This window comes from Leopardus geoffroyi, chromosome B1 (assembly GCF_018350155.1).
Source record: "Leopardus geoffroyi isolate Oge1 chromosome B1, O.geoffroyi_Oge1_pat1.0, whole genome shotgun sequence".
Lineage (NCBI taxonomy): Eukaryota > Metazoa > Chordata > Mammalia > Carnivora > Felidae > Leopardus > Leopardus geoffroyi.
In genome coordinates, this window is record NC_059327.1 from 149,830,826 (window position 1) to 149,955,494 (window position 124,669).

The 124,669-nt window shown below is 36.1% G+C and overlaps 2 protein-coding genes across 2 annotated transcripts; both read left to right on the top strand.

Moving 5' to 3' along the window:
- The first annotated feature begins 723 nt into the window (after positions 1-723).
- Positions 724-31,988, top strand: LOC123596454 (transmembrane protease serine 11G-like). Its single transcript, XM_045474945.1, has 10 exons — positions 724-776; positions 2,749-2,870; positions 4,744-4,862; positions 7,901-7,968; positions 8,603-8,763; positions 21,461-21,499; positions 22,373-22,544; positions 23,663-23,922; positions 27,718-27,860; positions 30,377-31,988. Exons 1-10 carry the CDS (start codon positions 724-726, stop codon positions 30,533-30,535), a joined length of 1,296 nt encoding a protein of 431 aa, XP_045330901.1. The 3' UTR covers positions 30,536-31,988.
- A 14,084-nt stretch (positions 31,989-46,072) lies between these two features.
- On the top strand, positions 46,073-99,207 carry TMPRSS11A (transmembrane serine protease 11A). The gene is given in 10 exon segments (XM_045473870.1): positions 46,073-46,247; positions 60,173-60,294; positions 63,026-63,155; positions 76,789-76,878; positions 78,799-78,959; positions 81,972-82,010; positions 83,948-84,119; positions 91,432-91,691; positions 96,204-96,346; positions 98,326-99,207. Coding segments are annotated over 10 exon segments (1,290 nt in total). The 5' UTR covers positions 46,073-46,236; the 3' UTR covers positions 98,488-99,207.
- The last annotated feature ends 25,462 nt before the right edge of the window (positions 99,208-124,669 follow it).

The following is a 124,669-nucleotide window of genomic DNA, read 5'->3' on the forward strand; positions in this document are numbered from 1 at the left end:
CTATAATTCATTCTTAGTGATGTTTCTGGTGTTAGAAGTAAAACAGTTCAAAGAGAATTTTGTTTTGAAACTAAATTGCCTCCTTATGAATGGTTTTCCATATCTGACTCAGAGGAGAGGAAAGATGGGTCCAGCATTTTCAAGCTTTAAAAAATTATCATGGTTAAAATAAATAAATAAATAAAAATTGTTATTTTTCAACCACTGTTTCCTCCAAAGAGAAATCATTAGTCCTTCTCTCAAATTGTCTTAGAAATACTCTACAGCTCTAGGAGCAATTTGGTACAATGCCATCCTTCTCTATAAGACTATAAGTTCCTTGAGAGGAAGATCTATTGAATATTCTTCATTATATTCCCCTGTTTTGTACATAGCAATGCTCAATAAATATTCACTGAGTTAACTAATAAATACATGCATTAATACATGCATTAATTAGGTATATCTATATTCGCATTCATAAATTCTACTTTCTCATGTATATCCTTGAGAAATCTTTGTCTTTGTTTATGTTGTTCCCTCTGCCTGTGGTAGACATCATTCTCACCAGTTCCTCCTCAGCCTCCAAGACCCTGTTCAAAGGATAAGTTCTCTAAGGCAAAACCATTTGTATACACTCATCTCTCATTGCTTATTGGACATAATTCCATTATGGTATTTATCTCTTGTATTTTAGTAGTTACTTAATGTGTTGCTAGGTTACACATTCTTGAAGATGAGACTATGTCTTATTCACTTTTGAATCCCAAGCAGAAAGTGGCACACGAAGAAACTTGGTAAATGTTAACTGAAAGAGTTCATGATTGCCCATGGTCTTCTATTAATAAAGGCAGTGAATATTTTCATCAGCTCTTTCCTTGCCCAGCTCTTCTAAAGATACCTCAGATGTTTGTAGATTTTAATACTCTTGTCTTGCTACCAACCAAAGAAAGAGTGGCAAGCCAGAGTAACTTTAGCTCCTTCCAGAAACACAACAAAACTCAGAACCAGTGCTACCTGAGATACTTATTAGAGCTCAAGTTGATGGTTCTTGGGTGAGGAAACTGCCTCTAACTTCTTTGTGAAGATACAAGGATACAGAAATATCCCCACTTTTTCCAGATTGTTGATGCCAAAAGGTACCCCAAGGTGATATCTTCAATTATTTAGTGCTGATCTACTTTCCACTTTACCACAACCATCCACCGATCCAGGGAAGGTAATTCTTTCTTCTGCTTTTACATGTGTAATTTTAACAGAACAAGAACTGGTACCTTTAACTTTCAGAGACATATTCCTGCCTAGTTCTCCCATGAATCAGATGCTCCTGGACAAGCCATGCCAGTTTTATTCTAGACTGTCTCAATTCTGTAATTATCCAGATTTAGCCTTTAGATTTTGGGCCCTGACTCTGGGATAGGGACAGAACTTTGTCACATCCCCCTGCCTCCACACTGTTTTTCCGAAATATCAGTCATTTGCATACCACCTTCATGCTTTTTGCCATATTTGCATACTACTGGTACTATTATTGTCTTAATATTTTTGTTTAAATTGATTATTTACTCAAGTAAATATGGCCTGTTTTATCCAATATCATCTATTAAAAATCACAGGTCTGAAATCTTATAGCCCTATGAAATAGATATTCATCAAACCAGTGGTTCTCACACCACGAAGTTCCCGGGTCCAAAGTCCTGAGCTGTAATTATTTATTTGTTCATTATATTGATGATCTCTTTTTGATCTACCTATTATTTCTTCCTTATAGCTCTATTGTTTTTCTTCAACCTGTCCTATTCTAGATATTCTTCATATGCATTACAGGTTACTTGTCATATAAATCAGGATTATGGGATTAAGTACAGAGGTCTGAAAAAAGCCCCAAAAGCCAAAGTCCTAATTCCAGTGTCCCCAACACCCAACTTTAAGGTTTTATTATTATTATTATTATTATTATTATTATTTATTTGAGTATTATTGACACACAGTGCTATATTAGTTTCAGGTATATGACTTAGTAATTTGACAAGTTTATGCATTTTGCTATGTTCACCACAAGTATAGCTACCATCTGTCCCATTACATTGCTATTACCGTATCATTGATTGTATCCAACTTTGAGCCTTTAGTAATCACTTTGAGCCTCTGTTGGGTTTATGCTAGAATGAGAAGAGTGACCCAGATGCTCTCATTATTTGAGGCTTTTTGGATGTAAACCACATGAGCGAAATATGTTTTTAGTTCATTTAACAAAGAAAAACATATTTCAGAAAATCTAGCATAATGGACCAGGAAGTATATGAAACAGTAGTCAATTGCAGTAAAATTCTGACTTTCTAAAATCAAAATAGGGGCGCCTGGGTGGCGCAGTCGGTTAAGCGTCCGACTTCAGCCAGGTCACGATCTCGCGGTCTGTGAGTTCGAGCCCCGCGTCGGGCTCTGGGCTGATGGCTCAGAGCCTGGAGCCTGTTTCCGATTCTGTGTCTCCCTCTCTCTCTGCCCCTCCCCCGTTCATGCTCTGTCTCTCTCTGTACCAAAAATAAATAAAACGTTGAAAAAAAAAATTTTAAATCAAAATATAAAGTCAAATGTCAATCAGTTATATTTTTCATTAACAGTATTTTAGTATTTTTTCTATTTTTTCTAGAACAATATATTTAATGTACTAAATGTAATATGAGCTAACCATGAATTCTAGAGAAAAAAAAACTAAGATTTTAGTACTTAAGTTCTATTTGACTTTAATATAAAACTCTCTCTCAAAAGGCCAGCAACACTGGGTAGAAGGACAAGTTCACTGAAACCATGGATGACTGCCCTTATTGTCACAGCTGTTGTGTTGGTTCTATCAATAATCATCGGTCTCCTTGTGTATTTTTTGGCATTTGGTAAGAATATACCTCATTGTATTATTTTGAAAATTTCAAGAGCCACTCAATTTATTTCAAAGCCTAATATTTTCTAATATTATAGAGTACAATTTTAATTGCAACAATAATTTTCATAAATCTATGCATACTTCGTATGAAGCAGTATTAATTTGCATAAACTTATCTACATTTGGGAAATGATTATCCTTTATGTATAAAAATTATTTCTAGCATTTAAAATTTGAACTGGTTCATATAATATTATCTCTTGAACAATGCAATACATATTATTATATGGCTTAATAATATTTAATGTACTGAAGGTAAAATTTATTTTAGTAGCAATTCTGACTTCAAGGTTAACTTATGAGGATATATTATATTCTGTCATTATCTAATTAACAGCTTAAATGTATGAATTATTACTAACAGGTAATAATTTTATTATGAAACAATTGACAACCACATAACTCTGAGAATGTGTGATCTTAAAAATAGGTTAGAAATATTTGCAACTCATATGTACAATAAGGGGTAATATCCAAAATATACAAAGAACTCAAATAACTCAAAAACAGAAAGCCAAACAATCCAATTTAAGAATGGGCAGAAGACCTGAATAGACATTTTTCCAAAGAAGACATACACATAGCTAACAGGCACATGAAAAGGTACTCAACATCACTAATCATCAGGGAAATGCAATCAAAACCATGTTATCACCTCACACCTCTAGCATGACTATTATAAAAATGACAAAAAATAGGGGTAACCAGGGGGCTCAGTCAGTTAAGCATCTGACTCTTGCTTCTGGCTCAGGTCATGATCTCACGGTGGTGAGATGAGCCCTGCGTCCAGCTCCGTGCTGGGCATTGAACCTGCTTAAGATTCTCTCTCCCTCTCCTTCTGCCTCTCCCTGTTTGCACCCTCTCTCAAAAATTAATAAAATAAATTAAAAAAATAAAAAGACATAAAATAACAAGTATTGGCAAAGATGTGGAAAAAGGGAAATCACATACACTGATAGAGTGTAAATCGGTATAGCCACTATGGAAGACAGTATGAAAGTTCCTCAAAAAATTAAGAATAGATTTACCATATGAATCAGCTAATCTGCTTCTGGGAATTTATCTGAAGAAAACAAAAACATTAATTCAAAAAGATATATGCACCCCCAAGTCCACTGCTGAATTATTTACAGTAGCCAAAATCCACAAAAACTTTAGTGTCTATTTATGGATGAATAAAGAAGATGTGATTATATAGATACAGATACACACACACACACACACACACACACACACACACACACACACACACTATGGATTACTACTCAGCCATAAAAAAGAAGGAATTCTTGCTATTTGAGACAATATGGATGGACCTTGAGGGCATTATACTAAGTGAAATAAGTCAAACAAAGAAAGATAAATACTATATGATTTCACTTTTATGGGCAGTCTATAAAAGCAAGCCAAATACACAAAACAAAACTCATAAATACATAATACAGATTAGTGGTTACTAGAGAGGAAGAAGTTATCAGAGCGGAGGTTGGGGATGGGCCAAAAGGGTGAAGGGGGTCAATTTTATGGTGACAGACAATAACAAGACATTGTGGTGATCACTTTGGAGTTTATACAAATATCAAATTATCATCTTGTACACCTGAAACTAATATAATATTATATGCCAATTTTACTTCAAAAAAAAAAAAAAAGAGAAAGAAAGGAAAAGGTTAGAGAGAGGTTTTGGCCACAGCTATTGAATGTTTAATTCCCAATAGTTTATCAATTATAGGATTTTTTTCTATGTTATCCCCTCTACTTCTGATATTTATACAACTCAAATGAACTAAAGCAAAAACGTCCATTTTTGTTCTCCCTTCCAGATCAGAAATATTACTATTACCAAACCTCCTTCCAGATCCCCAGTATTGAATATAATCCTGAATTTTCAGTTGAACACTCAAAAATTAGAACAGACCTGAAACAAAAAGTCAATAATGAGGTAAGTCTGGCATCATTTCTACCAATAATACTATTGTGAAGAAGGTTAAAATAAAGTAAGAGATGATTGAACCTATACTGGGATTGCCAGATAAAATACAGAATGCTCAGTTAAATTTTAATTTCATATCCTCCTGAAAATATATTTCATTCAATATTTTAAACATGCCTATACCTTAAATTGAAATGTAACCACATTTTTGTTTGCTAACTCTGGCAACTCTAACCGACATTTTCACAGGAAAATTGGAAAAATACCCTGGACAAAGAATAATTGCATCAAAGACTAAATAATAGAAGCCCAACAGAAAAATGAAATAGCTCAAACATAAAAAAATGAAATTATTAGAGTTATCTGGAAACATAACTCAATCAGTCAGATACAAACATTACCATGTATTAATTTTTAACCACCTAATGTATTTATGACCCTCATACATTTCCCACCAGGCAAGTTATACTAAACATTTATTCCTGAAAAATACACCACAGAAACATACAGACCAGTTCTTCCACTGAAGACTTCAGTTGTGTACACAGCTTCTATTGTGCCTAGCATTGACCAAAGATGATAGATCATTTTGCCAGCTTTAGACATATTTCTTTCTTCATTTCCTCAACCAAAAGTAAAAACTGATGAAATGAGTTGAAGGTTACAACTGAGTGGGATTGACATGTCTTTCCAAAAACACATCATAAGGAAATTTTGATTAAGAAAAAATAATCAGGGCAGGGTATATTTTGTTATAGGAAGCAAAATATTAAATTAGTGTCTAAGCATTGAAGTCAGGACATCCATATTCATATCCAAATTTTAATTTTTGACCGCCTATCAGCTTTGATAAAGCTCCTTGACCCGTCAAAGTTTTAACAACAAAACAGGTATAATTTCACCTACCTCCCTCAGTTATTCTGAAGACTGGTTTATGTTGTGAATAAAAAGTATGAAAAGTTATGTCCAAATAAATGTTAGCATCTGTTTCCTGTGCTCTCACAGAACTTTTTATACACCTCTGCTAAAGCGCTTACCACCTTGTTACAACATTATTATTTTGTATGGCTTTGTCCTTCTGAATTTGTGAGGGGCTAAGTCTACTAATTCTTATATTTCTGGTGCCTATAACAGTGCCTGTCATGTGGTAGGACTATAAAAATACACTTCAAGGAGATGACTAGTAAATAACGCACTAGAACTGGCCCTCTCCTCTAGAGTATGAATGGAGACAACATAATTAAGGGAAGTACAGTAATTTAGACCAGAAGTTGGCAATTTTTTTCTGTAAGTTACCAGATAGTAAATATTTTCAGTTTTGCAGGTTATGTGGTCTCTTGGCAACTATTCAAATCTGTCACTGGAGTGCAAAAGCAGCCATAAGATAATACAACAAATAAGTATGGCTATGGTCCAGTAATACTTCTTTATGGACACGTAAAGTGGAATTTTGTTAAATTGTTAGATGTCACAAAATATTCTTCTTCTGATTTTTTTCAACTATTCAAAAAATGGGAAGACCATTCTTAGATGGTTGTCTAGATTTTTCCTACAGGCTGTAATTTGTTGACCCCTGATTTAGACTATGAGTTATAGTTCTAGGAAATATTTTCCTAAAAGAAATTATTAAAACCAGTGCCTAAAATGAGTTTTAGAAACTTTTTGTGGAGTTCAATAATCCAAATTGTTTATATGCTCAATTGCCATGGGTAATACATGGTTCACGAAGCAGTGATTTCAAAAGAAACAAGAAAAAATAATGAAATTGGAAAGAGAATGGAAGGAGGCAAGCAGAAAATTTATGATTACATATAAGATATGTAAGTATCATATATAAAGACATACTAATGTATGTAGAAAATCTGGAAGTACATAACCAAAAATATGAATAGCAGGTTCTCTATATGGTGACTTAGAAATTATTTTAATGCTTTTTGCTGTATTGCTTGTTTTTTATAACTTTTTACAATGAATATGTGTTTTCTCAAATAATGTATGTATGCTATAAAAATATTTCCTTAAAAACCAAATGTATGTATGCTATAAATGTATGTACGCTATAAAAATATTTCCTTAAAAACCAATTTTCCCTTTATAATCAGTTAGAAGGAAAACACATGGTCATTCATTTTTTTGCTAACTATTGATTTCTCAATAAACATGCGCACTAATCCATCCAATATGATATGGCATAGCACTTCTCCAGAAAAGAACTGATAAATCAAATTAACTGCATGAAAAGCATTTGTTCAACACAGACCCAGTTTCAATATTTGCAGCTCTTCACCTTTGATTTGGGAAACTGATTATTGAGACTCAAGTTCACTTAAGGTTTGGCATATGGTCAGTCTTTTTTTCAAGAAGCCAACTTGACGAGTTAATGATAATAAACAGGTTTGTAAAAGCATAGATTCTTTAATAAGCTGTGGTTTTAGTAAGAAATAATTTATTCTAGGAATTTATAGTACAGAGAAATTATCCCACAGAGAAAAGTCTAAAATGACACACGAATGGCATATGTAGTCTTGTCTTTTCTAAGTAATTATTTCATGCATTTTTTCTTGATGAATATATTTTTTTAGGAAGTACCTGATAAATACACATCCTGCACCTCTCCTCCATTTGCCACAGGATCAAAACATGGCCTAAAAATTTCACTAAAGCCTACAAAACTGATTCTTCAATCAATGATAATAGCTGAGCTTTAATGATAATGACTATACACATCAAATTTTCAAAGCAATTCAGTCTCAGCACCTCCATCCCTATGTATATTTTATATTGGCTACTGAAATATCTAGCTTAATTCAACTCTTTATATCAGCCATCCTGGATCATGTGACAAATTGTTCAAAAATCAGCATCCACTTATAAGGATGACCTTTATGACACCAGGATTGTGCCCAAATGAACTTTCTGAGGATAGTTGCAAACTTAGAAGTAAATGCTATAACTGCAGATTTTACACAGGCATTTTTGTGATATATTGAAATGTGTGAATTCATATTTTAAAAGTTCTTTACTGTTGTTTTTTTTTCTTTTTTCAGATAGATCAGATATTTCGAAGATCCAGTTTAAATCATTATTACATCAAGTCTCATGTTGTCACTCTCAGGTAATCACAACTAATTAATTTTTATAATGAAAAGACAATTTGTATTATTTAGTTATTTTTCAATTGTTCCATTTGTAGACAGGATCTAAAAATCTCAGACTTAACAAGAGCACAAATTTTTAAATATTATTACATTTAATTGTTATTCTTTCTGTATAGAGTACCTATAGGGAGAGAATTTCTTAGTTTGGGTATTGATACAATATATTCTACTGGTTGTCCTCTTAAAGACTTGAATTTTAGTTAAAGATTCTTACAATCCTTAAATATTCTTCTCAGTTTTGCTTGCTTTATTTTTTAACAATAAATAGATATTGTGAATTTTTAAAAATCAAGAAAACATACACAAAGTTGATGGATTTAACAAGTGTTTTTTGATGTATTTTTCCAGAAAAAAAATGTAGAACTCTCAGATACTCAGCTTTCTCTGAATATGATCAAGTTACACAAGGAGGGAATAATTCAGGTATTAACACCTATATGACACAGGAAGGAGGAAAAATCCATGAGAACAAAATACATAAAATATTTATGTTGATTTTCTTGAAGATGTAACTAATATTTAAATACTAAGGTATAAAATAATCACAACTATGGCTATGACTTCACTCATTATGGTGTTTTTCTTTTTCAGGTCAAGTAATGATGGTTTGAAAACAGATGTATTGCTTAAATTTCAGTTTGTTTCTAACAATGCAGACACAATAAAAAGGCAAGCTGACAACATTTTGCATCAGAAGCTGATATTAAATGACAGCTTCTTGAAATCAGATACTTCATTACCTCATCTTAGAGGCAAGAAATATCATTTTCCTTCCCTTGTTACAGTTTATCATTTTAGCAATATTCTCAACTACAGAGAAAAGTTTATTTCACCATAAAATGAAACCACTTTTCATTTTTAAATCTCTCCTTTACTTAATAATAAACAAATCCCCACACAATCGACACCAAATATTATCTTCCTTTGGTTAGTATAGAAATAATTATGAAACATGAATTATACTATAACCCAAATATAATTTTTTTAAAGTTCTTGGTGGAATTGTTTGAATTAATTAAGCATGTATGAGATAAAAACCTACATTCTGCTACTGATACAGTAATCTATAGTGCCTGGCTCTTTCTGTTGCAATATTTTCTTCAATCTGTATCCAGAATGTAAGAGTGGTATGAACACAGAAATCATGATATGTGGAACACAAACATAATTTGGGCTCCTGTGAAAGGAGACCTGGCTCTTTTTCTGACACTACAATAAGCCTTCCTACAGCATGCAGGATAGGACTGGCCTAGGGCCATAGAGGAAATAGAATAACAAAAATGTCAGACCCTGATGATACCTGCCTCTGGCATAAAGGCACCATATCATTTGCAACACAGGCATAAGGAACTAGGTGATAAATGTTTGGGGTATGAGACTAAACAAAGCTCATCATAATTCTAAGGCTATTGTTAGCCTCATATATATTAACTTTGAAGTTGTCATATTTACAAGAACTTATGTAAGCTATGATACGAGACTCTAAGGCTGACAGATAATTAAGTTACTAATAAGTATTCCCTTGGTATCCCCACCCCCCCCCCCTGCCCCACCAAACTGTTCCAGAGCACTAGAGCAGATACATTATAATGAACTAACAGAAGAGAAACTTGCATTTGGTTTGGCAAAAGTCAGAAAGAAAAAAAATAGCTTGAAGAACTTTGAGTCTCTGTGAGTAATGGCTAACATTCAGTTCTGTTTATCATGCACACAGAACAGAGTAGACTGAATCCAATGTGCTGGGCTTTAGATAGCAGAGACAAGACTTCCTGCAGAAAACATTTTGTTAAGGATATAGGTACATGTGAAATTTTGACTTTTTAAAAAATGTGACGTAATCTTGAGCTCCCATGAAGCCAAATGTTAGAAATTTAAATTCCATCATTTCTGGATCTATCTGCCCACCCCGAACCCCACTTTGTGGTGTTAGGGCACTTAGGTCCTTCACAGTGTTGCTGGATCAGGATGGGGATTGGTCTATTCAGGGATCTCCTGGTGAACCATCCATCACCAGATCTTCAGTTGCCTATCAAAGCAAGTTACTTTTAAGACAATCCTCATTCCCATGCAAAACTCTTCTCAGATTCATCATTCATCCTGAGACTTCTGTGTTTACCGAGGGTGCTTAGAAATTAATTTGCACATATTTTATTTCATCTATCTTTGCAAAAGACTGATATTCTTGAATATTAGAAATGTGTCTTCTGTAGTTACAACCACATACCCAAGATTAGCACAGAACTCAGCACAGGGCAGGACATTGGTATTTGTAAAATGTTCTATCTTTAACTGTGTAAACTAACTCAATCTCCTGAAAGTGGGCATGAAACAGAAGCAGTCTTAAAATCAACAATCACCACAGAACACTGAGGAAACTGGAATCATTCCTTTTTCCATATAGACTTTTAGAACTGCATGAAAATACAGAAAATTTTTAAAAACAAAAGCTTAGTTTCATAGGGTGAGAGAAATCATTTCAGTATATATAGTAAAAAGAAAAATGCATGGAATGTATTCTAGGAGACACTGCAGGTGGTAGTGGGAAGAACCTTAGACTAGAAGTCAGGAGACCTGTGTCCCAGCGATAACCATGGTAGTGCAGCCTTGGGTGAGTTGCTAAAATGGTCTCAGTTCCTATTTTGCAAAATGAAAATAGTAGCAACTGTGAAATTTATCCTTTGGAAAAACTTTAAAATGCTTTGAAAAGTATAAACATATTAATGTAATGTATTATTTTATGGACTTTCTCAGGTATCTTTAGCAACACTGATCCTAGGAAGTTGGGGAATTGATTAACTTATCTCTTGAAAAGGGTATCTGGAAAGCTAAAACCCACACATAGCCCCCAAACACAAATATTAGAAGAGTTAGTTGCCTAATATCTTGAGTCCAACAAAGAAAAAAACAATGCAGAAATATATTAGGTTTAATTTTATAAAAGTAATTTATACAGGATCACAATAAAGCTCAAGGGGAAGCTTTGAGCGTAGCTTTCAGAGTTAATAAAGTACAAGTTTGATAAATAGTTATCTATGTATATCTCATTTTTAAAAATTGCAGAATTTAAAGTACTCATGCATAATTTGGTGAATTTTTTTCTAAAATTTATAGCCTTATGAAAATTTCTTCTCATTTTATACAAGTCAGAATACTCTCCAGTGATTCTAGTGACTAGATTTTGGGGGAAAAAGGAAAGAAAAAAGAAAAGGAAAGGAAAGGAAAGGAAAGGAAAGGAAAGGAAAGGAAAGGAAAGGAAAGGAAAGGTAGGGAAAGGAAAGGAAAGGAAGGGAAAGGAAGGGAAGAAAGGAAGAAAGGAAGGAAGGAATAAAGGGAGGGAGGGAGGGGAAAACAATTAGTTGGAAGAGAGAATTAGCTAATATTGCCAGTGTCTCAAGAAAGTGTACTTTTAGTCACTGATTTTACTCTAAACCTTTCATGAAATTATTAATTCTTTTATGATCCCTAATTATGCCTCTATTTCTGTTTCTTTTCATCGTATAAATATATATAATATAAAGAAAAATTCATGGAATTTACTTGTAGGGAGGAAAAATAATTTTCCCTTCATACTTCTGAGTTCTTGATTATAATAAAAGACTACTGTAATAAAAGATGATTAACAAGAAAAAAGAAACAAAAGTTTATTAGCATGATGTATACATGGAAGATAAGTAGGGGAAAATGAGTAACTCAAAGAGGTGGCTTAGAATTTGGCTTTTATAGCATCTTCATCAAGGAACAAATTTGTGAAGAAATGAGAGAACAAAGGAGAGCAGTTTTAGGCTTTCAAGGACAGAGATAAGGGCTAGTTAGTAAAAGTGTTATAAAGATTCTTCTGGTGCCTTCTCCAGGCTGATAGGGTCTAAAATTATCTCTAGGAATTAACCTTTCTCCTTCCTGGTAGAGAGAAGAAGAGGGACACCTTTGTAAACTTACGTCCTGCCTTTAGGCAAATAGAGGAAGGGCAAGAGGAATTTCTTGTATCTGCTTTTTCTCACTTACCTTTGATTCAAAATAACTCATATACCAAAGTGACATATTTTGGACTAGCATAATCTGATGCTCCTCACACTCTAGGAGAGGATGTAAGTGGTAGTCTTTTTTTTTTTTTTAATCATTTAGGTCAGTTATGGGTTTTTTTGCTTGCTTTTAAAATGCATAAACTTTGCCTCTCTTTGTGAATTATCTCAGATCAAAGCCAAATAGCATGTGATATCACTTTTATTCATTCATACTAGTATAATTTAAAAATTTTTAACATTTTAAAATCGTTTTCTGGTCTTAATTTTTTCAGCCAGTAGGGCTTTTCCCTTCTAAATTTAGTATTTATTTCATAGCAGTTTTATTTAGCATAATAATAAGTTAACCAGAAGATTTATCAGTAATATTTCATTTAACCCCTTTCATGCCTTGTTTCTAATCAAACACTATATTATCTTTTTTAACCAGATCCAATATCTCACCCATTATTGAAATAAATTTTATTTTAGGTAGGAAAGTGAATATTTAGTTAGAATAAGAAAGAAATCACAAATCACAAATTTTAAAAAGCTAATATACTACTTATAGAATCCAGAAAAAAAAGGACATTATTTTTATTAATTAGTTTCTTGGTATGCCTCTGTAATACCTCACTGTTATCCCTTTACATTTTTTTGACTGCATATTTATTCTCTGATTACTTCTTCAAATGACAATGTTTTTAATATTCTATAAGAAGAATAGAAAAGTAATTCAGACTTTCCACTGGGATGCTTGACTTTTAAAAATATTTTGAAATAAGTATAGATTCACAGGAGGTTGCAAAGCAATTCATAGGGAAATCTCATGCTCTTGCGCCCTTCCCCCAGCCTTTGGTAAAGTTAACATCTTATACAACTATAGCACAACATCAAAGGCAAGAAATTGGCATAGATAAAACCCATAGAGCTTATTCAGGTATCATAGTTATATATGAGCTCATTTGTGTGTGTGTATGTGTGTGTGTGTGTGTGTGTGTGTGTGTGTGTAGGTGCAGCTCTATGCCATTTTATCACATATGTAGCCTTGCATAACCACTACCACCATCAATATATTCAACTGTACCTTATTGCGTCGTCCTTGTGTTATCTGGACACAGATATAACTATACCCATCTCTTCCACCCATCCCTAACCTCTGGCAACCACTAATCTATTCTCCATCTCTATAATTATTTCATGAATGTCACATAAACCATACATTTTGTATCATTTTGAACTTGACCTTTTCCACTCAGTGTAATTTTCTTGAGGTTCATCCATGTTGATGTGTGTATCAATCATTTGTTCCTTCATTGCTGAGTAGTATTCCGTTGTATTCCACAGTTTGTTTAACCACTCATCCATTGGCTAACATTCGGGTAGTTTCAAGATTTTGGCTATTACAATGAAGCTGCTATGAACATTGGTATATATGTTCCTATAAGAATAAGTCTCCATTTTTCTGGGATACATCCAAGAGTATATTTTTTGGGTTTATAAAAATATTTTGAGTTTTGAAAGGAACTACAAAACTACTTTCCAGAGTGGCTGTATATTTTGCATTCCCATTGGCAATGTATAAGTGACCCAGTTTCTCTGAATCTTTGCCAGAATTTGGTGTTATCACTATTTTTCATGTTGGCCTTTCTGATAGGTGTATAGTGATATCTTATTATGGCTTTAATTTTATTTTCTCCAATAGCTAATAATAGCAAAAATCCTTTTAATTGCTTGTCATCTATACATCCTCTTTGGCAAAATGTGCAAGTTTTTCTAATTGAGTTGATTTTTATTTTTTAAATATCAAATTTTGCAAGGTTTTAATGTATTCTAGATGCAAGGTCTTTGCCAGATATGTAATTTGTAAATAATTCCTACTACTCTGACATTTGCTTTTTCATCCCATAAACAGATAGGAAATGTTTTACATTTGATGAGATTCAACCAACCAAACTTTCATTTTATGGATTATGTTGTTGGTAAGAAATTTTCCCCTAGTCCTGGGTCTCTGACAATTATTTCCTATGTTCTTTTCTATAAATTTTGTAATTTTACACTTATACTTTTTAACATTTTATACATATCTCTATAAAATTTGAAGGCTTCACATTACATTATATCTTATATTAAAGTCTATGATCCATTTTGAGCTCATTTTTGTGTAAGCTGTGAGGTTTTTTTTGCTGCCCACCTTTCACTGAATTACATTGACTCCTTTATCAAAAATTAATTGGGCATTTTTGTGGGGATCTATTTTTGGGTTCTCCATTCTATTCCATTGATTTATCCTTCCACTAGGATCATACTCTCTTGAATGCTGCAGCTCCATAGCAAGCTTAGCATTGGGAAGGATGATTCTCCCACTTTATTATTCTTTATCAATATTATTTTAAATACTTTAGGTCTTAAATAAATTTTAGAATAATCTTATATATATCTACAAAAAAAAACCCTAACAGATTTTGATAGAAATTTTGCTAGACCTATAGATCTATTAGGGGCAAATTGACCTCTTTTACTATGTTGAGTATCAGCATTTTCTAACTTTCAGCATACAAATCCTGTACATTTTTGTTACATTTATAACTGAATATTTCATTTTCTTTGGAGAAACTGTAAACATGTTTTTATATTTTGATTTCTACTTGCTTATTGTCAGCATATAAAAATACAATTGATTTTTGAGTATTGATATTGTATTTTGCAACATTACTAATTCTAGGCTGTTGTGGGTGGTTTTTTTTGTTTTGTTTTTTTTTTTTTTTTTGGTAGATTCCTTGGAGTCTTCTATGTACACAATTATGTCATCTTCAAATAGAGAGTTTTCTTTTTTTCTATCCAATGCGTATGCCTTTTATTTGTTTTTCTTATCTTATTCAGTGGCTAGACCTTCCAGTACTATGTTACATAAGAGTGATGATAGTGGATATTCTTGCCTTATTTCCTATCATAGAGGGAAAGCATTCAATCTTTCACCTTTAAGTATGATGTTAGAAATAGGTTTTTTGTAAATGTTCATCAAAGAAGTTGAGAAAATACCTCGTAATGGACCAAGAGTTTTTATCATAAATGGGTGTGGTTTTTTGAGATAAAATTTATGTAACATAAAATTAACCATTAGCCATTTTAAAGTGTACAATTTAGTAGCATTAAGTTGGTAATATTGTGCAACCATTATCTCTACCTAGTTTCAAGACATTTTCCTGACCTCAAAGGAAATCCTATACCAATTAAGCACTCATTTTCCCTTCCCCCAGCCCCTGACAACCACTGGTTAACTTTCTGTATTTATGGATTTACTTATTCAGGATGTTTCATATAGATGAGTCCATATAATATGTTACTTTTGTGTCTGGCTTATTTCACTTAGCATAATATTTTCAGAGTTCATCCATGTTTTAGGATGTATCAATACTTCATTTCTTTTTATGGCTGAATAATATTTTACTTTATAGATATATTATATTTTGTTTACCTATTCATCAGTTGATGGACATTTGTGCTGTTTCCATTGTTTGGCTATTGTGAATAGTACTGCTATAAATATTGGTGTATAGTATTTGAATATCAGTTTTCAATACTGTTGGATATATACCTAGGAGTGGAATTTCTGGGCAATATGGTAACTCTATGTTTGACTTGTTATGGAACTGTAAACTGTTTTCCACAGTGGCTGCATCATTTTACATTCTCACCACAATGTATAAAGGTTCTAATATTTCCCAATCTTCATCAACACTTGTTATTTTCAAATGTTTTTATTGTGACTATGATAGATGGGTGTGGTGGTGTGACAGGTGCCAAATTTTGTTGAATATATCTTCTAGATCAATTGACATAATCATATAATTTTGTTCTGTAGTCTGTTGGTATGGAAGATTGCATTAATTGATTTACAAATATTGAACTATCCTTACATACCTGGAATAAACCCACTTCATCACTCCATATTATTCTTTACATACATTGCTGGATTCAATTGGTTAAAATTTTGCTGAGAATTTTGCATCTAAATTCAAGACAGATATTAGTGTGCTTTCTTTTCTTATCTAGTTCCAGTATTAGGATAATACTGGCTATATCAAATAAATTAGGAAATGTTCTCATTTCTTATAGTTTCTAGAAGGAATTGTGTAAAAGTGGTGTTAATTCTTTGAATGTTTTGCCAAAATCTCCAGTGAAGCCATCTGGGCCTAAGGATTCTTTTCTAATCTTTTATTACAAATTCAGTTTCTTTAACAGTAGGACTGTTCAGGTTATCCATACCATCTTTGATGAATTTTAGTAGTTTGTGGTTTTCAAGGAATTCATCCTTTTCTTTTAAATTATCAAACTTATGAATGTAAGGTTGCTCAAAGTATTCCTTAATTAACTTATAAGGGCTGCAGCCTCTTTTGTGATATCCCCTCATTTAATTGCTGATATTGGTGATTTTTGTCTTCTTTATTTTTATCTTTATCAGTCTTCTAGAAGCTTATCAATTCGATTGATTTCTTTCTTACAACCAGTGTTTTTTGTTTCAATGATTTTTTTATATTATTCTTCTGTTTTAACTCTTGATTGAAATTCTGATCTTGATTGATTTTTTTTCTTCACTATTTCCTTCTTCTACCTTACTTTAGGCCTACTTTGCTCTTCTTTTTCTAGTTTTTTTGAGTTAGGAACTCAGAGTGTTGATTTGAGATTATTTCTCTTTTCTAACATAAGCATTTAGTACTATAACTTTCCTCTCTGTAATGCTTTATCTGCATCCCACGATACTTGGTATGTTGTATTTTCATATTCCCTCAGTTCTATGTAATGTTTTTATTTTCTTTGGGACTTCTTGGACCATATTACTTAGTAGTCTGCTGTTTAATCCCTTGTTTGGAGATTTTCTCATTGCCTTTCTGTTATTGGTTTCTAATTTGACCCCACCATGAACAGAGAACATAATCTGATCTCAATTCTTTTAATATGCAGAAGATTATGACACTGGATATGGTCCAGTTTAATGAATATTCCATGGCTGCTTGCAAGGAATGTGCCTTCTATTATTGCTGAATGGAGTTTTTTATAAATGTCAATTAGGTCTTGTTATTGATGTTGTTTAACTCCATATCCTTGCTGATTTTCTGGCTAGTAATCCTGTCAATTGTTGATATTAGAGGATGGCGAAGTCCCAACTATAATTTTGAATTTGTCTATTCCTTCTTCCAGCTCTTTTCGGTTATTGCTTGATGTATTTTGAAGCTCTGCTATTTGTAAACACACAAAGTTGCTACATATTCTTCGTAAATTGATCCTTTCATCATTATGTAATGTCCCTCTATGTCCCCAGTAATTTTTCTCTTCTCTGAAGTCCACTTTATCTGAAATTAATAAAGCCACTACTGGTTTTTTTGGATTCATATTTGTGTGATATATCTTTTTTCAACCTTTTATTTTCAATTTAGATATTTCAGTGTAAAAAGAAAATAGTTGAGCCATTTCTTCTTAATTATACTCTGCCATTCTCTTTTAATTGATGTATTTAAACTATTTACACATTAAAGTAATTATTGATATGTTAGAGCTTAAGTCTCTCATTTTATTATAAATGCTTTCTATTTGTGCTGTGCCTTATGTCTCTGTTGCTTGTTTTCTCCCTCCCTGTGGGTAACATCAATATTTTTTTAGAGTTCCATTTTGATTATTTGTAATGTTTTTAAGTTTATCACTATGTAAAATTGTCCTAGTGGTTGCTTTATGTATTAATATGCACACATGTAACTAGCCACAACCTACTGATATCAACATTTCAAATGAAGTATAAAAACTTTACCTCCATGTGGCCTGTGCCCTCCCCATTTTTTAGATATATTTTTCTTAAGTATTTCTTCTGTATACATTCAGCACATGAGATGGTGTCACATCTTTTACTTTGGCCATAAAATATGTTTAAAGAAACCCATGAAGTGAAAAATAGTGTATTATGTTTATTTCTGTGTTTACACATTCTGTCTCTTCCTTTCCTTTCTGAAGGTGCTAGCCTTCTTCTATTATCAGTTGCTTTTTGTTTGGAAAGCTTCCTTTAGCCCTTTTCCAAGAGTAGGTCTGTTAGAAACAAATTCTTTTAATTTCTCTTCACCCTAGAATACCTTCATCTCCTCTTCATTTCTAAATACAGTTTCAGCGGATATAGGATTTGTGGTTAATAGTTTTTTCTTTCAGAGCTTGAAAAATGCTATGCCACTTTCTTTTGTCTTCCACGGTTTCAAATGAGAAAACTGCTGTTATTTGAATTGGTGTTACTTTATAGGTAATATTCATTTTTCTGTTTTTAAGAATTTTTCATTGTCTTTAGTTTTTAGTAACTTAATTATAATGGATCTTGGTGTGGACTTGAGTCTTTCCTATTTGAGATTTTCTCACCTTCTTGAATCTGCAGATCTCTGTCTTTAGCCAAATTTGAGAAGTCTTCAACCATTGTTTCCTTCAATCCTTTTTCAGTCTCACACTCTTTTTCTTCTCCTTCTGGAACTCTGATAATATGAATGTTAAATCTTTTGTTATCATCCCACAAATCTCAGATGTTGTCTTGATTTTTTTCAGTCTCTTTTCTCTCTGTTCTTCTGGGTAAACACTATTTAATTTAATTCAAGTTTACTGACTCTATCCCCCAGGTCCACTCTCCATTATTAAGACCACCCAGCAGGGTTAATAACAATAATAATTAATGATAAATATAATAATATGAATATTATTGTAAATAATATTTACATATTATATAATATTATATATAAATATAATAGTATAAATATAATAATAATTATTACTTATACTTTTCAGTCCTATAATTTTGCAATTGGTTTTTGTAACTTCTATTTCTTCACTCAGATTTTCCATTTCTTCACTTGTTTCAAAAGAATTTGTAATTGACTGCTGAATTATTTTTCTGGCATCTGCTTTAAAATCCATATCAGATACTTCCAACTTCTTATTCATCTCAGTATTGGTATTTGTTGATATTCTTTTCTCATGCAGAGTGTGGTTTTCCTGGGTTTCAGTATGGCAAGTAACTTGTCTGTATTCTGAACATTTCAGTTTATGTTAGGAGACTCTTGATCCTATTTAATTCTTTTATTTTGGCAGATAGCCAACTTGTTTAGGTTTGGAGTATAGATTCTCACCAACTTTTGTGGTTTCAATAACAACTTAGTTTGCAGAGTCCTTGCAGTATTTATTCTAGTCTTCTGGAACATCCTCTCAATTCCTGCTGCCAGCAACATATATGGGAATAAAACAGGCTTCTCTCAGCTGCCTTGTATCCCTTGGCCATCCTCTCCGTGTAGGGGTGTGGTGGGCTTGAACCTACTTATGTCACAGGGGAGATAAAGGTTGATGCTGTCCCTGTGGGTGTCAGTCTGCAAGCTGGTGCCCTGATTGGGAAGTGGGGTTTGGGATGGTCAAGGGCTTATTACTGTCACTGATGCTAGTAAAATAGATAGCCAGCCCTGTGTTGTGAAACAGGAGATTTGGGCTCCTCACTAGGCCTCTGTTGTGCTTCTTCTTTCCCAGTATTTGGACGGAGAAAGCAGACCTTTCTTAGGATTTTTTTGTCTATGCCTATGGATGGTTTCAGATTGCAGGCCTTTCTTGATCCCCAGTCCAAATGTAGGTGAGATGAAAACAAAACTAGGAAGCTCATCACACTGTCCTTCAAATACTGTAGTCTCTAGCAATTTTGCCTTCCTCCTTCCAGCTTTAAGAGTTATTTTACCGTTATCTGCTAGATGATTTTCAGGATATTTAGTTGTATTTAGTTATAGGAGAAGGGCTGAGAAAAGGGAGTCTACAGTCTTGTTCCAAAACTGGAGCTATTCAACTTTTGTCCTGTAGGTGGAGCACATCTGCTGGGTAACGATCATCTAGGAGATTTCATGTCTTCTCTGAAGTCCCTCAGTGGTTGCCGCAGATAGAAATAAGCCCAGACTAGTTACTCATGAATTGACCATAATTCCACTCCTCTCATTGTTCCATTCCTACAGAAGGTGACACTAGACTATAATTGACCTTATAGTGAAATGGTTGTAGAACAAGCTTTATACCTGAAGAAGTATTTAAATTATGTCCTTAATACTTTTGCCTCATACTGCTATTGGGAGGATATAAGCAATGTTTGTCATACTCCCTAGTAGATAGGACTCAGTAAATTACTAGTTATCATAACTGCTCATTATTCATTTAGCAAGTATTTATTAAGAACCTATTTGTGCCAGGAAATTACCTCTCCTCATAGAACATTGTAATTGGAATAAGAAAGACAATGGCCCACTAAAAAATAAGTAAACAAAAGTTATATCAAATAATTTGAATTTTCATATTCAATAAAGAGAATAGAGAATGGGAGGTTGCTTTGATTTGTCATGGAAAGCCTGTCTGAGGAGAAGACTTTAAGTTAATTTCTGAATGGCAATAGGGAACCAACCATAAAAATGGCCAAGGGAAGAGCATTTCTGGCAGGGGACAACTAGAATAAAGACTGTATGAACACCTTGGCACAGCCAAGAAACAGAACGGCCAGGGTGACCACTGAGTCATGGCTAAAAGCAAGAACAGTTCAACATGACAACAAAGACGTAAATAGGGACCATGTCATGCAGATCCAGGTAGGAAGTTTCAGTTATAAAGATCAGGGAAGCCACTAGAGAATTATTAGCAAAACTAATTCAAAGGGATTCATTCTAATAAATAGTAATAAACATAAGCTTATTTCCCTGCTGATGAACTCAATCTGAGTTTAGAGTCTGAAAGATGCATTAATTTTTCAGGCTTACCAGAACTCCACACTAGTTTTCAACTTAACAAAACTGTGGATCTGGATTATTCATTATATTATCTGGCATGAGGAACAATTCATATAACTTCGGGGAGCAGTCACTGATCATGATTTCTTCTATTTTACTTTATGATAAAATGACTAACATATTTTGAAGATTCATTAGTACACTGGTGGACCTTTATTCTACTGGGAGACTCTGTGGAGATGTCAGGCATCTAAGATGCTTTGAGTGCCTTTACCATATCACTAATGTGTGAATGAGGACAGAAGGAAATGGTGCCCACCATATAACAGTACACATGTAAATGTAGTCCAAGACCCTCTTCTGTTTGACTTGCATTTTAATAAATTACTATGGCTAAATTAATTAGATGTAGTCTTCCTTCAAGAAAAATAATATCCTCTCTATGCAGATGATTTTAAAATCATAACCCAGGATTTTCCCAGAGTCCATAAAGAGTTAGAAGAAGGGTTTAATTCATACCCAGGTCTATTCTTCTGGTGGGATTTCATTTTATTGCCTTAAAATTAAAGAATGTCCTGACTAACTCAGCTCATCCCAACCAGAAATATTCATGTCATGTAGGCATAGTATTTCCAAATTATAATTGTTCTACTGCTGAGAAATCATCTTGCTTTTTCCAGATATGAATGAAGCACAAGCAGAGCACATTCTGAACAGCTGTAAGTTCGAGAATATCCCTGTGATGTTTAGAAATCAAATGCTAAAATTCAAAATACTGCTAGCGTTTCTCTATCCCCAGGTTTACTATTTCCCAAAAGTATGAAATATCTCTGAATGGATACATGATTTAACACTCTGTAAGAGGAAAAATTATTATTAATAATAATTGGCCATGCCTATATGGGCTCCTTGGAAACAACTTACTATTCCTCACAGAATGTTTCCCTGATAACTTATTTTAACAATTCCCTATCATTTTATTGTATTTATTCTTATTTGGCTCACTTTGTTAAAGTAGAAAATTTTGCTTAGAATTAAATAACACCCGTTAATTTTAATGTGTGAATTTTGATACAGTTGGGTAATGGCTATAATATTAGACAGGTATTTTAAATGTACCAATGGTATTTTTCTGCAATAAGTAGTATACATTGTGCACTCAAAATTGTCAACGATCATGAAGTAAACTGTTGCACATAAGAAAATGACCTAGTAAGATATGAAAAAACAAACTTTAAACTGAAATTGCTTTAAATGCACTAGGGAGGATATTAAATAGTTTATTTTTTAAGTTAATCCTTTTTCAATTTGAATGATCATTATTCTATTACATAATTTTGATTAATTTTTTGAAGGCAAGACAAACTTATAACTGTTTCCATCTTTAAGTGCTAAACATGCCTTGACATGTTTAAAACACTGTTTATAAATAACCATCTTATAGCTACACTTGTTGCGAGCGCAGCATAATGACAGAGAAGTTGAATCTCTATAATGTACAGCTAATGCTAATGTAACATTGTGTGTCAACTAAAATGAAACAATAAAATAAAAATAAAACAAAACAAAACTATCTTATTTCCTTCTGACAGGTTGTGGTAGAGGGAGAGAGTTTCCATCCATGGAACGAATTGCTGGAGGTTATCCTGCAAAAAGAGCTGATTGGCCATGGCAAGCCAGCCTGCAAATGGACGGCATCCATTTCTGTGGCGCGTCTTTGATCAGTGAGGAGTGGCTCCTGACTGCTGCTCACTGCTTTGACATGTAAGTCCTCAGTCTATACCAGCAGGATGACCAATTTCACCTTCTTTTCTTACCTTCATCTCTCATAATTCTCAAAAATTTTTCATTCTTTTATGAGCATCTTAGGCCTCCCACTGGAACTCAACATTGTGAAGCAGGCTTAGGAAGAAATGACAGTAACTAAAGAATAGTAGAAAAATTAGAGAATCTTCAGCTGCAACTGGAAATATATTCCCCAGAAATCCTAATTTAACTAAGAACAAGACAACACTTCAAAAGTTAAGCACACTCACCAGTTTTCCTAAGATATATTGTGGATTTTTTAACTCTGCTAATAGTACCCTGATGCACAAATTTACATCAGATTATCCCACATGAATGTCTTTAGTCCTGCACTTTAATTATATCTTTTTTGAAGATGTAACATATGGGATACATGGAGATAATAATGAGATACAGTAAATCTAGTGAAATTCATATCAAGTGGGAAAATATTCTGAGTAAAATGTTAACTAAAAATAAAGGATGACAAAACAATCAATATATAAAGTGTGCCTCCAAGTTGACACCTCTCCCTCTCCTTCTCCCTCCCTTCTCCCTTTCTTTCTCTCTCAATAGCTATACATACATTTATATTACTGCATGCATATGGGGGTATATATGTGCATGGATGTGTACATATATGGGCACATAAGTCTAATTTTTTATTTATTTATAGGCTTTTCAACTACTCTGTATTTCTTTCATAATCAAAACTAGCAATAATATTTTGTTTCCTTTAGAAAATACAAACTCCCCCTCAAGGGGAGTAAGCTACCTTAGAATGGGGAGGCGGGGCGGATTTGTATCACCTAAATGAAGCAGAGCAATCCTGGGGGAGATACCTCAAGTAGAGTGGGAAGACCCCAATCAACTCTCACCTTAAACAATTTTCTTTTAACTTTTTTCTTTTTTTTAATTTATTTTTTAAATTTGCATCCAAGTTAGTTAGTATATAGTGCAACAATGATTTCAGCAGTAGATTCCTTCACCTTAAACAATTTTCCCTTCTACCACCTCTATGTCCTATGCTTATTCGGAGTCCTGGGCAACTTTAGATCAGAAATGAACCAACTGTAATACTTTTAATCTGTGATCAGTTACAAAAACCCCAAACTCTGGATGGCTAGTTTTGGAACAACTCTCAGCCCTCCTCTGATGAGAAGAAAAATACAATCAATTATCATTCACAACAACTATGCTACCCATAAGCATGATGACGACATTGCTGTGGTGAAGCTTTCCACCCCCGTCCTCTTTTCCAATGATGTGGGCAGAGTCTGTCTCCCAGATGATACTTTTGAAGTCTTGCCTCAGAGTCCAGTGTTTGTCACTGGATGGGGAGCATTAAAAGCTAATGGTGAGTATCTCAGTAAAAAGAACTAAGCAAAAAATGCAAAGCTGTCTTCCATTTGAATGGAGATATAAAATAAGATACAAAATCAAAATATTGAATGTAAGAGATGAAATCAAGATGTACCATGAAAAATATCACAAAACAACAAACAAAAAAAACAGATATGGTGACTTATGGAAACTTTGGCTATTACTATTAGACAGTATCTATGTTTAATGCTTTCTTTATGGGCTATTTTGGTTATAATTTTACAGCTAGTTATAACTTCCTTTTCAAAAGTTATTAAGGCATATTTTTTTCATATCATTTACTTCTTTGTTGCTGTCTCTTTTTTGTATTAAAAAAATTTTAATGTTGATTTATTTTTGAAAGAGAGAGACAGAGACAGAGAGATAGAGCATGAGCAGGGAAGGGCCAGAGAGAGAGGGAGATGCAGAATCCAAAGCAGACGCCAGGCTTGGAGCTGACAGCACAAAGCCCAACACAGGGCTTGAACCCACAAACTGTAAGATCATGGCCTGAACCAAAGTTAGACGCTTAACCAACTGAGCCACCCAGGAGCCCCATGTTGCTGTCTTTTATATGTAGAGATTCTGCCATGGCTGCATGAATCTTAAAGTATGTGATTTGTGAGCAGTAATAACGATAAATTTCTGTAATGTGTCATACAACTAAACAAAAACAGACTTAAGCAATTTTTTTAAGTAAACAATTTAAATGTCACGCCTGATGCTAACTATTAAATGGGACCCCTCTGATCCATGTATCTATGGAGCAGGTTTTAAGCCTCAGGATTTATACAGTTCAAAAGTACAACATTTTACTACATTTAATAATACACAATACACTGCAAAGATAGATCTTCAGATCTTGATCGGAGTCTCTGTTTCTACCTTTCTTAGGCGAGCAATTTACATATAGTTTAAGCAGCCTTTGAATTTCTGATTCTTGTTCCAGTCTCTTGTTAAAAAGTTATAGTCTTATTTATGTACTTGCTCCAAAGATAGCTTTTATGTACTAAGTCTCTGTCACTTCATTTTTATAGAAATCTGCTTCCCTTCAATATGAACTCCAAAATTCTGATGTTGGGTCCAGGTTGTTATACTGTCATTATAATCTGAGAGTTCTTTTCCTCATCTTGGGGGATCTGCCTGTTCTATAGGCAATGGTGATGAGAACAAAGGGGAATCAAATCCTTTGGGATTAGAAGGCCACTATACTGACTAGGGTAGAAATGGAAAGCATCTACCACTAGGGCAATACCACTACACTTCCTCCAGACCCTAATTAAACTTAACACCACCCCCTCCCAGAGTAGTAGTTTGGGAGTGATTTGGGACTTCATCATGAATCATTCAATGCCCAATAGTGTGTAGATTACTAAACTTTGATCTATCTACTCTAACAAGTTGTATACTTTCCAGAAATAATGTTACAAATTTGTAAGACGTCAGTCTAAAGTTAAGCATTAAATATTTGATTATGGTTTTCTCTGTATTTTGAAACTGAGACAAGGACTAAGGTTTTCTTCTCTTACTTCCCCAAATTTTTCCAATTATATCTAATTAGAAATCTTGTTACCAGACAGCTTGTAAAATAGAAACTTTCTACTCTGGATGGTTTCTTCCTTGAATAGTTGATAATGTAAAATAGCTTCTTATATTGTTAAGCACTTGAATTGACTTTTTAAAAGTTGAGATTAAGGAATTATAAGCACTTGAAGTTTAAAACTAGGCATCCTAGGCCAATTAACATAACACATAAAAGTAGGCACACAGATGGGGCGCCTGGGTGGCGCAGTCGGTTAAGCGTCCGACTTCAGCCAGGTCACGATCTCGCGGTCCGTGAGTTCGAGCCCTGCGTCGGGCTCTGGGCTGATGGCTCAGAGCCTGGAGCCTGTTTCGGATTCTGTGTCTCCCTCTCTCTCTGCCCCTCCCCCGTTCATGCTCTGTCTCTCTCTGTCCCAAAAATAAATAAACGTCGGAAAAAAAAAAAAGTAGGCACACAGAAATTATAAATAGTTTAAATAAAATTGATTAAAACCTAGGAATACCTATAAATTTTAAATGTCAATTAGAGAGGACAAAAGAGATAGTATTGAATATTGCTGAAGCATCTACACAAATAGTTTAGCCTGTTCTAAAAATCTGTATAAAGAATAGATAGTGAGCAGATTCTTTCACTAGGACCATTTCAAAGAGAATCAGAAATGAAGAGAAAATGGTCATATAATGACCCTCCAGTGCTTAAAAATGGTGAAGAAATGCACCAGATCCTAGATAATCTTTAATGACTATAAAAGATTTAGGCTTAGTTTTTCAGCAAGATAGTTAACGCTAGGTAAGTGAATTTACTAGGCTTAATACAAAGAATTAGATTTATTTACAGTTAGTGACAAAATCTCTAGAAACCTATATCTTCTCTAATAAAAGCTCTAGCACTCTCTAGCCATCTTTGGCATTGAAGTGCAGCTTAGTACAATGAGGGTTTTAAATACATAATTTCATACTCTACAATCCACTCCAATAGCTTCCATTGGCTGAAATCTAAATGTGGGACAAAGCATTATCATAATTGGTTACATTAATTACTTTTTTAAGTTTACTTATTTAAGAGAGAGAGAGAGAGAGAGAGAGAGAGAGAGAGATGGAGCACAAGTGGGAGAGGGACAGATAGAGAAGAAGAGAGAGAATCCCAAGCAGGCTCCTCACTGACAGTGTTAGCCAGATGCAGGGTTCGAACTCATGAACCATGAGATCATGCCCTGAGCTGAGATCGAGAGTCAAACACTTAACCAACTGAGCAACCCAGGCACCCTAACATTAATTATTTTTTAACCCTTACAACAGACATGTGAGATAGGTATCATTTACTCCTTTTAGCAAGTAAACTGATGTTTAGTGAGATTAAATAACTTGCCCAAGGCTAAATAGCACATAAATTGTGCAGTATTCAAACTCACACGTGCTACTGCTAAGCCTAGAGTCTTTAGCACAGAATTACCCTGATTCGTTGGTCAAATTGACAGCACTGCCCTCCTTCCTCCTTTTAATTGTCTTTGAACCTTTTGTAAACAGTGCATCCATCTTTATATGAAGGACTAATACAGTCTTTAAAATAAAAGCTGCTCAGGGGTAATGAGAAGAATACAATGACTAAAACGGTACAATACACAATTAAAAGCACTTTTCATATAACAACAAATCAATGAATGTGTGGATCATTAGTAAAACAAGATTTAAATCTTATCTTGGTATTGGTTACTTACCCTGGAATTAGTTGTGGACAGCCATTTGAGCTATTATCAAAGTAGATATGGTCTTTTTGATGAAGCAGTAGGGTTCCATTTATTCAGTATTAAAATTACTTTCTGATCGTACAACCTCACTCTATACTGCTCTTCCTGAAGGTAAACTATCACAGATTTTCCCAGGTGGTGAAAAATGCCCTGGGTTTAAATGTGATGTTATCCTCCATTTAGCTATGTGATCAGAGCAAGACTCATAACCAGGTAAGCTTTGGTTTTCTCATCTGAAAAAGAGAATATTCATACCTACTTTTGTTGGTTGTTGCAAGGATTAAATAAGATAGTGGAAGTAAATGTGCCAAGAATGGTACCTAGCACCTAGAAGGCACGCAAGAAATATAACTTGAACCTGAGCACTGTCATTGAGCTCAGAGTCCTACAACTTTAAGACATATATCTTATCACCAGTACATCCTTTATAAAACACAACAATTAACTATCATAAGCAACAATGTGAAAATTCTTCATCTATTAATTATTTTCTTCTTTAGGTCCTTTTCCCAATACTCTGCGACAAGTTGAAGTAGAGATCATAAGTAATGATGTATGTAATCAAGTTCATGTATATGGTGGTGCTGTATCATCAGGAATGATATGTGCTGGATTCTTGACAGGAAAGCGAGATGCCTGTGAGGTAAGAATAGACTCAAATCCACAAAAATGAGTGTGTTGAATGGAGGTGGCCTCACTGACTATAGACCGATGTCACTTCATACAACTATAAAATTAAGTTGATGAGGAGGGAAGAGAGTGTAAAAAGAGGGAATGGGAGAACCTTAAGAAATACTCCTCATTTAACACCCTCGTATTGTCCAGAACCATATGTAAAAAAGGACCATCAGTTGCAAATTAGTACTTTGATTAGAGAAAAAGACTGGAAGCAGAGAGTAGAAACCAAGCCAAGAAGCCACACAATCATTGCTTCAAGTCGCAATGATAACCAATTAGGTGTCTGACCCCTACTACTTGTAAGGCAACTATGGAATGGAGTCTGAAGATCCCTCCATGGCCAGAGCCATCATCCCACCAGCGCTTCACCCTTTTGACCATTAGCAGTCTACATTCATATAGAATCACACCATTTAGGAAGAGAATACATTTATCAACACTTATTCATATTAAAGTGTTGCCTCACAAATTATATCTAAAAACTAAATAAATAGCATTTCACTAAACCATACAAAACCTTAGGATTAAACATTTAAGGAGAATATCAATTTTAAAGTCAGGCTACTTAAAAGATTAAAAATAAGTAACTAAAATAATGAAGTTTTAACTTGGGTCCAATAGTTTAGCAATTCTTAAAAGATTAGGAAATGTTTTGAGAATTTGACACATATGAGTGCTTTACTTAAATGCAAAGGGCCCACTTTTGATCTGCCACTACCTGGCTGTAATGTGATATAATAAATATTCATTCACTTATTCATTCCATTTTTCTTTTGTATATTGCAAGGTAATGTGGCAATTACTGAAGGAAATATAAACATTTAAAAAAAAAAGCCTACACTGAATCCACAATGAATTTACAATCTAATAATATAGCAAACAAGTAACGAAAAGAACAAAAACATAGGATTTGGTTACATATTCTGAATATAAGATCTCCTTCCACTCACTTTCCTTCCTGAGGAGAAGCAAAAACAAGGTGGTCCACAACACAACCAGATAACATGACTTTTGAGCAGAAACATAAATCTACGTAAAAGATGTTCTCTTTCCATTGGTCCATGTTCCATGCTTCCTTCGCCAGCAGCAAAGTAAAATACTAAGGACCTAAATTAGGATGTGGTCTTACAGGAAAAGAGCTGAGAAGCATTGCTTTTAGTAACCAGAGTTTTCACACTCTGTCCACTGAGCCCTAAAGGCTACATGGAAAGAGAAGGGAAGGGAGCTAAGAGCCAAAACTCTAGGATCCCAGGCCTGCTTCAAACAGGATCATTTGTCTTATAAAATAAGTCTATAATGGGATTCCATATAGGTTTATTGCTAAAAGATAAATTTAAAAATCATCTGTCTAAACCTTGGGTTAAAGATATCAGGGAAGTCCTCAGGATTCACACACTTCAAACCAGTTCACTAGGGCTAGGGATTAAACCTTAGTTTGGAAACAAAATCTGTCAGTGATAAATAGTACATATTTGCCTGGAGTGACCTTTGCATACCCTCCTCTTCACACACCTATTGCTGCACAACAATATAGCATCCAGGACACCTTCCTATCAATTGGTATGAATGGAACAAGGTGCAATTCAAATATGGGGTGCCTGGGTGGCTGCTCAGTCAGTTAAGCCTCTGACTTTGGCTCATATCATGATCTCACGGTTTGTGAGTTTGAGCCCTGCATCAGGCTCTGTGCTGACAGCTTAGAGCCTGGAGACTGCTTCAGATTCTGTGTCTTCTTCTTTCTCTGTCTTTCCACTGCTCGCTCGCTCTCTCTCTCTCTCTCAAAAAGAAATATTTTAAAAAGTTAAAAAAAAAAACACAAATTCATAGCAAGTGACTATATCTAGCTAACAGAAGAGGCTTCATGGAGGTGACATATAGTTGAGCCTTGAGTTCATCACTTATGTAACTATTATTGTATGCCTGGACTCAGGTTCAGTTTGTGCTCCCTGTTTAGATAGAGCAAAACTAAAAACTATACAAGGGTAAAACTGAAATATTAGCTTTATTCACACTATTCCAGATGAAGATATTAACACAGGTAAGTAGAAGTAGTAAGATAAAAACAGGTAATAAGCAATAAATTCGATTGTTATATTAATAACAATGGTAAGTAAAAACAGAATTCATTTTATATGCTTTTGTTTATTTTATTTTTTAAATTTTTTAATGTTTCTATTTTATATGTGAAAGAGAAGGAGAGCATGAGCAGAGGAGGGGCAGAGAGAGAGAGGGAGACACGGAATCCAAAAGAAGCTCCAGGCTCTGAGCTGTCAGCACGGAGCCCGACACGGGGCTCGAACCCACAAACCATGAGATCATGACCTGAGCTGAAGCCAGACACTTAACCTACTGAGCCACCCAGGCACCCCTACATAATTTTATTTAAAATATTAATTTAATAGCCATTCACAGGCTCATAAACTTTCATTTTTTACTCCCCTTTATTTATTGCATTGACAATGTACATTTCTTCTTCTACAGGGTGATTCTGGAGGACCTCTGGTTATAGCACGTGATAGAAACTGGTATCTTATTGGGATAGTAAGCTGGGGAATAGACTGTGGAAAAGAAAACAAGCCTGGACTTTACACCAAAGTGACTTGCTATCGGGACTGGATTAAATCTAAAACCAACATCTAATGCAACAATCACCTGTACATCCAAAATGTTAATGTGGTCGCTAGCAAATTGTTTTGCTAGAATGTGTTGCTATGTATATTGTCATCAAGTTCAAGATGCAAATAAGCATGAACGGACAACATTCCCCTTAAACATGAGGAAAGCAGACTTTCTTTTACATCATCTGAAATGTTTTGCTAACCTGAACATACAAGATATCATCAACTCCACAATGATCTGCCATTGCTGCTAAGTGTCTCCCATGATCTCCTTGCTCATTTTTCTGTTCCTACTCATTTAAAATGAGAACAATCCAGTTTAATCAGACAAGTACCAATTGGCTAAGCATTCTCTATTTTTTCTTCCCCGACAGGGTACACTGCCCTTCCCTGACTCTACAGTTTTCATGTTCCTCACCAAATAATCTTCATTAAGAATCTGTAGGTTCACTGTACTAGACAAATCAAGGTAATTACTTCTGGCCAGTGTGAACACAAATGATGGAGGGGCACTAGGCATGAAACTGGGACTTAAGAGATGGCCCTCCTGTCAGCCCTTTCCCATTTGTCTTCACATGCACATTCACCTCTCTCTGAGACCTGAAAAACATTGACATGACAGTGTAGATTTTAAACTCTAAACAACTACCTAATATTTGCTTTGGAACAATAAATAAATCTGTGTACCAGACAGAAAAACTGAAAACACTGCCTAGCACAGATTCTGTGCTACCCTATCTAAAAATGCCTTTTTTTTTTTTTTTTTGTATTTAGAAAATAAAGAGAAAGTTTCTTGGTCTTTTTGTTAAACGGAAATGAGAAGATAAAAGGACTCTGTGAGAAGGAGCTCCTTTCCATCTCTAAAAATGAGAGATGTTCCAAACCTGGTATAAATTAACTTTTCACTTATGTTTTATTATATCTTACTGCATTTTCTTTTCTAAATAGCTTTATTTTCAATCAACTTCAGAACAAGTAAAGGACCCACAGAATAAGAAGCCAATATAAATTAGATATTCATAAGTCATTTACATGAGAAGCCAATATAAAATTAGATATTCATAACCAATTTGATATAAGATTTTGGAAAAGATCTGATTGTCTAATATTTAAATTTACTGTTAAAAAATGGCTGGCATTCTTTATAGTATTTTTGGAGAATACTCAAATAATCCAGAAAGCATCTTTGGAGAGATTTAATTTATATGACAAAATAGTCATTTTCATATGTATTTAAATGTATATTTTCTGACACTATATATGGACTAGTATTCAACAAAACTCAAACTTTTTCTATGCTTCTAAACCTTTGCTCCCCCTGTTATGATTAATTTGGCTAATGAAATAACTGCTGTGCTAAGATTTTCTTCTGAGTTTTATATCAGCTGAGAGTCTTTCTTGGTCCACATACATAATGTTATATTGTATAGATTAAAATATATTTATAATAATAAACCCAACCTCATTTCCTTTGAGTCATCAATATAGCATTACACATCTCAACTTTTGCCCTGATGACATTAGTCAGAGATAATTCTTTGTTGTGGGGGGAAGGTGGCAGCTATCCTGTGAACTGTAGAATGTTTGCAACATTTCCTACCTCTATACACTAGATGCCAGTGGTAACCCCCACCAAGTTATAATAACAGCAAATGTATCCAGATATTGCCAAACATTGTCTGTGGGGCTAAATCACCCCCATTGAGAACCACTGCCATGGAATCAACAGTCAGAGGAAAAAAGTCACTTGTTAAAAATCTTACAACCACAATTTTCTTACATGGGTCTGAGCATATCTTTCTTCTCCCTTTTCTTACAATGCAAATGTGTTGAGAATGCTAAAAAGACCGTCTATGATGATTACTCTCATATCCAAAAAATCCTAACCAAATTAAGATCATTTGGAAAGTGAACCTATTTGGGCAAAGGAGGTTGTTTATATAGATCTATTGAGATAGAAGTCTATCTATAGATAGATGTCAACTGGTCTATATAGATTAGAGAAATCTACATAAGTTTCTCTCTGGAAAGAGAGATATTTGTCATATACCTAAATCCTGCATAATCATACCACATATATATTCTATTTAATATTCTCTGAATGAATAAATAAATACTGCTTGAAAAAAGATTTACATATTCGGCTGAGGCAGAATGGCTCAGTCCATCATTCACTAGCATTGTAGAGTGGAGAATAGGAAGCTGCATAGCATCACTATGCACTAAAAGCTGCATTATCTGAAATAGTAGCCACTAGTCAGACGGGACTATTTAGATTTAAATTAATTAAAATTAAGTAAATTAAAGTTCATTTAATTGAACTTTATAATAGTATCAGTTATACTAATATCTTTTCTAATATAAAAGAGTCAAATAAGGCTAATGGTACCATATTGGGTAGCACAGATATACATCATTTCCAAAATCATGAAGTTTTATGGACATCACTGGCCTACAGCATTGTATGCAACTGCTTGCATAAATCACTTATTCATCTAACAAGCATTTCTTGAAACACTATGTGTCAGACACTGGATATTCTAGATATTGGGTATATAATTGTATATAAAACCAAGTCCTATTCTCAAGACAACATAGAGGTATGGGGCGCCTGGGTGGCGCAGTCGGTTAAGCGTCCGACTTCAGCCAGGTCACGATCTCGCGGTCTGTGAGTTCGAGCCCCGCGTCGGGCTCTGGGCTGATGGCTCAGAGCCTGGAGCCTGTTTCTGATTCTGTGTCTCCCTCTCTCTCTGCCCCTCCCCCGTTCATGCTCTGTCTCTCTCTGTCCCAAAAATAAATAAACGTTGAAAAAAAAAAAAAAATTAAAAAAAAAAAAAAAAAAAAAAAAAAGACAACATAGAGGTAAAAGTATTTTTGATAATTATTGTTAAAAGTAACAGAGCCTTTGGGTAGTGTGTTTGGCCATGTATATCATGGTGACTTCCAGACTCTTCCTCTAGTGTCATTGGCCCACTAGTACAGAATGTTCTTTGTATAAGCTTTATCAGGCCCAGAGACCCATAAGGAAATTGAAGTGGTCACAAGTGGAATTTTCAGCCTTGGACAAAGATCCCAGAACTTCTTCAATAAATAGTATATTAAAGAATAAAAAAGTTTAAAATATATATTTTTATTATTTTATTTAAGAATAAAAATATTTCGGTAGCTTTTTAAATCAGATAATTTCTTATAACCCAGAAAGATATATTAATGGCAACAAAAGAGTAGCAAGTAAATAGAGGAGCATCAGAGTGATTTAGTCACAAAATTTAAAAATATCAAGTAATATTTTAAGCAAGAAGCCAACCCAGGTATAAAACAGGGACTGGATTGTGTAATATGCTAATATTGTTTTATTATAGATGAATCCAAGAAATGTAGAAACAACAGATCACTATAATCCAAACCTATGTTCATTAAAAACCTAGTAAGAAACAGACCAAATGTGTTACTATGCTGCCATCTCCTGGTCTATATAATTTATTTAAATATACTTTTATTGTAATTGCATTTCAAGCTCTAAAGTTGCATAAGCTATTTTCCAACACAGATTAGTAGAAAGAAAAATCAGACAATCTCTCCCCAGTTATCTCCTGAGGTAATCAAAGTTTAAAACTGTATATCCTGGGGCGCCTGGGTGGCGCAGTCGGTTAGGCGTCCGACTTCAGCCAGGTCACGATCTCGCGGTCCGTGGGTTCGAGCCCCGCATCAGGCTCTGGGCTGATGGCTCAGAGCCTGGAGCCTGTTTCCGATTCTGTGTCTCCCTCTCTCTCTGCCCCTCCCCCGTTCATGCTCTGTCTCTCTCTGTCCCAAAAATGAATAAACGTTGAAAAAAAAATTAAAAAAAAAAAACAACAAAAAAAAACTGTATATCCTTAGGGCGCCTAGGTAGCTCAGTTGGTTGAACAATCGACTCTTGATTTCAGCTCAGGTCATGATCTCATGGTTCGTGGGGTCGAGCCCCACATCAGGCTTTGTTCTGAGAACCTGTGGAGTCTGCTTGGTATTCTCCATTTATCCCTCTCTCTCTATCCCTCACCCACTAGCACTCCCTCTCTTTCTCAAAATAAATAAACCTTTAAAAAAATGCATATATCCTTTCAAATTGTTCTGTTTATACAAATATAAACAAATATATTCATTCACTTATAAAGAGCTTACCCACTTTTTAAAAAAATAGCAACATTTTATATGCATTCATATATATGCAATGTGTGTGTGTGTGTGTGTGTGTGTGTGTGTGTGTGTGTAGTATCTGGGCTTTTGTTTCTGCTAAAATAATGTACTAGCGTAAGATATTCCCTCCAAATCAAAAAAAATCAGATAAACTATAGATGAAAGAAGCAAACATGGGTTCTAGGCCAGCAAATGAAAATAAAAGTGAAAGGCTACGAGACTAGGCTCTCGTGAAGTGAGTTATGTAGGGAGGGTAGGTGGCTGACACCCTGAGTGGAATAAAAGAACAGGTCAAAGAAACACTGTTTATGTTTTACTCTTGCAGTCCCCAACACCCTGCCTGCCCTATATTGCCTTAACAATACATTCACCTGCCCTTCAGACCAGAAACTAATCACAGCAATCCAGACAACTACTTTTGGGAGTATCAGGGCAAACACCTACTAAGGGGAGTTTAGTACTCCTACAACTACCTACTTAAGTAGCTGGTTTCCTCCAGTACCGCTTCCCTCTGAGGCCAGCTCTATAGCTGCTCCTCATGTGGTCAGCCTGCACCTGCAGGGGTGAGCCACCACTGAACTTCTTAGCTGCGCTGGAGCCCCTCTCACCAGCTCATTTCTAGGGCTTTGGTAAATGGTGTGTCATCTTGGCCTTCCCATAAAGCACATCTCCCTCAGGGTCTTCTGGCTTCACATGGCAGATCCATTCCAGCACGACCACTTCCCCCAGCTTCTTAATTTCTTCTGCCACTGCCTGCCAGGACAACTGGGACGTTTCTGTTTCCCTCAGCTTTGGCTATTTCTTTCCACAAGATGTTAAGAGCCACTCCAGAAGCAAGACTTCCCCAGTCTCCTTGCGTCCTTGGAAGGGCATTAATTCTATATTTTGAGAACATCAATGAATTCTTTTCCAGTCTTCCATTCAGCCCTCCTTCATCAAGCACACTCAAAACCCAATGTCAGGAACAGGAGTACTCTTCTCACTAATTCTCATAATCCCTCAAGTGCACAGTCTCCTTCCTCCCTTATCAGACCCAGCACATTCTAGTGGAGTTACCGACAGGTTTTCAGTTGAGGAAGGGGAAAGGGCTTGTGGGGAAAGCGCTCGCCAGTATCTTGCTGCATGGGAGAAGGGCTGGCTTTTACTAAGGAGTGAGGGACTACTTCTGCAAATTCTCAGGATTCAGAGGATCTGTAGAACAATATCCTCAAGGACATCCATACACTTGACTCCAAATTGCATTTCAAGGTCCTAGGTATTCCAAACCAGGGACCTGACCTAAAGAAGCATAGACCAAGCATTGGTCTGCTTTGACCAAGCATTCAAATTCTGAGAAACTAACTATTAGGTCTTCATCCTGATGCTGAGCCACGTCTACTATTTCTCTGTAGAAGATTAGGGCCTCTTTGTAACCTATCTCACATAGCTTTTAACTGATTACAAAGGACTCTCAGCTTCTCCTTATCCTTCTGCAGGGCAACATGCAATTTAGCAGTAACCAGCCAACTCCAATATCTTTGTAGCACTCCTCCTTCTCAGCTTGCCTCATCAATTGCCTGAACCATAATGGCTGCAATCATGCCCCTACCAGGAAGTTTTCCCAGGTCACCACTGGTGATATCTTCAGTAATTCAGGTCTCACCTTATTCCAGGGATTATCTGTGCTCTGCATGCTTCTCAGGGTGGTGTTCTCTTTACCCAACAGGCAATGTAGTGAGTTAGTCAGTCCTAAATTTTCTCAGACTATTCAATCAAACCTCAAGGTGGGATTTGAGAGATTGGGGAAATTTCTGTGAAGAAAATGGAATAATTCCTGGAAGAGTCAAAGAGACCCTAGAGAATACAGTTCAGGTTGTCCCCTTATGCAGCAAAGAAGGAAGGAAGAAGAGTTAGATAGGAAGAATCTCGTCAGATGGCTGTGCAGTCCCAAGAAAATTTGACCAAGCCTATGGGGAGTCTTCAAATCAAAGCTGTCCATCAGAAAAGTCCCACATCTCTCAGGAGTGAGCTTGCCTTAACAACTCTGCTGTGCATGGTTACAGGCTGGGAGAGGCTTAAAGGAAGCATGGCCTCCGTTAGTGCAATGGATGGCTCAGCACAGCAGCTTGGGCCATCTGTCAATTCTATCCTGCAAGTCAGGGGCTCTGAGAGGCACATTTCCATTATCATCACCATCCTAGATCTTTGCCTAAAAATATGCACAGGGGCACTTGGGTGGCTCAGTTGGTTAAGCATCTGACTTTGGGTCAGGTCATGATCTTGCAGTTCGTGAGTTCAAGCCCCATGTCAGTCTCTGCACTGACAGTGCAGAGCCTACTTGGGATTCTCTCTCTCCCTCTCTCTCTGCCCCTCCCCTGCTCTTTCTCTCTAAATAAATAAATAAATAAACTTTTAAATACATAAATAAGTAATAAATAAACTTAAAAAATATGCACAAAGGTTGACCCCCAAAATGGATTAGAGATGTAAGTGAGAAGGGAAAAAAATGATAATGTTAAGACAAAAAAGGAGATTGTCTTTGTGACCCAGGATAGGTAATAGATTATTAAAGCAAAGTATAGAGAGTATTAACTATAAGGCAAATAATAATAATACAATGGACTATTCACTGCTTTTTTTAAGTAAATGATACAATGGATAGAATAGGAAAAATATTTAAAATGCATAAACTGAAAAGATACTAGAATATACAAAATAGTCCTGCAAATCAACAAAAAAGAACAGTCTCAGAAGAAATATGAGGAAGGATATGAAAAAGCAATTTATAGAAAAGAAAACCAAAAAGTTAATAAGCATGTAAGACAAATGTTCAAATAACTAGTATTGAGAAAAACACAATTAAAATAAAAGTAAATCATTACTGTACACCACACAGACAAGTGGAATAATAGCAAGTATAGGCAAGGATGTGAACTTGGATTGCTGGTATTCACAGCCAATTTTAATTAAATTACACATACATGTCCGATGACTCCCAAATTCTGATATTTCACATCATGCATAAATTCACTTTTAAATTGTATCCCAGTACATTTTCTTCAGATTAGATCAGTTGGAAGTTTTAATTTTTCATATAATTTCAAGTGCAAACCAAAAATCACGAACAGAGAAATTTTTCATTTGACAAGAGTTTAGCTATGAGAATTATGGCAGAAGGAAAAGAAAATAAAAACATGTTATTAAGTAATTCTGCCAATCCCCACAGTCTGCAGAATCAATGACCCATCTCTATTTAATTGCCGAAGGGAGGAGAGTTTTTCTCCATTTGAATAAATTGCCAGAGGTTGTTAGATAAGCAGTCAAGGATTACTCTAGCATCTATGCAAAATAACCAACATAAATTTCATCTCTCAGAGTAATAGGCAATAGGAAGAGAAAGGTTTTATGTATTAATCTTCTAATTTAAACAGATTCTCATATTTATAACTAATACTTGCATCTAACTGCACTAACTGGTAACTTTGATTGAAATGTTAGCACATTCTGTTTGGTCTACTTAATTAATTGTGGACAGTATTATAGCTATGCCTATAATATTCCTAGGTCACTATCCAATCCATGCCCTTTCTTTAGCGTGGAGCAGGACAAATAGTCTCCTCTTGAAACCTCTAGGACAAGAGATTTCCAAGGACTATCTCTCAGGAGATACAGAGATGCTGAGTAATTGGAGTTCAGGTATGACCTGCTCACATCAACCAGAACTGCTCACTGTGATTTGTTTCTCGAATTAGCTTCAGCATAAAATTCAGTTAAAATAAATGGTTCTACTGCTTTATCTCCACCCACCCAAAATAACTGTTGGAATTCATTGTCATAGGAAGATATTTGTTAGATTTTGTGACCCAGTTCAATAAGAACAGAAAGAGAGGTGGGGTGTAGATTCTTGTGTGAGAGGAAGATTTCATAAAGAATAAGTACAGGTCATGACAATTCAATTGATGTGGGACACTCAGGAATGGATGCAGAGGAATCAGAGTACAATAAATTGTTTGGTTATATCAAGTTTGAGATTTCAGAAACAGATTCACACTATTCCAGGAGACAGAACTTTAATGCAGAAGAATAATAACAAATGTTTAGAGATTTGTGGGTCAAATGCATACAGGTGCTATTTGAATCTGTGGCAGTGGATTAAAAAAGATAGGTGACAAGCTTCATGATATTTAATTTGGCAATGATTTTTTAAATGTGACAGTAAAAAAATAAGCAACAAAAGAAAAAACCGACAAACTGGACGACATCACAATTTTAAACTTTTGTGCATCAGAAGATGCTATCAACAGAGTGAAAAGGCAACCAATGAAATGAAATATTTCTAATATTTGCAAAATATTTTCAAATCATATACCTGGTAAGGGATTAATAGCCAGAATATACACAGACCTTCTACAACTCAACAACTAAAAAATAACCAACCAAATTTTAAAAGGGGCAAAATACTTGAATAGACATTTCCCCAAAGAATATATACAAATGGTATTATGTATATGATAAAACTCTCAGCATCACTAATTATAGATAAATACAAATGAAAACCACAATTAGATACCACTTCACATGATAATGGGTATTAGGATACAAAAAAAAAAGTGTTGGTAAAGATGTGCACTAATTGTGCGTTATTGGTACAAATGTAAAACAATACAACTGCTATGGAAAATGCTATGGCAATATCTTAGTCCATTCTGACTGCTATAACAAAAGTACCATGAACTAGTTGGCTTAAGCAGCAAACATGTATTTCTCGCAGTTTCAGAGTCTGAGAAATCCAAAGTCAATGTGCTAGAAGATTCACGTCTGGTGAAAGCATGCTTCCTGGCTTAACTTTTCATTGTGTTCTCTCACCTGGTAGAAAAGGCAAGAGAGCTCTCTGGAGTCCCTTTTATTAGGGCATGAATCCCATCCATGAGGGTTCTATTCTAATGACCTAACCATCTCCCAAAGGCTCTATCTCCTAATACCATCACATTTAGGATTAGAATTTCAGCATAGAAATTTTAAGGAGACGCATTCAGTCTCCTTAAATCACTTATCGCTTAAATCACTCATCTAACAGGTGATTTCTCAAAAAATTAAACAAAGAGTTACCATATGAAACAACAATTCTACCTCTGGGTATCTTTCCAAAAGAGTTGAAAGCAGAAACAAACAGATATTTGTACATCCATATTCATAGCAGCATTATTCTCAACAGCCAAAAGGTGGAAGTAACTCAAGAGTCCATTGACAGATGAATGGATAAACAAAATGTGGTATATACATACAATGGAATAATATTCTATGCTAAAAAAAAAGAAAATTCTGACACATGCTACAACAAAGATGAACTTTCAGGACGTTATGCTAAGTGAAATAATCCAGTCAGACAGAAAAAGGCATACTGAATGAGTACACTCATAGGAGGTTTATAAAGTACATACAGTAGTCAAATTAATAGAAACAAAAAGTAGAATGGTGGTTGCCAGGGACTAGAGGAAGGGGGAAATCGGAAGTTGGTATGCAAGAGGTACAGTGTTTCAGTTTTAGAAGACGAAAAATTCTGAGGATGGGTAATGCTGGTTGTTGCAAACAATGTGAATGTACTTAATGCCAAAGAACTGAACACTTAAAAAATGGCTAAAATGACTTGTTTTAGTTTTGTGAAATATGCTGTTAATATTTTTATAGGGATTGACTTAAACCTGTAGATTGCTTTGTGTAGCATAGACATTTTAACAATATTTGTTCTTCCAATCCATGAGCATGGAATGTCTTTCCATTTCTTTGCATCATCTTCAATTTCTTTCAACAATGTTTTAAAGCTTTCAGAATACAGGTCTTTTACCTCTTTAAGTTTATTCCTAGGTATGTTTTGATTTTTGTTTCAATTGTAAATGGGATTGATTTCTTAATTTCTCTTTCTGCTGCTTCATTAATAGTGTATAGAAATGCATCAGATTTCTGTACATTAATTTTGTATCCTGCAACCTTACTGAATTCTTTTTCTAGTTCTAGCAGTTTTTTGTGGAGTCTTTAGGGTTTTCTATATATAATACCATGTCATCTACAAATAGTGAAAATTTTCCTTCTTCCCTACTAATGTGGATGCATTTTATTCCTTTCTCTTACCTGATTGCTGTGGCTAGGACTTCCAGTACTATGTTGAATAAAAATGGGGAGAGTGGACATCTTTGTCTTGTTCCTGACCGTAAGGAAAAAGTTCTCAGTTTTTCCCCATTGAGGAAGGTATTAGCTGTGGGTTTTTCATATAAGGACTTTATTATATTGAGGTAAGTTCCCTCTAAACCTACTTTGTTGAGAATTTTTATCACAGATAGATGTTTTGCTTTGTCAAATGCTTTTTATTCATCTATTGAAATGATCCTACGGCTTTTATGCTTTCTCTTATTGATGTGATGTATCACATTCATTGATTTAGGAATATTGAACCTACTCTTGCATCCCAGAAATAAATCCCACTTGATTACGATGAATGAATTTTTTAAATGTATTGTTGGATTCAGTTTGCTAATATTTAGTTGAGGATTTTTGCATCTATGGTCATTCAGATATTCTGGCCTGTACTTCTCTTCTTTTATTGTGTCTTTATCTGGTTTTGGAATCTGGGTAATGCTAGCCTCATAGAATGAATTTGGAAGTTTTCCTTCCTCTTCTATTTTTTGTGATATGCATATTTTATCACAAAAAAGAACAGGAGAGAGACAGCAAAGGAGGGAACACAGAACAGAAAAGACAACATGTTGAGACTGAGGCAGAAACTGGAGTTTGCAGATACAAGTCAAGGAACTCCTGGAGCCACCAGAACTAGAAGAAACAAGGAATGATTATTTCTAGAGCCTTTGGAGGGAGTATAGTCATACTGACACCTTCATTTCCGACTTCTGGTCTCCGGAACTGTGAAAAAATAAATTTCTGTATTTTAAGCCACCAGGTTTGTGGTAATTTGTTACAGCAGCCTCAAGAACCCAATACAGTGATGCAGGGATCAAGGCCATCAGCTAAAATTGAGAATGGAAGAGTAAGTGAAGTGGTTTGAAGAAAAAAAAGAGAGGTGAGAGACTGCCCAGAAGTGTGGGGAAGTGAATGGCCTAGGGACATGTAAAATGACTACCTCCAGCATCAGGAGCACACTTTAGGATCATGCACAGGAATTTAAAACTAGATCAGTTTGTGTTTTTCTACTTGGCCTGTTTATCTGCACAAGGGTACAGCTAAAGAATCATGGAAACAGGTTTATCCAAAATTATCTTTTCATTGAGACAGCACAAAGTGAAAACAAAGTGAAGGAGTTGATGATATATACAAAGAAGTGACTTTAATGATTATCTTTTTTTTAACTTCCCTAATATCCAAGTACCTGAAATATATTCTGGTACATCAAAGGAACTGAGCAAAGATCTACTTAATGAGTTACTGAATGCCATGATTTTTAACATAGTAGGCTTCTCTGAAATAACCATAACACATAGAGGCTGAGCTCCTATGTGCAAACACTCCTAGACTAAGGGATGTTTTCCACCTGTTCATTCTCAACATGACAACACTTATTTGTCATTTGGCATCAGTTTAATTTCCTCTTATCAGACAGAGGACAAAAATATCAGTTGAAGAAAAATATTCAATCACAGAAATTATATTGCTATTGTCTCATGATATAATCCTTATGCACTATAAGAGTTTTTATCATTTAATAGCACAATAGGAGACAAAAGCAAAGCAGTAGCATGCCAATTTAAGTTACACTGACAAACTTTTTTTAGTACTTATTTTATGTGAAAAATTCCAACTTAAAAATTTTTTAATGTTTACTTATTTATTTTGAGAGAGAGAGAGAGAGAGAGAGAGAGAGCACAAGTGGGGGAGGGGCAGAGAGAGAGAAGGGAGAGAATCCTAAGCAGACTCTGCACTGACAGCATAGAGCCCAATGTAGGGCTCGAATTCACGGAACTGTGAGATCATGACCCGACCTGAGGTCAAGAGTCAAACTCTTAATCAACTGAGCCAGCCAGGCACCCCTCCAACTTTAAAAGTATAGGTTTGGACATGACGACTATATACAATCTTTTGAAACAGTGAATTATTGAGATCTACTTATGCAGATGCCTAAAATGAAAATATATACAATTTTATCCATATAAAAATGTGATTATTGACCATCATAACTCTTTACATCTTTACATCTTACCTTGTCACATTAGGTTAATTAGGTTGGTACGTAAAAGATAGACCAGAATAGTGGCCAAGGACTGCTACCTCTTACTACAGCCTCTGTAATCAGCTAGTGATAAGAAAAAATAAAATTATTTTTAAGGGTCAGCTTTGTATCAAGTGCCATTCATAAAGTAGATCTAAGTGATAAAGATAAGGGCCTTTTAGAGTCAGAGACACCTGAGGGGGAAAATGCCATCTTTACCACTTTCAGATGTGAGATTAGGCAAACTATTTAACATCTATGAGTTCCAGTTTCTATTTCTGTAAAATGGGGTTAATTTGTATCCCAAAGAGCTGTTGCAAAGTATTGATTGTATTGCTTGGCCTTTGATAAGTACTGTTCACTTGCAATTTTTACAGTCTCCTTAAACTGTTTTTCTATATTGATTATATATTTGTATTGAGGTATAAATTACATTCAGTAAAATTCACCTTTTTTTAGTGACTAGTTCTATGAACTTTGACAAATAAGTTCTTTGAACTTATAACCATTACCACAAAATATAAAACATTTTCCCCCAACTCCTAAACTCCCTTCTTGTGAATGCTTGCCTGTCACCACCAGATGCTGGAAACTCTGATTTTTGTCCTTAGAAGCTGGGCATTTTCTAGAACAGCCTATTAATGGAATCACACAACGTGTTGTCTTTTGAGTCTGGATTCTTTTACTCAATACAATGCCTTTGAGGTAATCTCATTTAATTTGCACATATATTACTATTCTCAGAGAAGGAAAATTACATTCAGAAAGTTAAATAACTTACTCAAAGCTGTAGTTAGACAGAATTTTGTCCTCGCTTTATTTGTTTCAAGCTGTGTGCTTCTTGTTTGCTATACTATATTGCCTTCTGTTAGCCTACAGCTTACTGAACTTCCACTACCAATTCTGGAATTTATCTTCATATTCAGCCATTATTCCTCTACCTTCCCATAAACAGAGACCTGGAAAACTGAGGACCCAGAGGACATCAAGGCCAAAAGAGGAGTCCTGAGCAAATGGCTTGCCAGGTTCTGCTGTGCTGACATTCAGAGACGTCGCCATTTTATCTTAATACAGTTTACCATTCAGTTCTTGAATGTACACACACAGTGTGGGGAGCATGTTACATGTACTCTCTCATTTAATTCCTACAATAGTCTGCAAAGCTATCGTTAATTCTGTGCACAGATGAGGAAGCTAAGAAAGGTCAAGCAGCAGTTATGTTAGGGGAGCCTGGATTTACAGGCAGGTGCATCTCCCTTCAACATCTGGGCTTTGTTTACCAGGCCTTCTGCCACACACTATGGAAGCTGCCGTTTATTACTAGACACTGCTGGGCAGTGTTATACACACCATGTCATTTAATTCTGACGAAAGCCCTGAACATAAATGGTATCAGCTCATTTCATATAGGAGGAAATTGATGCTCAAAGGGTTTAAGTGGTCTGTTCAAGGTCACATAACTACCAAGGAGTCAAAATCCCATTTTAGGGGTGCCTGGGTGGCTTCTTCATTCAGGTGTCCAACTTCAGCTCAGGTCTTGATCTCACCATTCATAAATTCGAGCCCCACATCAGGCTCTGCACTGATAGCTTCAGAACCTCTGTCTCCCTCTCTCTATCCCCCCCACTCAAAAATAAATAAACACTCATTTAAAAAGTTAAAAAAAACTATTCCATTCTAAGTCCATGCCACTGTTGACTATTCCATGGAACCCTGTGTCAGAGAAACAGCAGGGAAAAGATGGAAAGGAAGAATGTAACTACGTGTGCTCCTTGTATAGCTCAACATAATGAGCTTCACTAAGTGTTTCTCTGTTAAATAGGAAGAAAATATATGCAAATAAACTAAGATCTTAATATTAAAAGTTAATATCGCTTCTTGGCCTTTTGGCTAAGATCAAGTGTAATATTAAGAGTTAATATTTCTGTAGTGCTTCCATTGCACAAGGTACTATTCTAAGTATTTTACATATATTGACACATTTACATTTCTAAAAACCTTAAAAGGTAGTCACTAGTATTATTCCTATTTTACAGATAGAAACTTCTAACATCTGAACCCCACATCTAATTCTAGAGTCTATGCACTTAAAGCATTCTACAGTACTAAGATTCTTTTGAATGGTACTTTCCCTAAGTGTTAGAAGCAATGAACATTAAATTTTCATTTAAAGTAGGGTTTCCTTTTAAATGGCTATCATTTGGTTGTGAGATTATAATCAAGGCTAAACACTAAGTATATTCATACTGCATGTAGCTGTTAAAAAAGATAAGGTAAATGCATTTCTCTCAACATAAAATAGAGTATCAAGGGAAGAAAAACCAAACTGCACAAGAAAGTATATAATACTGTTCAATCAATACTCATATATGTTTTTCTATGGGTATACGTGCATGTGTCTGTTTGTGTGTAAATGCTTAGTATATTCTGTAAGAAAATGGACCTTAATAACATTAGTTGCTTCTAAGGAGAAGGAAAGGCACCATGACCACAACATGGTGAAACAGCTTCAGCCTCATTTCTAATGTTTCAGTATACACAAAAAGCAGGTATTCATGTCTGATTGAAAATTTATTGAAAATATTGTTTACTTATATTCTTTGTTTTCTTCACATTGATAAATGTCTCTCTCTTGTGCTCTCTCTCTCTATATATATGTATATATATATATATATATATATACATGTATAGAAAATATATTTGTAATTCATATTACATAAATATAAATTATAGCATGTGTACGTATCACATTAAGCCATTTTAGGAAAAAATCTGGTTTGATATGAATTTATTTCCACATACTCTCAGAAGTACATATTTTTTAAAGAAAAATAATTATATATTAATAAATTCACTCTACCCCTGTCATACATGGAGATAGCTGCTATTCAACTAAAAATTAAACACTATTTCTTGAATTATATTATGAATCTAGGTTTTAAGGATACTTGATTGTTTTTATTAAGAGCTTTTATATAAAGGTTTCTTTAAGGTATTTGTATACCTACCAATAATCTTCTTTAAATTCTTAATCCTAGTGCATTCCTAAGGTATTTCTCATTCAAATCCTCTCAACCAGTTTATCTCCCTTTAACAAAATTAGTCAATACCAAAAGAAACTATGTTGCTTTCTTATTGGGACTATGCTATCTCTGGGCTGTTTTCTTCAAGCTATCCTACGGGTTGAGGCTCTCTGTTCAGACTTGTCTAACTAGTTTCATTTCAACTATTTGTAATTTGTTTTAATTTCTTTCAGCCATAGACCTCTAATACATCTAGAGGTGACATGCAGTTGATTAGAAAGTCAAGTTCAGTGGGGACAGACCTGCAAGACCAAATTCTTCCTCTTACAGATGATGTATCGGTAAGTTCAGTTTTGTTTAGCAAATGGCTTATTTGCTCTACCGTCTGTCAGTGTCTAGATTCCCTATTATGTCAGGGCACTGCCTGTGAGATGTCCTCAGTGCGTTCAATCTGTATGGATCTTGTGAGATTTCTGGAATTATTATAATAGCTGGATTAATTAATCTCTGTAATTGAAATCAATATCTTTGTATTAAAAATCATTCTTAGCATTATTTCATGTTGCCAGGTTCAATACTTGGGATTTTAGAAGAAGTTAATGAAGAACTGTATTATATTATGTTCTGATTGAGTCTGGTTTGGAGACCTGTGGAAGGTGTTCCTTTGTTTTACAGAAAGCCTTCTTTTTTTTTTTTTTTTTTTTTTTAATTTTTTTTTCAACGTTTATTTATTTTTGGGACAGAGAGAGACAGAGCATGAATGAGGGAGGGGCAGAGAGAGAGGGAGACACAGAATCGGAAACAGGCTCCAGGCTCTGAGCTGTCAGCACAGAGCCTGACGCGGGGCTCGAACTCACGGACCGCGAGATCGTGACCTGGCTGAAGTCGGACGCTTAACCGACTGCGCCACCCAGGCGCCCCCAGAAAGCCTTCTTTAAGTAATCTGACTAAATTTATCTTCTACAGCATTTTCTGTTTTGTTGCTTTTTCTTATACCTTATATAGTCAGTCCTGGGAACTAATAGGATTGGTAGGTCCATAGCTACAGAGATACCTGCCTTCTCATAGAAATCCTAGGATTCCTGTGGGAAGAATGGAAACAGGAGACCCAAACCTGTCTATTCCCTAAAACTCTCCCATTAAATACTAAAGAAAAAAAACTGAATTGTTTCATTTTATTTCCCAAAAGGGCATTTGCCACACGCAAAGGAGAGGAAAAAATAAGATTCCTTGGAATAACTTTATATGGAATTAAAACCATGATTTTAAACATCCATGATGACAATAATACTTCACGATTGCTTTGATTTATGCCACTTTCAAAGTATTTTTACGTATGCCATTCATGTAATAGGACACCCTTGTGAGATCAGAATAGATATCGTTAACTCCCTTTTTGAAATGAGGAATTTGAGGGAAACAGAAGTTAAGGGGCTTCTTTGGATCTATGGAGCTGTATGATGACAGAGTCCAAGAGCTGCCATCTACAACTTCCAAGTCCAGTATTCCCAGGCTCCCGCAGCCTGTCTGGGTGGCAAGGATTCTACCTGGGAAATTTCAGAGAGGAGATCAGCCACTAAGGAAATCAGGAAATTCAGAGATCAGCTGCTGAGTTAGTGAACTCCACTGGGCTTTCTTCCCCACTAATAAAATACACATTTGTATCAGTCCTATAGTGAATTGCTAAAGGGTCTCTGAGATCCTTGGGCAGCGTCTACAAGGCTTCACACATAAGCAGCACTCCATAAATATTTGTTGAACAAATGAATGAGTACACAAATGGAAATGTCTAGCAAAATATTTTGCTTATTCATTAAAATTCATTGAATTTGAAAATGCCTATTTCATGTTTATGGAAATCATGATATTGTAAAGCAGTAAGTAGTTCCAACCTTTCACATTGCACATCCCCAAAATTATTCTCTTTAAAATATCACGATTATAGACACCAAAAGTCCTCTTTTCTAATGAATATTTGTGGGTTTACAGAAAGTTTTTGGCTTCAGGGAAAAAAATTAGGAGCAATATTGGGGGTCAGTGCTATCGTTCGAGATAGCCATCACATTTGGTAAAGAAAGGAGAAGGTGGGAAACAATGTGTATGGTTTCTTTGAGATAACTTCATGGAACACTCACCCAGGATTTGGTATATTTTCAGGAGATGGCAGGTCACATTAATAGGCAGGCTTAAGGATTAAAGAAAAGCAAATGCTTAATTACTACTATGACACCCTACATTCCACGTATAGTACTTCTACAATATGTTTTATAGCCATGCTCACCATTCTTCTCTATTAACAGGAAATATAATGTGGACACCTTCTCAAAATATATTTGATCCATATCTTTGCTGTTTTTGCTACATTGAACTTTGGCTACTTCTCTATGTTTCATGACCATCTTCACTGTATTTCAGAGATAGTCCTTAGTACTCAGACTTTGCTGTGAATACCCATCTTCATTTGCCTTTAGCAATATCCATACCCCTACTCCTTCCTATACATGTATTAATTGGGTGATTCATTCACTTACAAATCTCAATTATTTTTCATATAAAAGATAAAATATCAAATGACTCATCATATCAACAAACAGGTTACTGTCTTGTTCCCAGAAGTCTGGCATCGTTCTCTTCTTACAGCTCATTATTTTCAATATTGCTTATTAATAAATGTAAAAATTAGGTTCTTTCTCTTCATTATCATCCTTAAATTTTTTTTTTAATGTTTATTTAATTTTGAGAGAGAGAAAGAGAGAGGGAGAAAGAGACAGAGTGCAAGCAGGGGAGGTGCAGAGAGAGAGAGGGAGACACAGAATCTAAAGCAGGCTCCAGGCTCTGAGCTGTCAGCACAGAGCCCAACACGAGGCTCAAACTCTCATGAACCATAAGATTATGACCTGAGCTGAAGTCAGATGTTTAACTGACTGAGCCACCCAGGCGCCCCTTCATTATCATCTTTTAGAGAAAATGGTAGTTCTGGGCAAATCTTTATAAATATTGATGAATTAAAGTTTAATTTCATTTTGAATACTCCTGTCAATCAACTTGTTAATTCGCCAAATTCATTCTCTAATTTATTCAAAAACTATATCTTCAGGGTTAAAACCAAAATGACAAAACCTTCATGTTACTTACTGATTACTACATTGTGTGTAAATTAGTAACTAAATTTTACTGTTTTGTTAGTTTTCAACAACTCATAGTGCCATATGCATGATATATTATATTAGTTCATTCATTCTCACAATCCTACAATTAGATGCCATTATTATCTCCACTGCATAGATAAAAGTTAACTGGCCCTACATTACAGGCTAAGAGAGCCAGAATCTGAACTTAACTATTAGGATATCCTGCTTTTCTTTCTTTGATAACTTTCAAGAGAAAAGAACTTTTCGTTTTTTCATACAAAAACTGAGTAAGAGGGGTGCCTGGGTGGCTCAGTTGGTTAAATGTCCGACTTCAGCTCAGGCCATGATCTCACAGTTCATGAGTTTGAGCCCCGCATTGGGCTCTGTGCTGACAGCTCAGAGTCTGGAGCCTGCTTCAATTTCCCTGTGTGTGTGTGTGTGTGTGTGTGTGTGTGTGTGTGTCTATCTCTTCCCCTCCCCCACTTGCTCTCTGTGTCTCTCTCAAAAAGAAACATTAAAAAAAATTTTTTTAAACTGAGTATGAAATTCATAGTGCTAAAAATGATTCACTGAGTTGGGTTTTTTCTGTAGTCAATAAATTGAAATATGTGTTCATATCATCAAGATTAAAGGCTAGTATCTTCTTTGTTTTCCTTTCCTACTTTTCCACTTGTGTGGCATATAGGGAATAATATACTTATGGATAAAAATAGGCATTCTGGCAGATATGTATATAAAGTACTTGGAAACCAAGATGTTAAGAATTTATGATCAGGTAAGTGTAGGAATCCTTACTGGGTGGTAGTTTATTTGTAATTATTATAATAACATCTGTCATTTATTATCTATTTACAAAATGTGAATCATTTTGCATACATTGTCTCATTCATTATTTACAGTCCTCATACAAGTTAGCCTATTTTAAAGGAAAAAAAAAAAGCTACCCAAGATCAGAGTTAGTGACTTTAACTCAAGCTGTACACGCCATCCTATATTCCCAATTCATTAACAGCTGGGGCTGTGAAATATCTTGGGCAATGACAAGAAACTGACCTACTGGGGATATAGAAATAAGATAGGCAACATTTGAATAATATACTATGAAAGGCTTCACGTTCATTATCACAGTGGTCTGGTTACAAATGGGACAGACAGCCTTAAAGTCAGACAGTTAAGGACTTCCTTTCCCTTATCTCTGGTACCTGTGTTATTTGCCTCTCTGATTCTTAGTTTCCTCATTAGTGAGTCGGTGATAAGGTAACAAGGCCTACTCCACAAAGCTGTGTCAACAATTACATGAGATAAGTCACATGAAAACTCCTGAGCCAGAGTAGGAATTTGATATGTGCTAGAGCCTTTCATTTACTCACTTTATTGCCTCACGTCTCTGGGTACTATTTATTATCACCACTTTACAAGTGGAAAAACTGAAATTCAGAGAGGTTTCAAAAACATCTCAAGATATATGTCAAAAAATTAAATGCAAGGACTGAGGCCAAAGTCTTCTGATCCTAAAAGGCAGAGGATGCCTGGAGAGGATTTGTCTGGGCAGGTAAAGACTTAAAGGAAAATTTTTAAATATTTTTCTCAGAAAAACTCCCTGTGTTTTCCTTTACTAAACCACTAAACTCCTTTCCTATGTCACTACTCATACTTATGATACCAGCTGTATCGGTTTTTGTCAAAGCAATTCTCCAACATCAGCTGGGTATCAATTCAATTTTGACATTAACTGGAGTTAGCACAGACCCCACAGGTTAAGGGCTTGGTCCATAAGACTTCCCCTGCTCCCATTTCAGACAGAAATCCCAAGTCCAGGTTGTTGTTACCTGTGTTCTTAATGACTGGCTATAAATTGGGGCTTCCCACAACTCCCTCCTTTATTTTAATATGCTAGGGTGGCTCACAGAATTCAAGAAAACAGTTTACCTAGTAGATTATCAATTTATCCCAAATGATATTAAAGGATATGAATGAACAGCCAAATGAAGAGATACATATGATGAGGTTCAGAAGGGTCCCCAGTACAGGAGATTTTGTCCTTGTAGAGTTGGTGGTATACCACCCTCCCAGGACAGAGATGCCCAGCACCAACTCAGAAGCTCTCCGAACCCCATACTGTTGGGATTTTCATGGAGGCTTCATCGCATAGACATGATAAATTCTGAATGCAATCTTCAGCTTCTCTCCCATTCCCAGAGATTTATATGGAGGGGTTGGTTGGGGGGGAAAAGGGGAATGAAGCTGAAATTCCAAGCTTGTAACTATAGCTTGGTCTTTCTGGTGACTAGTCCCTATCCTGAAGCTATGTAGGAGCCCACCCAGAGTTACCCCATTGGAACAAAAGACATTGCTATCACCCAGGAAATTCCAAGGGATCTAAGAGCTCTGTGTCAGGAACCAAGGTTAAAGACCAAACAGAACAAATGATGTTCCTGGTGATCTTATCACTTAGGAAATTATAAGGGATTTAGGAACTCTGTGCCAAGAACTGGGACCAGAGATCAATATATACTTTTTCTATTATATCAAAATTTTTAATGCTCATTTTTGTTACCTTAATGGAAATTTATTATTTGTGTAATTTTAAATATTTATAGAAAAGAAGTTTATAATACTTCATTATTTTCAATCACATGGCACAGATTGAGACAAAAACACTATGGGTTGTACCATGAATTACATAAGGGTAGAATCCATGTTTCATTCATCCACGCATTTCTAAGCCTTGAATGATGCCTTAAAACAAAATAGAGGCTCAATAAAATATTGTGAAAAAAGAAAGATGGGCGGATAGGTGGACAGATGGATGGATAGTTGAATAGACAGACAAACAAAAGGACAAAGGAGGAATAACACTGTAATAGCTAATCAATTCTTAGAAGTAGTTTGTTAGGGCATATTTATGGTATACAAGGCTCTGACCAAGGCATTTGAATACAATTTATTTTTCACACATGCATAGCATCCCAGTGTGGACCTTCACCTCTTATCTGATACACATTTTACAAACTTTAATAGGTAGGACTGCATCTTATGCCAAAACATGTCAGGACTATACCAAACACACACAAACACACGTGCACATACACCACATAATGTTTGGTGCTATCTTTTCTATAAAGTATAACGTTCCATAATAAGTTTCTGTTTTGTTACTCAATCCCTTATTCCCACATTAATATTGTACTTATAAAACAGCATCTGCATTTTATTGTCACTCTGGGCCAGCCACAGTGGAACATATTTTTTGTGGATTAATACTGCATTAAAAATATTTGGGGTATTTACTAATACCCCTCCTATATAAGCTCTTTCCTGTAGGGCCACTCCAAGATGATCCTAAAATCTAAAATACTACTGGTCTCAATTACCTACCATAAAATTCTCATAGTAAAATGCCCATTGTCTCAGCATGGCTGATTTCTATCAAGTATGTAATAATAATAACAACAAAAATCGTGATACTAATTCACATTTATATAGTATTTACTATGGGCTGGTCACTTTACATGAATTAATGTACTTAGTGCTTATATAAATCCAATGAGGTAGGTATTAATTTCATTTCCATTTTCCAAATGGGAAGACTAAAACACAAAAGGGCCAAGTACCTTGCTTCATATTGCAGAGCCACCAAATGACAGAGCTAGGACTTGAGCTCAGGTAGTCTGGCTCCAGAGACTGGTTTCTTATCATTTAATGCTATACCACTCTCAATTAGAAGTTAGCTCAATGATGGTGCATTAATTTAAACTAACATGTGACTGTGCTCTACCCCTAATCCAAAGTCTAAATTCAAAACTATTTAAGAAAGGCTTTGAAGCTATCAGCTAGCACCATGAACCTTCATTTTGCTGTTATCTGAAGATGGAAGAGAGTTAAATGCCTAACCTCTCAGAATACAGCCAAGAAATCCCTCTTACTAAATCAAGACAGAACGATCTAGAAGTGACAAGAATCTGAAATTGATTTCACTCATTAGGGTTGGGTAGTTGCTAAAGACAGAGCTACAAGGCTTTAGAGTAAATCCAGCTTAGCAAGCCAGACATGACTAAGCAGTGAGTAACTGTGCAGGGAAGTGGCAGGAGGTGGGAGTTTCCCTCCATGCGGATGAAGTATCCATGGGGAATCTAGGAAAGGTGTTCTCAATCCCTTTAGCTTATGCTTTCCTCTTACAGCCTTAAAATTCTCATTCATGCTCCTTTTTTGCCCGTGTGCCCAATTTCCATCCCTGGGACCAGAGTAAAGACATTTCCTTAGATAGGTGAAGAAATAGTCTTCTCTTCTCTGGGTCCTAATTTTCCTTCCCTGAGACCTCTGAATTCAGCTCAGCTTGAATAATTTCAACATTTTCCACAGAAACTTTTCTTTGCTCTGGACTCACAATGGTATTTTATTCAATTCTGCCCCTTGCCCCATTGTCCCTCCCATATCTGGGAGTTAAACACTGAAGGAATATAAAAAGTTTTCTTCGTTTCTTCTTTTTTAACCTCCTGACAAGCATTCCATGGAGCATCACAGTGGCATAAATATATCTAGAGCTATGTTTTCAAAGCTGTGTTCTGTAGAACATCAGAATCCCACAGGATATGAGTAGATATGGTGTTTTTTTTAAAAAACGTATATTTGAGGGGCACCTGGGTGACTCAGTCAGTTGAGTGGCCGACTTAGACTCAGGTCATGATATCCTGGTTTGTGAGTTTGAGCTCCACATCAGGCTCACTGCTCTCAGCCTGTCAGCTCATAGCCTGCTTAGGATCCTCTGTCCTCCTCTCTCTGTCCCTCCCCCACTTGCACTCTCCCAAAAATAAATATTGAAAAGGAAAGAAAGAAAGAAAGAAAGAAAGAAAGAAAGAAAGAAAGAAAGAAAGAAAGAAAGGAAGGAAGGAAGGAAGGAAGAAAACGTAATTTAAAAAACCTTTATTTCAGTCCAATTCAATAAATAGTATTCAAGATTCTGCTAAGAATCAGATAATGTATGAGGCACTGGGGTTGTATCAGTGAAAAGAATATATACAAAACCAAGACAGAAATATTGTTCACATTTACTTCCACTTAAAACCAGATTCTGAGACTTCTAGAAGTGAGGATCCTCTCTAATTTTATTTAACCCATTTTTTTTAAAACCTGTTTGAATATGGAAAACCTCCTTTCCCCCACCACCTGGGAACATTTTTGGAGAAATGCCTCAATGCTATATATGATGTTTTCACTATCTTCAAGATCTTGCACACTTTGGGGTAAAAGGATATTTATACACATTTCAAGAAATAAAATATATAGAGAACTTGTAGGAGTATGAAAAAAAGTGTCAAATTAGATAAAAGCCTTCAAAGTTTACAGACAACCCCCAATATGGTTATCATTCTATCAGCCCTACCTCCCCTCTGCCCACTCCAGGTGACCTCTGCCACTGTTATAGGAGATTCTACGGGGAGGGAGAGAAGGGAATCCTAACTTTTTCAGAGTTCATCAAAGTGTAAAGCCAATAGAAAGGAAAATGTGAAAGCAAAATAAATTTCAGACTTAACCACAATGAGGGTGGGTGGCCTCTCTGTCTCTGATCCAACAACCTCTACTTTCACTTCCTAAAACTCTTCACTTGCCTTTCATGCTGCTTGAAATACCACCCATTATTCGTCTGAGTTCATAGGAAGCCTGGTCTAAAAAAACGTAAAAATCACTCTCAGAAAGAAGTTTGATATCACAGAGAAAAATGGGCTTTTGAGTCACAGAAGCCCAAGTTAGGTTCTAGTTCTGCATACTGGCTTCATGAATGGAGCAAGTTAGTCACCTGTGAAGCAAAGATACATAATTCTACTGACAAGCATGTTTGGAGGATGAGATGCGACGATACACCAACAACTCCTACAAAGTCAGCATTTACTACATAGTAGCTCTTGTTGTCACTCTTAGTATTAAATGGTCACCCTAAAATAGCCACTGTGGAAGACAGTATGGAGGTTCCTTAAATACAAGCATCCTATGATCCAATAACTCCACTATAGGATATTTACCCAAAACATACAAAAACACTAAATTCAAAGGGATACATGCACCTCTATGTTTACTGCAGCATTATTTACAATAGACAAATTATGTAAGTGGCCCAAGTGTCCTTTGATAGATGAAAAGATAAAGAAGAGGTAGGGGTGCCTGGGTGGCTCTGTCAGTTAAGTGTCCAACTATTGATTTTGGCTCAGGTCATGATTTCACAGTTGGTGAGATTGAGCTCCATGTCAGGTTCCACACTGACAGCTGGGAGCCTGTTTGGGATTCTGTCTCCCTCTCTCTCTGCCCCTCCCTTGCTCTTTCTCTCTCTCTCTTTTTCTCTTTCTTTCAAAATAAATAAATAAACTTTAAAAATAAAAAAAGAGGTGGTACACACACACACACACACACACACACACACACACACACAATGGTATATTATTCCACCATAGAAAAGAATGAAAACTTGCCATTTGCAACAAGGATGGAGCTAGAAAGAATCATGCTAAGCAAAATAAGTCAGAGAAGGACAAATACCATACAATTTCATTCATATGTGGAATTTAAGAAACAAAAGAGGAAAAAAAGAGAGACAGATAAACCAAGAAACAGACTTTTAACTATAGAGAACAAACTGCTGGTTACCAGAGGGGAGGTGGGTGGGGGATGGGTGAACAGGTGAAAGGGATTGAGCACATTTACCATGATAAGCACTTAGTAATGTGGAAGTGCTGAATTACTATATACTATGCCTGAAACTAATATACCACTATACGTTAATTATACTGGAACTATAATAAAACACTTAATTAAAAAATTAAATTAAATTAAATTAAATAATTAAACAAAATAGTCCCAGAGTACCCAAACAGATATTCACATGTCAGAGTATATTAGGTTACCACAAAATGTTGCTCTTCTGTAGCAAACATCTGACTTGAGTGACTCAAAGGAAATGATGATTTTCATTGGTAGAAAGAGAATTTGGCACTTTGGCTCTAGAACAACTTTCCTCCAGGGATGGGCACCATGCTAGGGAAAGAAGAGCAAAGTTTTTTGCACCAAATGTCTTCTAGGAATTTGATGCACTTAACACCTTTGTTCAGTTACATTAGAAGTTCAGTAAACTTGTAGGTGGCCTGGGAAGCTAACCAATAATTTATTTTTAAATAAGATTGCATGTTTTAAACTTCAAGAAACTATCTTTATGAAGATTTATGGGAACATAATCTGTCTGCAAATTGGCATTTGAATACTATTCACATGCATTTACATTTGTATAATGATAACATGCATCTACAAGAAAACAGAAGACTGATCCTGAAAATAGAAAAATTTAGAGTTTATAGATAAAACGATAATGGGCATGTGGTTGACTGTAGAGCAAGCCTAAGTTGCTGCCTTCAGGGAAGGCCTTTCTAGAAAAAGGAAAATCCATATGGATAAAGAGGTCTATGATGTCTTTTGCTGACTCAAACCTCTTTGAGCTCACACATATAAAAGTCCTCAGCTTAGAGTCTGGTTACTGAAGAATATCCCAACTCAGATCATTAATAGTTCAGACTGCCCTATATATTCCTCAAGATGTGTATTTTTCAGTCTGAAAAACTGCAGAAAGCAAAGTCACAAAATTATTCAAATTATCACCATGTTTTCATTGACATCTTTGGAAAAATGATGCCATGCATATGCCCTTTTAAACACTGAATACTCAAACTTAATGAAAGTAAATGAATATGATAAATTGGAATTCATACAGATTATAAATTGTGTTACTCTGAATTAAGTATCATCTGTACTTGTCCTTTCCTTTAAGGAATGCAGAAGGCCAAATAGGTCTTAAACAGGGATTATTTTAGCTGCCTTCCCATTTCAAGTTCCAAGAGTTTATTTTGTATTCCCCCAAATTTTTAGTTGAATAAAATATACCTTAGTTTTCTTCTAATTGTACATTCAACATAGAAATTTCCTTTTAATGAAATAGTTTTCTACAACCTCCACAAAAATTAGAAATTTTAAATATCACATGCTTTCTCTGAAGGCTATAGAGATTTCTGTCCATTTTCATGAAAGTTATATTTCCAGCTATGATAAAAAAAAAATTTTAAATGACCTCTAAGATTCCCATCCCTCAGTGTATACACTCCTGGACACTCAAACACTAATTTAGGTGCTGCTGTGAGGGAATTTTGCAGATATAATTAAGGTCTCAAATCAGTTGGCTTTAAGATAGGGAAATTGTCCTTGGTGGACCTACTCTAATCAGGTGACACCTTTGAAAAGGACTAGGCTGTACCTGGAGAGATATTCAGGATGTAAGAGATTTGTTGGGAGGGTGATTCTCCGTTGCTGGCTGTAGAGATGGAATGGGCCACATGCAAGGAATGCGGTGGAATCTATGAGCTGAGAGAGAGAGGCCTGTGACAGCCAGCAAGAGAACAGGGACCCCAGTTCAACTTCAAAGAACTGAGCTATGCCTAGAACCTAAGTGAGCTTAGAAAATGATCACAAATGTCAGATGAGATAGCTGCCTCAATCAACACCTTGATTTCAACCTTGTGAGATCCTGAGCAGAAAACTCAGCCATGACATGTACAGAACCGTGAGCTAATAAGTTGGTATTGCTTTAAGCTGCTAACTTTGTGGTAATTTGTTGCACAGCAATAGAAAATTAATACATCAGTGTTTGTTTTCTGATGCAAGTAAAGCAGGAAAAAAAATGCATGGGCACAGTGGTGCAGTGCATCTCTACTTACAATCAGGCTAGATTCCCAAGGCTTTACTGAGCCTATTTTTCTCCAAATCTGAAGTGATATTATGCAAATCACTAGCAGGACCTCTCCAGAATGGAAAGTCAATGATGCATATTGGCTTTCATGCATCTCTTCATATTATCATATTATTCATAAAAGTCAATACTGAGTTGACAGTTTATTCATACAGGATTAAATAGCTGCAGATTTAGACTATGGCTCCTGCAGCTTTTGTAATGTGGCATTGTACACCTGTTATTCCCCAGAGGTTCTCACAAAAGGAGAACCTAACACACCTATTTGTTGGTTGCCATTCCCCCTGCCCAGATGTTCACAGCTCCTTGTATGGGATTTGTAGATATGATGGCCACGGCACTTGAAGCAGTGGGCTATTGGTTGTTGAACAACTCCTCTGCTAAGAGTCCTACCATTCAGTCTATAACAGTAATGTGATCTTCCTGTCATCTGCTTTCTCCATTTGCCCTATTCAGAGAAACTCTGATGAGAAGACAGATTTGAAAGCCCTTAAGTCTCCTTATGTTCTAGCCTTCCTTCTTTGATTCTCTTATTGATTTTGAATGTCTTGGAAACATACTAAGATTCTCTGAGAAAATGAATGGTCAAATAAATGAAGAATGAATGAATGAGTGAATAGATGAATATATAAATAATAAATCAATTTAAGAGAATGCACTCAATGGAGTGGAAGTGTGGCACTGCGGGAAAAACAATGGTGCCCTAGGAGTTAGAAGGTGTGAGTTTGAGATGACCACTAGTTCTGTTACATCAGAGGTCATTTAATCATCTCTGGGCGTCAGTTTTCTCACCTGGAAAATGTGTTACATTCTACCAAATAGTTTCCAAGTTATCCTTAACTTCTGAATTTAGGTTTTATTTAAAAAAAAAATTTTTTAATGTTTATTTGTTATTGAGAGACAGAGAGAAACAGAGCGTGAACAGGGGAGAGACAGAGAGAGAGGGAGACACAGAATCCAATGGAGCTGTCAGCACAGAGCCCGACATGGGGCTTGAACTCTCGAACCACGAGATTGTGACCTGAGCTGAAGTTGGTCGCCTAACCCACTGAGCCACTCAGGCACCCCTGAATTTAGGTTTTAAATCATTCAAGAGGCTAAATAATGTTACACTCCACAGAGCTTCTGTTTGTTGTTATATTCTGGCACCTTAATTCTTGTCCATTGGAAGACACACAGCCTCTCCACAGCCAGCTGTCTAGATTCTTTTTAATCAGCCAATGCATACATTGTCAATATTTTCTATACCCAACAGAATTCAAGCCTCTCAAGCTCCACTAGGTTTATTGGGTAAATGTATTGCTTATGCCAAAGCTATTATCTTAATTATTTAGGTCCATATGACTTGTATCTTTTATGCTTTCATTTACATATAAAATATGTCTATATTCAAACGAAAAATTTCTTGTAAATCAACCAATATTTATTAAAATTACACTCAGTGCAGGGGCGCCTGGGTAACTCTGTCAGTTAAGCATCTGACTTTTAATTTCAGTTCAGGTCATGACTCATTGTTTGTGAAATTGAGCTTCACATCAGGCTCTATGCTGATAGTGTGGAGCCTGCTTGGGATTTGCTCTTTCTCTCTCTCACTCACACTCTCTGTATATCTCAAAATAAATAAATAAACTTAAAAAAAAATAATGAAATAAATAATATAAAAAATAAAATTACACTCAGTGCAAAGCATTGGACTAAATCTTAAAAAGGAAAAATACCTTCTGTCCCCAAAGAGGTTGGTTTAGCAACACACACCCACCCAAAGCTAAATTCTAATGAAAGAGGTAAATAAAGTTGATTATAATGGCAAGTTGTAGAGGAGACTACAAAATGAGTTAGAAGACCAGGACCTTTTTAAACCATTTGACTCTAATCAAGTGTCCTCTCTCTCAGCCTCTGTTATTTCATATATAAAGCTGGCATAATATCTTCCTCTTACGGATTTGTAAAATCCTACTCTTTACCAGGCACCTTATTAAATCTTAATGATAAAAAGATGAACAATACCAGTCCAGCTCATTGAGGAGTTCACAATTAAATTTAGATTAATATACATGCAAACAAATACTTGACACAATGTCATTAGCACTATTGTTGATAAGAGATGTTAGGACTGACAGCACAGACAGCCAGTGCCTCTAGAAATAGAAACCACGAGTAATATTGTACATTCCCAGATCCTGATCTTCTTAATACGTCCCTTCACCCCAAGATAACCTTGATGCATATCCAAGACAAATGTATTCTTGCTGGAAAAGGTAGACAAAAAAAACTTGCTGTTATCCAAAGGAGAACCAGAAAGCTTGTAACTGTTACAGTGTAAGAGTAACCTGCTGAGTTTTCCTTTTTACAGGACAGTAGGATTTGGCACCCAGAGCAGAAGTTTGAAACCATGGATGATTGCCCTTCTCATTGTGTTCTTACTGACAGTGGTGGCAGTGACCATTGGTATTCTGGCCCACTTGTTAGTCTCTGGTAGGTAAAGATTGTGAATTTCACTCAGCTTGATTTCATTTTTCTGCAAACTTTCATTTGTATATATGTAAATGTAATTTTATCTAAAAGTATTTTTGTGCTTTTACCAGAATTTAGAATTTAATTTTTTTCAGTCATTTTATAAAAATAATTATTGAGGGGCGCCTGGGTGGCGCAGTCGGTTAAACGTCTGACTTCAGCCAGGTCACGATCTCGCGGTCCGTGAGTTCGAGCCCCGCGTCGGGCTCTGGGCTGATGGCTCAGAGCCTGGAGCCTGTTTCCCATTCTGTGTCTCCCTCTCTCTCTGCCCCTCCCCCATTCATGCTCTGTCTCTCTCTGTCCCAAAAATAAATAAACGTTGAAAAAAAAAATAATTATTGAATGCCTATTGTATATGAGTACTTTTCTGGATGACTCAAGGTACAACATTATATAAAGCAGACCAGTTTCCTATCTCCTTGGAGCTCACAAGCTAATATTCTTTTAAGACTACACAAAAGATCAAAAATGGTAACTGAAAGAGGCGCCTGGGTGGCTCAGTAGGTTGAGCAGGTGACTCCTGATTTCCCAGGGTCATGGGATCAAACCCCACGTTGAGCTCTGTGCTGAGCGTGGAGCTTGCTTAAGATTCTCCCCTCTTGGGGCAGCTGGGTGACTCAGTCAGTTATGTGTCTGACTTTAGCTCAAGTCATGATCTCACAGTTCATGGATTAGAGCCCTGCATCAGGCTCTGTGCTGACAGCTCACAGCCTGGAGCCTGTTTTGGATTCTGTGTCTCCCTCTCTCTCTGCCACTCCCCTGTTTATGCTCCGTCTCTCTCTCTCTCTCTCTCTCTCTCTCTCTCTCTCAAAAACAAATACTTAAAAAAATGTTTAAAAAAGATTCTCCCTCTCTCTCTGCCCCTATCCCCCACTCACACACTTTCTCTCACTCTAAAAAGATTTAAAAACTAAAAAAAGTAGCAACTTAAATCTACTGGTAATCATAATAAACAACTCTAACCATTCAAGTGAAAAACTATGATAAATTAGTTATTATATTAACTATTAAAACTGACTCATTTACTCATCATTATGTCCACCAACATTTCAAGGGCCAAAGAAAAACACATGTCCAACAAAATAATGAATTTTGAAATAATTGGTAAACTATAAATAGGACAAATATTGTTACCTATTTTTAGAGAAAATTTTATCCTTTCCTAAATAATATTCACGTATTTTTAATTGCCTGATATATTTATAATCACACAAATAATGCATTTCAGAATTCTTTTTAAATTACATCTTTCTCTGCACAGACTGCAAAGCATTAACATTTGTTGACAAATCTCCACAGGGTCACTCACACAGATGTGTTTGATAAAACAACTACCTGTCTTCTTACTTGAATGGCCTCACCTATTGTCATCTTCCTCAGACTTGGGGCGGGGGCGGGTGAAGACTCTATCACTATCATTAAAGGTTTTAAGAACACACCTCTGGGCTTTTTGTAACAACCCCGCCTGTAGTTTATGCTAATGGCAAAAGATTCTCAGGTCATTTCATTTGACTGCATACGAGCCCCTTTACTAGGAGTATAATGTTTGATAATGATATGGATTGTACAGATGAGTATCAGGGGGACCAAAAAAAAGCACTACAGAGCCCAGAAACATACCACCTAGAAGATGTACCATTCTGAGATCCCTCTCTCTTTCCTAGGTCCATAGCTGGGAAACCCATTGTGCCCACTGTGTCCTTCCTAGGCCAGGCTCCCTAAGGAGAGATGCTATTCTGTGGCTGCTCCGTTTTTCTATTTTCAACTCTTTGTAGGGGCGCCTGGGTGGCTTAGTCAGTTAAGCATCAACTTCAGCTCAGGTCGTGATCTCATGGTTCATGGGTTTGAGCCCTGCCTTGGGCTGTGTGCTAACAGCTCAGAGCCTGGAGCCTGCTTCAGATTCTGTCTCCTTCTCCCTCTGCCCCTCCCCTGCTCACGCTCAGTCTCTGTCTCTCAAAAATAAATAAATGTAAAAAAAAAAAATTAACTCTTCATAAATTTCTTGCCCCCCACCCTCAGAAGGCCAGACTCCTAAGATTACTAGATTTCTTAGGAGCCCCACTGCTCTGTTTTCTTATCTTTCCCAGCAGCCAAGCAGAGATCTGACTGATTCACCCCACTTACACACTGTTCTTATCTCCCACCTCTGACAGTTTGTTCCCTTTCTTTTCCTGTCTTTCTTACTTTGCCTGGCTCTCCCATTATAAATCAAAATTCACAAGGATGTTCATATACATCTACTTCTAGCAGAGTATAAGGTGGTATACATTTTACCTCAGCAAGACCTAATATAGGAATTAAATGTTTCAGCTTTAGAGCTAGTCTCTCTAAGGTTAAACTCAGGCCAACTCACTAGTTATATTGCATAGAGCAAGTTACTTAACACCTCTGTGCCACACTTTCTTCACCTGTGAAATGGAGGTGACACCAATCTCAGGGAGCTAGAGTGAGAACCAAATGAATTAATACATGTAAAGTGCCCAGAACAGTGTTTGGCAATACAGTAGACACTCAACAAATTCCAGTTATTATTAACATAAAAATTAATTATTATCTTCATTATATTTATTAAGAAACTAAATTAGAAAAAAGTCTCAATAATAATTCAAGACTCTATACTAACGCCATTATATCTGTGCCTTAGATCCTGAAATCTAATCATGTAATTTCCTACTTTTCCTTTTTATCACAGGACAGAAAACGGAGTATTATCATGGAACATTTAAAATTTCAGATCTACAAGTCAATAGAAATTCTAGACAAAACGACACATACAACCTTAAGGACTTAAAGGAGATGAGTGAGAATTTGGTAAGTCAGATGTATTCTTTCTGTTTTAAAACAATGTTGAAGGAAGAGATTTGTGGATCATTTCCCTCAATATTTCTCAAAAGACTATTTTCAGACCACTTGCATTAAATCACCTTGAAAATTCCTAGGCCCCATTCCAGACCCACTGAATCAGTGTCTAATGGGATGGGTTGGCAGGGATGAGGGAACAAGGAAATCTCCATCCTAATAAACAGTGATTCTGATAAACCACCCTTTGTAGCTCAACCACCTTATCTAAAGGTAAGAGAATTGGGCATCTAGGTGGCTCAGTTGGTTAAGTGTCTAACTGTTGATTTCAGCTCAAGTCATTGTCCCAAGGTCATGGTATCAAGCTGCATGTTGGGCTCTGCATCGAGCCTGGAGCCTACTTAAGATTTTCTCTCTTTCTCCCTCTGCCCCTCTCTCTTCCTTGCTCTAAATAAATAAATAAATAAATAAATAAATAAATAAATAATAAAAATAAATAAAATAATAAAAATCCATAAATGGAAGTGAACAAATGCAGAGTGCATTTATGATAGTAATACTGTGTTTGAAAGTAGACTTTTAAATTTCAATAAATCATGTATTTCTCAGAGTGAAGGAGCTTCACGTGCAAAGACTGAGTTAGGTAATGACAGATTACAATCATGAGCACATGCAAGGCCCTTCGCTGGCTGTCATTATTTATTACTCTCATTTTTTCACAAAACGTACTCCCATTCACCTCCCTCAGCAGGCAACCCTTCTTTGTGCCACATGTATTCTTTTGTTTGTATTCATTCCTGTAAAAATGTATTTTGTTGTTTTGTGTGCACATGCTTTTAATTTATTCTTTGTGTTATAAATCATTCATCTTAGTCATTTTGGGCTACTACATCAAACTACCAGATACTGAGTGGCTTGTAATATCTGATATTGATTTCTCAAAGTTCTAGAGGCTGGAGGTCTGAGATCAGGGAACAGCCAGGTCAGATTCTGATAAGGACCCTCTCTCAGGTTGCAGACTGCAGACTTCTCAGTGTATACCCACATAGTGGAGAACAGACCTAAAAAGCTCTCTGGGTCTCATTATAAGGGCACCACCAACCCCACTCATGACCTAATCACCTCTCAAAGGCCCCACCTCCTAACACCATTACATTGAGGGTTAGCGTTTCAACATATGAATTTGGGGGCAGGAAACAAATATTCAGTCCATGGCATCACTTTTTGTTTCATGCCTTTTTACTCAGAACTTTTTTTAAAGCTCTGTCCATGTTGCTAAATGTACACATAATTCACTGCTATTGGCTACTACAAAATGGTTTATAGTGTGTTTTGCCATATTTTACCTCCTACCTATCATCCCAAGAAATGCTGCACTAAATAGCCTCCTACTTGTCCCCTATAGACCTGTGCAAGTTCTTCTGTGAGCAGAATTACTGGGTCACTGGGTGTGTACCCACTTAATTTAACTAATTAGTGTGGATTGCTCTTCAGAATGGCTGACCCAGTGTACACGCCCATCTGCAGTGCATAAGGATTCCTATGTCCCCACATCTTTGCCAACACTTGGTATTATTTGGCTTGCTGACTTCTGCCAGCCTAATAGGCAATAAGTTATGTCTTTTTGTGATTTAATTTACATTTTTCTAATTACTGAGTTTGTGCATTATTAAATATGCTTGTTAGCCTTTCGAGTTTTCATTTTTATAAATTGCTTGTACCTATCCTTTATCGAGTTTTCATTTTTATAAATTGCTTGTACCTATGCTTTACCTGTTTTTCTGTTAGAGTTATTTTCTTTTATTAGTGTTATTTTCTAGAATTTCCTTATATTTTCTAGATATGAACAGTTTGCTGGTTGAGGAAATTATAATCATCCATTCTGTCTTCTATTAATTTGGACCATGTTGTCCTTCATGAAATAGAAATCCATAATTTTGAAATGATGATCTTCATCAATTTTGTCTTATGTTTGTGTTTTTAAAGTTTTTTTAAGAAGGTATTCCCTCTTTCAAGTCATAAAAATATTTTACTTTATTTTCTTCTATTAAGTTCAAAATTTTACCTTTCATATTAAGCCTTCAATGTATCTAAAGTCCACCTTTGTGTGTGATGTTAGGTGGGAACCCAGGTTGTATTCTCCAAATAAGTTTTCCCAATTTAACTAAACAATCTTTCCTCCCAATGGCATGGTTGTTCAGCTCTTTACATTTCTTCGCACCTGAATCTTGCAGAAAAGGAAACATGATCTATCTCCTCAAATTGCTTCATATCTCTTTGGAGATATGAGAGTAATGAGCATGAAACTGAACAGCATGACATAATTAAGGACTAAATTGTATGCTGAGGACCATAAGGGCAGAAGAACTTCAAAGAAAAGGAAATTCAGCTAGGTTTCCCATGGTCAGGAAAGGCTTTGTATTATTTAGCCTTGTTTAAATGAAACAAGTGTCCTTTTTCCTCCACTCACCACCCAGTTACCTTCAGAAGAAGTATGTGAATGGTTCATGCCTCATCCTGCCACTCCTGTTTATTGTTGCTGAATCCCAATGAATGAAACCAGATTCTTCTCTCTGCCCTATATGGGTGTTAATTAGACAGCCAAGAAAGACAGGTTGCAGGTCCTGCTCTTCCTCATAATTTGGGATTTACTGATTTGAATGCAAATGCAGATGCAAAAGTAAAATGAGCTCATGCTCAGATACTGCTAAAAAGACTTCAGTAACCAGACACCAGTAATTCATGACACTCCCAAATAGGTAGGTCACTTTCTTCATTATTATAAGTTCGGGTAGGATCACTGTCTGATGTAGTACTTCATTTGAAGAAACATATTTCAGAAATATCAAGAAATACCTTTAAATTACAGGGTCATTACAGATGTGAAAGTCATAACCTTGTAATTCCATAACAATAGCTAGCATGTACTGAGTGCCAAGCACTACGCTAAAGCACCTTACATGTATTTTAGTTAATCCTCAAAAACAACTTTATGAGGTAAGTACAATTACTGTCACAATTTTACAGATGAGAAAATCAAGGTAGAGAAAAGTTAATTTACTCAAGATCATAGAGCTAGCAAATGTAGCTAGTAAATGATTACATATTCTTAATAAACTTCTGTCATCCATAAGAATAATCTGTGTGACTTTACTTCCCACCTACTATAGCACAAAATTCCAGAAATCAAGTAATTATCCCCGGTACATTAGTCTATTTCAATTACACTGTCAACATAGGCCAGTGACCATCGTCTCATTAAAAATGGGAACAGTTGGGAATTTTCTTAGGGATGTCTCCCCATAAAAAAACACTCCCTCTGTGCCCAAGGAGCACTCAGGGACACCAGAAAGGGGCTTAAAATGATCCTCCAAATATCCTTAATGCTATGTCTCTAGAATTGTAGAAAAAAAGGAGCTTGGAAACAGAAAGAGATGCAGAGATAAACTAGTTAGAAACACTCTAAAGGAATTAGAAAACAAAAGTGAGATTGGGCTCTGATCAACACTGAAGCAGGAAGTGCTTCTACTGAGAAAAATTAGTCGAGATAAATTTAAACTTAGCAAAAGTATTAGTCCTAACGTTTGGATTTGCAGAAGGTAAAAGAAGTTAAAAGATGCTCCATGCTTGGTGTAGGATTGTGGCCCTATGCCTGGAGAGAAGATATTGGATTTGGAAGATTTAAGAAAAAACTAAGCAGACATTATCAAGAAACTTGATGTTCAGAGGTTAGAAAAATTGAATAGAGAGTATGGCCGAGTCCTTTCCTGAGAACACAGACCTACATTTATTTTGAAATTAAAGATTAGGCATGTTTAAAAGAGGAAGATGTGTAACACCTCTAGCTTAATTTGAATCCTGGAAGAAAAAGATAATTGTTGTATATTTCATGTCTAATCTGCAATGTAACACTGCAAAGGAGGCATTATTATCCACACTTTAGGGATAAGGGAACTAAGCCTCTGAAGTTAAGGTCCATAGCCAGTAAATGACAGAGGGGAGATTTGAAGCCATATAGGTAATTTGAATATGTGCTCTTTCCACTAAATTGTTCAACTTGTCAGGAAGAAACTCAGCTAATATAGGAAGCTCAACTCTGTGCCAATTCTTCTCCCATTTAATATCTAAATTTATAAAGATTATAAATCCCATATGCTGTGCTAGGTAACTTAAGCACCACACTGGGTTTACTTGTTATAAAAGTGTGTCCTCCTCCATAGTATCCTCACTTTCCTGTTCAGTTTTTGGTCCAGCTTTATTGAAACACAATTTACAGATAACATTGTGTCAGTTTACAGTGTAAAGCATGTTGATTTGATGTATTGCAAAATGATTATCACTGTAACACTTCCATCATGTCACATAATTACTATTTTTTTGTGGTGAGAACATTTCAGATCTTATACTGTTAGCAACATTCAAGCAGCATTCAGTATTATTATCTATAATCACCGTGCTGTACATTAGATCCCTAGAACGTATTCATCTTATAATTGGAAGTTTGTACCCTGTGATCAACATCTCCCTGCTTCTCCCACCCCTCCCCCTCAGCCTTGGTAACCACCATTCTATTCTGTTTCCATGAATTCATCTTTTTAGACTCCACATATAAGTGATATCATACAGTATTTGTCTTTGTCTGATTTATTTCACTTAGCATGATGCCCTCAAGGTCCATTCATTTTGTCCTAAATAGCAGGATTTCCTTCTTTCTCATGGTTGAATAATATTCCATATGTATATATACATATATATATATGACATATTATTGTATGATTGTGTGTATATATATATATATATATACATACATATATACATGCACACACACACACACACACACACACAACATCACATCTTCTTTATCCATTTATCAATTGACAGGCACTTAGGTTGTTTACATATCTTAACTACTGTGAATAATGATGCAATGAACATGGGAGTACAAATATCTCTTCTGTATGCTTGCTTTCATTTCCTTTGGATATATACCCAGAAGTATGATTACTGGGGCATATTATACTTCTACTTTTAATTTTTTGAGAAACCTGTATACTATTTATGATAGTGGTGGTACCAATTTACATTCTTCAAAAGAGTGCACATTCTTCAAAAGAGTTGCATCCTCTCCAACACTTGTTATCTCTTGTCTTTTTGATGATAGCCATTCCAAAAGGTGTGAGATGATATTTCATTGGGTTTTAATTTGCATTCCCTGATTATTAGTGATGTTAAGCCCCTATTCATGTACCTGTTGACTGTTTTTGCTATGTCTTCTGTGGAGAAATGTCTATACAGATCTTATACCCATTTTTAATCAGATTTTTTTTGAGTTGTATAAGTTCTTTATATACTTTGGATATTAACCCTTTACCAGATGTATGATTTGCAAATATTTTCTCCCATTCCACAGGTTGTCTTTTCATTTTGTTGATGACTTCCTTTGATGTGCAGAAGCTTTATAGTTTGATGGAGTTCCACTTACCAATTTTTGCTTTTGTTGCTTATGCTTTTGGAATCATATTCAAATAATTGTTGCCCCAACCAATGTCAAGAAACATTTTGCTCTATTTTCTTCTAGAAGTTTTATGGTTTCAGGCCTCATGTTTAAATCTTTAATCTTTAATTTTGAATGAATTTTTAATTTAATTATTTTCAGTTTAATCTTTAATTTTGAATTATTTTTGAGAAGGAATAAAGGGGCCCTATTTCATTCTTCTGCATGTGGTTATCCAGTTTTCCAACACTATGTATTGAAGAGATTATCCTTTCTCCATTGAGTATTCTTGGCTGCCTTGTTAAATATAAGCTGGTCATATATGTGAGCATTTATTTCTGGGCTCTTGATTCCTTTCCATTGTTCCATGTGCCTTTTTATGTCAATACCATGCTGTTTTGATTATTATAACTTTGTATTAGACTTTGAAATCAGGAAGTAAAATCAAGAAGTGGCTTTGTTCTTCTTTCTCAAGACTATTTGGCTACTCAGGGTCTTTTGTGGCTCCATACAAATTTTAGGATTTTTTTCTATTTCTGTGAGAAATGCCACTAGAATTTTAATAGAGATTGCATTGTTCTATAGATGCTTTGGGTAGTATACGCATTTTAACAACATTAATTTTTCCAATCGATGAACATGGAATATCTTTCATTTATTTTTGTCTTCTTTGATTTCCTGCATCAAAGTGTTACAGTTTTCACTTCCTTGGTTAAATTTATTTATTCCTAAGTATTTTATAATTTTTGATGCTACTGTGAATGGTATTATTTACTTTCTTTTTCAGACATTTCATTGTTAATATATAGAAATGCAGCCATTTTCTGTATGATTTTGTATCTTGCAACTTTACTGAATTCATTGATTACTTATCTGCTTTTTTGTGGGAATTTTTAGGATTTTCTCTATATAAAATCATATATCTGCAAATAAAGACAATTTATTCCTTTTTGATTTAGATACCTTTTATTTCTTTTTCCTGCTTGATTGCTTTGGCTAGAACTTCACTACCATGTTGAATAGGAGTGGTGAGAGTGGGCATCCTAGATATCTTGTTCCTGATCTTAGGAAGATTTCAACATTTCCCTGAGGTATATTGTATAATCTGTGGACTTGCCATAGATGGCCTTTATTATACTGAGGTATGTTCTTTCTATTTACAACTTGCTGAACGTTTTTATCATGAAAGGTTGTTTCATTTGTCAAATGATCTTTCTGCATCTATTGAGATAATCATGTGATCTTTATCTTTCATTCTATTTATGTGCGTATTACATTTATTGATTTGTGTATGTTGAAGCATCCTTACACATCAGGAATATATACTGCTTGATCATAGTGTGTGATCCTTTTAATATGTTGTTGAATTTGATTCACTAATTTTGTTGAGAATTTTTGCATCTATGTTCATCAGAGATTTTAGCCTATAGTTGTTTTTTTTTTTAATTTTTTTAATTTAACTTATTTTTTAAAATTTATATCCAAATTAGTTAGCATATAGTGCAACAATGATTTCAGGAGTAGATTCCTTAGTGCCCCTTACCCATTTAGCCTATCCCCTCTCCCACAACCCCTCCAGTAACCCTCAGTTTTTTCTCCATATTTATGAGTCTCTTCTGTTTTGTCCCCCTCCCTGTTTTTATATTATTTTTGTTTCCCTTCCCTTATGTTCATCTCTTTTGTCTCTTAAAGTCCTCATAGGAGTGAAGTCATATGATTTGTGTCTTTCTCTGACTAACTTCACTTAGCATAATACCCTCCAGTTCCATCCACATAGTTACAAATGTAAGATTTCATTCTTTTTGATTGCCGAGTAATACTCCATTGTGTGTGTGTGTGTGTGTGTGTGTGTGTGTGTGTGTGTGTGTGTATACACCACATCATCTTTATCCATTCATCCATCGATGGGCATTTGGGCTCTTTCCATACTTTGGCTATTGTTGATAGTGCTGCTATAAACACTGGGGTGCATGTGTCCCTTCAAAACAGCACACCTATATCCCGTGGATAAATGCCTAGTATGCAATTGCTAGGTAGTAGGGTAGTTCTATTTTTAGTTTTTTGAGGAACCTCCATACTGTTTTCCAGAGGTAGCCTGTAGTTTTCTTATAGTGTCTTTATCTGGCTTTGGTATGAGGATAATGTTTACCTTGTAAAATGAATGTGGGAGTGGTCATTCCTCTTCAATTTTTTGGAAGATTTTGGGAAGAATTGGTGTTAATTCTTTTTTAAATGTTTGGTAGAATTCATTAGTGAAACCATATGGTCCCGGGTTTTTCTGTATTGAAAGGTTTTGATTACTGATTCAACCTCCTTACTCCTTATTGATGTATTCACATTTTTAATTTCTACATGATTTAGTCTTGGTAGGTTATATATTTCCAAGAATTTATCCATTTATTCCAGGTTATCCAATTTGTTAGTATATAAATTTTCAGTCATCCCTTATGATCTTCTGTATTTTTGTAGCATCAGTTGTAATATTCTTTCATTTTCTGATTTTGAGTCTTCTCTTTTTTTTCCCTTAGTTTGCCAAAGGTTTTTGTCAATTTTCTTTAACTTTTCAAAAAAACAACTCTTAGGTTTTTATTAATCTTTTCTATTGTCTTTTAGTCTCTATCTCATTTATTTCCACTCTGATCTTTGTTATTTCCTTCCTTCTGCTAATGCTAGTTTTTTCTTCTACTTCTTTCTTTAAGTTTTAATTCCAGTTGAGTTAACATAGTGGTATATTAGTTTCAGGTGAACAATAGTTTTTCCTTCTTTTTCTAGTTGCTTGAGGTGTGCAGTTAGATTGTTTATTTAACATCTTTTTTTTTCTTAATATAGGCATTCATCACTATGGACTTCTATCTTAGAACTCTTTTGCAGCATCCCATAGTTTTGGTATGCGTTTGCATTTTCACTTGCTTCAAGATATTTTTTTTATTTTTCTTTTGATTTCTCCTCTAACTCATTGGTTGTTGAGAAGTGCATTGCTTAATTTCCACATATTTGTGAATTTTCTAGCTTTCCTCAGTTCTTAACTTCTAGTTTCATACCATTGTGGTCACAGAAGATAGTATGATTTCAATCTTCTTAAATATTTGCTAAGACTTGTTTTGTATCCTATGATGATCTACCCTAAAGAATGTTCTGTGTGTGCTTGAGAAGAATGTGTATTCTCTTGTTGGGTGGATTGTTGTTTATATGTCTGTTAAGTCCATTTGATGTAAAAAATGGTTAGGTCCAAGGGTTACTTGTTGATTTTCTGTCTGGATGATCTATCCACTGCTAAAAATGGGATATTAAAGTCCTCTATTATTATTGTATTATTGTCTATTTCTCTCTTCAGATCTGTCAGTTTTTGCTTAATTTATTTAGGTACTCTGATGTTAGGTACAATATTTATAATGGTTCTATCTTCTTGATGAATTGACTCCTTTATCATTATATAATGACATTCTTTGTCTCTTGTTACTAGTTTTGGCTTATGGTTTCTTGTTTGTACCAGTTTTTGAGGAGGAAGACAACAGAAAAACAACTATAATATGGGAAGGAGGTGGATGGAAATATCAGCATATATTTATTTAGCATAAATACTCTGTGACTGGAGGGAAAATGTGGATGGTTGTTTTCTGAGAGAAGTTTTTTTGAGAAAGGAAGCAATATGAACCATCTCAAAACTTCCTGATAAAGTTATGAATATAGCACAGTCTTCACTCTACTGGATAATCTATTTAGATGATGGCTCATCATTCAGGAACTGTACAAGAGTCTAAGAGTAATGACTCATATCCTCTCTTTCTCACAGATTAATCAAATTAAGAGATTTCAAAGACAACACACCTGGAGAGGACAGGAACCTTCTAAAGAAATGACCTTTCCTTGCCTCAGGCATTCTGGTTTAACTATCTTTAGTGCAACTTTAAATACACACAAATTACATATTTTCCTTTTCTAAAATGGTAATTCAGAGATCTAAGCTTTTGTGGTATACTGAAAGTTAATAATTTATCCTTTATCACCCTTCATTGCAAACATTTTAATTTCTTGAGTTTACTTTGCCTCTCAATCTCAGGAATACAAACCAATTTGGGATAAGGTTATCCAATATATTGCTACTTACTATGTGTGATTAAACAGTCAGAGATGTCCATCTGTTTCTTTCTGACATTCTACAAGGAAACACTGAGGAAGGACCAGTATAGTCAAATAAATAACTTTGATAATATCCTATAATGTCACAATCCATTTGCTGATACTATTACCTCATGGTTTAGAGTAATCATACTTCCATAGGACTCCAGTCACACACCCTTATTACACAGGATCCAACTGCCATCTCTAATAGACACAGCACTGGGTTCACAGCTGTGGGAGGTTTTGTTTTTTTTTTTTAAGGATTTTTGTGAACACAAAGTGACGTGATACCCAGAAAGCCACCAAAGCTTCAGAATCCTGTAGATACCATCACTGCTCAGGTTGGCCATGCCATACATAGGTTTAGAAAAATTATTCATAGCTGACTTTTTGATTCTTGGGTTGTACCAAAGATCTAGAGTTTTAAATAGATAGAACTTTTAAAAATTGCAATAAGAACTATAAAGATTATAGTCCTAATTTTAAAGGACAAAGATAAATTCTCACTTTTTTTCATTCATTCATTCAACAAAAACATGCTACATTTCTACATAGTATGGAATGAGAAAAGATCAATCACCGCACTTAACATAAAGGGTTTGCAGTTGAATAAAGGAGATAATATATTTGCATAAATAACTATATTAAGGGAATAGTAGTAAGTATAAGATGGATTAGAAAAATCACAACAGAAAGAGGAAAGATTAAGGAATAACCACAAAGAAGCTTCAAGGAATAACCACAAAGAAGGTATTATCTGAAATAGACATTGAAGGAGAGATACGATTCAGAAAAGCAGAGCCAGCAGAATGGGGGAGGGTGCTATAGTTTCAAGGAATAGCCTGAGAAGGGCAAGTATAAAGGAAACAAGGGCCAGGGCTGACAGGTACACATGGTTGAAGACTGGACAGGATGGAAAATGGGCAGAAGGGGAAGTCCTTGAATATCTGACTCTGTAACCAGAGGCCCAAATGAATTGTGCTTTACTCTTTTACTTAGAGTTCAGCTCTTGTAGCAAGGCAATCTCAATTAGGACTTATTTAAGGCAAAACAAGTGTTGTTTTTCTAAAGCATCTCTTATACTGTTCTTTGTGTGCTAATCTTATTGTAATTAGGAGAAAGCAACAGGATCTGAAGTTTTCTTCATGGCACATTGGTGAGTCCTTTAATTCTCAGGGCTCATCTGCTGTGACAGTGGAAGAAACTGCTTTTATATTCCATTGGCCAATCTTCAGTGGCATATCTATCTTAAGTTTACAGTGTCAACCCTGAAACACCTCCTACGTACCTACCAAGACTGCTGAGAGGAGCCCAGTTGGGAAGCATCTGACAGTGAAAGGCTGGCGACATGTGTAAACAGGGTTCTTTCCGGAATGAGAGCTGAATGGTTGGGCGAGGCTGTGTGTTGGAGTTAACAGCCTCTCCCTCACTCTTTTATTAAACACCCAACTAACCTTCAATTGCCCTTTTAGAACTTAATCTCAGTGCAACTTCCAGCATTACAAAATCATCAAGCATAACGAGGTACTAGCCTGAAAGGGGGAGGCTCTCTGTTAAATTAAGAGACTAATCCCAACTATCAGACTCTGCCAATGCCCCCAGAAAGGAGGTGGGATAAATTTATTAATCACTATCTCGATTAGCTTCTGTGAATAATAAATTTATAACAAACTGGCACGCAGTTAAAAAAAAAAAAGCGTCCTTTGAAACTTCTACAAATTTAGAATGCCAAATTATTGGCAAAATGTTTCTTATAAGGCAAGCCTTATCTTCTAGGAAAGATTAATCATTATTTTAGGGTCTAAGAAAGCTAGTTCATATGTAAAATCCACTCAGCAATAAAGTTTATGTTCATGTTTTCCCTGATTTTCCCTTGCTGAAAATCCCTTTTTGGTAGAAACCCATTTAGCCAGTCCCTATGCCCTAGTATTTCTCAGAGTGTTTTCCTCAGGCTACCAGGATCACCTGAAGATCCTGGGGCTCATCCCAGGCTAATCAAAGAGGCTTTATAGGGGCAGGGTTTTGAATTTGTATTAGAAAGAAGAAAACTTCTTTATTTCTATGATTACTAAAGTCACTTAAACCAAAGATGGAATTGATGCTGGGTGCAGATATTCTTCTCAGCAGGCATGTGGCCAGATGAATGATGTCATCTAAAGCCAAAAACTTAATCCAATATCTTCACCAACAAGTTATGAACAGCCAGCAGAACAATTGTGGGTGGAATTTCAGAGGATAATTACAAATCAAACTTCTATAAATACGCAATTGCTATTTGCTTTTCTTCCTTTTACTACTTGACACTCCTCTCCCTGTTTTTGTTGTTGTTGTTTTGTTTTGTTTTTACCTTTTCTTTGCTTTTGGATCTCCCCCCAGATACTGAGTAAAAGACTAGCTATGTGTTGTGTAACAAAAAAAGAAATTAAATTTAAACAGTTCCATTTCTAGCATATGAACTGCACATTTCCTCAGTCCATTTAAGCTTTTCTTATGTAAATACAAATAAATGTATATTTTGGATACTGGCATTTTTTTTTTTTATTTTCTAAATCCTACCTTTGATCTTCAGGTTTATAAATACATTACCAATTATAGCTTGATAAATGTTATACTTTCAATCAACCAACTGTTTATTTTATAACTTATTGTTATGGGTTCTGTGAAAGAACCTGAAGCAACATGTACATCATATTTATCAAGGAGGCTGTGTGATTGATAAGAAGAGATGAAACCACAAGCAGAAGATCTAAACTTAAGTCCCAGTTTATTATCCACCTGATGCCAGGGAAATTTATATAATGTCTTCAAGTGTCAGCTTCCTCTTCAAATAAACTAAGAATCAAAATAATTTTTATTCCATACCATTATTGTAAGGGTTAGATGTGATTAGGAGTATTTTGTTTCCCAGTTAAGCACTTGGGAATGCCTGATAGTGCTAAGGGAGTCATGACTTGTTCCTTGATCTCTGAAACGGCTTTCCATTTATTCCATTTATTTTTTCCATTTATTCCATTTATTTCCATTTATTTTTCCATTTATATTTGTGTTTTTCAAAATGAGAGTTGGTCTTCTTGCGCCTTAGGAATTTGGGACATTGTTTTTACACATTTGGCTCATCACATTCATCAAATGTGAAATGGAATGCTCAAATTTAGATGACACTGTTGCCACCAAGTGGTCACCAGGAGATATTGCAATCCAGTATCCAGGTGTGCTAAGCCACAGCCACATGATGTCAGATCAGGCAAATTAAAATTCTGTGCAATAAGGCTTATCTTCTTCTTCCTTCGTGATATGAAATGAGTGATAAAACTCTAATCTAAATCTTCAACACCATCTTACTCTTTATTCCTCTCTGATTTACCCTAGGGCCCACAATCAAAAACAATGAAAAAATCGTTGGCTCTCCCATATCCCTAATGCCTCTTTATACTTTCCACCAAAGACCTACAAAGAAATCTGAAACCTGAAACACCAGGATGGGGCTAGGGAACCACCAGAACTTCATTGCCAAAATATACTTAGCATTTTTTGTGTGTGTTTAATCTTTATAACCCTATGAGCAGTATATCAATATCTCAGTTTGGAAACTGAGGCTCAGGTTGGGTTCGGTCACTTACAAGGTTGCCCAGTTCATGAGCGGCAGGATAGGCTTCAAATCCAGTACTCAACCAAGGTTCTCTCCACCATCTCTCAAGGTTTCCCTGGATGTCCCACCTTGGCTCTATATCTTTTACTTTACCTTCTGTATAATTTTAAGAAGATATCTTCTATTCTGGATATCTATGTCAGCACATTAGAATCACCTGGGGAGATTTTTAAAAATATGAATGCCTAGATTCCCTCCAGATCAATTATAACCAAGACTCTGAGATAAGGGCTCCAGCATCTATAATTTTAAGGAAAAAAATGCCAATGATTCTGCTGCACTGTGAGAGTTAAGAACCACTCGTTTAAATAATATTACTCATGTTAAAACTTCTTTTTATTGTTTTAGCATTTAGTCGGGGGGATATCCTTACTAAAAAATATTAACACAGAGTTTCTGTCTTGTAATAACAGGTGGATGAGATATTTATAGATTCGGCCTTGAACAAGCATTATATCAAGAACCAAGTAGTGAGACTGACGTATGTATATTTGGGCAAAGGTGGAGTCACAGCCTGGAGGGACATAGGGCAAAGGAGATGGGAATTCTTCACATATTGTTGCCTCTGTGAGCTTGGCTCTTGCCTAGGATTTCTCATGAATAGCATCTCTACAGTGGTTTGGAGATATACTGCTGGCCACCATTTTTAAAATGTAAAAACTAAGATGCAGGGAGGTTAAGTGATACATTCAAAATTCCCCAAGTGACAGAACAAGGATTTAAACCCCATCAGCTGATTATAAGGTCTGGGACTAAAAGAATCTGTGGCCTTGGGAAAACCCAGCAGCATGTCACTGCATACACCAAGTTCTTTCTTTCAGACATGTCATTTCAAAAATAAGAAGGCCAAGTTGGCTACATAATGGGATCATAAGTTTTACTTGTAACAAAGTCCCAGTAACAGGAGGCATGCCCAAACAAAAAGATGTTCCTGTTTTAATAAGTTTTCTGTTTGTTATGGTAGAAGGGGGAAGTTCATATCAATTGCTGAAATAGCTCAGAGGTTTCAATTGTGTTATTTGGAAAGCATGTAGCAGAACACACACATAATAAATACAAATCTATGGACCTGTATGCCTCATCTTCTTAAAAATGTATATATTCAAAGAGATTTATATTAAGAAATAATCACTTTTATCACCAATAGACTAATGCCTTATTGGAAGACTTATTCCACGTTCCTTACCTTTACTAAATAGCCAGTGACCTCCAGAAGAATTTTATAATATTAATTGGATAAATTGTATAATATTTAGGAGATAAAAAGCACATATTTGTTGAAATTTTCTAGAGTTCACATCCTCTATTTTCAAATTCTGATTTGCCATACCATTCTAGCAATATTATTACAGTCTTGTGAACTCATTTGAATTTATAGTCATTATCATTATGTAAGTTTTTGTGTGTGTCCAGAGAAACTCCACCTTGTAAACAAGGTCTTCCCTTTGATTCAAGAGGGAATACATTTGACAATTGGACATAAAATTCTGGTTATTATATCTTTACATTCTAGAGCCTAAATGGACCACAATATATAAAAAGCCTCAAAATCAATATGATTTCCTCTTTTTTTAGTCAAAAGATTTCGGACAATAAGGCCTATAGTGCTTTTCAGAGCTTGGGTCTTTTTAGGTGTAAAAATAAGAGATATAACAGATCAATACATAGATTTCAATTTTTTAAAGACCTTTAATTGTTTGGCTTTCCTAATTTAAGAGGAAAAACTGAATACTACAGGTAAAGGGACTTGAACTTGTTCATATGAAGAAAGTTCAAATAACTGGACATGTGTGATCTAGGGAGGACTCAAAACCAAGAATGCTGTTGTCTTCAAATACTTTATGTGGAAGAGAAAATTAAGGTTCTATATATGTCCCAAACTAGACCTAAGCTTAATGTAATGGAAGATATAGGAAGACATATTTCAACTCAAAATGAAGAACTCTCTTAAAATCAGAGCTGACCAAAGAGAAATAGCCTCTTGAGGGAAGTAAATTTCCCATCATTTTAATTACTGTACTGGGATTAGAGGGCCACTTATCACAAATGGTTTAGGTATCAGATACATGAGCGATTGGCCAAAGAGACCACCAAAGTTTCTTCCAATTCTCAGACTTTATGATTCTGAGAAAATATTTTCTGATGTCTGAGTCTTACCCAACTGCTATAACAAGCCTTCAAATTAATGGGGGAAATTTACAAAAAACATAATGGAAGCTCGAAGAGACAACATATGAAATGACCTTGGGTCAGAGAGTGACATACAGATGAATGTCAATGTGAGAGGATTAGTCCTTGACATTTGCAGCAATTAAGATATAATTTAGGAGCATTAAGTATAGGAAAGAGTATGATATCCAATGTATTCTTGGAATAAATACCTTTCTCTTGTATGTTGTAGGCCAGAGGAAGATGGTGTGAAAGTAGATATCATTATGATATTCCAGTTCCCCTCTCCTGAGCAAAGAGCCATGATAAAGGAGAAAATCCATAGCATCTTAAATCAGAAGATAAGGACCACAAGAGCCTTGTCAATAAATGCCTCCTCAGTTCAAGTTAATGGTAAGTAGGTGCACCTTCTGTGGTATGTGAAGTTTTCTATTAGGTCTATTTTATGTCTAATCTTAACCTTACTTGCCATTATTTCCTTTCCGAATAATAGCTAGAATTTAGATGGAAAAAAATTTCAAGTTAAAAATATGACATTTAAGGTTTTATTTTTCTCTGTTGAAAACATGTCTGAAGTTAGTTGTGAAGTGGTTTATCCTATAGGTATTGACTGGTACTCATCATAAAATTAGGAAACCTTACCACTAACAGAGAATTAATCTGACTCAGCCACTGCCTTCATGACTAAGCAAGTGAAAATACCAAGCATTTAGCAACAACTACTTTTCTAAGTGGGACCTTCCTAAAACATGAGGTCATTTGTTGCCTTTAAAAAATATGGATAGTTTCTGTATATAGTCAAGTTATGAAGTTTCTGTTTTTTCCTATGGGCATTTGGGAATATGGTAAACCAACTTTGTAGCCACTAAAGCCATCTTTGAAGTGATGCTTTAAAAATCACTGAGCTAGAAAAAAATCATTAGAACCATTATACTATACCATTATCATTTCTCTGAACAGGAAAATCAGTCTTTATCAAGGCCTTCTCTATGCCCTTCACGTGCAGCATCTAATTTCTATATTCTTATGAAATAGGCAAATTTATCTTTTATAGATATAAAAGAGAGATAAAAAAGTAAGGACTCTAATAATTAAAATGATATAAGATTCAAGTCTAGATCTCTAATTTCTTGAGAGACTCTATATAAAAAGGGTTCTGTGGTCAAACGCATCTTAGAAATTCTGTCTATGATATTCATCTCTTACGTTAGCATATTAAAGGCTCTGAGGAGTCCAGCCAGACAGAAACCTGTTCACCCTTGTACATTAAGCTGCTTCCACAAGCACCTACTTCTGGCAGACAAGTGCAAATTTCCCCTACAAATTCCAATGGACACCAGACTTAAGAGAAGCACAAAGGAAGTGATTAATATCAGAGGTGAAACAGGATGCCCTGCCCTTGTAAGGGTCTGGCTGACTCTTCAAGAGGAAACCTGACCAGGAAGTGAAAATCTGAGGGAATGGGATGGGCAGGAGTCTGCTGAAGTGACGAAGAGTCAGCTACTCCGGGGATAAAGCCTGGGACCTCTCCCAACCCAGGAGGGAAGGGCTTAATCCACCTTCTTTGTTAGGTGGGGAAACAAATGAATCAAGGTTGTGAAATAGTGGCAATTCTGATAAATTATATGATGTGTTACAATTATAATTTCCAATAACCAGTTAACTTGGCAGAAATTTAAAAGCCTGAGCTATCTGAAACCAGAAATGAAGCATGAAATGGTTATCAGTTGCCTACCTTTTGTTTTTTCACAGGGTCAGTTTGTGTGCTATAGTTTATTTTAATGACTAAGAAATTATTAAAATTCAGGGTGTGCTGATTGAGAACCTATTTTGATCCCACTGAGTCACTGCAAGACCATCCAAGTAATTGGCCCATGACTTTACCTCCATTCTCTCAACAGTAAAATTGCACTAATAATGTTTGTTCTTCCTACAACCATAGAAATAGCATGAGGATATATAAGAAAGTAGAACATATGCAACAAATAGACCATTACCACTTAGAAAGCTAGTAAGTTGTACATGTGCTTTGTACACAATGCATGTGATTAGTAGTAGAATAAGCCAGAACCTTCATGGTTTCAAAATTTCCAAATGTAAAAGGATCAGTGTTTACTAGCACGTAGGAAAACCCATTTAGTGAAAAGCTCAGTATTATCCTCAAGGCAATTTTTACAGGCAAAATCATTGCTCTCTAGGAACACTCAATCTGGGGGATTCCCAATGAATGGAAAACTGCCAAAATTCTAAACCAAGTCTAGAAATAACCCTGCAGCCCAAGATTATCTGTCATTTGTCAAGAATCTGTGTTTTGTTTTGTTTTCAGGAAAAAACAAAACTATGTGGTGTGGGTCCTTTATGGGATGCAATGTGTCAAAGCAAAGCTAAAATCAACTTCTTTGCATTGCAAACACCATAGTTATGAAAGAGCAGCTCACTGTTCACATTTGGTTCATGTGTGCTCCAGTTCCTCTGATGTTACTTACAGCGTGCAGAGCCCTAATTACTAGATTACTCTCAACTCAAAGTATGTTAGAGGGTCACTCTCATGTCTAAGGCGTTAGTTTATTTCTCTCCTACACATGAAAAGTAAAATTCTTTGGTAAAAATTAGTTATGTTCACTGGTTGAAATAAATAAAATACTTTATCCTCATTCTGCTCATAAGCCTTTTTACCTTGAAAATCATCACAGTTTTCATATAACCTTCCACTGATTTCAATTTAAATGCTCATGTTTCCTTTGTCAGAATCCTAACTGTTGGAAATTGACAGAATTTAACTTTATATTCTCTCCAATAATTGGTCTTTACTAATACTTAGCAGATGTTGGATAAGAATACACAAGTTTATTCTTCAGAAAAAAAATCATTTTGATACTTTAGAAACTGTGTTTTAGAAGTATTATTCAATATAGTTTATTTGGGTGGTTTATTTTTTCATTCCTAAACCCTTTGACCAAAAAAATGCTTATGCGAAAGCTTAAATAGAAGAAATAAAAGCAGAGTTGTTCTGACTGAGGCTGGATTTGAGCCTGGAGATCCTGTCTACTTGCTGCCTCTTTCCCCATTTCACTTCACCCCTGAAATGAAATCCAAAGAGGTTTTATCCTGCACAATTAGAAAACAACTGTTCTGTATTAACACAAACTATTTATGAATTTTAATTATCCACTGTTTGTGCCTTAATCACCCACTGCTTGAGGATTTATCCACCTAATTAGAGGTTGCCTACAAATCTCTATAAAAATTGTATACATATCCTGTTTTATTGGGTAGCCATTCTCCTGAATATTTGTTAAACTGTCTAGAATCCATACATAGTCAATATCCTCTGGTAATTTCTGGTTATTGAGACCACCTGAGAGAATATCATATTATCATTCTATGTTCTCTTTTGTTTTTCAGCAATGAGCTCATCAACAGGAAAGCTAACTGTCCAAGCATGTAAGTCTAGTTAGCTTATTAAGAAAAGTTCAATTTCCACATCAGAAGAGAAAATATCTTCAAATATTAGCTCATAATTTCCCATCCATGTCATACATTTTCTTTGAAAGAGAATAACAATTGGACGATCAACAAGTATTTTTTTTCTAGCTCTGAAACCAATCTTTACATCATGTTCAAGAAAAACATTTTACATGGTAGGGATTTGGGGGCAATTTGAATAAACTATGTATTTCTGGCTTGGAATAAATGGGCTTGCTTTTCTAATTTTGAAAAATGCTATGAAATGTTCTTTCTGTTGAGAAAGGAAATAATGAGAAAGTGATAAATGGGGAGGAAATAGACCCCATTATTCGTGACTGAGCTATAAAATGTGCTTATTATGTTCATTTTCATGATTGACACCAGCTCCACTCACTCCCTTCATATCACTATGGCCTAAATTTTGAAAGATTTAATCAAAGTGGTGATGACTTTGAGCAAAAGCATTCATGCATTTGTTTCTGTGTCTTACAAACAAACTATATGTATCTATTCATTCATTCATTCATTCATTCATTCATTTATTCGTTCAACAAGTATCTTTTTCACATCTACCTAGTGCCAGAAAGTGAATACCACTATGAATAAGACAAGATCCTTCCTCTAAAATTAAGAGTTCAAAGGTAGAGGAAAATATAAATAAATCAGGAAATGTTAAAATAGGGTGATAAATGCTACAACAGAGAAAGTGCACAGTGCTATGAGAGCCAATCACAGAGTCAGCTTAACCTGGTCTCATAGAGTCAGAAAGTGATCCCTAAGACAGGAGAGACCATGAGTCAAGTGACAAGTGGGATGAGTGTCCTTGCCAGGGGGAGCAGTATGTAAAAATGTCATTAGAAAAGCAGGAACATGGTCATTTATTGTAATTGAAAAATGTCAGTGTAACTGGAACATAGAATGGGGGGTGGGGAGCATGGGAAATGGATATGATTAATAGTGATCAAGGACCAGAATGATGCTGAAACATTTCAATTTCATTTGGAGGGCAGTGGGAAGTCACTCACTCAGATTTCAGTATAGAGAATGGATTAGAAGAGCAGGACTAGAGGCAGGGCGATGAGCTGGGAAGCTGTTGCAACCCTCCAGATGAGAAAAATGGTTGTCTAAACTAGAGTAATGGCAGAATGGTGGAGATTTCTACAATGACTGGCCACAATGGAGTGTAGTCAGTATCAGTAAAATGAGTTTTCTTTTGTGATACCCAATTAGTTGGAACAAGAATTGAATCTACTATATTTTCCTTATTAGCACCATGTTCTAAAGAGGCTTAATTCTTAGGAACTTAAGCAGCAAAGTAATCTCTGATCTGACGCACATAATAGAGTACATATTTAGTCCCACCAATAGTGAATGGGATGTTTGTGTGGAAAAATGGAACTCTTCACCCAGAAGAGTAAGAAACTGGTCATCATATGTTAACCCATGCACACCTTAGGAACTAGTCATACAGAAAAATGTATGGGAGAAGGAGTTTCAGCAAATGGGCAATTACTTGTCTGGTGAGTTCTACGGATAAAAACTTGTACTTTTACTGTGTAAAAATGTGTCAAAGTAACACGCTGGATCATCTGAAACTGGGAAGCAAAAATTATAGTAGGAGCTCCCAGGATATCTAGATAATTGATACCATAAGTCTTCAGGAAACATAACTTTGTGATATATCAACCCTTTGTAGTTTAACATAACTTTAGTAGGCAATATATATATCCACATCTATAAATGCAGGGATGAGCAAAACATCAGCATATCAGGAAACACAGAGGATAGTTGTTAATATTGTACATGTTTACATAATGATAGATGCAAATATTGCATTCTAGTACTCTATTAGGTACTCTGAATCAAAGACTATGGAGATATTTCTTATAACTTAGTGATTTTATCTCTTACAGGTTGTGGTAAACGAGTTGTTCCATTAATAGTCAACAGAATAATGTCTGGAGACATTGCAGCCAAGGCTGCCTGGCCATGGCAAGCTTCCCTTCAGCGAAATAACATACATCAGTGTGGGGCCACCTTGATTAGTAATACATGGCTCATCACCGCAGCACACTGCTTTAAGAAGTAAGTTATTGACTGTAAGTTGGCCCTCACTACTGCTAAAAAACTGAGTATTATGTTCTGATTAATAACCAACGTCCCCCAATATTACCGAGGTAAATGAGAAAATTTTCTTTCAGGCTTTTTTCTAATGTGTTATAGTTGCATACGTATTTGCAAAGTCAGTGAGGGTAGTAGTCCTTATCCTAGCATTCATTTGTCATGTCCTCACAGGTTTTGGTGGCTTTTTTGGAGTATAGTTGACGCAAATGTCACATTAATTTCAGGTGTATAACATGGTGATTCAACTTCTTTATGTTATGCTATGCTTACCACAAATGTAGCTATCATCTGGCACCATACAACGCTATTATAATACCATTGGCTATATTTCCTATGCTTGCTTTTATTCCTGTGACTTATTTATTCCATATTTTCTCCATCCCTCAATACCTCTCCCCTCTGGCAACCACCATGCATGCATATATATATATATATATATATATATATATATATATATATATACACACACACACACACACACATATATAAACACACATATATGTACATATATGTATATATCAATATATATCAAATCTTTCTTATCTATTCATTTATCAGTGGACACTTAAGTTGCTTCCATATCCTGGCTATTGTAAATAATGTTGCAATAAAACATAGGGGTGTATATACCTTTTTTTGTTTTAGTTTCTTCTTTTAAAGTTTTTATTTAAATCCCTGTTAGTTCACATACAGTGTAACATTAGTTTTAACTGTAGAGTTTAATGATTCAGCACTTACATACCACATCCAGAGCTCATCACAACAAGTGTACTCCTTAATCTCCATCACCTTTTAAGCACATCCTTCCACCCACCTCCACTCTGGTAACCATCGGTTTGTTCTCTATAGCGAAGAGTCTGTTTCTTGGTTTGCCTCTCTCTTTTTCCCTTTGTTCATTTGTTTTGTTTCTTAAATCCTTCAGATGAGTGAAATCACATGGTATTTGTCCTTCTCTGACTTATTTCACTTAGCATATTACCATCCAGCTCTGGGATGACTGGTGGCTCAGTTGGTTAAGCGTTGGACTCTTGATCTCAGCTTAGGTCTTGAGATCATTGTCATGAATTCAAGCCCAGCACTGGGCTCTGCACTGGGCTTGAAGCCTACTTAAAAAAAAAATAGTCTCTAGCTCCATCCATGTTGTTGCAAATGGCAAGATTTGGCTTGAAGTTAGCTTGGAAATTGGCAAGACTGGCTTGAAATTTCTTTGGCAAAAAATGGCTAAGTAATATCCCATTACATATATACTATATCTTCTTTGTCCATTCAACAGCCAATGGACATTTGGGCTGTTTCTATAATTTATCTATTGTAGATAATATTGCTATAAACATCAAGGTACATGTGTCCCTTTGAATTCATATTTTTGTATCCTTTGGTAAATATCTAGTAGTATGATTGCTGGATCATAAGGTAGTTCTATTTTTAACTTTTTGAGGAAACTCCATACTGTTTTCCAGAGTGACTGCACCAGTTTGCATTCCCACCAACAATGCAAGAGGGTTCTCCTTTCTTGGCAAGCTCACCAACACCTGCTGGTGCTTATGTTGTTGATTTTAGCCATACTAACAGGTGTGAGGTGATATCTCATTATAGTTTTCATTTGGGGTGCATAGATCTTTTTGAATTAGTGTTTTTGTTTTCTTTGGATAAATACCCAGTAGTGGAATTACAGGGTCATATATGGTAATTCTGTTTTTATTTATTTATTTTTTTAAAGTTTATTTATTTTGAAAGAGAGAGCCCACACATGGGAGCAGGGGAAGGGAAGAGAGAGAGGGAGAGACAGAATCCCAAGCAGACTCCCCACCATCAGCACTGAGCCTGCCACAGGGCTCAAACTCACAAATTGTGAGATCATACCCTGAGCCCAAATCAAGAGTCAGATGCTTAACTGATTGAGCCACCCAGGCATCCCAGTAATTCTATTTTTAATTTTTTGAGGAACCACCATATGATTTTTCAAAGTGGCTGTACCAATTTATATTCTCACCAATAGTGCCTAAGGGTTCCTTTTTATCCACAACCTGGCCAACACTTGTTGTTCCTTATCTTTTTAATTTAGTCATTCTGACACGTATAAGGTGATGTCTCATTTGGTTTTGATTTGCATTTCTCTGATTACCAGTGATGTTGAGAATTTTTTCATGTGTCTGTTGGCCATCTGTGTATCCCCTTTGGAAAAATGTCTATTTGGGCGTACTGCCCATTTTTCAATTAGATCACTTGTTTTTTTGGTGTTGAGTTGTACAACTTCTTTATATATTTTGATTATTAACCTTTATCAGGTATATCATTTGTAAATATACTCTTCCGTTCAGTAGGCTGCCTTTTTGTTTTGTTTATGGTTTCCTTCACTGTGCAGAAGACTCCAAATAACCAAAGCCATCTTGAGAAAGAATGGGGCTGAAGGAACCACAATCCCAGATTTCAAGATACACTACAAAGTTGTGGTGATCAAGACAGTATGATATTGATACAAAAATAGACACATAAATCAATAGAACAGAATAAAGATCCCAGAAATAAACCAATAATTATATGGCCCATTAATCTACAACAAAGGAGGCAAGAATATACAATGGGACAAAAGACAGTCTCTTCAACAAATGGTGCTGGGAAAACTCGACAGCTACATGCAAAAGAATGAAACTGGACCACCATCTTACACCATACACAAAAATAAACTCAAAATGGATTAAAGACCTAAATGTGACACCTGAAACCACAAAATTCCTAGAAGAAAACACAGGCAGCAATCTCTTTGACATTAGCTGTAGACATTTTTCTAGATATGTCTCCTCAGGTAAGGGAAACAAAAGCAAAATTAAACTATACCAAAACTATACTACTATTCAAAAACTTTTTCACAGTGAAGGAAACTATCAACAAAATAAAACAAAAAGACAACCCACCAAATGGGAGAAGATATTTGCAAATAAAATTCCGACTTTTGACACCATGGTAATTCTGTCTACCGGAGTCTAAATTTGAATATAGAGACTTAGATTCTTAAAGTTTGAAAGACATCAGAGCTCAACAGGCCAATATGTTAGAATGCAAAGAAATCCCTAGTTTCCTAGTTGGGAATCAAATATCTCAAAGGAGACCTTACTAGCTCCAAAGTCAGCCAATTTTGTGGTAGATGGATCCACTTTTGCAAATATCCTTATAACAATGAACATCAAATCTGCAACCTAATAACTTTTATCCACTGATATTTGTTTTTTTTATCTGGAACATCAGGGATCAAATTTATTTCTTTCTCCATAGAACCATGGAGAGAACTAATTCCTTATTTTCTCTTTTTCAGGCCAGATAATATAAAATAAATGAGAATCTCAAAACCATATGTGAAAATAAATATCACTACTTTATTTCACAACATCAGCTTCAGATATCCTACAATCTTACTTCTTCTCCTCTACATGTTCTTGATTTTGTCAGTGTCTTCCTTAAATCATGCTTCCAAGAACCAAAACACTCTTCAAAATAGATAGTATGATTGGGGTGCGTGGGTGGCTCAGTCAGTTAAGTGTCCAACTCTTGATTTTGGCTCAGGTCATGATTTCACATTTCATGCAATTGAGCCCCACATCAGGGTCTGTGCTGACAGCGCAGAGCCTGCTTGGGATTCTCTCCTCTCCACCTCTATGCTGCCCCCTCCCAAATAAATATAAATAAACATATTAAAAAGTGAGATAGCATGACTAATGTCATAATGACAAAGTAAAATGCGAGGGCTTTTGAAAAAATAAAATAATATAAATTGAATGGAAGGTTATAGTTAGCTCAGTAACTGAACAACTCTATCTAAAGGATGATGATTAAGAATTGCTATTGAAAGACTGCAGATGTTTTTTTATGGCCCATCAAAGACCTTTATTCTGCACTGTGTCCTAGACAATGTATTTTCTAGGCTTGGTAGGTGATGTGGAAGTTATAATCAACAAAGTAGCTGATGATAGATGCTGGAAAGGATAACAAATGTGGGTAAGAAAAACAAATTTCAACAGGACTTTAATTATGTTAGAATCATAAGCAAGAACTAAATGATTAATTTTGGTAAATATAAATGTAAGGCTCTACATTGAGTCAAAAAAATCTAAGTACATCAGTACCAAAAGCATATTTGTGCTTTAACATGTGCAAATTGCTTAAAATTTTTTTCAGCAAATAGCCTACTATGAGTTAGTTGTTCACAAAACTACATTATGATTTAAATTGAATTAAAAGAAATGCAGATTTCAAAATAAAGGAGACATTAGACTCTTTGTTGGTCAAATCCTGACTGGGATAGTGAGTTCTGTCCTGGACAACATACTCAAAAAAAAATTGAGAAAATGAAATGTTCTCAAACTATAGAGTGTTGGACGGTAAAGAAAGGTGATAATATAACTGTATGGTTTACTTTGCCTTCAAAGCCTATGTCTGAGACACTTTCCTGTGCAAGAGAATTAGGGAATCAAGGAAGAACTTTCAATAGTTAGAGCTGCTCAAATATGCAAGGGATTCCAAGGTGAAGAAAGAGATTCTAAGGGAAAGGCGATGTTCCCATCTGCAGAAGGGTTCAAGCATAGACAATTGCTACCTGAGACTGTGTTCTTACAACAACAACTATTAGCACTTATTAAGCTCCAGTGTGGTACAAATTTTTGATTAGATCCTTAAGATTGGTTTTACATAGGGGCACCTGGGTGACTCAGTTAAGCCTCCGACTGTGGCTCAGGTCATGATCTTATCTTATGGTTGGTGAGTTCGAGCCCCACGTTGCATCAGGCTCTGTGCTGACAGCTCAGAGCCTGGAGCCTGCTTCAGATTCAGTGTCTCTATCCCTTTCTGCCCCTCCCTTGCTCATGCTGTCTCTTTCTCTCTCAAAAGTAAATAAACATTTAAAAAAAATTTTTAAAGGATTGATTTTACATAATTCTTACACTCACACTCACCTCATTAAATAAACAATGCTTGATAAGCTTTTTTTTCACTGAGCAAAATAAGAAAAGTTAAGTAACTTGCCCAAGGTCACAATGTTAGGGGAGGGTGGAATTGAACACAAGCATGTATGTCTGCCTCATGCAAAGTTCCATCTTTCAAGCACTGGATCAGTGAGAGGACCAAATGACTTTTTATGGCCTTCCCTAGTTTGAGATTGTTTGATATCATTGCACTCTTATACTGACTGAACCCTTTAAGAACTCTTATCACATGGATCGATTTTCAAGCTAATAATCAACAAAATTCCCAGATCCTTTTTATAGGGATAGTTTCCAACCCAGGAATCACACTTTCAATTTTTACAATTTAGTCGGGGATCTGAATTACTATTTTATACTCATTATCATTATCATTTTTTTTATTTGGGCCCAGTTTAAAAATTTTTTAAGTTTATTTGTAATCTTCACTTAGGATCTTTCCTGTCAGGTGTTTCTTTCAGGTTTTCTGTCCACAATGTAACAAATACAAGTTGTATTAAATAGTATCAGGGTTTTGTTTGAAAGTTCTGAAATGATCATTTCATTTAAGTAAATGCAATTCAAGGTCTGTCCTTTGCACTTCCAAGTTCGAAATACTTGATTTATGTTAAGTTTATCTAGGTATGACTAAGGTGAGGGAGCAGATTTGCACAAATAAAATTCACAAGAGATTTATTTATAAACAAAAATGTCAATATATTTATGCAAATGAACAATTGTGTTCACAAACCATTTTTATTTAGCTTTTCTCATTATTTTTGCACATCAAAACTGTGTATAAAAACACCATTTAAAATTTAAATTTAAGTTCCCGTAAAGATAAAAATAATAATCCCAACACAATTACAGCTGTCAAATTGGACTTAAACCCTATGATATGTTTATATGCTTCTTTCTATGACTAAAGCTACCTATTAGGAAATAATTAGGTTGAGGAACAAGTATCTATATGGGCAGTATCTGTTTCTGCTTATCCCTCATGGACGGTGTTAGTTAAGTACTTAGTTAAGAATACTAATCTTGCTACTAATAAATAGATTTTGATGGGAGACCATGTCCAATAAAGAGAAGAGCAGAGAGAGGCAAGCAGACATGATACGTGGCAAATAGTTTAACCTATCTAGGTTTTATTTTCCTTATGTATAAAACAAAGGTTTTACTAGATGATCTTTTATTACTAAATGACCTTTCCAATCTCCATATGTACCATGATCTGCCAGTTGTGCGAGCCCACAAGCTAAAAGTTGCTCACAAGCTAGAAGTCATCCATACTTGGTCATCTTTCACAAGACTTCTGACAAATTTTTTTCTTAAATGTTTATTTATTTTAGAGAAAGAGGATCCAAAGCAGGCTCTGTGCTTTCAGCACAGAGTCCAATGTGGGGCTCGATCCCAAGAACTGTGAGATCATGACCTGAGCTGAACTGAGAAGGTTAACTGACTGAGGCATCCAGGCGCTCCTACTTCTGACAACTTTTACCTCATTCACTCTTACCTTCCAACAATCTATTCTCCAGAAAGAACTTATGTGATTTTTTTTAATGTAAATGAGACTACATTACTCTTGTCTTAAAATCATCCAGTGAATTCCCATATCACTTGAATAAAATCTAAACACACTATCCATGACCTATAAGACACTCTAAAATCTGGTTCCTGCCTACCTCGCCAGCCTCATGCCCCACCACTCTTCCCTTGGGTCTCGAACTGCAGCCCATCTGATGTAAGCCTTGGGAAGTTTGTCTGGAAATTTGTCTCCCTGCCTTCTCACAGCTAATTCCCCATAAACCATGTCTCAGCCTAAACATCCTATTCTCAAAAGAGAATTATCTAACTACCCCCCTGTACTCTATTCCACTACCCTATTTTATTTTATTCATAGCTCTTATCACTGCTTGGATTTATTTATCTGTTAATTCATTTTGTTTTATTTCCTTCACTAGAATTGAATACTGCCACCAGCAGGGACCTTTTCTGTCTGGTTCACCACTTCAATCCCAGCACTTCAAATAAGACTTAGCATACAGAATTTCAACAAATATTTGCTGAAGAGATAAATGAATGATAGCTTATATGCTTTACAGTTCTAGAATTCAATAATTCTTATTTGGATTTCAGCTCTAAGATGCTATTTGTATACAGTTTATCTTTCAAAATAGCAATAGTCTATATTTAAAGGTCAAAGGAAACTATCATACAACCAAATATTTTTAAGATGGAGTTTTTTATTAGCCTTCATGCAGTTATTATAGTGCTGCAGTTTATATGTACAGTTTATATGCATTTCTAACCTTTTCCAGTAATGCAAATCCACATCAATGGACTGTTAGCTTTGGAACAACAATCAACCCTCCATTAATGAAAAGAAATATCAGAAGAATTATTGTCCATGAGAGATATCACTCCCCAGCAAGAGAGTACGACATTGCTGTTGTACAGTTCTCTCCCAAGGTCACCTTTACTAATGACATCCGCCGGGTTTGTTTGCCAGAAGCCTCTGCATCCTTCCAACCCAATTCAACTGTTTATATCACAGGATTTGGAGCACTTTTCTACGGTGGTAGGTATCTCAGAAAGGACACAGAGCTCTAAATCCAATTTAGGACAGTGTGATTTAATCTAATCTCCATTAATATATCCTGCCAGCCATTTCCACACAGCTTGATTGGATTAGTTAGAGCTCTTACTTTGTCAGTGACAGAAACTCAACTCAAACTAACTAAAGCGAAAACAATAATAAAATGGCAAATTCGGCCCTTGTGATTTGGAAATCAAGAGAGAGAAGATGAGTCTTGTTTTAGACATAGCTGGATTCAGGAGTTTGTATGTCATTAGATGCTGAATCTCTGAATCTTCCCATTTCTGGCTCTGTTTTCCCCTAGATTGCCTTCATAGGGAGGGATTCTAGTTCCACATAGTGTCAAAGGTGGCCAACAACATCAAGGTTTACACCATGTTCCCCTAATAGATGCGGAGGGAAGAACATGTCCTGCTCTTTGCCAGAATCTACATTAATCCCTGAAAAGGTTTCCTTTGGCCCCATTTGTGTCCAGGGCACTTGGGTTGACTCACTAACTCAGGTACTCACTCCTTTGCCTATACCAAGAAAGGAAGGTGTGTGATAGACAGCCTGGTCAGACTCACATAGAATAGGGAGAGGCAGCTCCAAAGGGGTAGGCTTCAAGGAAGACATAAAAGAAGTGAATGTTCCCTCAGCAACACTAGAGTCTATTTCTATGTGCTGTTGTCTATGCAATGCCAGGTGTGCATCAGATGTGTTGTCATCTTCATGCCCACTTTCCCTCCAATGCTCCCTCCCTTTATGCCTCATCTCTGTGAGCCCCCCTCTACCCTTTTAATCTATTCATCCCCTTGGTTTGCTCCACTACTCATTTTCACTTTCCTGGGTCACTTCACAAGTTTTTCTGTTTCTCAGCTACAATGTCCAATTACAGCCAAATCTGCTTCAGAATTACAGAGGCTAATTTAGAGATTGTCTCTGATAACAAAGCTTCCGTGGCTCTCTCTAAACTGATATAACTTGATATACTACCTTACACTTCTAATAAGTAAAAATGATTTTGTTTTTGAATGCTTTTTTGGCATAGTCAGATACACTCTGGATTGTAAAATCTGGTCTAGGTACTTACATATAACAACAGCAAGAGAGTTTCCTTAACTCTGGGCATAAGAAGATAAAGAAAAGCCTTTCTGGGAATGACAAAATCCATTCACAGAGCTCTGTACAATTCCTTTATATATAAAAACCCTAAAGAATAAACCATTAATTCTTAGTCTCCACTAAGGAACTAGGAATATCTTTCACTAATGTACCCAAGAATAGTCTTGATGGTCTCTAGATTTTTTCCAGGTGTCTCATATGGTTTCATTACTATTATACAAGCTGAGATATGTATGGCTTTCTTTACAGCCATATTACCAATCACAGAAATTATTCATATCTTACTAATCCCAGGGCAGCTGAGTAGAGCTGTAAGCATAACACCTCTATGTCTGCACTCTCTCTGATGGGTTTTCTTATAATATAGAATTTGCACTCCCTGCTTCATGATGATGGGAAGGGCATTTCATTTTCCCTTTGGTTTGGTGGGAAGAATCAGTTCTGGCCTGGAGTTTGAGGTTGGCAGAAATATACCTGCTGTAATACTTTTTGAGTAGCAATGGAATCTAAATGGCATGTATAGAACCCAAAGCTGAACCCATTTTTTTCAAGCATCCATAAAACATTCACCAATACTGACCAAAAGTAGATCATATCTAGCTCCATAATACAATCTTCAACAACTTTAAAGAACTGAAATCATACACAGTATCCGTCTGATCATAATGAAAGCAAACTAGAAACCATTAGCAGAAAGAGAACAGAAAAATCTCTAACTGCTTAGAAATTAAACAATACCCTTCTAAATAATACATAGGTTAAAGAGGAAGTCTTAAAGAAAATTTTAAGTATACAAAAGACTGAAAATGAAAAAGAAAACAACATCAATATGCGCAGGATGTAGCTAAAACAATGCAGAGAGGGAAATTTATAGCAACTGAAGACATTAGAAAAGAAGAAAATTCTCAAATCAATAATCTAAGTTATTACTTAAATCAGAAATAAAGAGGGGCGCCTGGGTGGCGCAGTCGGTTAAGCGTCCGACTTCAGCCAGGTTACGATCTCGCGGTCCGTGAGTTCGAGCCCCGCGTCGGGCTCTGGGCTGATGGCTCAGAGCCTGGAGCCTGTTTCCGATTCTGTGTCTCCCTCTCTGTCTCTGCCCCTCCCCCGTTCATGCTCTGTCTCTCTCTGTCCCAAAAATAAATAAACGTTGAAAAAAAAAATTTAAAAAAAAAAAAAAGAAATAAAGAGCAAAATAATCCTAAAACAAGCAAAAGGAAGGAAATAATAATAGGTATAAATGAATAAAGTCAAAATTAAGAAAAAACAGAGAAAATTAGTGAAATAAAAGGCTGACTCTTTTAAAAAACAACACTTTGTGAGAAACATCATTAAGCATTCCCACAATAGTTGAGAAATAGTTCAGGGATGCCTGGAATTTATGTGCTGTATTTTTTATAAATTTTCCAACCAGTTTTCTGAAAAAAGTTATAAATTTATATTGTCAGGTACCATTCCTGACACTGGACATGAATTTTTCTGACAATGTCGTAGGAAAAAAAAAAAAAAGACAAAACACCAATTGATTCAAAGAACAGAATAACTTAAGCACTTTTTAAACACTTCAGTAATCACCTCTCCAGAAATAAATCCTGAACTGGTATTCTACTAAAATTGGTATGTCTATTAGTTTCCCATTGCTGTGTAACAAATTACCACAAATTTAACAACTTCAAACAGCAAGCATTTATTATTTCACAGTTTCCATGGGTCAGAATTTCAGACCCAGCTTAGCTAGGTCCTCTTTTCAAGGTATCACAAAACAGCAAGCAAGGTGTCCACTGGAGTTGTGGTCTCCATCTGCAGCTCTGGGTTCTCTTTCAAGGTCACTGGTTGCTATGGAATACAGTTTCTTGCAGCTATAGAACTCATAGCAGCTTGCTTCTTCAAAACCATTAGGAAAAAGTCTCTGAACTCAGGGAAGGCCTAAACCTTTTTGAAAATGAGGTTCACCTCATTAGGTCAGGCCCACCTTGGATAATCTCCCTTTTGATGAACTCAATGTCAAACTGATTACATCCGGAGAATTCCCTTACCTGTGCCATGTAACATAACCTAATCATGAGAATGACATCCATTATATTCACAGATCCCATCCACACTTGGAGGCCGAAGCAGGGGAGGGGATCACATAGGAATCTTGGAAATCATTGTAGATTCTGTCTACCACATGTCAGTTTCCTGACCAGTATGTGGTTTGATATAAAGAATCCCTGAATGCTTGTGATATTCTTTGTTTCCACCAGAGGCAGTTATCTTCCTGTCATAACATTGGTTTCTACAACTCAGGATCTAGTTTATACTCTGGAGTCCCAAACTTGTAATACATTAGAAATTAAATCATTGACTTTAAATGTCATTATATATGTAAAAGTTCTTCATAAAATGTAAAGGATAAAATAAATATACACAGTATTTTAGTTATTTTATCAAGCCAAGGGAGGAAGCTATCTAAACCTGACAAGTTTATAGAAACAATCTGGAATCCACAAATACAAACTGTATTTTTAAAAATGAGTGCTTTCCTACCTGTATATATATAAATGGATTGGTTTAAAGAAAAAGTACGATGCTAAGCCAAATAATTCTGTCAGAGAAAGATGAACACCATATGATTTCACTCATATGTGGGATTTAAGTAAGACACACACAAACAAAGTAGCAAAGGAAAAAAAGAAAGAAACAGACCAAGAAACAGACTCTTAACTGATGGTTACCAGAGAGAGGTGGGAGAGGGGATAGATAAAATAGGCAATGGGGGTTAAGAAATGCACTTGTTGTGATGAGCACCGGGTGATGCATGGAAGAGGTGAATCACTAAATTGTGCACCTAAAACTAACATAACACTGTGTTAACTATACTAGAATTAAGATAAAATAAAATAGGGGCGCCTGGGTGGCTCAGTCAGTTAGGCGTCCGACTTCAGCTCAGGTCATGATCCTGCAGTTTGTGAGTGCGAGCCCCTCATCCGGCTCTGTGCTGACAGCTCAAAGCCTGGAGCCTGCTTTGGATTCTGTGTCTCCCTCTGTCTCTGCCCCTCTCTGCTCATGCTCTGTCTCTCTCTGTCTCTCAATAATAAATAAACATTAAAAAAAGATGAAATAAAATAATAAAAATAAAGTAAATGTACAAAGGTTTTCCAGAAAAAGACACAAAATGTTTTTCTTACAAGTATAGGTATTTACAAAAATATGATAAAGGCAATAATTATCATTTAAATGTGCCAGATTTTAAAGACAGATTTATTCTCTAGAAACTGCTTATATTAACTTCATTTTGTATTGACAGTTTTAATATGAAATAGGTTCGATTAGGAAAAAAGTCCACTCACTTCTTTCTAGCTAAGGACGTTGATTGTAAACACTAAAATTACTTTGTTTTCCCTTAAGGGGAATCCCAAAATAATCTTCGAGAAGCCAGACTGAAAATCATAAGTGATGATGTGTGCAAACAACCACACATATATGGCCATGATATAAAATTTGGAATGTTTTGTGCTGGATATCTGGAAGGAATTTATGATGCCTGCAGGGTAGGTAGAAATTATTTTGATATCATTAACTCAAAATATTTTTTCTCTCTTTCAAGAAATATTCAATGTTCTTTATGTTTGTACCAATATAGATATTTTGTCAGTTCAGTAATTTCTAAATGCATATTTCACAACACAAACATTTTTGGATGTTTTATTAAGCAAAATTATATAAGCAGAGTTTCTTTAAAGCTATCAAACAAACTAACCAACCAAATTAAATTTTCTTAATACCAGAAGTCCAAAGGTTCATACAGCAAAGTCCCTTTTCTTAAAGGGGTCTCATCTAGAAAGGAAATCATCATGAACAATGAGCTATGATGAGATGTTTTAAATGATATAATGGAGAGCAAATATCTTTAGTGTGAAGGGAACAATTTTGCAGCAAATATCAGAGAAATCACACTTAAATGAGGCCTGAAGCATAAATGGCACTTAGCAGTTATACAACAAGAAAATACTATTATTTTTCTATACATAGAAAGAGCATAGCAAAAATAATGAAGGTATGAAATTATAATTCATATTTGAGGGAATTCTAAGTAATCTGTTGGCTCTCAGCATAAGGAGAATGAGAGGGCAAGAGGCAGTTAACACTGAGTGAGAAGGTGGATTAGGCCTGGTGCCCTTTCCAGTGCCTTCCTCTGCTGTCTAATAGCTATCCTGTATGTACGTTTTCTGATGAAGGTATAGAGTATGTTTCTTCCTGTAGGTACTTGCTTTATAACATGAGATTCTTGAAAACTTCAAGGAGATGATTGTACATGATGAAATAATGGAAGTTGTTTTGATGTCAGGTGGCAGAAAGCTCTGCCCTGAGTCCCATAAATTACACGTGTAAACCTCTGTCAGAAAAGGAACAGGGAGGGGCGCCTGGGTGGCGCAGTCGGTTAAGCGTCCGATTTCAACCAGGTCACGATCTCGCGGTCCGTGAGTTCGAGCCCCACGTGGGGCTCTGGGCTGATGGCTCAGAGCCTGGCGCCTGTTTCCGATTCTGTGTCTCCCTCTCTCTCTGCCCCTCCCCCGTTCATGCTCTGTCTCTCTCTGTCCCAAAAATAAATAAACGTTGAAAAAAAAAAAAAAGAAAGAAAAGGAACAGGGAGTTTTGTAGCATATAGGCTGGGCAAGAGTGGAATCGGGTACATATCCAGCCTCAGTTGCTGAGAAAGAGGAGAGAGGCAGCTAGAATTCAGAGAATGCACAGAGAGGTCCAAACCATGATGGAGAAGGGGAAGGTGGTGACAGGAGTCCAGGAGCAGACAGGATATGAGAATCTAGGCAAGTGGTGAGATTCGTGATATGCCTCAGGAAGGAGGTGGTCATAAGGAGATTTCACTAGATTGGGAAGCAGAGGTAAAATTCCTGCTCCATGACTGAGCAAGTGAGTAGTAAAACAAAGCTCTAGACACAGAAAAACCGGGAAAGTTATTGAGAAAAGACTCAAGGACAGGGTCCAAGACATGAATACAGCAATTATAACTGAGGTGCATGATGAGGGGGTTAGTCTGTCTAATAAAACAGAGATCCAAGAACCCTGCTTTGAGCCAGGAGAAAACCAACACCAACTAGACTTTCTGTGTTGTGTATTTGAAATTTGCCAGTAGACCTTAGGCATTCTACACACACACACACACACACACACACACACACACACAGTAACTATGTGAAATGATAGATGTGTTAATAAAACTGATTGTGGTAATCATTTCACAAATTATATATATATGTATGTTAAATATCACATTGTACATTTTAACTATATACAATTATATTTGTCAATTATATGTCTATAAATCTGAGAAAATTAAAATGTGGAAACTGAACTTTAAAGCTTTTATAACTTTTGAAATCCATGTTTCAATTAATTGTTCTGTAATTGGTAATCAATAAATATGCTGTCTATAATAAAATATGTGCTTCATCAGAATATTTTAAGTAATAAGTTCTATATTTAGGTAATTTTATTTCTCTATTTTCAGGGTGATTCTGGGGGACCCTTAGTTATAAAGGATTTTAAAGACACCTGGTATCTCATTGGAATCGTGAGCTGGGGAGATAACTGTGGTCAAAAGAACAAACCTGGAGTCTACACAGAAGTGGCTTATTACCGAAACTGGATCACTTCAAAAACAGGCCTCTAATTCTCTATAAAAGTTAAATATTGACAGCTTTAAGCAAGCTATACATGTATGAGAATTTAAATGTTTAGTGAATACAGTACAATGAAGTGAAATTAAATGACGTGATTTATTTTAAAATCACTTTAATCAACCCATAGTCAATTTATAAGGGATTTAAATCCTTATAAATTTGTAAAGTAGTGGGTCAATTTATCCTGGCTGGAAGAATACAGCAGAGATACTCAACTCTTTACATCATGCAAATTGGAATATAAAAGAGGTGTAATGCAAATTTTTGAAAATAATCTGGATTTTTGGAACATCTTTGTCAAGGGTGTCTCCTTAAGTGAGAAACCTTTTAATCTCTTAAAGAATTCAGGGAAATGTTATATAATTTCTAATCATTTCTCCTGAGCTCACAAATACTTTTTTCTGTTTCTTTATTATTCCAAGTTTTCCAAAGAGATTTTTTATTTAATACATTTTCTACTTATAAACCCTTTAGAAGGATCCTCGAAAAAAGTTATATCTAGGAAACAAAATATGGTGATAAATCAGGCCAGAGATCTTCTAACCATTTTTACTATGAAACCTCCCTATTTTTGGTGATTTTTTTAACACACACCCACCCCCCCCCACACACACACAGAAAAAAAGAGAAATATCCCCACCCTTAGATATATCCAAAGAAAGCCTGATTAATAATTGAGTGCACATAATAATTAGCTAGTCACAAATGTATCTTTGTTACAAAACCTGGGGGAAAGGTGATGGTAACTTCATGAGTCATTCCAAAACAATGGCACAAAAATTTGACGTTTCATAGATGCATTTACATGTTTGAACCTCTAGGAGGTAGTTCTTTACATTGTTGTAAGGTTAAATGCCTAGAAAAATGGAAATTCCCTAATATGTTGAAGAATTAATGAGTTTGTCTTTCTACATAGAAAGAAACATTTATATCTTTGAATTGATGCAGCCAATTATCTCCTAGGGCTTGTGGCGGTAGCCTAACTATTGCAACCATGAAACACTAGTTAAAAAAAAAAATGAAATGTAAATTTCAAGGACCTACTGCACAGAACACATAAACAAAGTAATCTGAAAAAAGCCCCTAAGTGTCTCATGAAGACATTAGGAGAGTCAGGCTTGGGTATTCCATGGTACAATTAAATGAAGGCTTTGTGGAAACTGACTCCCTGACAAGGTCAGCGGAATATCAGGTTTGTGGGCAGAGACTGTCATTTATTCATATAAATATAATTTATATTCTATAACTATAAGTCAAATGTAAGTCCAAATATAAGCCAAACCATGGAAAAATTGAGTTACTTTATAATAATGTCTCCCCATGGGCTATTGATAAGGCATGAAACTAATCCTACAATAATCTGAAAGAGACTAACAATTTATTCACACACACACACACACACACACACACACACACACAAATCCATAAACTAGACTCACAGAATTTTAAAGGTTGAAGAAGACTGTGAGTCATTCAGGCCAACACACCTATGGTTCAGATAACTGAAGCCAGGAAATGTCAATGACGTGGTAAACCTGTAGGTAGTTTGTACGCCCAGTGGGCCTAGAACTGAGGTACCAATTTCACATGCCCTTTTCCTTACAAAGTCTCTTTATGATCACATATATTTATTGGAATAATCAGATCTATAAGAATTTCAGTGACTTCTACTGAATCTATTTTAAATTAGAACTCTTATTTTTCACTTAATGTTATGCATTTATGTTCCTATGTGTCTTTTTGTGGCTTGATAGCTCATTATTGCTGAATGATATACCATTGTATGGATGTACCACACAATTTGTTTATCCATTCACCTATCGAAGGACATCTCTGTTGCTTTCAAGTTTTGGCAATTATGACTAAACTGCTATGAACCTTGTGTGCAGGTTTTTGGTAAAAGAATAGATAAATCAATTCAACAGAATAGAGAGCCCAGAAGTAGAGTCATATATATATAACACCAATTGATTTTCGACAAAAGAGCAAAGGCAGTTCAGTGGAGAAAGAATAGTCTTTTCAACAAATGGTACTGGAACAACAAGACATCCACAAACCAAAAATGAATCTTGATGCAGACCTTACACCTTTCACAAAATTAACTCAAGATGGGTCATAGACCTAAATGTAAAAGTTTTAAATGATATGATTCACTTGGGCAGCTGACTGCCAATTCTCTGAACTCACTTCAAGATAAAGTTGCTTCTTCATATGTAAAAACATACATAGGCTTATACGTTAGTCAATATGATGGTAGTAGTATATAATTCTGACTTTCGATGTTAAGATTCAAGAAATGATATTAGAATTACAAACTTTGTATTGCTAAACTGTTTTGGGCAGCATATCATTCTGGCTTACAAATAAGCAAATGTTGTTATATCATTTTAAATTTAATAATAAATAATGATCAGAGCATTCTACAAATAATATCACTGAATCTGTGTTAGGCCAAATCTTAGCATGAATCTTTCAACTGCTCTTACAAATTGCATTTCTTTTAAATAACTAGTTTGAGTGATTCTGAAGCAGAATTTCTCAACCTTGGCACTTTTGACGTTTTGGCCCAGTTCATTCTTTACTGTGAGGGGCTGTCCTGTGCACAGAATATTTAGCAGCTCCCCTGGCCTCTGTCAACCAGATGCCTACAACACACTCCTTCCTCCCAAATTGTGATAACCAAAAATGTCTCCACATGTTGACAAATGTCCCCAAAGGAGCAAAGTGTTCCCTGTTGAGAACTGCTGTTCTGAAAGCATTTGGTCATGTTAGAAACTAAGAGATACCTCAGAATTATGACATTGAGTATTCAAAAATTATGGTCTCCTGATCAAACTGAACATTCACTATCATGTTTCTAAAAGAAATAGCAGAATATGTCAGTGGCTATTTCAAATACAGACTGAGCTCCCTATAAACAATGTGCTTGAAGGATTTCTCTCATACCCCTGCCTAGACTATATTTGTGGAGCCCCATTAACCATTACCATAAAGACAGACTTTTATAAATACAGCCTCTTGTATAGTCTCTCTATCTTGACCACAATCCACAGTAGAAAATATATTTCACATCACAGCTCCATAAATACATAAATAAATACATATATATTAAAAATTGACACAGAAGTTTCATAAAATAGCAGTTGCCTTAGTGCAATAAAATCCAGTATTTTCTATTCTATTTCAATTTTTTAAAGGGTATGAACATTTAACATTTATTTTATTTTTGTAAATATTTGTTTATTTTTTTTTTTATTTTTTTATTTTAAAAAAATTTTTTTTCAACATTTATTTATTTTTGGGACAGAGAGAGACAGAGCATGAACGGGGGAGGGGCAGAGAGAGAGGGAGACACAGAATCGGAAGCAGGCTCCAGGCTCCGAGCCGTCAGCCCAGAGCCCGACATGGGACTCGAACTCACAGACCGCGAGATCGTGACCTGGCTGAAGTCAGGCGCTTAACCGACTGCGCCACCCAGGCGCCCCAATATTTGTTTATTTTTGAGAGAGCTCAAGTGGGGGACAGAGGATCTGAAGCAGGCTCTGCCCTGACAGGCTGACAGCAGCAAGCCCCATATGGGGTTCAAATGCACAAACTGTGAGATCATGACCTGAGCCAAAGTCGGATGCTCAACCAACTGAGCCACCCAAGTGCCCAACATTTTATTTTACTTTAGTTTAAAGTTTATTTATTTTGAGAGAGACAGAGACAGCACAAATGGGGGAGGGGTAGAGAGAGAGGAGACAGAGAATCCCAAGCAGTCTCTACACTGCCAGTGCAGAGCCCAGCGAGGGGCTTGAACTCATGAAACCGTGAGATCATGACCTGAACCAAAATCAAGAGTCGGACTTGCCTGACTGAGCAACCCAGGTGCCCCTCTATTTCAAATTTTTTAATGTTTACCCCACAAAGTAAGTTAATTTTAAAACCCAGCAGGCCGTGACCTGCAGTGCCTATAACACTTTCTAGAATAATAATCCACAATTATTAACATCATATTATTATTATCTCACCTACCCCCACTGTTCTTCCCACCTTCAGTTTCTCCCTACTCTGTCCATTTAGCAAATTGCAGCTCAGTTATGATGCTATTCAATAACATTATTCCCACTCACTCAAATCATCACTGATTTTCTCTTTCCCTGACAGAGTCTAAATCCATATCACCATGGATTTAGATACCTTTTACAATCTGCTAACAACCAACAGACTTTTTGTTTTGCTTGTGCTCAGTGTCCATAACTCTGAATGTTACACTTTATATCCTGAATACATTCTCCTCTCTGGTCATGCAATGATCTCTTCGCTCTAGAAGGTCTAACCCAAATATCACCTCTACCAAGAATACTTTTATTATTCCAGATAAAATTATTCTCCATTCAAAAGCTTTTGGAGTTTTTTTGTTCCCCCTCTAAAGCATTTCTCATACTTTACTCTGCATTGCACTTTTAATATGCATGTATTATCGCTGAAGTATAGTGCTAGTAGTTCCATAAGACTAAAGACTGATCATTTTTGTATCACTCACAGTATTTAGGACATTATTCACTATATATTATGTTTAGCGAAAGAATAAATTAACAGAGGCAAATTATGATTTCTGTGAAGGTAAGAGACCTCAACTCTGAGTTGTTAACTGCTTCCCCCATGTCACTTTCCTGTACACGGCCTTCCAACCTGTGCTGGTCCTGCTTTTATATTCCTGAATGTTCCTAAAGGCTCCCCCCTCCCTGCCTACACCAGAAGTAATCAAAATACAATAAAGCATGCATAATTGTGGCCTTTCAGGAAGCCCTCTAAATCAAAACCTGTTCTCTATATTCCCTTAAATGAGTACATCCCAAACCCATAGGAATATTTGGAAATGAGGCTAAAAATCTCCCATTCTCTTTCATCATTTTTATTTTACTTACCAGGGACTGTCCTTTCTTCCTCTTTCTGACATGGACCTCACAAATCTGGGTACATCCCACGGCCCTGTTAGATATCCATGATTATATTCTTCTGATTGAGGTCCTTCTCTGTTGAATCTGCCTAATAGGAAAGAATAGAGATAAAACTAAAACATACATACTATATACTTTTTTAAAGTTCACAGAAATAAAGGAATTTGAATTTTAAAAAATGATATTTGGTTTATTGATTTTAATTATCCATATAAGATTGCCCTTTTCATGTCCATTAGCAATCAAGATTTAATTGATTAATCTTTTAAAACTGTTTTTGTTGTTTTCCAAGTTCAGAAGATTCCTCCACACCAGTAGTCACTAAATTAAATACAGGAAGGAAAACCCAAAATGCAACACTGAAATCCAAAAATATGCTTAATGGAAATGATTCTGGGGCTCATACGTTAATGAAGGACTGAGAAACTCAGCGCAGCGAGAGTGTTAAGACCTTTGCTATATAAGTATATGCCAGGAATATCCAAGCTGGAAGAAAAATGCCACATTTTAGGCTCAGTAACTGAAAAATCACTTGTCTGTAACCGTGGTATTCTGAGCTAAAGTCAGAATTGCTGAGGTACAACTTTAGAGAGAAAGCTGTGTCAAAACGATCTTACAAGATATTTAACCTGACGATTAAAGCCAGTGGAGAGGGCAATCTAGATACAAAGCCACTAAAATGGAAACAAGAAAAGTCTGAAAGAGTAAATTCAAAGGAAAGTTTGAAAATTCAGAACCTAATTCTTAGAAGAACTAAAGGCAAAATGAGGCAGATTTTAATAGAGTAATAGTAGTATTATTTGTAAAACTAATGGTAGATGAGTTAAAGGTATCATTTCAATTTTATTCATTGAAAGACCCAAATTGCTTGCTACATTTCTAAGGTGGGAGGCGGGTTACTGCAGTAGCATCTTCAGCCTATACACTTCTCAGTAGACAAAAATAGGAGTTAGCTGGCAACCTCTTCATATACTTAGGTTTTCTGCTTCAGGTTAATATAATTGGGATATGTAGATATAAGCTAGAATGGGGTCTTAATTAATTGGCATAGGGGAGAGCTGAGGAAGAAGGGAGTGATGGGGATGAATGGGAAAATTAAAGCTGAAAGTTAGGAGATTAATATTAATAGTTACTATCACCTCAAAAGGGCCCATCAAACCTCTAGACCCTGGCACTGGCCAGTAACGACAGTCAAGAGAGTATATTCTACATAGTAGTCTTCCATATGGTTGGAAATTCAGCATCCCTAACGATGTCACACAGTTGACATACTGTTGGCACCTGATCTTGATACCCCAGAGACAATACTGGTGCTACTTTTGTATGTACATTTCCCAAGTGCTAAAAAACTGCCAGAGGAATGCAGAATGGTACAACCACTTTGGAGGAAAGTTTGGCAGTTTTCTACAAAACTAAACACATTTTTGTCACATGATCTAGTAATGGTGCTCCTTGGTATTTTTACACAAGCAAATTGAAAACTTACGTCAATACAAAAACATGCACGTGGATGTTTACGGCAGCTTTATTCATAATCGCCAAAATTTGTAAGCAATCAAGGCATCCTTCAGTAGGTGAATGGGTAAATAACTGTGGTACATCCAGATCATGGAATATTACTCAATGATATAAAGAAATGAGCTATCAAGCCATGTAAAGACATGGAGGAAACTTCAATGCATATTACTAAGTGAAAGGAGACAATCTGAGAAGGCTGACTACCATATATTTCCAAGTATATGACATTCTGAAAAGGTAAAACTATGGAAACAGTAAAAATACCAGCGGTTTCCAGGGATTAAAGGAGGGATGGATGAACAGGTAGAGTATAGAGGATTTTTAGGGTAGTAAAACTATTCTGTATGATACTATAATGTTTGTCAAAACCCTCAGCATGTCAATGTTGAGAGTGAATCCAAATGTAAACTCTGGGCTTTGAGTGATAATGATGTTTTATAGTTGGCCCACTGGTTGTAACAGATGTACTACTCTGGTTGATAAGAGTGGGGGTGGCTCTGCGTGTCAGGGGCAATGGGTGTATGGGAATTCTGTATTTTCTGCTCAATTTAGCCGCAAACCTAAAATTTCTTTACATGTAAAATCAATTTTTTAAAAAAGCCATTGGAGCCTCAGAGGCCCTTGAGATGTGGTTGAATAGTATAGAGGCATACTGAGTTTTAACTCGCAATGTAGTTAGTATAAGGGAATTCTTATTCTGGAGGTAAATTGTGTTGTTGGCAGAAAATATAAAACATATTCTTCTAACGATCAAGCTTAAACTCTTTTTGTCAGTAGAATTAAGCAGAGAACAAAAACTAAAAGTATTTTTCTTCAATGAATAACTGAATATCATGTAGTCTAAAATTCCACAGAAACTGATGGTAACAGTGTGGAGTGAGGCCCCGCACAGGGACCGACAACCTCATGAGGGTACTGGAGACCTCCAGGGCAGTGTTACTACTGTTGGCTGGGAAAATCAAAGATAAAATGCAGGTTTCAGGAACGAGACAAAGAAACAAACAACCATTCCTCAGATCACCCTAATCTGTCCTCAGTCTTAAAATAGGTGTTACAGGTTTAGACATACTAGATGATGTTATGTGGTATGCAGTGTCACTGAAAATCCCTGCATAACCTGTTGAATATTTTGCATGGGCTATAATCATCAACTAGGGTAATATCGTGGTACAGAAAAGGCACTAGGTTGAGCACCTCCCTGACCGAGTTATGCAGCCCTCATAAAGTGGACTACATCTGCACTCTGGGCCTCCCAGGGCCATCTCAGAAGGCTCTGGCATTCAGTTACACTCTTATCCACAGGAATTCTCCTGCTTTCCTTTGAGAGATCATCTGCTTTAGCTGGAAACTGACAGCTAGAGGACTTCAAAATTCTCAAAATCCTCTGTTTACTTCAGCGAACGTAACACATTCAAAGAAAACGGAGGCAGTAACTATGATAGTACAAGACGTGGAAGTCCAGGCACATGGCTCCATGACACTGGTTCCCATCAAAGGAATATTTATAAATCTTAAAACCATGCTTAATGTTGAGGAAACAATATTTCTTCAAGGTATTTGATCTTTGTGGGAATGTTTCCCTGGAGAATTGGATATGAATGGAGATCCCTGAGAAAAGTCAGTTTCAGTTTCAGTGATTAAAGGTAGGGTTAGTGTATAAAGAGATTGGAGGAATTTCTGTCATTATCTATATGACTATCTATAAACTACACAGCTACCCTGGGGTTCCAAACTAACCTCCTCCAACATGAAGATTTGTTTCACTTTGTTTAAGTAACTAAGACATTAAAGTATGAAATGAATCACTGGGGAAACTTACATGTTTGTTACTAACCTAAATGATTCTCACATACAAAACTGTTGTGTCATTTATCTTGCTGGGATTATGTCTAGATGAAGAGATCATTTGCAGTTCCTCTCAGTGCTCTTCTTGAAACTATACTAAAAGTGGTAACAGTCTGGCTTCATCACATATGCGTGATGGTGGTCCAGCACAAGCCTCTGGCTGAGCCTCCAACTCTCAAAGCCCCTCATGCTTTCCCAGGAGTCTAGACAGGCATTGAGGAGCCCCTTCTAGGATAGGAGTCATGCCCACAGCCTAGAACAGCTCTGTCTCCTTTCTCCCACTGTGTCTGATGCAATGAATATTGCCTTTGGTGCAAAAGCACAAACATTACTCCTGGCTTTTCATGAAAACCATTCTAGACACAGTCTTTCCCTCATACTGCCTTTCACTGGGCCATTTTTAAAAAGAACTTAACAACATACTCTGATTATGCCATCTCCTATTTAATCCAAAATCCTTTTTATATATCTCTAAAAAGATCAGATCAACAGATTAGACATAGGACAAAAAATACACAGACACAAAAATACAGACTAGATTCCAAAGTGAGCTGGATAGCTTCTCCCTGTTCCATAACTATAGACTATTCCTAATCCTAGACAACTATCATAGTATTACAAGTATTAATCATGGTATTAAATGGCTAAAAGCCTTGGAAAACAAATAAGGATGAATCAGTGGAATTGCATCAGTATCACTGAAAACAAAAACAAAAAAGAAGAACTTGAGCACATCTTCTTCTGACAGTAATTGAGAATTGTTATCTTTGTGTCAGAAGGGTGTTATATTGCACTTTCATGGTTACAAATGACCTCAAGCTCTGTTTAAGTACCTCTCTACAGTCATATATTTCATAGTTTGGTGAAAGAGTGAAACACCAATACAAAACTTGCCCATTGGTGCTCATTCGAATCAACTGGACTATTGAATAGAGGTTCAAATACTCTTTTAAAACAGTTGTAGGGGCATCTGGGTGGCTCAGTTGGTTAAGCCTCGGACTTCAGCTCCGGTCATAATCTCACAGTTCGTGCATCAGGCTCTGCACTGACAGTGTAAAGCCTGTTTGGATACTCTGTCTCCCTCTCTCTCTGCTGCTCCCCCCTCCTCTAATCATGTGCTCGTGTGTTCTCTGTCTCTCAAAAATAAATAAATAAACATTTAAAATATTTGTAAAAGATTATATCACCAAATCACACATTTGCTGAATCGTGGATAGTATAACACAGAGGTAAACAATATGAAGTTCAATGGAATGTATTTGAATCCCAGCTCCACAACCCTCCAGCAGAGTGACAATGGGTCTATTATTTGAACTTCATGATGGTTACTTTTATGTGTCATCTTGACTGGGCCACAGTTCCCACATATGTGGTCAAACATTATTTTGGATGTTTCTGAGAGGTTGTTTTAGATGATGTTAATATTTTTTTCCAGGTTTAAGATATAACTGACGAATGAAGTTGTATCTATTTAAAGTATAGAACATGATGATTTGATAATACACATACATTGTGATATTATTAGCACATTAAGTTAACACATCCATGGGGCACCTGCATGGCTGTCAATTGAGTGTCTGACTTCAGCTCCGGTCACAATCTCATTCGTGGTTTGTGAGTTCAAGCTCCGCATCAGGCTCTCTGCTGTCATCACAGATATTTCAAGTATACAATATATTTCAAGTATACAATACAGTATTATTAACTGTAGTCACTACTGTGTACGTCAGGTTGTCAGGGGCTTAATGGCAAGATGGTGGTTAGAGAGTACAAACTTTCAGTTAGAAGATGAATAAGTTCCAGGATCTAAAGTGCAGCATGGTGAAAATACTTAATAATACTGGATTATATACTTCAAAGTTTCTATGAAAGTAGAGCTTTAATGTTCTCATAACAACAACAACAAAACGGTAATTGACATGAAGGACAACATTTCTCAATATCACATTATACACATTAAACTGTCATAATATTATGTGTCAATTATATCTTAATCAACCTAGAGGAAAAATCAGTATATTACCTTGAATTTAGCACTAAACACCTAGAAAAAGAAATGGGAGCTGGAGGAGTGAAGACAGCAGAGAAATAAGGGGAACCGGGGCTTTCTTTGTCCCTCAAACACAGCTGTACTGAAGTCAGACCACTTGGAACACCCAGGAAATTGATCTGTGGAGTGGCGGAAGGATCTCCACAGCTGGAGGGAGAGAGCATGGCAGATGCAAAGTGAGAAGTGAATTAGGGGAGAGAAAAATGGCAGTGCCACGGAGGGGAAGGAACACTTTCCTGGAGAGATGAAAGGGAGCGAAAGAGAGGGGTTGAGAAAGTGCAGCATCAAATTTGCACGAGAGGAAAACCTCTCTGGACCACGGACTGGGGAGCAAGAAGCACTTGCAACCTGAATGTCGCAGTTTTTTGTTTTTTGTTTCTTGGGTGTTTTGCTTTTGTTTTGTTTTTTGTTTGTTTTTGGCAAATAGCATTTGGAGCTCAAACTCTGAGGTTTTGGAAGTGTGCACCTTTCTCCAGAGTGGAGCTGTGGCACTGTGCTCCTGAGCAGAAGGGAGCTGGCCCCATAGTGCATAGGGTGGTGTAGGAATCTCCAGGGCATATAGGGAAAGAACATTCCCCTTCCTGGAGTACTTTTGGAGTATATTGCCTCCCCAAGTACAGCAGACCCTGTAGGTGGTCTTTCATCAGCAGGGGACAGAGGTGCACCCAGAGGGAATACAACCTTTGCGGCTTTTAGCAGTGCTACATCATAGATTCCACACACTGGGCATGCCTGAGACTTTTTTTTCAGGAACGAAGAATTTCAGACATAGCATGGAGAGGCTCTATTCTGGAGGAGAGGGGTAGGATCTGTGTGGTGCCTGGTCCTTTAAGACTTGAGCTCTGAATCCCAGCCACAGGCCAAAGAATAAACACAGGAAAGTTGTGGCCCAGGGCAAGCTGACTGACTGAGCTATTCTGTGAGGGCACCTAAATAGTGTGAAGTGTGAGATCCCCTGTCCGGGGGTTGAGAAATTGGGGTGGTGCCATTTCCCCCGAACACCAACACAGTGTGACTTCAGAGAGCAGTATAGCGGCCCCCAGTAGAAGCGGGACCTGCTTATACCAAACCCTAACCCCTGTGCCTGGCAAATGGTTAATTATTGGGACGAAACTGACCCTGAGCCAATGCAGCAGGCCCTCTTCCAGGAGAGCAGCACCACCAGCACCTCACATGGACCAAGTATACTGAAAATCAAGTGCTTCAAAGTGTTACTTACAGTTCTGGTGGAAATAGATTCAGACTTACTTTTTTTTTTTTTTTTTTTTTTTTACTTTTTTCTTTATTTTCTTTTTCTTTTGGAATCAGGCTCATAGTTTCTTGTTTGTTTTGTTTTTTATTTCCCTTTCTCTTTTTGGATCAGGATTTTTTAATTATTATTATTTTCTTCTACTTCCTTTTTCTTTTTCTTCTTCATTTTTTCTTTGGAATCAACATTACAGTTTTTTGATTCTCTGGGGTTTTTTTGTTCCCTTTCCTTTTCTCTTTTCTTGGAATCAGGCTCCCCTCTGCCCTTTTTTCCAGGAATTATTTCAACAAACCAAAGTACACCTAAAGATCCAAACAGTCCCCACTGCAAGCAAGGAGGAGCTCTGCACAGGACTGACCAGTGTCAAATAGCACCCAGAATGCAACATCAGAGTGCATACGGTACGTACCAGAAACACTTCCTGAAGTGCCAGACCCTGGACAGTGTATGACCTTTTTTTAATATAGCAGTACTCCCAGGTGCAGGAAACATAACAAGCTTTAAAAAAATGCAAAAGACAGAAACTTAGTCAAAATGACAAGATGTAGGAATACTCCCCAGAATAAAATATCCATATTGTAGGAGTTCCAGAAGAAGAGAGGGAAAAAATGGCAGAAGGTTTATTTGAGCAAATTATAGCTGAGAACTTCCCCAATCTGGGGGAGGAAACAGGCATTCAAGTCCAAGAGGCACAGAGAACTTCCCTCAATATCCAAAAAAAAAAAAAAAAAAAAAAAGTCAACACTACAACACATCATAGTGAAACTTACAAAGACAAAGATAAAGAGATTTCTGAAAGCAGCTAAGGACAAAAGGTCCTTAACCTACAAGGGTAGACATATAAGGTTAGCACCAGACCTGTCAACTGAAATTTGCTGGCCATAGGAAATGGCAGAAAATATTTAATGAGCTGAATGGGAAAAATATGCAACCAAAAATTCTTTATCCAGCAAGGCTGTCATTCCGAATAGAAAGAGAGATAAAGAGTTTCCCAAACAAACAAAAACTAAAGGAGTTCATGACCACAAAACCACACTACAAGAAAATTTAAGGGGTACTCTGAGTGGAGGGAAAAAAAAAGACCAAAGCAACAAAGATTACAAAGGACCAGAGAACATCACCAGAACACCAACTCTACAGATAAAACAATGGCACTAAATTTGTATCTTTCAATAATCACTCCTAATATAAATGGACTACTTGCTCCAATCAAAAGACATAGGGTATCAGAATGGATAAAAACCAAGATCCATCTATATGCCACTTACAAGAGATTCATTTTAGACGTAAAGTTACCTGCAGATTGAAGGGAATGAGATGGAGAAACATCTATCATGCTAATGGGCATCAAAAGAAAACTAGAAGTGCCTGGGTGGCTCAGTCAGTTAAGCTTCTATGTTGGCTCACGCCATGATCTCCTGGTTTGGGAGTCTGAACCCCACATGAGGCTCTGTGCTGACAGTTTAGAGGCTGGAGTCTGCTTCAGATTCTGTGTCTCCCTCTCTCTCTCTGCCCCTGCCCCTGCCACTCACGCTCGCTTGCTCTCTCTCTCTCTCTCTCTCTCAAAAAAAAAAAATAACTACACATTAAAAAAAAAAATTTAAAAAAAGAAAGCTGGAGTATACATACTTATATCAGACAAACTAGATTTTAAAACAAAAACTGTAATAACAGATTAAGAAGGGCATTGTTATCATATTAAGGGGTCTATCCACCAAGAAGATCTAACAATTATAAATATTTATGCCCCTAACTTGAAGAACCTAAATATATAAATCAACTAATCACAAACATAAAGAAGCTCATTGAGAATAATACCATAAAGTAGGGGACTTTAATACCTCACTTACAGCAATGGACAGATCATCTAAGCAGAAAATCAACATGAAAAAATGGCTTTGAATGGACTTAACAGATATATTCATAACATTTCATACTAAAGCAGCAGAATACACATTCTTCTCAAGTGCACAAGGAACATTCTCCAGAATAGATTACAAACTCAGCGGGTCACAAAGAAGCCCTCAAAAGATAGAAAAAGATTGAGATCATAACATGCATATTTTCAGATCACAATGCTATGAAACTTGAAATCAACCACAAGACAAAATTTGAAAACCCTCAAATACATGGAGGTTAGAGAATATCCTACTAAAGAATGAATATGTTAATCAGGAAATTAAAGCAGAAATAAAAAAAATACATGGTGCAAATGAAAATGAAAACACAAGAGTACAAAACCTTTGGGATGCAGCAAAGGCAGTCCTCCGAGGAAAGTACATTGCAATTCACGCCTATTTCAAGAAGCAAGAAAGGTCCCAAATACACAACCTAACTTTACACCTAAAGGAACTAGAGAAGGAGCAGCAAATAAACCCTAAAGTCAGCAGAAAAAAGGGAAATAATAACGATTACAGGGGAAATAAATGATATAGAAAAAAAACAGAACAGCTCAATGAAACTAAATTCTGGTTCTTTAAAAGAATTAACAAAATTGATAAATCCCTAGCCAGACTTGTCACAGAGAAAAAGGTAGACAAAATCATGAATGAAAGAGGAGAGACCACAAACAAAACCAGAGATACAAATAATTATAAAAGAATACTATGAAAATTTATATGCCAACAAACTGGGCAACCTAGAAGAAACAGACAAATTACCAGAAACTCATGAACTATCAAAACTGAAACAGGAAGAAAGAAATAGAAAATTTGAACAGACTCATAACCAGCAAGGAAATTGAATCTGTTATCAAAAATCCCCCAACAAACAAGAGTTCCGGGCCAGATGGCTTCCCAGGGGAATTCTACCAGACATTTAAAGAATTACTTTCTATATGGCACCAATGTACCTTGATCACAAACTCCACTTGCCCCCCACCCCAGACCCTTTGCTTACACATACAAGTTAATGATTACTATCTAACTGTTTTCTTCACACTCACCACATGTGCAAGATCTTGTTTTCTTCTCATTCACCATGTGGGTAATATCCTGTGAGCTCAATAAATATGAAGACAAAACCCCTGTTCAAGGCTCTTCTCTCCCCCTAGACATTAGCCCCTCTCATATTCAATTCTATGTTCACTCTCTTGCTGGACAAGAAAGAACTCTAGACTCAAAGTCTGCAACAGTTCAAAACCAGAAAAGACCCTGAATAGCCAAAGTAATGTTGAAAAAGAAAACCAAAGCTGGAGGCATCACAATCCCGGACTTCAAGCTTTATTACAAAGCTGTAATCATTAAAACAAATGGCACTGGTACAAAAACAAACACATAGATCAATGAAACAAAAAGGATAACCCAGAAACAGACCCACAAATGTATGGCCAACTAATCTTCAACAAAGCAGGAAAGAATATCCAAGAGAAAACAAGCAGTCTCTTCAGCAAATGGTGCTGGGAGAACTGGACAGCAACATGCAGAAAAATGAACAAGGACCACTTTCTTACACCATATACAAAAATATATTCAAAGTGGATGAAAGACCTAAATGTGAGACAGGAAATCATCAAAATCCTATGGGAGAAAACAGGCAACAACCTCTTTGACCTCAGCTGCAGCAACTTCTTACTAGACACGTCTCCAGAGGCAAGGGAAACAAAAGCAAAAATGAACTATTGGGACCTCATCAAGATGAAAATTTTTTGCATAGCAAGGGAAACAATCAACAAAACTAAAAGGCAACCAATGGAATGGGAAAAGATATTTGAAAATGTCATATCGGATAAAGGGTTGGTATCCAAAATCTATAAAGAACTTGTCAAACTTAACACCAAAAAAACAAATAGAAGACATGAATATACACTGTTTGAAAGAAGCCATCCAGGTGGCTAACAGACACATGAAAAGATGCTCAACATCACTTATCATCAGTGAAATACAAAATAAAACCAAATTGAATATATATATATATATATATACACGTCTATATGTTTATATGTATATGTATACGTACATACACATACACAATGGAATATTACTCAGTGATTAAAAAGAATGAAGTCTTGCCATTCCCAACGATGTAGATTGGGCTATAGTGTATTATGCTCAGAGAAATAAGTCAGTCAGAAAATGACAAATACCATATGATTTCACTGATATGTGGAATTTAAGAAACAAAGCAGATGAACATAGGGGAAGAGAAGGAAAAATAAGATAAAAACAGGCAGGGAGACAAACCATAAGAGACTCTTAACTATAGAGAACAAACTGAGAGCTGCTGGAGGGGAGGTGGAAGGGGGGATAGGCTAAAATGGGTGATGGGCATTAAGGAGGGCACTTGTCAGGATAAGAACTGGGTGTTATATGTAAGTGATGAATCACTGGGTTCTACTCCTGAAACCAGTACTATACTGCATATTAACTAACTTGAATTTAAATACATAAATTTTCTTAAAAGAGAGGGAAAAAAAGCAATGGGAAAACTATTCAAAATAACAACAACAAATCCAATTTAAAAAAAAATCAAGAAATTTAATTGACAATCCCCAGGGCCAAGGCAGAAAGAAATTCAAGTTCAGTAAAAGGTCTATGTGACTAAAGATCTAGTAGGGCATGTTAGGTATATTATAAGTAAAACAAAAAACAGAGTTTTCAAATCCCAACTGCAAAGTGAAGATCACAAGGACAAACACTTTAAATTACAAGTGTTTGATTTGTAATCTATATAGATGATGCTATGTAGTTTTTTCTGGAAAAGACAGACCCAGGGGGTTATTTATTTACATACAGTTAATAATTCCTCAGAACTAGATTGGTATAATTCTTAGTATTCCTTTAAGATTTTTATTAACCAAGATAATGTCAGCATTATGAAATTCACTGAAAAGCTTTCAGCATGTTCTATACAGCCAAGGGAACAGTTAAGACAGCATAGAAAGAGGAGGAGCCAAGATGGCGGAACAGCATGGAAGCTTTTTGTGTGTCTCACATCCATGAAATACAGCCAGACCAACACTAAACCATCCTACACACCTAGAAAACTGATTGGAAGATTAACAAAACAATCTGCACAACCTGAACCACAGAATTCAGCAGGTACGCGACACGAAGAGCTGAACTTGGGGAACGAGAAGTTGCAAAAGGTAGGGAACCCCTTTTGCGGACAGAGAGAGGATGGAGACTGGGGAGGGGGGAGCCTATGGGAAAAGCACCCCTTCCCAAAAGCAGCTAGAGAGAAAGTGGAAAATTGGAAACAGCCGCAGGGACTAAACTAAAAAGGGAGAAAGGAGAAAGGACAAAGGAGAAGGTTTAAATTCCATTAAGACTGTAAACAAGGGGAGCGCAAAAGGCAGCAACTCCACAGCTTGATACTTGGCGGTACTCTGGTGGGAACAGTGAATCCCCAGGAACAGAGTGGGGTCCAGGAGGTTCTCGGGCCACACAGGGAAAAGTGGTTCCACTGCTGGAAGGCCATTTGGTAGAAACTGTTGAAGCCACTTGGTCCCAGAAGATCCCAGAAGGCAGCCACATCGCTGGTGCTGGAGCAAGGTCATTGAGGGTGAAGGCTAGTGCCAGATGTGTGTTGTGATTTTCCATAATCCCTGAAACACTGCTGCTACACTGTCTCGTGAACTTTCTTTGAGGCAGGCTGGCACCTGACCGCAGTCTCAGGGCACCAGTAACAGCAGGGTCCAGTGGGCATTCCTGGGAGCAGCCGACATTCGGCCATTGCTCATTCAGCCATTGCTCAGTGAGACCCTCCCACAGAGGGGCAGAACAGGTCAAAGCCACAGTCCTTCAGAAGTAAGGGGCCAGGGAAAACAGCCTTATCTGAGACAAAATGTGGGAGAGGTACTGCCTGGGGCCTGGTCACAAAGAGAGAACAAGCAGGGAGTGGATGAGGGCTGAAGACAGAGGACTGGTGTGCAATTGCTGATCTGGGAGAACAGACTGGGTAGCTGGGTGGCGCCATTTTCTCCGCTCCCGCGCATGCGCATACGCACCTACAAGCACCGCAATAATTCACCTCAGTAAGCTAGCAGCGCCATCTTGTGGAGAGCGGAACTCTTACATCAAGCCCTGCCCAAATGGGCCAACTTAACTCTTTAAGAACACAAGCGTCACCGCCAACTTGATTTATGGACTATAAAGAGCTCAAAGACTGACCTGTAGGGGAAAACAAAGCAATTTCAGTCCTACTTCAATCTGTAAGCAGGTTCATCTATTCATTTTTTTTCTTGTTTTTTTTTTCCTTTTTCCTTTTTCTCTTTTACAATTCTTTTCTTTTTCTTGAATAGAGAAAAAATTCATTTTTATTTTAAATTTTTATTAAAAATATCTGTTTAATTTTTATTACTATATTTTTTACTTTTGTGTAAATTTTTTCAAATTCTACTTTACTTCCATTATTTTATTTTAGTCTACTTCAGTGCACTCACCTTTTCAAATTTTCAAATAATTTCCTTTTTTTCTTTTTCTTTTTTTCTCTTTTTCATTTCTTTTCTTTTTCTTGAATGCAGAAAAAGAAAACTTCATTTTTACTTTCAATTTCTTTAAAAATATTTTATTTAATTTTTACTACTATATTTTTTGCTTATATGTATTTTTTTCAGATTCTATTTTACTTCCATCATTTTATTTTAGTCTACTACAGTGGGTTCACTTTTTCATATTTTCAAACGATTTCTTTTTTTTTCTTTTTTCCTTTTTTCTTTTTCCTTTTTTGTTTCTTTTCACTTTTCTTAAATACAGAAAATGAAAAAATTCATATTTTTAATTTTTATTAAAAATATTTTTCTTTGGGGCGCCTGGGTGGCGCAGTCGGTTAAGCGTCCGACTTCAGCCAGGTCACGATCTCGCGGTCCGTGAGTTCGAGCCCCGCGTCGGGCTCTGGGCTGACGGCTCAGAGCCTGGAGCCTGTTTCCGATTCTGTGTCTCCCTCTCTCTCTGCCCCTTCCCCGTTCATGCTCTGTCTCTCTCTGTCCCAAAAATAAATAAACGTTGAAAAAAAAAATTAAAAAAAAAAAATATTTTTCTTTAATTTTTTCTACTATATTCTTTACTTTTGTGTATATTTTTTCAAATTCTATTTTACCCCCAACATATCATTTTAGTCTACTTGAGAGTATTCATTTTCTCAAATTTTCAAACGATTTCTTTTTCTCACCCCCCCCTTTTTTTCTCTAATCTGTCGAACCACTTTCAACATCCAGACCAAAACACACCTAGGATCTAGCATCATCTATTTTATTTGTGTGCGTGTGTGTGTCATTTTTAATTTTAACATTTTTTTTAATTTTAATTTTTTTTAATTTCAATTTTTCTACCTCATTAATTCCTTTTCTCCCTTCAAAACGACAAAAATGAAGGAATTCACTGCAAAAGAAACAGCACGAAGAAACGACAACCAGGGTTTTAACCAACACAGATACAAGCAAGATGTCTGAACCAGAATTTAGAATCAAAATAATAAGAATACTAGCTGGAGTCGAAAATAGATTAGAATCCCTTTCCGCAGATATAAAAGAAGTAAAAAATAGCCACAATGAAATTAAAAATGCTATAACTGAGCTGCAATCACAGATGGATGCAGCGGTGGCAAGGATGAACAAGGCAGAACAGAGAATCAGCGATAGAGAGGACAAACTTATAGACAATAACGAATCAGAAAAAAAGGGAGATTAAGGCAAAAGAGCACAATTGAAGAATTAGAGAAATCAGTGACTCATTAAAAAGGAACAACATCAGAATCATAGGGGTCCCAGAGGAGGAAGAGAGAGAAATAGGGGTAGAAGGGTTATGTGATCAAATCACAGCAGAAAACTTTCTTAACCTGGGGAAAGACACAGACATCAAAATCCAAGAAGCACAGAGGACCCCCATTAGATTCAACAAAAACCAACCATCAACAAGGCATATTATAGTCAAATTCACAAAATACTCAGTCAAGGAAAGAATCATGAAAGCAGCAAAGGAAAAAAAGTCCCTAACCTACAAGGGAAGACAGATCAGGTTTGCAGCAGACCTATCCACAGAAACCTGGCAGTCCAGAAAGGAATGGCGGGATATATTCAGTGTGCTGAATCAGAAAAATAGGCAGCCGAGAATTCTTTATCCAGCAAGGCTGTCATTCAAAATAGGAGAGATAAAAAGTTTCCCAAACAAAAATTAAAGGAATTTGTGACCACTAAACCAGCCCTGCAAGAAATTTTAAGGGGGACTCTCTGAGGGGAGAAAAGATGAAAAAAAAATATGTGTATATACATACATACATATATATATATATATATATATATATATATATATAAAAGCAACAAAGGATTAGAAAGGACCAGAGAATACCACCAGAAACTCCAACTCTACAAGCATCATAATGGCAATAAATTCATATCTTTCAGTACTCATTCTAAACGTCAATGGACTCAATGCTCCAATCAAAGGATGTAGGGTAACAGAATGGATAAGAAAACAAGATCCATCTATATACTGTTTCCAAGAGACCCACTTTAAACCTAAAGACACCTACAGATTGAAAATAAGGGGATGGAGAACCATCTATCATGCTAACGGTCAACAAAAGAAAGCCAGAGTAGCCATACTTATATCAGACAACCTAGACTTTAAAATAAAGACTACCAAGAGATGCAGAAGGGCATTATATCATAATCAAGGGGTCTATAGACCAAGAAGACCTAACAATTTTAACATTTATGTGCCAAATGTGAAAGCACCCAAATATATAAATCAATTAATCACAAACATCAAGAAACTCATGGATGGTAATACCATAATAGTAGGAGACTTCAACACCCCACTCACAGCAATGGACAGATCATCTAATAAAAAAATCAACAAGGAAACAATGGCTTTGAATGACACACTTATGGACTTAATAGATGGACTTAATAGATATATTCAGAATATTTCATCCGAAAGCAGAAGAATATACATTCTTCTCCAGTGCACATGGAACATTCTCCAGAATAGACCATATACTGGGGCACAAATCAGCCCTCAGCAAGTACAAAAAGATTGAGATAATACCATGTATATTTTCAGACCACAACGCCCTGAAACTTGAAATCAACAATAAGAAAATATTTGGAAAAGTAACAAATACTTGGAGACTAAAGAACATCCTTCTAAAGAATGAATGGACCAAAAAGAAGTTAAAGAGGAAATTAAAAAGTATATGGAAGCCAATGAAAATGATAACACCACAACCCAAAACCTCTGGGATGCAGCAAAGACGGCCATAAGAGGAAAGTATATACCAATCCAGGTCTTCCTAAAGAAGGATGAAAGATCTCAGATACACAACCTAACCTTATGCCTTAAGGAGCTGGAAAAAGAACAACAAATAAAACCCAAAACCAGCAGAACACGGGAAATAATAAAGATTAGAGCAGAAATTAATGCTATTAAAACAAAAAAATAGCAGAACAGATCAATGAAACCAGAAGCTGGTTCTTTGGAAGAATTAACAAAATTGATAAACCACTAGCCAGTTGGATCAAAAAGAAAAAGGGAAGGACCCAAATAAGTAAAATCAAGAATGAAAGAGGAGAGATCAAAACAACACAACAGAAATAAAAACAATAATAAGAGAATATTATGAGCAATTATATGCCAATAAAATGGGCAATCTGGAAGAAATGGACAAATTCCTAGAAACAGATACACTACCAAAACTGAAACAGGAAGAAATAGAAAATTTGAGCAGACCCATAACCAGTAAGGAAATCGAATTAGTAATCAAAAATCTGCCAAAAAACAAGAGTCCAGGGCCAGATGGCTTTCCAGGGCAATTCTACCAAACATTTAAGGAAGAGTTAACACCTATTCTCTTGAAACTGTTCCAAAAAATAGAAATGGAAGGAAAACTTCCAAACTCTTTCTATGAAGCCAGCATTACCTTGATTCCAAAACCAGACAGAGACCCCACTAAAAAGGAGAACTATAGACCAATTTCCCTGATGAACATGGATGCAAAAATCCTTAACAAGATATTAGCCAACCGGATCCAACAATACATTAAAAAAATTATTCGCCATGACCACATGGGATTTATACCTAGGATGCAGGGCTGGTTCAATATCTGCAAAATAATCAATGTGATTCATCACATCAATAAAAGAAAGGACAAGAACCATATGATCCTCTCAATAGCTGCAGAGAAAGCATTTGACAAAATACAGCATCCTTTCTTGATAAAAATCCTCAAGAAAATAGGGACAGAAGGAGCATACCTCGAGATCCTAAAAGCCATATATGAAAGACCCAATGCTAATATCATCCTCAATGGGGAAAAACTGAGAGCTTTCTGCCTAAAGTCGGGAACAAGACAGGGATGTCCACTCTCACCACTGTTATTCAACATAGTATTGGAAGTCTTGGCCTCAGGAATAAGACAACACAAAAGAATAAAAGGCATCCAAATCGGCCAGGAGGAAGTCAAACTTTCACTCTTCGCAGATGACATGATACTCTATATGGAAAACTCTAAAGATTCCACCAAAAACGTGCTAGAACTGATCTATGAATTCAGCAAAGTGCAGGATATAAAACCAATGCACAGAGCTTGGTTGCATTCCTACACAACAACAATGAAGCAGCAGAAAGAGAAATCAAGGAATCAATCCCTTTTAGAACCGCACCAAAAACCATAAAATACCTAAGACTAAATCTAACCAAATAGGTGAAAAATCTATACACTGAAAACTATAGAAAGCTGATGAAAGAAACTGAAGAAGACACAAAGAAATGGAAAAAGATTCCATGCTCCTGGATAGGAAGAACAAATATTGTTAAAATGTCGATACCACCCAAAGCAATCTACATATTCAATGCAATCCCAATCAAAATAACACCAGAATTGTTATAATCCTAAAATTTGTATAGAACCAGAAAAGACCCTGAAGAGCCACAGCAATCATGAAAAAGAAAACCAGGGGCGCCTGGGTGGCGCAGTCGGTTAAGCGTCCGACTTCAGCCAGGTCACGATCTCGCGGTCCGTGAGTTCGAGCCCCGCGTCGGGCTCTGGGCTGACGGCTCAGAGCCTGGAGCCTGTTTCCGATTCTGTGTCTCCCTCTCTCTCTGCCCCTCCCCCGTTCATGCTCTGTCTCTCTCTGTCCCAAAAATAAATAAACGTTGAAAAAAAAAAAAATTAAAAAAAAAAAAAAAAAAAAAAAAAAGAAAAAGAAAACCAAAGCAGGAGGCATCACAATCCAGGACTTCAAGCTGTATTACAAAGCTGTAATCACCAAGACAGTATGGTACTGGCACAAGAACAGACACTCAGATCAATGGAACAGAATAGAGAACCCAGAAATGGAACCACAAACATATGGCCAACTAATCTTTGACAAAGCAGGAAAGAATATCCAGTGGAATAAAGACAGTCTCTTCAGCAAAGAGTGCTGGTGCTGGGGAAACTGGACAGCGACATGCAGAAGAATGAACCTGGACCACTTTCTTACACCATACACAAAAATAAAACTCAAAATGGATCAAAGACCTCAATGTAAGACAGGAAGCCATCAAAATCCTCGAGGAGAAAGCAGGCAAAAACCTCTTTGATCTTTCACATAGTAACTTCTTACTCAACACGTCTCTGGAGGCAAGGGAAACAAAAGCAAAAATGAACTACTGGGACTTCATCAAAATAAAAAGCTTCTGCACAGTGAAGGAAACAGTCAGCAAAACTAAAAGGCAACCAACAGAATGGGAGGAGATATTTGCAAATGACATACCAGATAAAGGGTTAGTATCCAAAATCTATAAAGAACTTATCAAACTCAACACCCAAAAAACAAATAATCCAGTGAAGAAATGGGCGAAAGACATGAATAGACACTTCTCCAAGGAAGACATCCAGATGGCCAACTGATACATGAAAAATGCTCAACTTCACTCATCATCAGGGAAATACAAATCAAACCCACAATGAGATACCACCTTACACCTGTCAGAATGGCTAACATTAACAACTCAGGCAATGACAGATGTTGGCAAGGATGCGGAGAAAGAGGATCTCTTTTGCATTGTTGGTGGCAATGCAAGCTGGTGCAGTCACTCTGGAAAACAGTATGGAGGTTCCTCAAAAAACTAAAAATAGAACTACCTTACAACCCAGCAATTGCACTACTAGGCATTTATCCACGGGATACAGGTGTGCTGTTTCAAAGGGACACATGCACCCCAATGTTTATAGCAGCACTATCGATAATAGCCAAAGTATGGAAAGAGCCCAAATGTCCATTGATGGATGAATGGATAAAGAAGGGGTGGTATATATATACAATGGAGTATTACTCGGCAATCAAAAAGAATGAAATCTTGCCATCTGCAACTACGTGGATGGAACTAGAGGGTGTTATGCTAAGTGAAATTAGTCAGTCAGAGAAAGACACAAATCATATGACTTCACTCATATGAGGACTTTAGGAGACAAAACAGATGAACATAAAGGAAGGGAAACAAAAATAATATAAAAACAGGGAGGGGGACAAAACAGAAGAGACTCATAAATATGGAGAACAAACTGAGGGTTACTGGAGGGGTTGTGGGAGGAGGGATGGGCTAAATGGGTAAGGGGCATTAAGGAATCTACTCCTGAAATCATTGTTTCACTATATGCTAACTAATTTAGATGTAAATTTTAAAAAATAAAAAATTAAAAAAAGAATTTGCAAAAAAAAAGCATAAAAAGTAACTGTTTCCTGAAACATTAGGAGTCCAGATCTTTTAGAAAAATTTTTTTTATGTTTTTCATTTACTGTAGAGTTGTTTTCCTGTCCAAGATCCCTAGCTCTTGAATCAATTTCAATAATTTTCTTTTTTTTTTCAGAAATCTATTTTCTGAAGGCTAAATATTTTTAGTATAGTTTCACATATTATCATTTCTTATCTCTTCAATGTCTGTTATTATTACATTATTGTTCTCAATTTTCTAATTGTGATATATTTGTGTATTTTTTATCAACACAAATTACCCTCTTTGCCCTGGTTCCCTTTGTTGCTTTGGATACCTACCCCTACCCACTTTGTATGTTTGCTTGATGATAGTTCTTCTCTTTAAATTTCTTTTCCTTTTAAAACCGTCAGAAGAGACTTTGTTTCATACTATATCTGTTGAAACCACTCATATATATTAGCATAATTTTATGTTTAGTACAACTTCTGTCACCTTTCTCTCTACCACTTTTTTTCTTATATTGCCTGGCTAATTTCTTAATTATATTTTATTCCCCAAATACATGCCCATCCCCAGAGCAATAGAAACCTTACTAATATTTCTATGTACTTCCCTCCTTTGGAGAAGATTTTCAACATTGTATTCATAATGGTCTAGTCACTGTTTTAAATATACATAAGTTGTTTTCTTAAAGCATCTAAAAACAAAAGTGAAAAAAGTTTTATGCCAATACTTAATGTAATTTCATCTTCCACAACACTCCGTCTTTTCCCTCCTCTCCAGTGATATCTCTCCTTTTCCAGAGGACTGGTTTGTGCTTTTCTAGGATGTCATGATGGTTCCCAACAGGGTTTTAGGAAAGCTACTCACCATGGGAATCCATACCCATAACTTAATAGGTTCTAGGGCCCTTAAATTACAACACTGCACAGCTATCGATATATTATTCAAAAATAACTACTTTAAAAATATTACCATATATTCAAGTCAATATATGATGAGGCATTGTCTCAGACTTAAGATTATAATTAAATTCCTTTTATTTTTTCATCGTCTTTGCTATCTTTCATGTCATTGCTGATATTAGACAAAAATCTGCTAAACAATACTTTCTTAACACTAAGCAAGAACCATATACAAATTCTTGTGGGATTTTTATACTGTCTTTGATATAATTTTAATATCAATTTTAAATACCAACAAATGTTCTATTACTACTCAAGAATCCTTCATTTTAGAAAAGACAGATACAGGGGCGCCTGGGTGGCTCAGTCGGTTAAGCATCCAACTTCGGCTCAGGTCATGATTTCACGGTTCGTGGGTTCGAGCCGCACGTCGGGCTCTGTGTTGACAGCTCAGAGCCTGGAGCCTGTTTCAGATTCTGTGTCTCCCTCTCTCTCTGCCCCTCCCCCACTTGCACTCTTTCTCTCTCTGTCTCAAAAATAAACAAACATTAAAAAAAAAAAAGACAGATACAAAAGATATGACAGAAGAAAAAACAAGTCCATCCATGTCACACCTCAAATTACACTTAGTCATAACCTGAAGAGAACAGATTTCATAGTAAAAAAAAAAAAGAACTGAGGCAGGTGGGAGCAAATGCTATTTGGGACCATACAGAGCCCCCATTTCTCCCATAGTAGCCATCTCATTTATGTACCCATCATGCCAAAACTTAGTGATACTGCATTAGAGTGACCATCGGTGCCAGTTTACCTAAGATTGGGTTTCCAGAATGCTAGAGTTTCAGTCTTAAAGCCTGACAGTTCCGGGAAAAATGGAACAAGTTGATTCCCTACTGGTACCCTTCTCACTAGCACATTCCTGATGGCCTTGGTGAATGATATATTACCTGGGCCTTCCCATGAAACATGATTTTCTAATGAAGCTTTGCATAATATATCCATTCCACCATGCCTACTTCT

Coding starts and splice junctions, on each gene's coding strand:
- LOC123596454 (XM_045474945.1), top strand. CDS start 724: ATGTCTTATTCACTTTTGAATCCCAAGCAGAAAGTGGCACACGAAGAA. Junction 777..2,748: donor GTGGCACACGAAGAAACTTG/GTAAATGTTAAC, acceptor CTCTCTCAAAAG/GCCAGCAACACTGGGTAGAA. Junction 27,861..30,376: donor GAAAGCGAGATGCCTGTGAG/GTAAGAATAGAC, acceptor CTTCTTCTACAG/GGTGATTCTGGAGGACCTCT.